Below are 144179 nucleotides of genomic sequence, written 5' to 3' on the forward strand. Positions count from 1 at the left end.
TCACAATGAGCAAAAGTGGCCAAAACAACTTCTGTTTATCATTTCATTATTGCAGTTTCAGAATAGTGCAATGAATAGCCCATTTCAGTTTGTCGGAAAAAGGGAAAATTAATTACGGTATTCATCATATATTGCAAAATTATTTAATACTAAAGTAGACTTAAAAGTGTAAAACGTTTTATGAACTGACTGCAAATTGATACTTCTTTAGGTTGAAGTTAATTCAGACATTTTTGAGGCAGTATACTCTGTCCCAGCTACAAGTCTGAATAAATTAATACATGAAGTGTTGTCAGGAAGGGCACTTGGCTTGAACTCTTAAATGCCAAATTGAAAGGCAAATGTTTGTTAATTTACTGTTGTGACACATGGTTGACTGAAGTAAGTCATACATGGTTGATGTGGTATAGCCCTTACTACGCACAAGTGCAAAGATTGTCGGACTTGTATAATTGATTATATAAAATTTTGATTAACCAAGGAATGTGATTTAATACCTTGTACTGGAGTGATACAGATCAGTGGGTGTGTATCAGGTAGTAATAGTATTGATATTAGAAAATCAAACTTTTTTTAAACTTGGTTTGAGCCACTTTGCACTTTGTGAACGGCCAACATCCAAAACCTGATAACATGAAATATACTTTAATATGTTTTCACAATTAAACACCAACATCACAATTTATGAATGAAAGAGACCCAAGCAGCCACTGCAACTGCACGGCAAAAATGAACTGTCTACAGAGTTAAAATAACTTGTATGCCAAAAAGAAATCTGTTTTTTTTTAGTTTATTTCAATTTAAATGTCAGACTATTACATTTTATATTTCTTTTTTTTTCAGCCAATGCAAAAACAGAATAGGATGTGAAGTTATAGTCTACTTTTATACATCATTAATAGGAAATTTTACCTTAACACCTTTAGTGTTGAGCTGAATATTTTTTAATAATTTCATTACAGTTTGTATTACAGTTATTATTTTAGCTAAAAGTAATTATTTTATTTATTCTAAGATACATTTTATAAAATTATGTAGCTGAAGTTTAAACGCAGAACATTGTGATTTGTAATCATTTTAACTCCAAAATAAATAAACAAAATACTGAAACTAGACAGAAATATCTTACATAAAGCTACATAATAAAATTATTAAAAACATAATCTAAACTACTTAAATAATACATGTAATTTCAACTCAAATTGTAGACGTTCATTTTGCATAATGACAGCAACAAACCACAAAAGTTTGGTCATACATAAGTCCCATTATTGTTGCTTAGTGTAAATATAACTACTGTTGCTTGATGCCAACATAAACGACATGTGCATTGGTCTAGTAGAGGCTGTCTAAGCTCTTCTCTTCACGATGCGGGTCACGACCACAAGGGGGCGTACTGTGCTCATCCTGAAACTGCTGTAGTAGTTGGACCACTGCTTTGTGACCGAAGTGAATAGCTTCATCCAGTGGAGTGTTTCCCCATCTGAGTCAAAATAATAAGGTAACAATGGATATAGAAAGAGACACTTTTCTATTTAACCTAAAGGGAGGGTATGTAAGAGCTGGATTTTAAAGGACCTATATAATGCTACTTTCCTATGTTTTAATGTGGTTTTCTCATCAAATACATACCCGGAGTTCTTCTCTCAAACAGAAAACACTCTGTTCCACCTTGTGATATCATGTGGTAACACAGGTACTCCAAGTGCTCCACTGTGTTTTTAAACTCCACACAGCTTCACTAGACTAATTTGGATCATCAGCCCTGGAATTAACAATCTTTACAGAACAAAAGGTAAAAGGTAGCTGTTAACTTGAAAACTACCACTACATGACATCACAAGGTGGAACAGAGCAGACAGACAGATTAAAAATAAATGATTACTGAAATGTGTGAATGAAATAAAACACAACTCCGGTGCTGTTTTTGATGAGATAACATTATAACATTTTCTTAAAAGTCACTACCTAAACCCCATGAGTTAGTGCTAGTGCAGCCTCTGTAGCTCAGTGAGTGAAGTCTGGAGGCTCTGAGTTTTCACATGAGACAAAGCCTGTACTTAAACTGGGAATGTGAAACTTTTTAAAACAGTAAGAGTGCAGGCTACATACCCTCTCTTTAAATGAAAGTCTAGTTTTTCATGTTGAGTTATACGAAATGTTTGCAATTATAGGAGCCCAGAAAATCAATATAACAATGACTGAGATAAAGCTAACAACCCTTTCAAAGCATTGAACCACTACATAAAACTATGAAAGTGCAATAAAAAGAGATATATGACCCAATTCTAACACAATACATGGTTGTCAGTTTACTTAAAAAATACAGAAAAAACAGACAGTTTAAAGGTCAAACTAGGCCAATGCTTTTATTGTTTATTTACTGGCTCATAATTGAACTATACAAATCTTGAATAAGGAAGAACATTTTCCTCAACAATGACTCTTTAAAAGTACTTTAGACTGGATTGTATCTTAGTTAAAAACTAAAGCCTAATAAATGTTAAACCTTTGAGTATTTAAGCCTCAGACTCACCTGTCTCTGGGGACTGGGTTCACTTTACAGGCTTCAAGAAGGAAACGCACCACCTCAACGTGTCCTGCAGGGGGCAGCGGTAATCATTATTTGTACAATATAAGTAAAAGTAAAAGTATATATATGAGATACACTATATATTAGATATATGATCAGCAACACTTTGACTGTGTTTAGTGTTTTCACCTTCTGCTGCTGCCACATGAAGAGCCGTCCTGGAGTCATAGTCTCTCTGCTCCATGTCCATCGAAGACAAGGCAAACCTGCACATGCCCAGGCCAGAGACAGAAGAGTGGATTAAGACTCAGTTGTAACTGTAGTTTAGATACAGAAAAACTTGATTTGATGAGCATGGTATGTGTGGATCTATACAAATGGAATTAAATGCAACACGAAAACATTAGGAGCCTTAATAAAATGATTAAAAGGAACATTGATAAATAACACATTGTACACCATATATGCTGTACATGTGAAGTAACTTTTTTATTTTTTATTTAATTTGTTGATTATTTTCAAATATTCAGATTTGTTCATTTATGTGATCTTAAAAAAAAAAAAAAAATCATTACATATAATACATTTAATGAGTTTAGTCTTTATTTGAAAGGCCAATGAACAGAAACATTAAGATAATAAAAAACAGAGCTGGTCCGCCCCAGATTATAGCTAAATAGCTAGTTTCCATCTGCAAATGTAATGCAGTACTGCTGGCAGAAAGTGTTGGAGTAATCACAAGAAACACAAGATGCTACCTCCATTTTAGCCACTAGGTGTCAGTACCAACCAGCCATCTAAACACTGTATTAAATGTCCCAGGTTATGGTTACATCAGTAGTGGTGCTACAGTTGTACCTCCTGAGAGCAGAGACATCTCCTGTATAGGCCGCAAACAGCAGGTTAATCACCGACTTCACCTAAAAACAAACAAAATCCACCTTTATATTAAATACATCTGTCTGAAATAACATATTAAAATGAATGGGTGAGATGAAATGACAACATAACAGAAAATACAGAATAATGAGCAGTTGTGTAAAGGATACCAACACAAATGTCACATTTACTTACCCCATTACCATTACTCTGCTTCTCAAAGTGTGGTGTGGGTACAGCTGGAGGTGCAAAGAATCTCAGTCGTGGTGCAATTTAAAGGTGCACTATGTAACTTTTTGGTGGAGACTTGGCACCTGCTTGTCTCCATGGAGATGTGACTGGTTTGTCTAGAGCTGCATTAAACATATTTTCATGGAGAGCAAGTTACAGGTCAAATCTGTGGACTTGCAACCTCCCTCAAGAATGTATGTTTATGTCTTATCAATAAGGACACCTATTGTTAAAAAAATGCAAGACAGATACATTTAAGGCCGTACTGTGGATAGCTATGAAACGGTTACATAGTGCACCTTAAGTATATCCTACGAGTATAAAGTTCAGTCTCCTGCTTTTTGCCCAAATGTGACCTGAATCAGATTTTTTCATGTCGGTGTGAACAGCTTAAATCTGACTTTTTCCAAAGCAATCAGGTCACTTTCATATGTGGAAATACATCTTATTTGAACCTGATCTGGTGCTGTGTGAACACACAGTCACATTTATCTGACTTTACTGCCGTGAAATGCTACAGATGCCACACTTTTCTCACTGGAAAAGGCAGAACTAAAACAGCAGTGAAGCTCGAAAGTACAAACACAGTGAGGTTTTAAACTTGATTGCTCTTTTGGGAAAGAAAGTGTGACAGAGACAAAAGAACAACTTTTGGCTGTTAATGGTAAAAGAAAATTATAGCACATTTTTGATTATTTTAATAAAAAATGGTCCTTGCTCACGTGTCTTTCTCATAATGTGACAAAACCACAACTCCAGTCCTGTCCCCTTGTGTACATCAGGACATGGGGCTGTTGGGTTCTCACATGAAATCTGTTTTGAGTCACATTTTATTTGCAATGTGAACTGTCCCTCCAAAAATGGGGTGTTAATAAAGCTTCAATCCAAGCGAGGGTCAGACCTAGTTTAGCCTTAGATTTGATGTAATCCTTTGAACTTGTTTAATCTTGTGTTATTGGTGGTGATCATGGGGCGTTGGCTCAGGTTGGCAGCCGCATTTCAGTTAGTCCGCCCCAGGGCAGAAGTGTGAATTAGAAATGTATGAAGTGTATTATAAAGTTCTTTGAGTATCTTAAAAAGTGCTGTATGAATCTATCCATTTTCCTCTGCTTATCTGGGGCCGGAAGGAAATGGATGGATGCATGAATCCAAGGCACTATTTTTACTATTACTGTATTACATCTGCACTTGTTTAATATGACCAACTTGTTCTAAACTAGATCGTACTGTACTTTTTAGGCATGTATTCAACAACAATTATCATAGGTGCACATTGACCAACAATTAGCATGGCTGCATGCTTGACATACTGTACAAGTTGGGACAAGTACAAAGTGACTTCAAACAAGTATGTACTGTAACATGCAAATGATGTTTTTGCACGCCATACCCATATACAATGAGCTACTATTTCTTTAATTAAAAGTACATCCCAGCACAGTAATAACACGGTAATGGGATATCAAGTCCTACCTCCCAAACTACCAAATATTCCTACAACTACAACAAGTGCATAAGACATTTCACTAAGACTTAATTTAAAACTCTTTTTTTTTGTTTGTTGTTGTTGTTTTTTTTAAACATTTATTTCATTCATAAAGTATATATAAAAAATACATTAACAGTGTCATAAAGTGAAACATACAAGAAATGAATGAAAAGGAGCAGAAAGAAGAGTCATCTTATATCATTGATTATTTTGGTTTAGTTTATCATTTGTGACATAAATGTAGGCCTAGTTTCATGACTGTTACTTAGCAACCGTATTGTAAATATCAAATTTACACAATATAATTGACTTGACTAATAATAACATATGAAATATGTATATATATAAATGTGTTTCTTGTAAATTGTCCCAGCATTTTGGACAGAATTTTTGATGGCATAGATCGAGGGAATCCCTTTTAGTCCTACTTCCTGTCATTTTCAACATTTTTTGACAGTTGACGGTGTAAAAATAAGATTCTATTGCTGCAGGTACTATTCCGCCAAAGAGTGTCATAATTAGAAAAACATGAAAACTGTCACTTTGTGAACTGACAAGTAAATGCTATAGCCTACCATTAGAAAATTGTACTCATTATTTTTCTGTTACTAATTAAAGGCACATTTTATACATTTGCACAGTAAATGTGTTTCTGTAAACACTGCACGCAAACCTTTGAGAACTGGTCTTCAGGGTTTGTCAGTTTGATCAACAGAAAATGCAGTTTAACTGGAAACTGCTTCTCTTGCTTCAGATAACAGTGCCATAAATAGACAGATGGGGAGATAGAGAGAGAGATAGATAGACAGACTGATAGATATTTTATTGATACCCCAAAGGGAAATTCAGGAAATCAGCATTCTCTCACATCAACAGGTGAACCACTATGACATAACAGAATACAAAAATAAAAAAAGTTAAAAATGTGCTCAACTGACTAAAATCTACAAGGGGAAATATGCTAATTTTGGTTGAAACTTTCCTTTTTTGCTGTGGAATGAAAATCACTAGCAATGGTCTCTCACTGACTTGTAAACACAGTGAGCACATAACAGAAAACTCTACAATTCCCCAAAAGGAATTGTCAGAGATGCTGTGTAGATGTCTGGTTTTCAATGTATTTTGGGCAATTAAAAATGTACGTAATGAATTAATGCCATCAACTAGACAGATCCATATAAGGTACAGACAGAACACCTCTCTTGAGTTAAGCAGGTGGCATACCCCCTCTTAGAAAAGTTACCCAGTGCACCTAAATATATTTGTTTGAATAACAATTTAGCCCTTCAGCTGGCTTATATATGTCCTGTTATGTGTCATGTTGTTGACTGACAGTTATTTTGATAGAGCACTGTCAGTTTTGAATTTAGTAGCTGATTGGACTGAATATTTGTCAAGGTTCACAAAAATTACAGCTTGTCAGAACAGTGTCTAGATTTTACTCCTGTCTACTATTCATGATGAAATTTACAATGCAGGTCATTTGCACAGAGCCATTCTACAGTCTACATCTGCTGCACAAGAACAAGACAAGCCATGTTTAAGACTGTATGGTATTTTAAATGATCCATGACAACAATAACAAGTGTAGATAGATATAATGGATAATGGAACTTTATTTGACTCTTTACAGGTGACGACAAGGCAAAAATAAACCAACATTCATATATGAAGCTTCTTTACAGCCAAACAAATACGAAATCTTTGAGCAAATGAGATTTTATACACAATGGTGAATGTACACTCAAAATGGAAATTAAAAGACAGCAATAATGAAGTTGGAAACACATGTTTTTTTTGGTTTGAATGTTTTTAAATGTGTAAAAACAAGTTCATGGCATTTCCAAGATCATTAATTAATAAAAGTGATGTGGATCAATTGGGTACCACTTTGCAAAAGGGCTCTTAAAGTTAATAGTAGAAAATGTACCGCAAATGCATACCACATTTGCTAGGCCATTTGAGAGGAAAAAGATTGAAAACACCATTTGAGAAAAAACTATTAAAATAAAAATTGACTTATTTTGATTAGACTTTGTTCAAATTGTTAATATGCTTGAAATTTAAAGTTAATACAAAATGTGTCTATTGGAATCCTTAATGTAAAGTGGTACTTTTACAATAAATTTAAGACCACGACTAATTTACAAATAAAATATGTGGGGAAAAAACATAAAAACAATTAACAAGAATAGCATTGTAAAATTATACAAATGCATGCAAGGTGAACCAAAACATGGGAAATGTACACAGTATGGTAAATAATTTGAATTCCTGGTGTTCAAAAGCCATATTTTCATTGATTTAATATTCACAAAATAGAATGTTGATTCAGTTTTGATACTTAACAAAGTATAGATTGATTTGATTGTCAAATGAATCAATATGTTAAAGTGTTTTTCCTCCAATCAGGTTAAGAAACATGATTGAGTGTTGATTTTATGTGGTGCAAAGAAACAAGAAACCACACAGATGAAGAGATGTGCAGACATTTGACAAACCCTGCAACCATTGAAATAGGTTCTATTCATGCTAACTGCAGACATTTGGAAACATGCGGATGATGACTTCCGGTGTAGTTCCCGACACTGGGCATGTGATAAAAACGGTGCTGCAGAGGTTTTAACAACCTGCCAAAGCTTTCCATGGGGGATGGGACTCTAATCGCACATTCAAACACAGTGGAACACTACACTGACTTTTTTTTTTTTTTTTAATTAAGTTAGACAAACTATAATACACAAATTAATAGGCAATTTATAACAGGAAAAAAGAAAGAATACAATCACATCTAGATGAAGAAAACTCAATTTTCTCAGTTTTCCCAGATTTTGTCAGAGTTACTATCACCAACAGAGCCCAAAGGAAGTCATCATCCGCATGTTTCCAAACATCTGCGGGTTTTGTGACATAAGTATGAATAGAGCCCATATAGCATCTTAACCTGACAATACACTGACCTAAATATGGTAATCAACGGGTTAAACAAGATTGGTTAGACAAACATTTCGACTAATGACAAAGTATGGCCAACTGATTGAAGCAGTAATTCATCAGGGTGCACTTTTTTCTACTTTACATGTCAGCTAATAAAAACTGTTTTCTAACTGTTACACTATTGAATTCCATAGGCCAAGCACGAATAACATATAATTTATGAATCTATTGATGATTATTAGATCATGAGAAAGAGGCTTTTGAAAACCAAACACATTTAAACAATATTTAGCACAGAAAGACAATAAAAAAGTAAATTGCTATTATTGGCTCCAGAATCACTCAAGTCAAATTCAATGAGATTTTCACATCTAAGGCTTGGGCTTTTGAGAAAGAACAATACTTTTACATGATGTCCCGTTTCTCATAGTAACTTCTCTTAACAGTTAAGAGAAGTGGTCAGGAGCAGCTACAAAGGCTTACAATAATGATAAGCACTAAAATGGATGGTTCAATCTTGTATATAAGTCTGAAGTCAATCAGAACAAAATGAAAGGTTTATATTTAACCATAATCATAGGTTGCTTAACATTTCATAGACTTTCATTGTCGGACTATCCCATTAACTATGAGGCTGAAGTTTGCTTAAGAGGCTCACCACTGAAAAAAATAAAAACTAAACTGTTTTTGTATATTGAGAACTATTCACTCACAAATAGCTTTTGTACAATATTTACTACAGTCGCAATTTTACAATGCAAAACATGAACAATACTGAGAAATGGAAGAAGGAACACTGTTGGAAAATGGGAACTTAACCTTATTTGACTTGCACAATTCAATGTCCTATCACCTTTACAACACGCTTTACATCTTTACAAAGACATAATACAAGACAAAACAACATAAAAGTTAAAAATCTACTGCCAACTTGGTCTGAATGAAAGAGTGAAAGACTAAGTAATGTGGTCCAAAATATATTATTATTTTGATTGATTGGTTTTGATAATTTTCACATTATTATCTAAAATTGTCTTCATTTTTAGTGAATTCAAGATCTGATTGTCAAATTAGCAAAAAATATGAGTTATAACCAATTTTGATCCTCAAACATTTGCCTATTGCATCTTAAAGTTTTTAGGATCAACTTGAGAATGCGTGTTATTCAGTGTATTTTCGCAATAACTGAATAAAGGTAAGTGCATCTTTACGTATCAAGGTCATTTGGTTTTGATACAATTTTGACCTACTTTGGAGACTTGTCAAATATGTGCTATTCTATTTGACAAATACCATGTTTTAAAACCTAAAAAAAATGTGTGACCTACTGTTACACTTATGGACATCTGAAATAAAAATCATCAACAAACAAACAATAAAATTCACCATGACCTGACTGAGACACTGTCCACAAATGGGTATTTAAACAAATATGCTCTCACTATATGCAGTATGTTTTCATGCCCGGATATAAGGACAAATCATTATAGAATTGAGTTTTTTATTTATTGTTTGATGCTGTTCAAATGAATTTGCCTGCCTTGAATCTGAATTTTAAAAAAGCATTTCCCACAAAACTAGAAAATGTAAAATTGGAGTCAATTCCTGGCCACTATAATTGATTATCATTGAGAAGCTATAGGACCAGTTTTATGTAGAAGTATAATTAACATTATACAAAAAGCTACTGTGGCTATACTCAATACAAATGCCTCTGTGGGGTAACACTTTATTTTAGGGTACACTTAATAACATCTAACTACCTGCTAATTAGCCTAGTTGTAGATGGTTAATTTGTCATTAATTAGTATTTATTCAGCGCGTAATAATCTTTAAATCCCCATAAGCTTATTCTGCTATTAGTTAGACATTTACAAACACTTTCCTATTAATACACTCCTTATTAATAGGGCTGGGTATCATTAAGAAGTTGCCGATACGATACATACTTCGATAAGATATACTTTTTGATACACTGAGCTTTCGATTCAATATGATACATTTCAAATCAATTCGATATAGTTCAGTGTAAAAAAAAGGCTAAATCATGGCTGTGATACTAAAAGTTTGTGTAAAGTGAATATGAAAAACAAAAATTTTACTCAAAACTGTGAAAATGTCAACACAATTGTAGCTCTTACACAAAATAGTTTAGTTAAATAGCCCTAAAAATTACTCTTGGAGATATACTGATACAGCAGCCCACGATATCGATACTGTATCATCACATTAAACGATAGGATATATCAATATTTCAATATTTTTGCACAAGCCTACTTATTACTGCTTATTAATATGATACTAAGCCATGAATATGATGCTAATAAGCTTTTGGTAATAAGGGTGTTGTTAAGGACTAGTTGCACAAAAAATGTAGATTGTACTTAATAAATGTATATCCATGGTTTTCTAGTTGGACTCGAGAGAGTGTTTAGAGAGTGTTTTATTACATAAGAGTAAATTAAATTTATTAAGTGCAAATAAGTAAAAACTACATTTCTTGTGCAATTAGTCCTTAATAACACGCTTATTACCAAAAGCTTATTAGAATCATAATTCATGGACAAAAATGGCTTAGTATCATATTAATAAGCAGTAATAAGGAGTGCATTAATAGTAAAATAAAGTGTTACCCTCTGTGGTCTAAAACAAAATGTTCATTGTATGCAGATCATCGAAACTAGATACATCTAGTCAAAAAATATAGCAAGATCTTAGTGAAGAGTGAATTCTATCTCTGGGTCAAATGCGCAACAAATTTCCTTATGGTGAGAATAATGTCAACTTTGATCTGAAAATCTCCAAAACACAGACAGATAATCTACATTACAATAAAACACCCATTTAAGTATGGACAGTGACTGAACCACAACTCAATTGCACATGTTACTACACTTTGCCCGCATTGGCACAAATTCACACAGCCTTTTTTTTCCTTACGATATAATACATTTCATGCTGCTCCACCCACAATTTAAAAACCTATTTCTATACCTCCCCTTTGGTAGAATAATAAGAAAAGCGCCTTTTTTTTCAAAACCATAACAGTCAAATCTAACAAACATGCCTGCCCTACAAACACAGAGCCCTTATCAGATACACTGCTACTATCTAGTGTCAATAAAAACGAAGCCCGCCTTTACGACATCATCCACAACTACAACAAATAAAAATCGTCCAATCGGCTTCCAAGCATCCAGTCACATTCGACCTGAGGTTTCTGAGGCTTTGGTGCGTCATACCCAGTGAGGTTAATATAGTTTGACCATTGCAAGACTTTTTACACTACAAAAAATAGTTATGAAGTTACAATGAGTTAAGAATATTCATATTGATTAGAATCAGTATCACGTCATGTTATATCCAAGTGTCAATATTTTGTTAAATTTTCTAACCAGGATTTGTTTAACTACTTTAGATGATAAAACTAATTTCAGTGTTTTTTGTTTTGTTTTTTTTTATTAGATTTTTTTTCCATATTTCAGTAAAAATTGCTTTTTCGATAACAACAAATACAACTTAATACTGCACCATCAGAAAAGAATGTGTTTAGATATATAACAGACATGATAAACCAACTCAATCAAGATAAATACTTTTAATTCAAGTCTTTTTAACTGAAAACTATTTTTTTTTGCAGTGTACTGTCACCTATCCTTTAAAGTAACTATTCCTTTAAATATTCATCTTTGGTATTTCTCAACAATATCATCTACAGCCTCACAAATACAATACAGTACACCTTCGTACTAAACCAAGGCAACAAGTGAATCAAAATTATCCAAGGTGCAGCCAGTCAAAAATCTCTTTGCATAAAACGTGACTGCAGAAGAACGCATGTCCTGCTCTTCTTTAAAGCAGTTAGGCCTGCATGCTGATGTCATCAACATTCCCTGGGGGTGTGATGCTAACTGATGGCACTGCTCTGTCTGAAGCTGTTACTCAAGTTAGACTTTAATCAGAGCTTTATTTTAACACAGTGTGACCAGAACGAACTGATTTAGTTGGAACTACAACAGGTGAGGTGATTTGTGCTGTTAAAAAAGTCTCTCTGTCTAGCATTAACAGTTTTACAGTTTGTCACGCTCACCTTTTTATTCAAAATCAAAAACCTAAACTGGATCAAGAGCACGTAATGATCACAGGCTCCTGAAAATGAATTGTTTACATCCATTTTGTATTTTGGGAGTTTTCAGACTCCCCAGTGTCAAGTCAGTATCAATTACGTCTGGTTTGTAGAAAGGTGCCTGAATCTTGTGCAGAAGATGTAATGATTTGAGCATCCCATTGCACACACAAGTAACTGTATCCTCTGAGCAATCTTTGGGTAATGTTTCTGACAATTCCAGCATTTTTGATTTTGAAAAACATATCTGGCGCACTAGTAAACTAATCATTTTTTTCCTCCAAACTCTTCATGTCATTCAAGTCGGAGCCTCAATGTCAGCTGGTATAATTCAAAGCAGCAGAACTAGTTGCAGTAGTAGTAGTACTAGTAGTAGTAGTAATAGTAGTAAGTATTATGTATCATCAAGCACTGTGAGTTTTTTCAAAAGTATTACAAAAGCGCTATACATTAAGAAAATACAATGTACAAGTGATATTAGTTTAGATTACTTGAACTCAGAATCACAGTTTGATTTGTTTTAACCAATTTTGATTAGATTTTTAGGCTTATGGACATTTGAATACACTACTTTGTTTTATTTCTTATTTCAAAAGACATTCATCCACTATTATTTTTTCACTCATTTCAATATTAAATTTTATCTTCACTACCAGATACTTTTGCTTGAAATAAGAAGAAAAAACACCAAAACCAAACTCAACAAGTCATAGGCCCAAAAAGTAATCATACCCAGTCAAAACAACTCAAAATTCTACGTTGACATCACTATTTCATTTTTGCAGTGTAACATCCCATTCGCAGAGTTACCCACACAGTAACCAGCATACCACAATAAATATTCACAATAAATATAAAGGGTGGTGTCTAGTTGACTTCGCTGACTGTATTGTCCATCCTATACACTACAGTGGTGGAGCTGTCCTGGTTGGTTTCCGTGGGACACACTTTTTTCCACAGTGGGGCTTTAAGAGCGAGCTCCTGCTGCAGACTCTCGTAATCCATGGGCCGACGTGTTTGCTGCTGGTTTGCAATGACAAATTAGTATGGGTTTGTATAGGGACAGGAAGAGGCTAAAGTATGTAGGAAAGTAGTAAGATGCAGCTCAAGTAAGCAAAGAAGAGGCCAGTGATTCTCAAACTGTGGTGCAGATATGATAGTGGTAAGCAGGAGTTTTTTATGAACCCTAATTCATAAAAATTAAGGGTCAGTTCAAGAAACTCATTGAGAGAAGGCCAAAGGTTTTCAGCACATTCAACAGAGCTAGGGATGGCTACTTTGAGGAATTTGCATTAGAAATATTTTTTTTAAATTTAGCTGAGTTATTTAACTTTCTATTATTTGCAACATAATTCTATATCTCACATTATATTTGATATCTTGTGAATATTTAAAATGTAGCAAGTAGTAAACACATGGAAAAAAATATTGAATGAGAGGGTGTGTCCAAACCTTTTACTGGTATTAAGTTATTATTACTGTATTATAATTGAACTATTATTTTTATTAGAATATACAATACATTCAAAATGGAGTCTGTATAGGATTGATCTTTTGTAAGCAACTGGCTGACAGGATTTGCTGTATTCATTATCTGAAATCATTCATAGATTTCAGTTTCCTGCTTAGAGACATCATTTTGAGGACTTCTCACCGTATGAAGACACAACCTTGCGTTAAGCCCATTTTTCTGAGAAGCACTGGACTAAACTTCATGATAGATAATGTTAGTAATATTCGTGTTACCTGAGCAACACCCTATATAAAACATTATTCATTCATTGTCTTCTCACTGACTATTGATTATTCTATGAAATATAGCACTGCCATCACAAGACATCCAGAGCAAAACATGCAACAGGCCAACTAAAATTTGTCGGCATAGAAAAGTTCAAACTGCACGTTAGGTTGTTAAAAGTGTGAAATGCGCGTTAGTCCAAAGCATACGCAAAAGAGAGCACAAAGATTGCCAATGCATTTGAGATAAATAGCCTATCCATGTTCTTAGTTTAGGTCATAATTTTCCCATAAAACTCACACCACAATAGACATACACTATATTAACATGTCCACAACTATATGTAAACTTACTATTAGCAAAGACGCATTTTGGTTTCAAATATATTATTTGAAAAGCTCCAAAGAATCCAAAATGGAGACACGCTTTTCCCCTTGACCTGCTTCTGGTCAGGGAGAGCAGCTTCTCTGATCTGGGGATGACATTTTGTACAAAACTTAGCACTGTTGGTCCTGTTTAATCCAGATTTAGACCTAGTTTTAGACCTAGTTTAAACCTAGTCAAGACTTGGTCCTGGGTTAGTCCCACTTTAGAAATTCCCAAAGCATTTTTTTTTTCAAAAGACTGGAAAATGTTAAAAATCTGTTTCCCAACTTCCGAGTTGAGAAGAAAAATCTTATCATGGGTTTCAGTTTTTTATTGTTGGTGGCATTTTGAGGACTTTTGACCACTAAAAAGATAGGTTCTAGGTCCTAGTTTTCATCACTTTGAAACCCAGAGATAAAGAAGTGTTCGGCACAAGTATTAGTTGCTTTCTATAAATGGCCATAGGAGCATCAAGCATATTGTTAGTCCAAGCATCTTAAAAGCTAGATGTTAATGCAAACTTAAAAGGAGCAGATGAGATGGACAGCGCTTTCCATTATAATGCAGTTTTAAGGTCCTTACCCGCTGGTCCCCTCCTTCACGTCGTGGATCATACTTCTTTGCAAAGTGCCTCAGGTTGTCATAGTTGTGGAAGTTAAACAACTCCACCAGGTCCTAAACAAGTAAGAATAAACAAGGGTCACCTGTAAGCCTTTTCTTAAAATGTTAGGAGCTGGAATATTGATAGCGGTTATTGTAGTGATGTATTGGTTGTATTTAAATTTGATTAAGTATTTATATTTTAGTTATTGCATTTGCCACTGCCAAAGCGATCAAACACACAATATACACGCTTCATAATTTGATTGTGCTGTGTGCAAAAATACAGACAAAAGTAGAACAAACTGTATAGACATGAAATATGTACTAATTTAATGGGAAATTTTAATAGCATAAGGCGAGCATGTGGAATAGTCAGCACAACTATTGCCTATGCCTTTGAGATAAAGAGTCTATCCTTGTTCTTAGTTTTGGCTATAATTTTGTCAATTTCCATAAAACTCAAAGATATGAAGTAAGTCTTTATTTATATAGCGCTTTTCACAGACATATGTCACAAACGCTTGTACAGAGCATTATTCAGCATTATTCATTCAGTCCACACCTGGTTAAGGCTAATGTGGAAATAGTGATCTGATATTTTAAAATCTAAAATAGAAAAGGTAAAAAAATAAATAAAAAAGGTCATATTTAGAGAAGATAAGGTGTCAGAAAGGTACAAAAAGCACCTCTCTCTCACGCACGCTTCAAAAACAGTCTCATCTCCACAGTCATCAACATGAAACGGCATTCCTTTTACTGCTATGAAAACAAATTTCCCTGCAGGGGCAATAAAATAACTAACTAACCTTTCAAAAATCCGCAGGTTGAGTATATTTGACCAGCTGATGTTGTGTTTTGAATGACCTACCGTACAGAACTGGATGCCTCTGACTGAGTTGCCCAGTTTGTCCAGAGGCGGAGACCAGCACATGATGCCCATGACATTGGGGACCACCAGGAGGATGCCCCCCGCCACCCCGGATTTGGCCGGCAGTCCCACCTATGGCACAAGAAAACATTTACAGAATCTCATAATCTGCAAGTTGAAAAGGCAAACAAAAACACTACACTATTAATAATAAACTGTATTTATATAGAGATGAATTAAGGTGAGAGATAAAGCTTCCGTTTGTGTACAAATTAATCACTTAATGACTTAAAAGATAATTATACAACTGGTCAAAATTGAGAACTATATCTTAATAATTTGAGTGTTTGTAAATCACGCTGAATTGTGGTGTTCATCGGAAAACATATAAAAATAGTATAACCTCTATGCATTGAAAATATTCTTATAATTTTTCCCTTTTATACGCAAAGATTTTAAAAAGCCTAATAATATAATAAGAATCTTGTCATGTAATTCAATTTGTATAAGATGTATTTAGATTGTATAGTCCTGCTCTAGAGGACTGATCACACAAAGCTAAAGGTATGCTCTGTTCTGTTTTATATAGTTTCCACAGTGGTGCAGAAGTGAAGACAAATGATGTGCAGATTTTGTATACAACATATTCTTTAGTGTTTATGTCTGCTAAAAAAGTAGGACACATACCACAGGGGTCAGCAGAAGTGTGCTGCCTCAATACATTACACTACAAGCAGTACAGCACATGCCTCTGCTGGGGACGGTTGGCTGTAGGGGCAGAGTTTATGCCTGTCAAACCACCATTACACTGTTCCTCAAACATCCAGACCAGGCCCCTCCTCACCACTCTTTGTCCACTAGTTCTCTGGGCACTGCCAGTTTAACACATTTTCAGTTTTGTTTCATGTTAACAGAAGGGGTTTGTGCTTGAAAAAAAACACATTTTATTCTTAATTGCACATCAGTATTAGCCAGGCTGGAGCCACCTAGTGCCTCCGCTCATTTTCATTTCTCTCCAGCGACTATGTGAGGAATCAGAATATACTAGACGGTTTGCAAAAACCCCAGAAGTGCAAGTTCGGGCACCAGCCAATGAGCAAAGAGCCATATATTCAGTGTTGTCGATTCCTGAGATCGAGGATTTAGACGAAATAAAGAGAATGTTTGGTGAATTTTATCAAGGGGAAAGACGTTATTGCCCTTCTTCCTACAGGATTTGGGATAAGCTTAATATACCAGTTAGCCCCGTTAGCGGCGCATTACATACGCCACAACCAAATAGCAGCAATTGGTTAAATGATAAAAAGTACCCGCCCACCGTCGAGCGAAAGAATTCTAACACTAAGGTCAGATGGTTTCTATGAAGTGAAACCAGCTAATAAATCAGGCTACATTAGTATGTCCCCAAACACCTTGATAGACAGTGCCAAAATATTTAATACCAATTTGTTGTAAACAGGCTGCATTCAATCTGAACTACAGTCACAGTCCCTATGTTTTATGTCACATCCCTTCAAGAGTTGAAGGTTCAGTACTCACGTGGAAAGCGAACTGTCCACTGAAGTCGTACATGCCGCAGGAGTGCATGAGGCTCAGAGTGTTCCTCACGGCCTCCGGGCTCAGGACGCGCTCTCCGGTGATGGGACAGATCCCTCCATTTGCCAGAGTTGCTGCCATGACACTGGCACTCTCACACGTCACCTCAATAGAGCACAGCTACACGAGAGAGAGAAGACCACATTCAAATTATTATTTATTTTCATTATGTTTGTTTGATTCATAAATGTACTGCTTTATTAATGTGCCTACGACAGGTTTAACTACTCATTTTACTAAAACACAGTTAAGATAATAACATTACAATTTCTTTTCCACTGGGCAATTTTTTTTAGGTTAAAAATTTTACTTGTATATTATCTTAACGCTACTATCTGTAATTAGATTTTCTGACCCGTCACCAATATTTGATAATATATAAAGGACTTTGGGGAGTGTTCTGTAAAATGGACATGCTTTTGAAATCCACTCTGGGGAGAAGATTTAGATGTTGCTAAAATTACTCATGTACCTGCTGAAAATGACCAAATCCTATAATTAAATCCCAAAAGTGCATTGTGGGATTGCTGAGAGCGTATAAAGCGTGTTCAGAATTTAGGCCTTGCTAAAGCCGGAAACCATTAAGAGACATGAAACATTGATGGAGGAGGAAATATGAGACAAGACGATTCAAGGTCGACTCACTTGAAAGTAGAAGTCCAGCACTGAAGTCATGTCCGTGCCATCAGGAAAACACTGGAACAAGAAACAATATGATTTACCAAAACACGAGCCCTTATTACTATTGTGTTTTTATTTGCCAACTAACAGCACATGACAATTGCAACTATATAGTGTTTGGATTCCAATAACTGTGACTAGAAAATTGACAAAATCTGCTGTGTTGCAAAATGTCCATAGATGCATTAGCCAAAACCCCAAAAATATAAAAGGTATTGATACTTGGGGGAGTCGGGGTGTATTTTCTATGGAGGGATGTTCAGCAGTTACCATGGTGACACAATGCACACATAAGCATACACTACCAAAAAAAAGTAGAAACTCAAGAAAAAAAAATACAAAATGGATTTAAACAACATATTTTCAAGAGTCTGTTAAGGTGTTTCATTTTCAACAAAAACTGTGAGACTGATTAACTGAAAAAGCTATCTTGTGACAGAACACATATGATCTCTGGTTGTAATTCCAGATAAAACAGTTTTTCATAGTCAGATTGTGTTAAAACAAAACACAGATTCAAGTCTAATTTCAGTAATAGAGCTTCAGACAGAGCAGTGCCTACATTTACAGTTTGGTGTGCTTGTAAACAAAGCCACTATACTTTATAATGAATCCAACATCATGCTACTTGTAATTACTTTTATTCCATTTATTATTATTTTGATAATGAACTAATTAAATGATAATAAAATAATAATAATAGTAATCTTGACTCATAGACTTGCACTGATAACATAACAGAGAGTAGACGGGTGACTAATGGAGGCCACAAACCTTCTTCTCTTTCAGATAATAGCCAATGGCAAAGTTCCTGTCCCCTGACTCACGCTCCGACTGGAATCTGTCAACACAAACACGGCAATAATGATTACATCGGACAGGAAATGCCCATGCTCTGATCCCATCCCCTGATCCCGCCCACTGCCCTGCCCACTTCCCTCTACATGCAACCAAACACGTTGCAAAGTTATACATTTTTCAGATCATAAAACTTCTTCAGGCCTGATTCACAATATTTAATCTTTAGTGATTGAAAGGCAGGCTGTTTACAGTTAATGGCTAGTTTTAAAGTTATGTCATTGTTGATAATATACTACACACAAGAATACTGTTTAATCTAATATGAACATTTTTATCTTTTCAATGTCATGTTATATGTTGAGACCAAACAGAGCACAACCCAGTGTAGCGTATTAGAGAAGCTAATGGGAAATGAAGCAAAGGTCTCTAGTCACACCACCCTGGTACTAAAGTTACAAATAGCGTTGCCAACTCAAAATAGTGTTGCCATGTCATGCTATGTACAGTATGCTAATGGTTAGTGTACTGATCAGAACATAAATTGTAGGCCTGTCACTTTAAAGACGGAAGGTTTTAAAATGGAAATAGTTTCACAAATAACATTTAACAATGCGAAACATATAGAAAAGGATGTATGCATGCTATGTAGGACTGGGATTAGATATTTGTTTTGATTAATAACAAATAAACTTCCTTGAAATTTCATGTCCACACTCCACAATGCTCTTGACATGAAAACACAACAGAGTAATAAATAACTCACTTGCAGCTCAACAGCTTTAGTCTATCAGCAGTAAGTTCACAACTCAGCAATTTATAATGAATTAACATTTCATCAGGAATTGTGATATCTCTGTACATCATGACTTCTCATGTTGCCGAGAAGTCCGTCACGTTAAACTATTGATGAGTCAAAATTTTCAGTATGGCTATAAGATGGTGCTTTACTTAGTCGACCAAACTGTGTAGTAGTTGACTTAACATTTTATTTAGATAATAATTATTCATATGGGACAACATTAGAAAGGAGTGAGTTAGCTGAAGATTTGGTATTTTCAGGTATAGTACTTTATTCTGCATAGATAATTGTTTCCTGACTAAATGATAGGCAGGACAAATCTTTAGTCCACAACAGCCCTAATTTTCAGTACAGCTTTTTTTCTTTTTTCAACTAAACCACTTTATGGAGCAATACATAATGATAAATTGCACAGCTGACAGTTTGACATTAAAGGGTGCATGTGTGAACAAATCCTAAGCATAGAAAGCATAAGTTGGACCACTGCAGACTATGGTATGCAGCCCATGTTATGTTAAGTTCAAAGATATTTGTTAACAAACTCAACACAACAGTGCACTCGTCTAAGCAGTTTAAAGGCAAGTATGTTTTGGTTAGTTGCTTCTTATGCAAGTATTCTTCTAATCCTCAAACATTATTTTGGTTTATGAAATTGCTGAAGTCTTTTAAAGACTCTCTAAAACTTACGTGGCATTGCTGAAGCCGACGTATTCATTCCCGGCCATCTGCTTTAGGAAGTTCATGACCTGGAAGAAAAAGAGGGAAAATAAATATGCATGGTAAAACATGAACAAAAATCTAACAGGAATAATAGGCAACAGAGCACATCAGTAATTATCAATGTAAGTTACTGTAAATATTGTTCACAGTTTGTCAGGTAAAGGTACACAGGCCCCACACAACCCTAGATTTGAACATGGCACCTTTTTGTCAAGAGGAAAGTAACCACTATTCCACTGCATTTACTCCAGGGACGTTTTCTCACCAGCTTTATTTTTGTCATAGGTCCTTATAAAATCATATTGGTTCATTTGCAACTATGGCCTTATACTGAAATGATAAAATATAGATGATTTCACTGAGCATTTTGTCTCATCCAGAGCAAGAAACTGACAATTAGTATTTTGTAACTAAATAGTATTTTACTTGTAATTGAGAATTTTTGGACAATACATTTTAGGTAGCCTTCCTTGACACAATTCAATTCCTCATATTGATTGATTCATCCAGATTTAAAATTACAAACAAGTAGAAATTTATTTTGAACACTTCTCCTAAGCTCATGTGTTAACTCACCTCTCTATTAAAAAGACCTAAGCTGATCATTGACCATTCGAAATGAGTGAATCCCTATTAAAATTTTAATTGCATTGCCCTATTTTAAAGGACTCATGACCTCTGATTGACTTCTCAAATCAAAGCTCAAAATTTAGAACAAAACTGTATTACCAAAGGGTACTAAAACATGTTGTGCAATAAATAAATATTACTTACATAGTCGAATTTCTCTGCTGTGCCTGCTCCCTGCTAAGAAACAAAGAAACAAAAACTCACAGTTAGATTTTCAAAAACAACATGCAAAAAGTACAAGAGACTCACAAATGAAAATGCTATCGCTGCCAAATTAAATCTACAGAAAAAGAAAATGTGAATTGTATAGATTTTGATAATCAAGTAACTTTTGAGGACACACATAGATGAATAAATAATTGGCTTTCAAAAGGTTACAAAGAGGAAGGTTTAGGGAGTTAGGCAATATTATAGCGTTTCAACAAGTTGTGTCATGAGCTTTGTGTAATGGAAGATAGAAAGCTGTGTACACATTTGGTATAAAAGGGTAACCAAAATACTGGCTCGTGTTGTCTATAAATACAGTCAGTGAACTTGTATCATATGAGATCTGTGTCCTTTAGGTGCTATTGATGCAAAGAGGCAACAGCAGAAAAGAGAAAGGTAAAATATTATCTTAGAATAGCAATGTTTTAATCTGATTTATATTAACACTACTTAAAGTCTAATTTGTTAACATGAAAGTCTAATCCAATTGATTATTATTACTGATATTATATTATATTATATTAGGCACGCTATGTAACTTTTCTGGTGGAGGATCTGTCACCAGCTTATCTCCATGAGAAAGTTATTGTTTGTCAGGCATTTTCCACAATATTGCATTAAACTTATCTAATATTTAGTTATTTTACTTGTTTTGTTCTTGACCTTGCAACACTGAAATGTTATCATTCATTCCTTCTTTTATTTAAAAAAAAACTTAAATAGATCAATTCTGAGCAGGGTCCCCTCTCCACAAATCTGACCTCTAACTTGGTCTGGTTAATTGGTTAATGCAATACTGTGGAATATTCCAGGCAAAGCAATAACACCTTGTAGTACACCTGTTTCTTCGGTTTAAAATTAAGCTAAATTTAAGTATCCTTCTACCAAGTAAAATGTAATAATTATTAATAGACTATACTACCTGTTTGATGGAAATGTTAAAAGGTCACTAAATGAGGTCTACTGTGTGTAGTGCTGACTGGAGCAGAGAGAAGAGGAGAGGTTGGGGGTAGGTTTTGGGGGAGAGTGCGAGGAGATAGATATGGAAAAGGAAGAAAAAATTACCAACGTCATTTGACCTGCTGCAGCAGTCATAATTTCCACTGTTCCTAAGTCTGGAAAAAATGCAACATACAAAAACATGTAGCCTTCAAGCACCATGTAACAACAGTTTGGGGCGTAGAGTGGCTCAAAAGAAAAATGTCCCCATAGCTTCAGGAGTTTGAACGACACGGCTGGACCATAGACTGAACAGGTATAAGACACAAATAGATGGTTGTGCACAGACAATGGAGATGGAGGTCATGTCTTTGAATGATCTACAATAAATCCATAGATCATACAAGAGGGGTTATAAACATGGAGGGGCATTGAGTGACATTGGGATGGTAAAAGCACCTTGCTTATTGTTGTCTACAAAAAACAAAGTAGAAGAATATTTTCTTCATTCTCCCTCTTTGCACTGTACGGTTTCAAAGCAATTACTTCATCTGGTTTTGTTATTATTGTTTCAATTTATGACACTTCATGTATAAGACAGATTTGTCCCTGTAACTCAGACTAATTCTGAGTATTTGACCCATCAGTGCCATTGGGCCAACCATGATCTTGGCCAAGAGTACCTAAATGGATGATTAGCCTGTTTCACATGTTTTAGGGTAGAAAGGGATATATGTTGCAGAAAATCCACCCAGATACACAGAGAGGATTCAGAATTCATACTCCCTGGGAATTGAACCTCAAAGTTTCTGCGCAGCAGTAAATATGACACTATAGTGTAATTTTAAGATGCTGTACAAACAATTATGTTGAATGAATGCTACAGTTTTACTGTTTGAATGCCACTAAATGTAGACCTAATTAAAGGGCTACAAGAAAATAAACAAATCATACCTGAGCCAATTCCTGGTCATTCTTTAACCAGAGACCTACATGAAATGCCTCAGTAACTCTATTATTCATTAATCTGACTCACTAGTCTGTGTGTCAGTTAAAGATTAATCATTTTTTCCATACATAGCATAGATTTATAGCTTAAAGTTGGGATAATGTTGTTTACTGTAGGCCACATTTATAACAATGACAATGAATGGGAGAGTTGTTCCATATGTCAGTATGCAAGACTGGTCTGACTGGGTGTGGGTGAAAATGGTAAAGCAAGTTTAAACAAGGGAATGCTTTTCTTTAATGACAAACATGCACTCCATAGATCCATAAACTGTGGACCCAAAAGTGGATGTTCACAGCCACTTTTCCAAGATCCAATATTTCAAAATGAAGCAGCAGGAACGCCAAGTCCCTCTCCAAAAACCACGAGGGTCATTTTGAAATCAGAGCCATTCCTTTGTAAACAAAACTCTCCTCTGGATTCAAAAACACAATCTGAAAATGAACACTTCCAGCATTGATACAACATCAATGACCTTCAGTGAGTGCAGGGGTCAAAGGTCAAAGGGCACAATCAGAACCTATATCAATACTCCACAATATGAAACCATGCTTTAAGGGCATTCTTAGAGAACTAAGTTAGACCACAAGACGTGAAGGCAAGCAACATCAAACAGCAAAAATAACTTCTATGCTCACTTACAATTAATTCAACACAAAAAGTCAGACAGGCCAATATAAACAAAGTAGCTTGTAATATTTTGTAAGCATTTTTGGATGATTTTGAAAAGAAAAGTGCAAACAATAATAGCAAGTTTTCTCTCAATTTACAGTTACAATATACCAAGTAAATGACATTAAGTGACACAGTAAGTGAATGGTAGCTATGAGTAAATATCTTAAATGCTCATTGCTGCATGGTAAATACATAACACACACAGCACTGATCCAGTGGTTGATATGGTTTTTAACCATAATAGCATTAGCAATTAGCAGAGCATTGCATTAAAAAGACTACACTATTTAGTTGCATTTACTACTATGTTATTACTGTGCTGCTAAGTAAAATGTGGCCAATATCCTATGTTAGCATTTACTTTCTCTGACACAGCAACCAACACAATCTGAACGGCATACTGTTAATCCAACTCAATCTATCCATGCAAGCCTTGGTAACAACTGAATAACTTCACTTATAAAAGCCTTAAAGATCCTATATTTCAGCATATCGACTCTTGTGAGCCATGTTATAATTCTGTTACCTCCTCAAAAATATATCTGGAGTTGTGTTTAGTTTTGCAATTCCAGGGCTGAAATCAACCAAATGATTCAAGTGAAGATGTATGGACATCACAGGGTAGAACAGTGTTCCTAAATATGCAGGGTTTATGTGTTAAACATGTGTGAATGAAACAAAACACAACTCCAGGTATGTTATATTTAGTATATTTGATGATGAAACAACATTATAACCTAGATCATTATGACCTAGACCAGAAAATAGTGTAATATAGACCCTTTAATAAAGCATGAACAAAGACCTGATACATATCAAACAAATAGTTTATTAAGAATGATTCAGGCTTAGTTAATAAATACCCTAAATTTAACTCCAAACCTCTTTATTAGTTATTAAGTCTGGATCATTCCTTACAGACAATTTGTTCATTATGAGTGTTTGTTCTTTATTAAGTCTAATTCATGTGTAGTTATTATAATGTGGTAACCAAACCATAAACACCAAAACCCATGGTACAGTAAGTGATTGTTTATTCTATACAAGCAAGCAAAGACTAGAGCTGACACCTGCATTTGACTTGCCCAGGTTATTTTGAGCCAATAGCAGTGAGAGCGTATGTGGCTGTATATTTATCATATTGTGTGGACTAAATCTGTGCACACACTCAGTTCATGGGGAGGTGCATTTTTTATGGGGAGAAAAATCAGGCTGCCTTAATATTAAAGAAACAACATCATTTAAAGATCAGATGGGTTAAAATAGGTCAAGGTTGGGTTAGGTTAAGGTAAAGAGTGACTATAGATAAGGTTAGGATCAGTTTACAGGGATTTAATGCAAGTCAGTGTCATGTCCCCATAAAACACATAACAGCAGTGAGTGTGCGTGTGCGTGTACTGAGTTAAGGCTAAACTAAGTGCCTGCTGGGTAGGATTATATAGCCGTAATTCGCACCAAGTCTTAACCAATGGAGAAAATAAAATACCACACACGTGTCAAGTGTCAACAAATCCACAAACACCTTCACAAACTAGAAGAACAATTAGTACAAGTTTGCGCAATATACAATCTTATAAACACCTAATAGTGATGTCAGATACAGCATTAACTATACAAGCAATTTCAATTACCATAGTGAACCACATCTAAACAAGGACTAAACCAGGTCTAACCCAGGAATAAACAAGATCTAAGTCAGGACCTAACCAGGTATTACCAAGGACTAAACCTGGTCTAACCCAGGATTAAGACAGGTCTAAACTAGGACTAAACAATGAGTAAAGAACCTCTGACAGATACTGACCAATGTAGACCAAACATAATCAACAGCAGCTACACTAAACCAGGACTAAACCAGGTACAAACCAGGTCTAACCCAGGACTAAACCAGGTTTAATCCAGGTCTAACCCAGGACTAAACCAGTTTTAATCCAGGTCTAACCCAGGACTAAACCAGGTCTAACCCAGGACTAAGCCAGGTCTAAACCAGGACTAAGCCAGGTCTAACCCAGGACTAAATTGCAGACAAGGATCACCCAACAAAAAATGCTCTGACCTTGTTTTCTAGCCAACAATATTTTCAAAAATTTTTCTTGATTCTAAAATACAAACTTTAAGGACAAAACATTCACTTACTTGTTATATATCCTACCCACTATAACATATAAGGTGGAGATAATACGATATTCACATTAGCACTTAGTCACATGTTCTAGGTGATTCATTTGCATAGATTAATATACAATATTAATATACAAATTCTTAGCATAGAGCAATTATTTTGTTAAGAAGCCCTAGTTTATGTTAAGAATGCTTGACTTTAATATAATGAATATAATAATTCTATTTAATAATATAATGAATGTCTACAATGTAAAAATGTAGTGAAAAGAAACTGTGTATTTACCTTTATCAGAGAGGTGCAAACAATGGCTCCAGCATTCACCATTGGGTTGTGAGGTTTATCTGAAAAATAACAAGAGTTTATCCAATAGGAGTTGTATTAAATGTTGAAAAACAGATTAAGAAATAGATAAAAATAAAAGTAAATACGATACTGATATAATTGTTAGTATATTAGAATAAGCACTTATAAAAGTTTGTTAGAGATGTTTGTTTGGAATCTCTCTAGTGTTGACTGTTCTGTCAAGTAGAAATACTTATATACAAACAAGGTAGACATTTTGTCTACCTTTTATTTCTAATACCGTAAGTTTACATATACATTTGCAGACATTTATGGAAACTTTAATTTCAAATCTGAACAGTGTACTTCATATACTAAGCAAACCTATGTAGAATATTCAATAATTATGAATTTGGAAACCTTTTAATTTTCTTTTTATTATTGTATTTTTTGTCTTCTATATGTGTCAAAATATACAGTCTAAACTGTCTACATGTGAATCTTATTAAAACAAAATAAAAAATCTTTACAAAAAACTATATAAATCAAGTGAAAGACGTGTATCAGAAAGAGATTAATGTATTCAAAATATTACATCTAATTAGGATGCTTATCGTGGACTTCAAACACGCCTCTATTGTACCACAAAAGGAAATTACAGTGTGGGATTTGAAGAATGACTGACTCATTTGGCATGTGACCTCTATAAAGATACAATGGATCGTTCCCAAAAATCCTGACTCATCCACAACATGTGAGCACAGTCCTTGTGTCACTACAGATTGCATCATACATTTATTTTTTCACTAGTTTACAATGGTTTAGACAACAGGAGTGGGAGGGAGTGTTGGTGTGAATATCCCAGACTGAAAAATGTGGCGTTTCCAAGGGCAACACCACATGACATTCAAAACCTGAGTCATTCAGTTCAATCCATGCTTTATGAAGTTCTGAGTTCGCAGAAGTTTTTAGTCATGACTAACTGCTACCAGACCAAAAATTATTATTGCAAACCCAAACACTAGGACTTTTATATTTATATTTGTGGCCATACCGACTTGTCAAAGCCTGATCCCGTCAGATCTCAGAAGCTAAGCAAGGCCCGGCCTGGTTAGTACTTGGATGGGAGACCACTGGGAAAATCAGGCGCTACAGTCGTCACAAATACTACTGTTGTGTCCTTAAGCAAATCACCCACAGTGCCTAGTATGAAAGTGGTGTGTGCGTGGGTGATGATGGTGGTGGTCAGAGGGGCCAATGGCGCAGATTGGCAGCTGTGGCTACAATAGTAGTTTACCACCGCCGTTTCGAGTGAATGAATAATGACCTGTTAAGCGTCCTTGTGACATATGTCTGTGAAAAGCACTATCTAAACAAAAAACTAAACTACAGAGTTTGCAGTTTTTATGCAGAATAGCATATTTTGTTGTTTGTGGTAGAAATTGCGGTACTTCAGAAACTGTAGCCTTTGCAATTTCGATTTGATTTTGGTTAATCTTGTGAGCTATCCCCAATTTAAGTTATAGGGGAAGCACTAGTATTATCACAATACTAAAACTTAATTATGATTCTATGGGAAAAAAAAAGTTCAATTGCAACTGTGAATGAAGAAATTACAGAAAGGGAGTCTTAAGAAAAAAAGTAATCAGAATTGTGTGTAAATGTCACTTTGATAATTTTCTTAATATACACACTACACAATATTCTAATTAAGGATATCTTCAAAACTGCTACGTTGAGATTATGTTGCAGACAGTTAGCAAAGCCTAAATATTGTTAGAATTATAAATATGATGATTATATACTGCCAGTTTTCATGTTTGTGTTGACTCTAAAACTCACCTTCTTCGTTGAGAAAGAGTTTGTTGAATCGCAGGCCGCTGGGTTCTTTGCCGATGAAGCTGTGCACGTACTCTGTGCCGTGGTCGTGAACTGCAACCGCATATTTGAGAGGTTTGACACAAGACTGAAGGCAGAACGGGACCTTGGTGTCGCCCACTGTGTGTCTGAAAGAGGCAGAGGTAAGTTCTGATTTAGTCCTAGCTAAGATTTGGGTTAGTTTTGGTGCAGCCCTAGTTCAGTTGTGCTTCAGTTGTGGTTCACTCATGGTTCAGTCGTGGTTCAGTCCTGCTATATGTCTGAAAGAGGCAGAGATAAGGCTTATCTACTCAGACAGTAATAAATAACAGAAAAAGTCTGTCCTGGTTCTGTCCTGGTTTAGTCCTGGTATCTCCTACTATGTGTATGAATGAGGCAGAGATAAGACTTATCCACCCAGACAGCAGGTAGAACAGTTAAAAACAATAAACAGAGTGAAGTACTAGTTCAGCCCTGGTTCAGTTCGGTTTCAGTCCTGGTTTACTCTTTTATGGCATATATCATGTCTTCATAATTGTACTGTAAAACATATTTCCACTTTCATTTTCCCTTTTTTGATAATAGAAAATTGACTTGAACTGAAACTTCAATAAATTTATTAACTATGGATTGCTGCATGTTGAGGGTAAAGTACAACTATAAACTTTCCACAAAACTAAAACAACTGAATGAATCATGTCTATAAATTCTACTCTAAGATGTCAACAGTACAGTGTGTAGTACAATTTCACTGTTATCTTTATGACTTCCTGTTGCACAAAGTGACAAATAATCAGTAAAGATATGGGCCATTGAACATTTTGTGCCAAACAGAAGTGCTCGAAATTGTTTAAAGTGTTTAAAGCCCTGGACTGAAATGGGCATCAGTTTACATTGTTCACTGTATTAACTACCGTGTTTGCATTCTTTATTTTTTATAAAGAGGATTGGGCTGTTTATAACCTAATTAGATCACATGACATTTATTTTGTACTTTTCTACTCAATGGATAGTTTAATACACATCTGTTGCCCCATCATTTAATTTGAAAAACTTTAGTTCGAGACCCACACAATAAATTAAGGTAATTTTTCTACAAACAAAACGTAGCATTTCTAAACTAAAATAATTCCAAGTGGTCCTGTATAGCTATAAAGTGCTGTAAAGTAACATACATACTCCACATATCTGACACTTTCATCAGTTAACTGTAAGAAGGCCCCTCTACCATCGCCCTATCTCTTTTTCTCTCTGCTCTCTGTTCCGCCCCTTACTCTCCCTCTCTATTTCTTTCCACTGCCTCTCCTTGTCTTTCTCTCCAACTACCCCTCTCTTCCTCCTCCCCTCTCCTTCCCTCTTCTCTTTTTCTCTGCCTCCCTCTCTCTCTTACCTCTGTCCATCCACGGTGCACAGGGACACGCCCCACAGGTCCGGGCTGAACTTGGCCAGCTGAGGAATGTAGTCTGCCACCTGAAAAAGAGAAAGAAAAAGAAAAAGGGAAAGAAAGGGGAGAGACAGAGAAACATGTCAGAAAATTGCATATTGCTCATTTCGTGTGAATGGTCTTCTAGTGCAAATGTTGTGCTGTGGAAATAGTTCTGAACAAAAGTATTTTTCTTTAAATGTGTTATTATATAGCTGTGAGTTAATACAATAACCTTGAAATGAAAATGCAGTTTAATTGCTCATACATCTAGAGTTTGTTTACAATGTGGACACTGAACAGAATACTTATTTTTAAACATGCTAATCTTTTTTTTTTTTTTTTTTTTGGGGGGGGCAAAAATCGAACAGCCTTACCACAAAGATTAACATTCTCATAACATTTTAACTCCAATAGTTTTGCCTTATCTAAGAATTGCTAGACAACCCATGAGAGGGAGTGCACTATTACAGTATCAGCTTACACCAGTGGCATTTGCTTTGGTTCATGTTTCAGCTTCTACTAACCACAATCACCCGTTTCCCTCATTGTATGTCTAGTTGTCTTTATCTCAAACTAAGTCCATAATTTATATTACACTATAAGGAAGCTTCACAAGGGAGAGATAGACTGTCAAAAAGAAAGTATATAAACTGATTTGCATTTCATTGACTGAAATAAGTATTAGTATTAGTACTTGGTGGCTCTTGTTTGCAAGCATAGAGGTCAGACATTTCTTGTAGTTGATGACCAGGTTTGCACACATATCAGAAGGAATTTTGGTCCACTCTACTTTGCAGATCATCTCTAAATCATTAAGGTTTTGTGGCCGTCTCTTGGCAACTCGGGAGCTTGAGCTCCCTCCAAAGGATTTGTATAGGGTTAAGGTCCAGAGACTGGCTGGGCCACTCCATGATCTTAATGTGCTTCTTCTTGAGCTTCGTTGCCTTGGCTGTATGTTTTGGGTCACTGTCATGTTGGAAGACCCATCCACAGCCCATTTTCAGTTTCCTGGCGGAGGGACGGAGGTTGTCACTCAGGATTTAACAGGACATGGTTTCATCCATCCTCCCGTTGACGCAGTAAAGTTGTCCTGTGCCCTTGGCAGAAAAACAACCCCAAAGCCTAATGTTTCCACCTCCATGCTTGATGGTGGGGATGGTGTTCATGAGGTCACTCTTCCTTCAAACACTGAGTTGAGTTAATGCCAAAGAGCTCGATTTTAGTCTCATGGCATGGCACCTTCCACAACCCAATCACTCTCTAAATCATTCAGGTGTTCATTGGCAAACTTCAGGCAGGCCTGCATGTGTCTCAAGCAGCGGGACCTTGCAGGCACAGCAGTGCGGCGCAAAGTGTTACCAATGGTTTTCTTAGTGACTGTGGTCCCAGCTGCCTTGAGATCACTGATTAGCTCCTCCTGTGTAGTTCTAGGTTGATTTCTCACTGTTCTCATGATCACTGAAACCATACCAGGTGATATCTTGACTGATGGTCATTTTGTATTTCTTAAATTTTCGAACAGTTGCACCAATAGTTGTCTTCCTAACACCCAGCTTCTTGTTATTATTTCGTAGCCCATTCCAGCCTTGTGCAGGTCTATAAATCTTGTCCCTGACATCCTTTAACAGCTCTTTGGTGTTTTCTTTCCCATGTTGGAGAGTTTGGAGTTTGATTGATTGATTCTGTCGGCAGGTCTCTTTTATATAGGTGTCTAATTCAGGTGACGAGTTGATTAGAAGTGTCTAACTGGTCTGTGGGAGCCAGAACTCTAAATGGTTGGTAGGAGACTTATTTCACCAATGAAATGCAAATCAATTAATATATTTTCTGTAATGTGATTTTCTGGATTTTCTTTTTGATATTCTATCTCTCAATGCTAAAATAATTTATAGACTGTTAATTTCTTTGTCAAACCTGCAAAATCAGCAAGGGATCAAATACTTATTTCCTCCACGGTAAGACTAGGACACACAGGGACATAACATTATCTGCAGTTAACATTACTTAAATTACATATTCTGTTGTCACAATACAGAATATGTAATACTAAAATAATAAATACTAAATTTTACTTGTTCTGATACAGCTCAAGATCAAGATTTCTGTCCTGTGAATGTGACTTTAGTATCGATATCTGCTCAACTCTAATTTCGATACTAGTTTTAGTATTGATGAGTATCTGATTTTTGATACTTTTGACAATTGTAATTCTAGCAGCAACTAATTTTTTTCTTCCTCAGAACTGGAAAAGATGCCTTCAAAACAAAGTATCAGTTTACAGCAGTGATGTTTAAATGGACTCAAATTTCAAATCCAACACAATTACATGGCTGGCTTTTCCACTTCCTCTCTCTCACATAACACTGGACACTGCTCTCTTGGGTGCCTATTGCCTAAAGTCATTTTAAGACTTTGGTTCTGCATAATGTATGTCTTTCCACTGATCAATCATCTTAAAGCAACTATTGTTAATCTGCACGGTCAGTTGTTATTTTGAATTGGAGATGGGGGTTTATCATTTTGTTTGTTGGAGTGTATAAAACCGCCCGTGAATAATGTATTGAAATTAATAAACTGAAAGAATAGAATGATAAAAATACACAATTTGACTAATAATATTTGATGATGATTTGATAAATATTTGATGTAAGACAAAAACTATTTTTGTAATAAATTAGACATACATAGGCAGAATAGTGTAATAGCAGTATACAAAGTTTGTGCTTTCAGTTATCATTCGATTTCCTTAAAAAGGGTGGGCAATATTATGCTGTTGTCTGATCTATGTTATATGGTTGTTTTCTTTCATTTACACATGTTTAACATACAAACCCTGCATGAGTTCTTCTCCCAAACTGAAAACAGTTTAGAATCATTTGGATAATTTCACCCCTGGAAATGCCTTTCTCTAGCAAACAAAAGGTAAAAGGAGCTGTCAAGTTGAAAACTAGAGCTTCATGACATCACACGGTGTAGGGTAGATGGACTAATAATAAAGGGTCACCCAAACATGTGTGAATGAAACAACACATAACTACATGTTTTTGAGGGGGTAACAACATTATATAACATGGCTTAAATCTCACCAGCCAATTTTGCATCATATATGACTTTCAAGATGATTTTTGGCTCTAGAAAAATGAACTGAAATGTAGAATTCACTGCCTATTTTCCCATATACATATCTCTATTTTTTGCTTTCAGTCCTTTTGGTAAATTGTGCAGTTCAGCAGAATTGAGGATTGCGGTATTTTTGTCAGAAAGTGGTGCCAGTTTCTCACGCTCTACTTTGTTCTTGTGAATGTGCAAACTGCAAAGATGAGGAAAACCAGAACAAAACCAGAACATATGTGGTGTGCCAGTAACTAAGCAACCAGAAATCTTAAAAAATTTCTACTAAACAAGCACAAATTAAATTATTTTTCAAAAACATACCATACCATACCAAACACCAAGTTGCTCGTAGTGAGATTAAAATGTTGCATCAGACCTTTCAAAGTGAAACTAATGCATTTTTGTTGTTTTTCCTGTCTGATTTTAAGGTCAAGTTGACAGTGACGTGGCATGCCCATAATCTCATGACTGCTGCATAGAAAATTTCCCTCGTGTGTGTGAAAGTAACAAAGACCACTGTCATCATGTGAGAAAGATCAACAACAGAACTACTTCAGTTTAGTGACTTCATGTAGGTTTGCGTAATAGGACAAATTTATACACTAAGGAACTGTGATTTGAGTCTGTGCCAAACTGCCAATCTGGAGGTTATTTAGCGTAGCAGCTGTAAAATGTAACTTCATAAACACAAACACCTGGAAATAGAAATCTGCCATGAGCTCAATGTCCAATTTCAGTGTTATTGTTTAACAGTTGTGACAACTAGATGCATAATAAAGGAAAACCTTGTTCATCTGTCTAGATTTTCAAATATCACTCTTCAAAAAATCTAATATTAACTACTGAACTTACACTATTACATGTAATAGTGTCTGCAAATAAAAAAAAATACTACATAAATAATAATAAATCTAGCATCATAATCTCACTAACAAGCATTATGATATAGTACAGACCAAAAATTAATGCAAGCTTGAGCAAGGTGTGGTGGCTCAGCCGATTCAGACATTGGTGTAAAAAGTTTAGTTGCTGCTGGTCTGTTGCCGATTGAAGAGTGCTTTATATTGTTAATGTACAGTGGAATTACCCCACAATCTGTACAATACTTACACTTCAACCAAGGTATTTACAGGCAATTTCTACCATATTTTTGATGGATCAAAAATATAATTGTTAATGATGAGAACAATGCTCTCACCTGCCCCCCTGTCAGTTTTCCAGCGCTGTCGTACAGCTCGTCGATGTGAGTTGAGAAAGGCTGGAAATCCGGGATCACAAACTTCTTCCTGAAAGCCTGAGTCAGAAGAACTATGTTGCTCTGGACACATCTGAAAAAGGAAAAGTCTCCATTTAATTTCAGTTCTACAGGATTTATTTCTAAAGTTACACTTCAACATTGGGCCACTGCTAGCAATTTGGATAAGCCAATTCTGTTTTTCATGTTAAACCAATAAAAAAAAAAATCAGGTATAGTGCCTCTAATAGCTCTCGTACTTTTAGTAATAATCGCAATTTATGGAATATTTGCATGACATCCTTTCTCTTATTGTCTATACAGTACTTGTTTGTGTTTGATTTTATGTGGAGCAGTGATGCAAAACAGATGTCCCCAAGCTGAACGACAAAGATAACACTGAACTTTGAAATTTCCTTGTATCATCTTATCTTTCGAGTTATTGTAATGGTCTGTTTTTTGAATAACATTACCCCTTAGAATTAAATATATAGAAAATATTATAAATATAAGCAAATTGTATTTTTTGTTGTTTTTTTTCCACATTGATAAGCTCAATAATTGTACTGAAATCACAGATATAACCAGGTCAAAACAACTGCATGTTGTATCTGAATAGTACTATTCTATTCGACTATTCTTCTACTCTACTTTCTCATACTAAAAGGCACTATGTATAATTTAGAGGGGCACTGTGTAATCTACAATTTGGCATTAAACTAATCTATCTCTATGGAGACAAGTTACCAGTCAGCTCTGACAAGAGGCAACTCAGTCACAACAAGAATCCATGTTTTTCAAGTTTTTAGCAGTAAGAACAAATACAAGATAAATGGTTTAATGCCATACTGTGGAACATTCCAAGCAGGTGGCGGACCGTCAAATAGACAAGTTACATAGTACAGCTTTAACATACAGCAAAGTGCAATTGTTTATTCATAACAGGGCCTACTTTTTGAACTGTAGTCTGTCCAGTGTAACTCCGTCTGCACTTTCCTTTAGTGTTTCTTTGAGTGTCTCCATACATTCCTTCAGCCGTGGGTCACCTGTGCGCAGGCCTGTGGTTTTAAGAGCCTAAATGTAGAAAACAAAAAACAAAAATATACTGAATTTTACAGTTTTAAAGAAAATACAGCAGCAAATAATCCTGTTACAATACTAAAAACTCAAATTCTATTTTGTTACTAAGGAAAAGTCTTAGGAATGATTTTTCTAACAATTACTTTTCAGGAATGGCCCAATTTTGTCTGGGTTTCGATTTTTGACAACCCTAGTAGGAAAATGCATCCATGAGCATCAGAATAATACAAATTTGGACTGCTGACAAGCAATTATAAATTTAAAACTAAATATTGCATCTTATGAAAGGAGAAAAGTCCTCAAATGTCACCTATACTAGGAAGCTGAAACCCATGAATAGAAAAAAAGGATTATATAATGATGTCAAATCAACACAAACACATTTTATGATAGGACTGACAGCAAAATGTGAACCAGTTACCATAGTGATGCAAAATTTGACCATTAGAGAAAAATGCTTTGTGCTTGTTTTGAACACATTGCTAATAGACAACATTGATGCGCCAGCATTCAAGAAGCAGGCCAGACTAGCAGACTATTCTTGACATTGGGAAAGGTGGTCTGGGTTTTAGGCTGCAATCACACCGGTTTATCCCGGTTTGGTCCTGTTTTAGTCTTGTAGTTGTGGTATTGTAAAGCAGGAAAAGGAAACTGGAATAATCGCATACCAAAGCTAATCCACCAGGAGGACTAAACCAGGTCTTAGATTAAGACACAACATTTGTGTAATATATCTGCAATAACTGTAATGTTGTGTCCTGGTTTGAACCTGGTTTGATTCTGGTTTAGTTCTGATGTAGATTTAAGTTTAGTCATGGTTTAGTCCTCGTCGAGTATGTTTCACTCCAGGTTTAGTCCCAATTTTTAGAGAGAGTGGGTGTGCAGGTGTGAATGCAGCCACAAAATTTCTTCATCAACTTTCAAAATAGTATTATAATTTAGATATAGATATAAATATAGATATATAGATATAGATATATCTTACAGTGAGGAATTTGTGTGCAGGAATCGTCTCTTGACCTTCAGCGACTGTGTAGAAGAGCAGGTCCTCCAGGCTGGGGAGAATGCCTGAGTTTCTTCTCCTGTGAAACAAAACACATTAACTATTTACGATTAGATTTAAGACTTATATTTGGATAGTAGGTTTCTGTTAAAAAAAATCAGGCAATGCCAAGAAGACTACATTTCCTTCTTATGAACTACATTTTTATAATAAGGCAGGCTGTGTTCTTCATTATACATATCTAACTTTTTACAGATCCTTTTGGAGATGTTTTTTTCAAAGTATTTTTTAGTAATGAAACAAATGAATGATATAAGTTTAATGCCATGCTGAGGAACATTCTAAAAAAACCTATGTACAAAAGCTCCCACTAGAAAAGATGCACAGTACATTTGTTTTATTATTTTTATTATTATTTTTATTATTATTATATATATATATTTTTTGCCAGCAAGTTTAATCTCCATCTAGAAAAGAAGGTTAGTGTCCTCCTTAGTGTCCTTTTAAGCACATAAGACTGGAGTACAAGACCAACCTATGATCCCTGCACAGTGAAGCATTTGCCACCTGCTCTGCCAGTGTAAATAAAGATTATCTGGACCCATTGGTGAGGCCTTATCACATTAGAGGGATTCAATAACACAGAGGAAATATTTAGTTTGACAATAAAGCAAAGGCCGCGTGCCGTGGTCTATGTGTGTAATTTAGGGATTAAACAGATCAAATTTTACAACTGCAATGAATACCTGGCACCTGTATAATGGTTTTGATTCAATTGTAATGTAATACAGCCAAAGGAACCAGAAATAACCACATGCCAGATCTAATCCATCAGGAGGACTATACAAGGATGAAACCAGGACTAAATCAGAACTAAACCAGGTCTAACCAAGACTATACCACAACATAGTATTTACAACTGCAATGAATACTTGGCACATGTATAATGGTTTGATTCAGTGTAATTGTTGTAATGTAATACAACCAAAGGGACTGGGAATAATCACATACCAGATCTAATCCACCAAGGAGAGGACTACAGAAGGATGAAACCAGGAGTAAATAATAACTAAGCCAGGTCTAAACCAGGACTACTGTATACCATAGCATCACACAACTGTAATAAATACTTGGCACCTGCATAATTGTGTGATTCAGTTTAAGTGTTGTAATGTGATGTTGTAATGAAAAAGCCAAAGGGACCAGGAATAACCACATACAGGACTACATTCATACCATACTCCATACAGATGTACAACAACTAACCATATGTAACAGATAATACTCCCTACAACTGTATAATAACTCACCCTTATGTGACAGATAACCCTATGTCCAGTCATTCTTCATATCATTCTTGCACCATCTTTTTATGTGGTATATAGCTGACATTTTACATTTAGGCCCGAGCCCCTACAGGGCATAGGGTCTATTGCTTTCTCAACAATGAATGCATGAGCAAAGCGCTCAACTTCGTTCCTTGATCGCCCCCTGCATGAACAGCAGTATCCTACCAACTCATGCCAAAGGCATTGAACATGCATAATTTTTGTTCTTGCTAACATGTCATAGTCAACACTGAGTCAATGGGTGAAGCGCCAAAGTGCCCATGTTAATTCTTAATAACAAAACTTAAAAAACATTTCTTACATATCAAAGTGATAAAGCAACTTATTAGTTTCATTGAAGAACGTGAAATTTGGCAGCGTGATTCTTCAGGTCACCTTTATCAAAAACGTCTAGGGGGCCAAAGTTGTATTTTGCACGGTGTTGCCATGGCGATGTCCCAATGTGCACAATGTTTACCTATCTTAGCACATCAGCATCTCCAGGGTCTGCTGACTTCGTGTGTTTAGTAACAAGTACAGCCCAAAGCCTCAATCACACGCAGACAAGTGGTGCATCCGCACCACCCTGAGGGAGTTCCGGGTTGGTCGAGTGCAAAGCGCGGTGCACCTGATGTCGCTTGCGACTTTAATTTTTTTGCTTATTTTCCTATCTTATTTTGACTTGTACATATACATTTATATAATTATGCCTTATATAACACCTGTCTCTTGCCATTTTTTTTTGCTACTTTTTTTTTTTTAGAATTTATTATTACCATTTATATTTTTACTCTTTGTTATATTGTAATCCAATGAGTGAGCTACTGTGTCCAAATAATTTCACTCATGGAGTAATAAAGTTTGTCTAAACCTAAATGTATCTAATCCATCAGGAGGACTATACAAGGATGAAACCAGGACTAAATCAGAACTAAACCAGGTCTAAACCAGGACCAAACCATTGCATAACACAACTGTAATGAATACTTGGCACCTGCATAATGGTTTGATTCAGTGTAACTGTTGTAATGTAATACAGCCAAAGGAACCGGGAATAACCACATACCAGATCTAATCCACCAAGAAGAGGACTGTACATGGATGAAACCAGCAGTAAATAAGAACTAAGCCAGGTCTAAACCAGGACTATAACACCAAGTAGCACAACTGTAATGAATGCGTGGCAACTGCAAAATGGTTTGATTGAGTGTAATTGTGGTAGCATAATCCCAAAAAAGGAACCAGGAATATTTGCCAGAACCAATCCACCAAGAGGACTGCACAAGGATAGAACTACAGAACTAAGCAAGGACTAAACCAGAACTACAACAGGAAAGCAACGTAGTGCACTCTTAAACTGCTAAATCAAATATAACTTCCTTCTTTTTTAAATAGCTTTGATTTTATGTTGTGGTAATGCTACGTGGACAGAGACGGAAGACCAGATTTTGGCAGGATGTTGGCGCCAGAATTCCTGGGATTCTCCAGCTCTTGCTCTGTCCCACCCTCTGTAGACATTTGGATTAATTAAAATAACACAGAGCAGAGTTCACATGAGCATTACGACACAGTTATGCCTTCTGAGTGGGTCAAACGCAGATTATTTAACACATAAAACAGTAACAAGTAGCAACTTTATTCAACTACTAAATAAGATTATAACTACACTTACATTATAACAAAATGTATATCAAAATAGAGCTGCAAAATTAAAAGCAATGCAATTAAAACCACAATGTGAATATGAGTTTATCTATTCATACTTCAGTCTTTTTGTCAGTTCATCTGAATGCAATTAGATATTTTTTTTTACAACTCATGATAGATGTTTGGTCTTTTACCAACCTCCTACATGAGCAGTGCTTCATAGATGTTTGGCTACAGGTCTAAAATTACTCTTAACAGATACTTGTGTAACCTGTAGGCATCCAGTATATTTGACACAATGATGTGTGTAGTATATGTTTTCTGAAAATGAGTACAAAACTGGACTAAACCAAAAGGGCTTAAAGAAAATATACAGAATGTCAAATGCACAACATAGCCTAAATGTTATATTAAAACTTGTTTATCATGAAATTTGACTGTAGGAGCTATTTGCTTATTTTGTTTATTCTATTTTGTTTGTCAATTAGTTTACTAATTTAGTTTAGATAATTTGCATAATATGTTTTTGCTATGTTAATTTTATGTTTGCTAATTTGTTTAGTGTAATTTGGTACCATTTACCTTTAGCACCTTTCCTGTTTTTGTTTTAATCTGTGAGTCATCTAGGGGATAAAGGAGGGTGGTACAACTAAACCAGAGTGCACCTGGGTGGGCCTATGGATGTTTACCAGTTGACAGGACAGGCAGCAAGCGTAGGCCTTAATCATGTATCCTTTGTTGTTTGCCTAAAACTGGAAATAAATCTTGGAAATACAGCACTGGTCATGGATATTGATTTGTTTTTTTCTGTCACTGCGTAAACCACAAACCCATGGTGCCCAAAAGTGATTATTTGAGTTACGTTTAGTTCTAAGTTTGCTCACCGCTTTTGTTTGTTACTTTTGTTTGACAAATAGTCATTACATTAACACATTATTTGCTAATACTGCAAATACAAGTCATTTGCTATGCTGTGTAATACAAAAGTTGAGTGAACACATAAACTAAGTCTTCAGTAGGGTTGTCAAAATATCAATAATCAGATATTACTAATTGATAAAACTAGTAGCAAAACTGGATACTCATTTGAACAGGTATCGATACGAAAGTCACATTCACAGGACAGAAATGAACCTTTCCTGAATAGCTTTAGAATGATCTTGAGCTGTATCAGGACAAATATGAGACCACATGGACCACTATGTAACATACCTGAACAACTGAGGGAGGTATACACAACTGAGGGAGGTATACACAGATATAAATCCATGCAATAATATAAAAGAACGTTTCATGTTAAAAATGACATTTTATTGTCAAAGTAAAGAGTATTTTTTTAGTATCATCGTGGTATCTCAATTGGTGTCAAAGTGTATTTCTTAATTTTACTATTGTGACAACACTACAATCCAATGCAATATTCAAAATTAAAACCAGTAAACAACTAAACCACTATTACTTGTGACAGATTTATTACCTCTCTCTCTCTCATGTCTCTATACCAGCATTGGCCACATCAGCATTTCAACATCTACTCTGCACCTCCACCCTTCTCTCTCTGTCTGTTCTTTCTCTCACCCCTCCTTCTCACGTTCTCTCTTTCTCTTTGGCTTTTTCCTTCTGGTACATCAGGTCCTATCTCTGGAGAAAACACTTGACAAATACAGGCAAAGTAAGCGGTTACGAACATGTGCAAACAAACCACAACTGCCTTAAGTGGTGTCCATCAGGCGTGGCTTAATAGTAAGGAGTGGAATTGACTAGACATCTGTTACTTAAACTATCCTTTCAGAAATTAACTGGGTCACTATCTGCAAAACTGTGACGTCAACTCATGGTCACATTGAGAACATTGAGAATGTTTGTTGGTATGACATTAAATAGCAACTATCTAGCATTTATTCATTACAGGAATTTCTTGCTCAAAAATACAATATTTCTCTCAGTTAATAGGGTTGCCTTTCCACAGATCTGACTTGTAATGTATCCTATAGTTGTCTCCCTTGAGATAGATAGGTTTAATCTCCACCCTGGAACATTCTAAACAAAGCAATATCATCTCCATGAAGATAAACAGGTTGCGCAATGTACCTTTAAGTAAGTAAAAAGTCACTGTTTGAATACTTACTTTTATCATCATAAAATAGAACAGTAATGATTGCACAAAGGTGTAATTGCTTTTTAGTGGAAGAAAACTTTTTTTTTAACAAGAACATTCCCATAATGGTCACGGTCATGGTCAGCACTCCTTTCCTTTTTTGTCTCAAATGGATAAAAATAGCAGATACTTTTAACTTAAAGCATACAACAATTACACAATACCTCTAGATAGTGACACAAGTAATTTTCCCAAACCGCTTAGCTGCCTGGAACAAACCATCCTCCTGCATCTTGACGGAGCAGATGGCTAATTAGCATGTCCCATAGTCACTGGACCTACTGTGAAGACATTATTTTTGTTCAACGACTGATGAGCTAAATGGACAGAGTTTAACCAGAGCGGAAAGCACTGCCTCCACTGAAGACTCTACTGTTATATGTACTTACCTTCCTGGTCCATTTGCCTGTAGATTGGGGCTCATTGAAGTGAACACAACAAGCAGAAAGCATTTAAAGTCACCAGGATACAGAGCAAACAGGGGGGCTACTTATGCTGGGCTATATTCAATGATAGGGATAAGCATAGCAACATTGACCAAAATATCAGTATTGAATCATTTTCTACCAATAAAAATAATCCGATCATATTATTGCACGTTTAATAGAGAGCTTTGATTATTATTATAATTTTATTATTTATGTTTTGGAAATTCATATTAATTAAAGTAAAATCTAAATTGACACAAAGTCCTCATTGCAGTCCACCATAATGGTTGAAATGGCTAAAACTGAAAGCAGCTAAAACTGACATGAAAATTTACAGTAACGATTGTAACACTAGCACCCAGGGTACCTTAGATAGTACTTACACTGTGATGCTTCCCCACACAAACAGCAATTAGCTACTGTCCTGGACATTTCATTAATGCCCAGTGCTACTGTGAAAGTCTAATTTATAGCCCTATTTGTAATGAAAGCAGTTCCAGAGTGGGTACTACATGTAACTGATAATTGATATCTGCTTACATTTATGAGTCATTAAAAAGCAAATCATTTACTGCATGCATATTCACAGGACTTTTTAACATGTACTCAATCTAATTGCTATTTTTTGACAAAGGATAGCAATTGTGAAGTGACATGTTTTAGAAGGATTCTGCTCAAACTTCACATTTTAACACATCATGGAGCATCAGCGTTCAAAAGACTGAAATGCGAACGGCTAAACTGAAACAAGAATCCTGTGCATTTTAGATCATCTTTACAGAGGTCTAAAACTACAGGGTTAGCAACTTTTCTATACAAAAAGATATATTTTTGTGGCTGAAAATTATATTGGCCTTTTAGTGTCACAATACTAAAATTTCAAACTCAATTTTGATATTTTAAGGAACAAATTTAATATTCAATACTGATCGTGATGATCTCTTTACTTAGACAATAGAATGTACTTTTCAAAATTAATCTTAGTACTTTGCTTTATATTACCATGTGATCTTATATCTGTATAATCCAGGTTCCATAGTGATCCATCATTCTAAAACAATTCAGGAAAGGTTCATTTCTGTCCTGTGAATGTGACTTTTTTAGTACTGATACTTGTTCAAATACATATCTAGTTTCGATACTAAGTTTAGTATATATTAGTATCTTATATTTGATACTTTTGATAATACTATTGCCTTTCCAGTTAACCAATTGTGACACTTCAAATTGTGATTTAAATTCTGGCCCTACTCACATGTAGTGTAAGGTTTCCTCGATGACAACAGCAGCTGTTTATTTTTATCCTTAATCCCCTCACACGCCCCTTTTGTAACTGATCCAACTTCTTAGATAGGCTACAATGGCACAGTGCCAAAGGAATCAAGACCCATCAAGACTATAATATCACTACTAATACTAGAGTTGGATGATGAGCTAGGGGTTGAAGATATGCCAGAAATATCATATCATATCATCGTCATCATTACCATCATCACCTTCTTCATCATTTTTATCTAGAGCTCTCTATTCTAGCTCTCTTGGACTAAACAGGGACTAAACTGGGCCCTGTTTGGGACTAGTTCAGGACTAAACTAGGACTAGATTGGCACTAAATTAAGTCTACATTTTCAACTTAAACTAAGAAAAATGCACCGCAAAGAAAGACATTTTTTGGAATTCTTGAAAGATCAAACTTCACTTTGATTGGTTACATGCACCTGTCACTCACTTAAAATATGGTGAAGGTTAACCTAATAGCGGGAGGAGGTCTGTGTTTAACCACTGTAGTTGTGGAGACTGCATTATAAATACTCAAACGTCTATATCAAAGCTTATTCTGATTTTTTATATTGTAGTTTTATTGGTTTTAAACTAGTTTGCAGTGTAAACAGGTCTAGAAAAATACTAAAAAGAGAAGACTGAAATTTGAACTGCTACACTTTGTAGCACTGGCCTATTCTAAACCAATTCTCCCTGTATAATACTGTTTGTCAAGGAGTATAATAAGAAAACTACAATTTCATTCTGTTTATTTCTATATTCATTCCAAACCTTTCACAATATAGATAACAGAAAAAGGCCATTGGAAATCTAAAACCATGCTTTGTTCATATTGGCAATCAGTTATTTAGTAACACAGCTTTCCAGGAGGACAGATCAATCTTGTGTCAAATTTTCACATTTTTTAGATGTACAACTGTACATGTACTCCAATCTGCAACAAAACAAGCCTGGACACAAGAAACCAAGACATGCACTATGTAAATCTGTGACCACAGCCTCCAGCACTGAGGCCACTCCACTTGTAAAACTGGTTTGGAAAATCCTTGCTACAGCTTGACTACTACTACCACTACTCTAATACTACAACTACTACTGCAGCTGCTACTATTTACCACAACTATCAACTACTTCTAGTGCTACTACTACTACAACGACAACAACTACTACTACTTCTACTCTATCATCTACTACTACTACAGATTTTGCATAATATGTCCTCTTTATATTATCTACACATTACGCAGTTTGTCAGTGTGAGGCTTTGAGGCACATGGAAGTTTCTTTCTTTCAAGTAATTGGGCGATGGTGTTTTAGGCAACAAATTTCCTTTGGATGATAAGGATTAGATTGACCACAGCAGAAAGGAGAATGCATGGAGTGTGTGAGCTGGAGTTTTAGGAGTGACTGCACAGTTAAATCTGTCTTTTCATTATGCTGTTTCATTGTATGTCTACTAATAATTTTGTGAATTTTTCATCATTTTAGCCGAGAGTTCAATTCAAGTGTAGTTTTGAGAGACAGACAGGAGCAATAATTACATCTTGAATAATGATGAAAAAGGGCTATTGAAAATGTGCAAACTTTATACATTTATAACATTATCTTTAATACTTTACCAGCACTAGGTGTAGAGTAAAATGGAAATATCCCCTGTTGACTGCACTGACATAATTAATAGGTTACATTATTCAGTGGTCCAACAATATTAGTATCTTGCAGACCAATCAAACTTGGAACAAAACAAAAGTAAACAAATTTTACTAGCCAAGAAGGGACAAGACGTCAAAAGGTGTAGTATGCCTGGAATCAGCCAGAAAGCCCTCTGGCTGGAAGGTCCCCTCATTATATAAATATTGTATTAAATACACACGCAAGTAATATATCTCAGCACATTTCATCATACATACAAACAAAACATACAAAAATTATGTGGCATCAAACACACACAAATAGAGTAAATAAAGTGTGTCAAATTACTCCTCAGGAATAGTCCATCAGTGAGGCACACAGCCTCAGAAACTCCTGTGATCTCAATAAATATGCCACAACTATTTCAGGATATTATCTTACATATTTCAATGAAATACATAGTTACGACATTACTAAAGTGATTTTGAATTATTTTTGAACAAATTATATAGCTTTAAGTTTCTTGTGTTGCGCTGCTTACAAATAATGTTCATGGCAAGTAGGTAAGGAAATAATTCATATTTTTTCCCAAATCAACAGTTACAGATGCTATAGGGCATGAGGAACAAGAAAAACGTATTTAAAATATGAATTTATAGTAGACTTCTGCCAGCAAATGAAGATTATATTGCTATTACATACTGAAAAACATGTGCCACTTTTGGGAAAATGGTAAAATGACATAAACAAGGCCTGACATTTGGTCTGGCTAAATTTACATTTAATTTTATTATGATACAGAATGCTGATTTTCTAACTCAGTACATCACAGTGCGTGATGTGGCCGACTAAAGGCCGGTGAGAATGTCCCCCCTCTCCTGGGCACAACAGTTACCCTTGTGCTGCCCAAGAGATGGGGCGCCAGGAAGGAGGAGGGGGACGTTCCTGTTGAGAGAATGGGACGCTCGAGCTGGGACTTTCAAGCCAGGGACGCTCGAGCTGGTATTCATGGTTTTAAAACTAAGATATCTCATGCTTTTCAAAATGAGAGCTAAGTAGGAAAGTGCAATTACTCAAATTTTAACTGAACCAAGATCAAATGGTTTCCGTATTGCAATGATCAGCTTGGTTTTTACAATCAACGTGGTTCAATTCTACTATGATCTGATGAGGAGTTCAGATACATGAGGAATAGCCTATATGTCTACATTATATTATTTGTATTAAATGACAGAGAATAAAAATCTATCTATGTGCACCTTCATGAAAGCAGTATTCATTTGTTTTTTCATAGGAAAGAATACAATTAATTCATAATCCTTATCAAGCAAATCATGGGTTTCCGAATGATAAAAAGTCCTCGAAATGGCACCTTATAATAGAAAGCTGAAACTTATGAATGCATTACATACAAGATTATACAAAGTGATCTGTTTATCATCACATTTAACACTATATAATGTAATTTATGGAGTGTAAATCATTTTGGTGAGGCTATCCAAAATGGTCTCAAAGCAAGTGAGAAGAATAATATCATCTTAACCACACTGACTGGAAGAGAAGCATGCAGAAATATACAGCACAATTTAATTCATTTACCAAGGTTATTGTATATTTTGCACGTGTGTAACAAACTAATGCTGTAACCCGAGGAGGGACTTAGTCAAAAAGAAAGTGGGAGGGTACATCATGGAAAGGTCTAGAAAGCCATTAGAACTAGCTTATTTTCCAGCAACCCTAATGGCAATTAAAATAAATGGCCTTTCATCCACTCAAGGTCAGAAAAGTATAAAGCTAAGCCCATAGACGCTGGCTGATCATAAAAGTGGGGTAATTGTGTGTGCGTAGGAAAGCGCGCACGTGGTTTGCTGAGGTATTACGACGTCGACACGTACGTAGTTAGTCCTTGAGCAATTTCACTTTAGTATATTGTCAGTTTATGTTATAATTTGATGTAAAATAAGTAATGAGCTCGTTACTGTAAGGGTCTGTTCGTGTCTGTGCTAATTACGCATAGCTCTGGCTGTGCGTCAGGACTCGCCCCAGACCTAGCGTCATTTTAACCAGTTTTTAACCAAGCTAGTTTACTTACTTGTCTGCTTCAGTGCCATCTTTCTTCGGCTGCTCATCCACAGCTACCGCGCCCTCAGTTTTAGTGCAATACGTGCGGAAAGGGGATGCGGCATTGGGAGAGGCAGTGCGCAAAGGTTGACGGTGAACAGCGGCAGAAGCTGCGGCGGCATGGGGAGTCTTCACGGCGCTAGCATCTGTGGAGGAGGGACCAATGCCAAAGCAGCAAGAGCGCGCAGATAACCACGACTTCTGAGCAGGTAAGGGTCGCTTCAAGCTGGCGTTTGACAACTCCTTTAGTACTCCCGAGAACCTATAATGTAACATCTCAATCCTGTCGAAAAATCAGAAGGAAAATGTGGTTTCCGTGTATCCAAAAGCGAGTAAAAAGGAGAGGGAAAGATCGTAGCACGCTGGTTGTCTCTCTCACGGGCGATGACTCACAGACACCGGTGTCCAAAAATAAATACAAGCCGATATGCACGCCCCGTGTTGCTCCCATTGGCTGAAACAAAGACATTTCCGTGTTTGTAGGTAATTTATGCCTTCCTCAAAGTAGCCATTGGTTGAAATCTGCGTCAATCAATTGTGGAAATGTTGAGAAAATTTTCCGTTTACCCGGAAATCAGATGAAACAAGCCAGCCTTTGGAATGTGGACTATGGCTGCATTGTATCAGCTAATTACATGTTTATAAAAGGACACTAATAATATGCTTGTGCATTTAATAATTTATGTTTGTATATAGGCCTACTAAATACTAATGTCAATGGAAAATAGCATGTTTTGCAGCTTCTAAATAGGCTTACAATATGGATAACTTTTGCTATCTTGACGCTGCAGCAATATAGGGCAGTAAGATTAAATATATAGGAGTTAAAGACGACATGCTGTGCTGTCTGTTGTCTATTTGGTATTAAACTATAACATAAATAGGTCATGACTTTACATTTTGTTAACTGTATACCACAATATTGAGCTAACTTAACTGCGTAATAGAAACAGGTCCACTGAATACCTGTTCAAAACTTCAGAACTGACGGCCCCACCTCTTGTTCATATTGTGGGTTTTAAAGGTTTTGTTATTATTGAAAAGTATAACAAATCAGATACTAATTGATAACAAAACGAATATCGAAATTAGATACTAATTTTGGCGACTATAGATAAAAAAGTCACATTCACAGGACAGAAATGAACCTTTCCTGAATAACTTTAGAATGACCTTGAGCTGTATCAGAATTATAAAACCACATAGACTAGTACATGCCCTTGGACCACTATGGAACCTACTTGAACGACTGAGGGATTAAACAGATATAAGGTCACATGGTAATATAATAAAAAGAACTAGGCCTATGATTGAATGTTGAAAATTACATTCTGTTGTTTTAATAAAATGTTTTTATGATTGTATGGAGTATTGAGTATATTTTTTTCTTAGTATTGAAACTGAGTTTGAAATTCTAACAAATTTTAAGTTCTCCGTGTAACCTCACTTTATTTCTTAGTATGACAAAGGCACTGCTTCTTTGTATTCAGATTGCATCAAGAAGTCTGCTAATAAAATGTTCAATCAAAATAATACAAGTGTTATTCTCCCTAATGTGGTTATATGGTATGTTGCAATACAGGTTTATTGTAATGTTTGTTTGTTGTACAATAAAATGACTGGTACATTATGAAACTTTCCTGGGCGAGGACCAATTACCTACCTGTTCTGCAGTACAGTAGTAAAACATTTTCCATTTAGAAACAAGCAGGTGGTGCCAAGTTACTGCTCAGACCTGTGGAGAGGAGGGCCCTTTTACAGTAGGCACATTTTTCAGGAGGGACATATCATGGACTGGGGCACTATTGGACTATTTCCTCAACACTATGGTACAGGTAGTAGAGTGGCACCAAAAAATGTAAAACTGCAAGACATGTCATAATAACATCACATGACCCTCGTGAAGAAACATCCAAAACATGTCAAGGTATGTGTAAACAACACACTGGTCTGTTAAAAAGAACCTTTATTTGGAAATAATATTGGAAGACCCAAAATTAACCTCTTTGATGTAATATAGTGTTCAAAGATTATTATTGCTAATAAATCTATTAAAAACCATGTATACTTATTGTCAGTGAGGTCGCCTCTTCTGGATTGTGACTGGGGCTGGTGTTGTCTTGTTTGTTTCTATAGATACATATAAGATTTATGCTGGGAAACATTCCAAGGCAAGTAATAACATCTTTATGGAAACAAGCTGGGGGCAGACTGTCCAAAGTAACTTGGTGCAGCTTTAAAGTGATACATTTGGTGTATACATTTTTGGAATTGCCTAATTTGTTTATCCACAGCAAAACTGGTAGATAGACATTACCTCACATAATACAGATTTATTAGTTTACAATCATCTCTAAAACATCAAGACAACCAGTGAAGACTATTTATGTGAAAGAAAGTTTCCAATTTTCCAGTCTAAAATGGGATAAATTATCTCTTTACTGACCCCTGGTGGCTCTAATAAGTATCTCTATGTATACTACATAGAATTCTTGTTGATAAAAAATAGTCCAGACAATTTTATTTATTTAGACAAGTGACTGAAAATCTTTACTTATACATGGCAATCATTTGATGTTAGATTTTTTTTAAATTTTAATCTGAAAAAGTAAAGAAGCTAAATAAAAAGTAAATTACATAATTTAAAAATTACCTCAGCTAGCAACATGGAAAAATGTTTCAATGTCAATCAATTATCCTTACAGTCAGGGAAAGCTTTCCATTCATGTTTACAAAGATAAACTGCACATACTCTATTGTCTATTGTGGTTTTGAGGACAGCATTGTGCATCATTATTAGTATTAACTATGTGGGAGGTCCACATGTATGTCTATGACACAGTGCTCAGCTGTTACCATGGTGACACAATGCACACCTGAGTAAAAACTATGAAAAAATATGAACATTCATAGTCGTGTTTAGGTGTTTGATTTTCAACAAAAAGGCTGGTTTGACTGTTGACTAATGCTAGCTAGCTTCAAGTAACTTGTGAGTATAATGTCATTTGAGAGAGTACAAATCAGCTCACCTGCTGTAGCTCCAGCTACAACAGTTGGTTCTTTATGATTAGACTGTCTTAAAATAAAGCTCTTGAGTAAAAGTTCTCCTCTAAGGAATATTTCTGCAGTATCAATTTCTATCAGTGTATACAAAGTACACAGCCAAGTATAAGGCTACTACTTGATAATAACCTAATATAGGCTTACAGTATTTATTTAAAATGTTTTCTTTTGGTTTACTTTAGTATAAAAATATAATTAGGATTTTGGACAGAAATTCCATATTTGAAATCACAATCCACTTGTGCTGTCAAAACTGGTCAGGAAAGGAAACATTTGTTCAAAAGGTGGTAGATTCGGAGCTATGGTAGGGTCCAGAGCATCAGGGAAAAACTCCTGCCACTCCTCACTAGAGACGGACCAAGGACCCTAAAAAATAGAAACATAATGATTACTGAAACTAAAAACACGATATGCTTATTTGATTTATGTATGAGGTAGATAGGGTCAACTATGATGCACAAGACAGTAAGAGCAGAAAATGTTAAAGGTTCACTATGTAACTTTTCTGGTGGATTGTTGTTTCTGTGGAGATGTCTTCCTTGAATGCTCCTTAGTATGGCATTAAATGTCTTATTTTGCAATTATTAATGCAATTATTTTCATAGCTCCAAAATCCTTAAGTTAGAATACACATTGTTACTGTGAGTGGGGTCATATTTCCACAGATCTGGTCTGTAACTTGGTGTCACCTGCTTGTCTCCATGGAGAGAGACAAGTCAGGGTCACATTGACCCGAAGAAAAATTTAATTTCAAATAAATTCTCGCCAAGTGAGAAAATAAATTCAAGTTACAAAATGCACCTTTAAGTTTCAGGGAACAAAGTATATCTTATTTGATTCACACATTTTGTAGCATATTTCTCTCACCTTAACACCGTCTGTGTCTACATCCATTTGTGCCTCGCTCGGTGGAGATGGGGGAGGAGTGGGACGGCTAAAATAAGATAAGACTTAAGTCAGACAATTCATATATTACACAATAATAAAACTTTTTGAAATTGTACGTACTCTGAAACAACGACGAGTTTTCTGTTGATATAACCATCTTTGTTTATTGGTGCTGAGTTTTCTGAAGAGACACAGTAAAGTAAGTTAATGTCATCTGCAGTGAACAGTTGAAACTTGCATTTATCAATGCCAAAGGTTGGCATGGCTTGTACATAGGTCTGCAAACAACAAAAAGATCCAGTTTTTTAATGGACAAATATAAAATTTTGGCTTCTCTCAAAAGTAGTAGAGACATACTTGATTGATTAACACATATGTGAGTTATGCTGAGTTCACTCTGCACTCTCACCAAACACCTCAAGACGTCTTTAGATCTGAGGACAGATGCTTGAAACTTGTTGACGCACAGCAAATTTCATCACAAGTCTAATTTTGACGTGTTAATATGATATTTTTTAATATTGATATTTCAAATGAGTATCTAGACTCTATGCTAATTTTAGTATGCATTAGGATCTTATTTTTGATACGTTTGGCATCACCTAGTATAAGTAGGCTATAACTGCTAAGTGCTTATAAGTCCTTGCTACCTTGTGTAGTGTAGTATTGTCCAAACACATTGTCCTTGGGTATGTCTGGGTACAGATAGACCAGGGGGTTGCTGCTCTGCTGAGCTCTCAGACTGTAGTGATAAATGATGTCGGGGAGAGACATGGCTGACAGCTCCTTCTTTGTATAAGGGTCCACTGCATGTACATTCACTTCTGTGAGGCAAACAATAGTATAGACAGGAGAAGAGAATGCAGTTTTAGCATTTTATGATTTAGAATTATTAAAGAGATGCAACAGTATCTGTGGTATTGCAACATGCCACACTAAAAACAGGAACTACATAGACTGTGGTTCTTTAGCTATGTCTGTGTATAAATGCATGGTAATATTGTACTAGTTTTTTCAAGATACTAAAATTCTATTTTAGAAACTCAATCTTAATAACAAGAAAAAGGCATGGTTAGTCATACAAATTTCACTGCCAGAAAAAAATAAAAAGAAAAGACTTGTTAAAAAAAGGCTTTGTTATCAAGATCATCAAAATCTGAAACAAACTGGCTGATTTTAATTTTAATTTTAATAATGTGTGTAACAAAAAAAATCTAATTTTTTTGTGTGTATACAAACCACAGCCAGTGTCATTTTCAACACTAGTTTTTTCAGTATGTTCTTGTGATCTGTAACTGTTTGATACAGATCAGAGCAGGTCCTTTTAAGACTCAGAAAAACTCAAATTCTTCCACTGTAAAACATTTTGACAGCCCTATATAGTACTGTGAGATTTGGATACATTGGATTTACTTGATTTTTTTCATCTGATGCCAATATTTGATATTTGTCAAAATAAGTAGCATCAATATTAACTGATATATTCCTTCCTTGCCTAGATTAGATCACTTTTTACAATGCATATGACCAACCTCTGTTGCTGTGTTCGACCCAGCTGAAGGTGATAGCGCCCTCTCTGTTGCTCTCACTGAAACGCAGCAGGAAGTTCCCACTCTGTTTGTTCTGTAAGAGCTGATGGGTTTTCACTTTGTTCACAAAACCCATGATACACCTGAAACACACATACAGCATTACTACTGAAACACTGTTGTTTAAAATATATCATTACCGATATATCATTTACATCCCATTTAAGCCATTTCTTTATATCACTGCTTAAGACAACTAATCAGTCATTTTATTTAATTCTAGTTCAGATTATTTCTATGAAACTTTTAAGTGCATTCTAACCAAGGAAACATGGTGAGTGATGGATTCTAAAAAGATAATATTTTGATTGTTTGATTGTTTTGTTTTGTTTTTTTTGTTGTTGTTTTTTTACAGTCGACGAGTTACAATTTGTGATCACTGCAGCCCTAATCAACAGTTTCTTTGAAATTTCTTACCCATCCCTCCAAATATCCCTCAAGTGTTTTTGAATCAAATCCAAAATCCCATCGATCCAAATCCATGGTCCTTCATTCTGAAAAAAGTAATAAATAAGCAGACTACATTGTCACACCATAGAATAACTACGGAAGCTGTTACATATGATTCATTCATAAATATATTGAATTATTAAAATAAAAACATACCTTTGCAAATTTGTGCCAGTAAACAAGATCATCTGGATCATCTATAACAAACGAAAGCATTTTAAACATTAGACAAACACAGCACCTCAGGAGATGTTCCAGACATGTCCCAATGGAAGGAGGCCCTGGGGAAGACCCAGGACACACTGGAGGGACTATGTCTCTCGGCCTGGGAATGCCTTGGGGTCTATCCAGGGGAGCTGGAGGAAGTGTCCAGACTTCCAGAAGGAAGTCTGGGAGTCCCTGCTTAGACTGCTGCCCCAGCGACCCGGCTCCAGATAAGTGGAAGAAAATAGATGGATGGAAATACAGCAATAGGCTATTTCCCATAAATTTTAGTTGACAACTGATATTACTGATGATCATCATTTAAACCATGTAAGTTATTGTTTCTGTTCCATCTTTTAGCATTTAGTTAGTTTAGTTTAGAATGAGTAGAGATTGTTAGGAATCCAGACTACTCTGTTTGATACAAACTGACCATCCATTTCTTTGATTGGCTAATCCACCTGTCAATCATGACTATCTGAACACACAGAGATATAACTGGGGACCAGACTACACATATAGCATAGGGGTAGCACAAAATTTTAGCTGGTATAGCAACAAAAGACATAACTTACCAACAATTTTGAGTTTAAGTTCATTAAGTTGGTCCTGATTGAGCTCTCTGTCTCCAGCTGAAATGAACTGCCAGCTCAGAGCCTGGGACAGCTGCTCCCAGGACAGAGGAGGAGGGTCCAAGAACAGGGACAGAGTCTAGAAACCAAGAAATAATATTAACAAGAATCAAATACTATTGTCCCACTTGGAATGCCGCTCGAACTGATAATGTATATACACAAGTCGACAAGTGCGGTGTAATCAATTATAGTATAACATCATCACATTCTGGAATCTGAAAACCACACAAAATAAAAAATATAATAGTAAAAGTCATGTTCATGTCCTCACCGTGGGTTGAGTGACAGAGAGGAGGTTGTACCACATGACAGAGGCCCATGCACTTGGGATCTGATTGGTGCTGGACACAACCACCACAGGAAGAGAACTGGCCTACAAAAACAAAATGGAAAACTTTACAATGTATTTCATGTATTAGACATCTTTAAAGGTGCACTGTACTTGTATATACAGTAACTTTTCTGATGGGGGTGTAGTGTCACCATGGAGATGTCACTGAGTTGCCTGGAATGTTCAGCAGTATGGCATTAGACTAAACTTGATTTTTGTCTGCAGATTTTTTTTTTTTTTTTTTTTACATCACCTGCTGGTCTCCATGGAGATAAATAAGGTTAATGCCATACTGTGGAAAATTCAGGTAAAGTACTAACATCTCCATGGAGACAAGTGAGGGACAGACCCTCAAACAGAAAAGTTAAATAGTACACAATCCTGCCCATTTCAGAAAAGTATAGCAGCAGTAGAAGTTTAGTTTTGGTTCCAGTCCTAGTTTAGTCCTGGTTTAGTCCCGATTTAGTCCTGGTTTGGCAAAGCATTCACCTACAGTTTGTGGTTTCAGTTTTTGTAGAAAAAAAATAATAAAAAATTAGAAAATAGCATATTACCTCAATGTTACACTCCAATTCAGGCATTTGAAGTTTGGTGACAAATTTAATAATGTGTAGTTCTTCTGTAACACCAATGGAACTCTGAAAAATATATAATTGTTTAAAATTGTTCTATGAAAATCCGAAATGTCAAATATTTTCAGCATTTCACCTCATTTGATCCCTTTGATCTTGATTTACTTCCTTCTTCCTTGATAGACTGCAAAAAAAAAAAGAAAATAATAATATATATATTTTTTTTATTAATAAACTACTACCAAAATGTCCAAAAACTCCTATATACGTTAGATGTATTATTAAGTGTTCATCAAACCATTTTTTTCACAATTCAACAAGGTGCAACTTTTATGGTGGAGGGGCTGCCACCTCTTTATGAAGTAAAGATACTATAGTTACATATGTTTAATGCAATACTGTGGAACACTCCAGGCAAAGCAATAACATCTCTATGGAGACCACCAGAAAAGTTACTTACTGCACTTTTAACTTTAATCAGTGGTTCAAAAACAGCAGTGCAATGAGGGACAACTATTTCTTTTATTTGGACAGGGTGAATAAGCATGAAAGGGTGTCAACAAAAGGGAGAGACATTCAGCAATTTGATTACATGGGATGTCTCAGAAATGATTAAAATAATAATAATTAAAAAATCATAAATTAAAGAACAGCTGATCTTTCTTGGATTTGAGGTTTGGTCCCAGTTCAGTTCATTTCAAATCAACACTTGTAATTTCAAAACTAGATGTGTACCTAATAAAGGGGCCAGTGAGTTCTTACCAAATGTTCAAACTCTGCCACCAGGCCTCCATTTGGCGTGTAAACATCCAGCCATTTACTTTGATTTTCCATGAACACAAATTGACGATACCTTGGGCAAAAAGTGTGAAATTCAAATTCATAACTAACCCCATGTAAATATTATTTTATTTACCAAAGAAATAAGCAAGATTTTAGATACCCTTTTATAGTTCTGACTTCTTCAACGTCCCTAAAACAAAAATTATTGTTCATTGTAAATTACATCACACATATTTTAACGTGCCAAGCGCCCACTTACTTGTCAAATACAGGTTTGACTTTGAGCAGAGTCTTAAACATTGGCAAATTTACTAAAAACCTGCAAAAAAGTAAATAAAATTAAATAAGCAAAAGTCAAAATGCAACTTTAATGCTGTGATATTTTTAATCGAATGCTTTGTTAGGTTCTTTGGGACTAGGCGCTAAAGCTGTTTTATAAAAAATAAAGTATATTGATTGGTTGGTAGTCTGCTGCAAGCATCTGTATCTGTTTGAACCCAGAGTGAATAGTAAATGCCGGTTCACTTACCTGAGGGCCACAGTAAACCTAATTTTAGTTTTGAGAATGCAGGGTCTGTGAGTCCTCGACATCACAGGCTGTTTCTCCACCACCAGTGCACTGCAAAATAATCACACGTCTTAACAGTCTCTATGTGTACAAGTATATATATATTTATCTGTGTGGTGTTTCTATGTACTTCTCCATGAGTTTAATGAGCAGGTTCTTGGTGAATGAGCTGATTTGTTGTATGACTTGAGACAAGTCGCACTTCGGGTTGATCTGAGGCCTGCTCTGCTCCTCCAGTTTCTTCAACTGTTGGATGATCTGCAGAAGAGACTCTGCCACACCACTGAACCTGAGACAGACATATTAGGCATTTTATTTTGACTTAGAAATGAACTATAACACATGTAGATCCTTATTTTATATTTTGTTTATTGTAAACTGTAATGTAATCTAAAACATCTTAATAATAGCAACAGGTTAACTGACTTCATATTCAAAACTGCCCTGCTCCTTCATAATTCATAAAGTGTAATTTCACCGTAGCAAACAGCAGATTGTTATTAATAATACATCTTGTTATTGGCTATGTGACATTTTAAACCCTATTTGATTAAAAGCTCAAGTCAAGTTAACCTAATATGTAGCCTGTAATTGAAAATTTTATTTATTTATTCATTTGATTAGGACAGAGCATGTTGACATTGTTAAAACTTTTTTGTAGTTGAATATACATAGCGATAGATGCACAGTCCTTGTATGTTTGTGAGTACACACCATTTCTCCAGATGCTCCAGACTGGTACAGACTGGATTTCCAATGCAGGACATTTGCTGTTTGTATTTCCATTCAGGGATCTCCACGGAAACCAACCTCTGAACGATCTGGGCGGCAAGATTTACTGATTTCACAATTTGGTCCACCACCACCTGTAATAATTATACATGTCTTTGAATATGGAATCATTCAAGGTAGTACCAACAAGTTGCAGATTGACAACTATCTCTGAAAAAGTTTGACTGTTGAAATGCAATCTGTTATTATATCCTAGTATTAGATTAAATTATGATTAGGATTAGGATTAGATGTTTAAAGTCAAGATACCACTATAAAGATCTCATTCCAATCAATTTTATATTTTTTAAGTACTGATATTGTAGCATGATAATCGGTACTTAACAATACCTGGTCACTATGAAAATAACTATATTTTGCTGTCATTCTTTTAAACATATCCTGGAGCATTAACATTTGAGAGAAGACTTAACTTCGAACAGTAATTACATGCATTTCAGAAGATGCTTGCAGAGGTCTAAACTGCAGAGTTAGCAGGTGTTTTACATGACCCCAAAGAGATTGAGGGGTAAATATGTTGTTTACGGCGGATATTATTCAGCAAAATAATGGCAGCCTTTCGTAATTACTAGTTGGAACATTTTATTTTGAGATTTACATTTAATTACCCTAACAACTATTCACTCTCAAATACCAAGTGACCAAGTTAGTTAATACATGTTGAGATAATGCTCTTGTACTGCACCTGTTGTGTCTGGACAATGAAGTTGGCTTGTTTCAGACACTCCTGTTGAACTACCTCATGAGGAAGTCCATTCACATTTTCCACTGACAAAAAAAGTTATTTATGTTACAAACAAAAAACATATAAATCTTATCAAAATTGACTGCATTTTCCACTCACATTGGCTTTCCCATGTCGTCTGTATATACCCCAATTTCTCATTCAGCGCCTCCAAGGACCTGATTTCTTTCTCAGTTTCCTTCATGAGAACACAAATATTACCCCCCAAAAACTGACAGAATGTAGAAATAAAAATGTATAGAATGTTAAATTTACCCAAGTCTGTTTATTTAATTCTTTGACTTTGTTGTCCAGGTCTTTGTGATTTTGTTCCTCAGTGCTGCAATTCTGGAAAATCATACAAATTTATGTCATATATTTTAGAATGTGAACAAATACAAAATGCTCTTCTTCTTTGTTCTAGTTCAATGTGAAATAATACTGAATCGTCTAAATTATTAAATTTGGGGGCAATGGGGGTATATTTTAAGTATAGATTAGGTATGGTATGTGGAAATACTGGTTTGTTGTGGTCATACCGGCTTGTCAAAGCCTGATTTTGTCAGATCTCAGAAGCTAAGCAAGGTCGGGCCTGGTTAGTTCTTGGATGGGGGACCGCTGGGACAATCAGGTGCCACAGTGGGAAGCTAGTGTCAAAAACAGTCATTGTGACCTCAAGCAAGGCACTTCACCCACCATTGCCTAGTATGAAAGTGGTGTGTGCGTGAGTGATGGTGGTGATCGGAGTGGCCAGTGGAGCAGTTTGGCTACAAGAGTAGTTTACCACCACCGAGTGTGCAGTACATAATAATAATAAGGAACTGTAAAGTGTCTGAGTGTCTAAAAAAGTGCAATATATAAAACTGATTCATTATTATTATTCATTATATACTGCTCAAAAAATGAAAGGAGACTTTGAAAACACGTCAGATCTCAGTGTGAACAAAAACACATGCTGGATATCTATATAAATATGGACAGGGTAATGTCTTAGGAACAAAAGGCCTCTTTTAATGGACATAATATTTTCAGCCTACACAGGGCTTCATTTTATAGACACCCTGAAAATCAAAGTGAAATAATGATGTGGCAGGCTTGTCCATTTTGCCCAAATTAAACTTCTACAACTCAAAATGCTTCTCAATAACTTGGGTGGCCCCTATGTGCCTGAATGCATGTTTGACAACATCGTGACTTGATGTCCCAGAGGTGTTCTATCAGATTTAAGTCAGGTGATTGTGAGGGCCATTGAATTGTATCAATCCCTTCATCCTCCAGGTAATCCCTGCATACCACTGCCAAACCCCTCCTTGAACCGCCACCTTAACGTGGTGAGGGGTTTGAGTGCCCGAATGATTCTGGAAGCCATGTTGTTAGGGGCTTTATGCCCCTGGTAGGATCACCCAAGGTAAACAGGTCCCAGGGGACGGGTCAGACTAAGAGCAGTTCAGAAGCCCCTTATGATGAGTACAGGAACAAGGTCAATTACGTCGCCTGAATTGGCGTCACCTGGGGTAGGCACTCTAGTAAAAGTCAGTACTAGTCCAAAGTCAGCAAAGAAGACCAAGAGTCTCCCTCTGGAAATGACCTCTACATGCAAAACCAGTCCTATTTTAGGGGTTGTCTCATTATTGTCACTCTAGTGCACCTGTTGTTCATTTCCATTAAAGGAGGTGGCATCCTTTTGTTTCTAAGACATTGCCCTATCCAGATTTGTATAGATATCCAACATATTATTTTTTTCACACTGAGATCTGATGTGTTTTCAAGGGGTTCCATAAATTTTTTGAGGAGTGTATAATAATGTACCTGATCTTTCAAACATGAAGTCAAGATGGCCTTTTCCTCCCTCAGGCATTCAGAGAGGATCTCAGCCAAAGCCTTTGGACGAGCTTCAAAGTTTTTCTGGAACAAATGGTTAAGATTAACGACAAAGAATGGTAATAAATACAATGGGATGCTAAGTACGTCTGGGTGGTGTGACAAAAAATGTTTCAAACTCCACTTTTTCTCATATTGATTAAAATAAATAAATAAAAAAACATTAAATCTCTTTATAAGACTAATGCATTAGTATTATTTTTATAACCTTGAAAGCCAACAACTACTACTGCCTTTACTAGGCCTATTACTAAAATGACCACTCCTATTAATTGTACTAATATTACTACCACTACAACCTCTACAACCACTACTACTACGATTACTACTGCTGCTACTACAATCTACCACTTTTTGGGTACTATAGCTCTATATATCACTACCTTGACTAGTACTACTGTATTTACATGTACATTACATACCATCATAACGTCTTTCATAGCTGAGTAGTCGGGCCCCATCAGGACATTACTGTTGCGAACTGACTCATTTTTCAGTTCGTCCAGTTTTAAACCAAGAGCTTGAAGAGTCTCCCAGGCTGTGGGTTCATCTGATGCTATTAACTCCCTGAAGGAGAATAACATATGTATTAGTTAAAGCCTCACTATGCAATTTTTCTGGTGGTGGGTCCGTCATTTGCTTGTCTCCATGGATATGCAGTATGTTGCCTGGTTTGTCCCATAGTGCGACTTTAGACTTAAACTCTTAATGAAGACAAGCAGGTGATAAATAACAGGTCAGATCTGTGGAGAGGAGACCCCGCTCATAGTAAGAATGCGCATGCTTTTCAAGGTGCTATTAAGCAATAAAATACATCTGTAAATAAGCAAATGTATGATAGATCATTTTAAAGCCATACTGTGATACATTCCAACCAAAGCACTTACTGTATATCTACATGGAGACAACCATGGCATGGAGAAAATTCAGTTTGTCGACTGGACAAAAAATTAGTTTGGTTGAAGACGTTTCGCAGCTCATCCAAGCTGCTTCTTCAGTTCTGGTCAGAATGCTGGTGGACACTTCTTTATATCTGTCTGTAGGGAGGAGCTAACTAACTGAAACTAACACCCACTTGTTTATGAATTGTTATGTTAGTTAGTTAGCTCCTCCCTACAGACAGATATAAAGAAGTGTCCACCAGCATTCTGACCAGAACTGAAGAAGCAGCTTGGATGAGCTGTGAAACGTCTTCAACCAAACAAATTTTTTGTCCAATCGACAAACTGAATTTTCTCCTTGTCATGGATTCTACCTGAACGACTGAGGGATTCTTCACACATGGAGACAACCAGTGTCATACTCCCCACCAGAAAAGTTACATAGTGGACCTTTACACTACTTACACCACTGTATTGTATTATAATGTTATTGATTTATTATATACCAGTTTTGACTTTCTATCCAGTTACAGAGACAGTGGCGGATTTCTCTTGGAAATTTCCCTTCGTACAATTGACAAACTCTGCTCTGCATCAAAGGGTCCAACTTGAGCAGCTCCTGCCACTGAGCCATGGTCTCACTGTGGACATAAATCCAGACAAATACACATTAGATATTCATTACTATGTAACATAAATTAATGCACATTACTAAATCTATTGATCACGTTAAAAAGTGTTAGTTTTAGTGTTAGTTCCTCGATTTTCTACAAATGTAATTTCATATTTGATTACTCTTCTCCTCCTCGTTCCTTAACACTTTTCTTTGTCTGGTAGCCTATCACCTTTTGCTTGACATTAAAATAGATGAAGTCCTGAGAGTACATACACATGCACACATGCACACACACATAACACACCCATACACACTCACACACACCTGTACAAACACACGCAATGCCATACACACCGCTTAATTTTATAAAGAAACAGGGATGGGATAGACAGGCTATATAAAACAGAACTTTAACAGACTTAGGAACACAGCACAAAGTTGTCTGCCTCAGGTCCCTAGCGGGCTGGGCCCTCTCTGCTGTCACCTGGGTGTTGGGTGTGGGGGTCCACCTACGGGTGCCCGGTTGCGTGCTCTCAGGGTCTCCCCTCTGTGCTGGCTTCACTCTCTGGTCTACCCCCAAGCTCCTTACCTCCCTGATACTTTTAATGCATCACACCCAACTTTTTTTTTTTTAATGTATCACAAGTCAACCAGGGATGAATGTGGGTTCATGTGTGTGAATTGTGTGAGTATGTGTGTAGGCTTGTGTGTATGTGGATGTGCGTGCACATTCCTGTGCAGGCAGGTGCGTGCATGCATGTGTGCGTGTGAATGTATGCACATGTACATATATATCAGGGAGGGGGAGCATTCAGACCGGGAGGTGGTTCATTGGGGGGTGGGCCGGCATGGTCGATGGGCGACCACATGCGGAGCCCTGGGGGTGGCCCCCGCACCCGCCTTGGGGGGCATGAGTGTGGCTTGGCCTGCTCCCACTTCAGTGGGGATCTGAGGCAAAATGCCAACACACACTTAACAAATTTTCAATACTCAAATTAAATAGCAATAATACAGGTCAACATTAAATCATCCGCATAGCCTGTCTATCCCCCCCGGCACACATACATACACACGCGTATGCACACACATACACACACACATACACACACGCACGCATATACACACACACACACACACAGACACGCACATAAGGTTCACACTGTCACCAACCCCTGTCATCTTTGTTCCTATTTGTATGTAATGTTCAGTCGTAATGTCTGTCTTGTATCTTGTATGTCGTTTGGTTCCTATTTGTTGTAATCTATGTAGTTTGCAAATAAAAATTATTATTAAAAAAAAAAAAAAAAAAAAAAGTGTTAGTTTTTTGAGTAACACCAAGACTAAATTAAAAGAGCAAAAATTGGTCTGAATCAGTTCTAAGCCATAAATTAAACAGACTGACTCTAACCAAATAGATTGTACTAGGGCTGAACAATTCAGGAAAAATATGAACAGTAATTGTGATTTTTCTAGTAAACATTATGAAGACTTGCACTTCAGTAGGATCAGTGTTCATATATGCATGCAGACCAATCGACAAAAACATGTTTGTACAGTTCTAAATTATTGTCCCAAATTGTGCACCCCATGCACCCATAGCAACTTTCATCTTTTCACTTTGTGGCTTTAACAATAGAGTAGATCTAAAATTACACCAGTACATCAGCAGCTCAATTTTATTCAATAGAACTGCATTTAGGTCAGTACAGTTAGTCAATTATACTTCTTTTTATTTATTTTTTGCTACTTATTTAGATTCTATTATTACCATTTATATACATATTTTTGCTCTTTGTTATTATATTATATTGTGACGTGTGAGCTCCTGTGTCCAAATAATTTCCTTTCCATCCAAGCTGGTATAAGACAATATGTGTTACTTCTGAAGTTATGCATTTATCTTAACTCTTAATTCATTTTCTACATATTTGCTTGGCTTGTTAAATTGAAAGAACTAACGTTGATTTTATTTATTCTAGCCTTCTTAAAAAATAAACTTACCTTGAAGAGAAGTAGTCTTAGCTCGTTCAGTGGGACTGTAGCCCTCTTCTTTGATACAAGTTAAGCCAAGATATAAAAGATAATGCTGTAAAAAGTACAAACTCTAAACAGAAAGTACCTGTACCTGTAGCTTCGGGCGAGGCGCTTTTATGTACCACGCACGCCCACTGGTCACGTGATTCTCCAGAAACAAGCACGAAAGAAGTGTCAAGTTTATTCACTACAGCCATCACTACTTTCTCTTTCAAAATAAAACTCTTTCGCAATTCAAAGAGCTTTTATATGGGTAAATACTGTTCAGAAAAAATGAGTTGATTGAAGACTGCTGAGATGAATTACAGAATTACAGATCTTGCTCAATAAAACACTTTTCAAACACAAGTATGGATTCTTTGGTTTAATGCAATATTATATATAATATATAACTTAATGCATATTATCTTCATGGAGAGGGGCAAATGGTGGACTTACCACTCTTGTGAACTTTTGAATATTGGAAATTAATGCTTTAAATTGGGCAGTTTAAAAGACACCATTTGATTAAAACAATGCACGCAATATGTGAAAGATGCTCATGTGAGCTTTAAGCCATGTTATAATGTTGCTATCTCCTCAAAAACATACCTGGAGTTGTGTTTTGTTTCATTCAAACGTTTGAGTCATCCTTTATTATTTGTCTGCCTACATCTCCAAAGCTCAAAATGCTCTGTTTCACCTTATGTCGTCAGGAAGCGGTAGTCTTCAAGTTAACAGCTAGTTCTGGCAATTCCATGAAATCATCCAAATGATTCTCATGAAGGTGTGTGGAGTTTTAAAACACGGGAGCACTTCTTGTACCACATGGCATCACAAGGTGGAACAGGGTGTTTTCTGTACGAAATATGGAGGGCTTGTGTCTGAAAGATGTGAATGAAATAAAACACAACTCCAGATATGTTTTTGAGGAGGTCACAACATTATAACATAGATAAGAAATACTGTAATGCTGGCTTTTCAAATCTATGACAACAATAATACATTGCACAAAAAATGTATTCCACAGACCAGATTTAGCTACAAACTATCCAACATTAGGGCTGCGTATTAAACATACATAGTTGTTATTGTGGTGCGTTTCCTCCTCAGTTGTATTCAGGAGCATTCAGGGCGTGACACGCATTTCTGACACACGTGAAGAGCTCTCGGTGAGTCACGTGATTCCTTGTAAAATGATAAGAATCAAGCTTTGATCATGACATTCTCAAGTAGAAAGAAAACACTACTTCCGGCTGTCAAAAATAAGGAAAAACAACAGACAATGTGAACTTGTAAAAATAAGATATCTGTTGACGAATGCTTGATATTACGCAAAATTGACTCATGTGAGCTTTAAGACATGTTAGAACGCTGTTAGCACCTCAAGAACATAAGTGGAGTTGTGTTTTGCTCTGTTCCATGAAGCGGTAGTAGTTTTCAAGTCAACAACTATGGTTTAGTTCAGTAGAAATCGATAATTCCACGGCTGAAATTATCCAGTTGATTCTAGTGAAGGATGGAGTGTATGGAGTTTTAAAGCACAACATAATATTATAACAGATAATAATATGGGCCCTTTAAGTAGTATTTGTCTTGATAAAAACTAGATGTGACAAATGAACTTGTTTTTCTTATTTCAAGTTCGTCTCCTTGTTAGAAGTGTTTCTTATTTTAAGTAAAAAAAAATTTAAAAAGACATTTTGTGCTTTGTTCAACTTGGAAATCTTGTTTTAAGACAGTGAAAGTGTACTCAGATCTAGATAAATACTGCTTGATTCAAGCATATAGTCAGGCTTATTTAAGATTGTATTTTTGCAGCATAACTTCTACATACTTGTATTGATTAATGCATCTCACAGGAATATTTGTACCATTTTATTTTATACATATTTATACAATTTGTATTGAGGTTACCACATGTTAAACCACCTAATGTTTTGTTAACCAGCCATCAAGCTGTCTTCACATTCCCTTGTATAATGTATTAATATGCTTTTTTTTAGCGAGTGAAAATAAATACATGAAATCATGACCAGGACTGGGCAATATAAAAATAAAAATCTAATTGAGAGCCTCCCCTGTGAAGACACAAAACAATACAAAAACACAAGCTCATAATAAAAATAGAAACAAATAAAACAACAGACCAAATACATTAGCACGATATAGAAAACCAGAAATCAAACTTCACTGGAACAAGGAACAGTCTTTTACTCTTGAGGTTGAAGATTCAGCCAAGTCGCAGGAAGTCAAGATCAACTTAGGGTCATTTTGGGAGAATGTTGATTCAGAAAAAAAAGTCATCAACTTTCAGTCAGAATATGGGGATGTCATCTGTAAAACAAAATGAAAATTAAGGTTAAGGTACACTCTATTGTCGCTGTAAGGAAATCTGACACATTCTTCAATGCTGCTGTAGCAATCTGATTTTGAGCTACTTTAGCTGGAGGATTTTACTTATGGTGCATGTTTTGGGTTGATGAGGAAAACCACCAGTGTGCCTGGAGGAAACCCACCACAAAGAGGAATGGGCACCCCAGGAGTTGTACCCTGAACCTTCTTATTGTGAGGCATGAGTTCCAGCCACTCAGGCCCAGTGCTGTAAATAGTAGTTCATTGCCCTACATACATTGAGTATTCAAATTAATTGCCTGAGATTTTGGAGCAATCACTTGGTGGCAGTACATACTCAAAGAAATGCAAGATCGATCCTATGGCAAAACAAACATGGAGGCTTATTGCATGAAGTGAGTATGAAGAAATATTTGAAAGAAAAAATTTTACTGAGAAATTTACTGTGAATGATCTGGTGATATTTAAGAGGATGTCCTAGTGACTCACAAACCATTCCACCAATATTAGCTTGGAGGTAAGTTACCTTACTGACAGAAGCATGCAGTGCTGGAATAAGTAATCAATTTTGTTACTTAAGTGAAGTACAGATTTAAAAGCAGAATAACGCTAAAGCAAACAGACTTGAGTATCACATGAAAACAGTAAAGTAAAAGTACTGAGGTAACTTTTATGATGGTGATTTCAAACTTATCTATTAAAGCATCACCGCTGCCTCATTACGACACTCGCACCCATCCCAGTACCAACGAGGCCGAGACCAGACAAGATCAGGCATTCTCCAGCCGAATATATTCTCTTGTATGTACAGACTGTGTGCAAATGTGTGTGTGTGTGTGTGTGTACTCACGGAGTCTATGTCAAAGCACAGGTGTTCGTTGAGCATGTTGAACTCTCCAGGGGTCATGGGGGGTTCAGGGGACTGAGAGGGCGGAGGGGTGCTGATCACACTGCAGCTGCTGCTGCTGTTGCTTCTAGACAAACACATACAACTTCATTAATGGAGGTGATTTTCAATAGTATAGGCAGATGACACTCTGTGCTTATAGGTAGATTTCATTATTATATTTAGCATAATGAAGTTAATATTCTAAGCTTAAAAAAGTTATTTCAAATCAATAACAATGACTTACCGCAGTTCAGATATGGGGATGAGTGTGGACGGGATGTAGGGATAAGCTAAAAATACAACAAGAACAAAGGAATGGATTGAAATGAACAGTTCCAACAACATTAAGTACAGTTTGCAGTTATTTCTAGAGGTGCTACTACTGCTACAACTACTACAATACTACGTGAATGGTAAGCATCTGGGCTTGCCACTGTTGCTAATGTTATCGCTTCACCGGTAATGTTTCACAGGATAGTATTAAACTTATTTATCTCAATGGAGACCAGCCACATTACAGGCCAGCTCTATGAGAGGTAATTGTGTAGTAAAAAAAAACATGTTTCATCTCTCAAGGTATTTTTGAGCATCACAAACACTTGTTATTGAATAGACAACTTTCTCAACGACTTTCTGGTCCACCACAAAAGTTACATAGTGCATAATACAATCTCAGTGTATTTTGTTGTTTCACCTTTGCTTGGCTGGCTGTTGTAGAGTCGTCCGAATGCTTCATCTTTGGGTATATTTGGATAGAGGAACTTCAGTGGGTTTTCTGGTACCACTCCGTCTGAAATTACTTTATAATCTCGAATGATGTCAGCAAACGGTAAAGCACTCAGTCTGCTTTTGGTGTAAGGCTCCACTGAGTTGAATTTGACTTCTCCTAAATATAAAAGGAAAATTCAAATATTCACAACATATTTTCAGAACTGAGACTAAACCAGGCATAAATCAGCTCTAAACCAGGAATAATTTGGGAGTAATATACGCAGGTCGAAACCAGGACCAAATCTGGACTAAATCAAGTCTAAACCAGGACTAAACCAAGAGTAAACCAGGTGTAAACCAGTTCTACAACAAACAATAAACCACAACTAAAACTAGGACTAAACCAGAACTAAACAAGGTCTAAACTTGGATTATTAAATCAAAACAAAATCGAGACTAAAACAGGCATACGTCAGTTCTAAACCAGGAATAAATGCAGGTCTAAACGAGGACAAAATCTGGACTAAACCAAGACTAAACCAGGAATAAATAAAGCCTAAACCAGGACTAAACCAGAACTAAACCAGGATTAATCCAGGACTAAACTGCAAAAAAGCTTGGCCAAAATTTGATCAGAAAATGACTTAAAAGTAGTGAAATTATCTGTCCATGGAGCAAGATAATTTTACCTGACAAGTTATTTTAAAATAAACTACCTCTAGACTAGACTAGTCTCAGAACTAGTAAACAGATAATAAATCTGAAAACAAGCTGAATAACCTGATATAAATTTTTAAATCTTGGCCAGATCAGAGAAATTTGCAGTGTAAACCAGAACTAAACCAGGACTAAACCAGTTCTCACCGTTGTCTCCACGGTCGACCCAGGTGAAAGTGATCCCTCCGAGGTGACTCTCACTGAAACGCAGAAGGAAGGTCCCAGGGTCTTTGTCCTTTAGCAGAGTGCGTTCCGTCTCTTTACTCACAAATCCCATTATATAACTGGAAAAAAGATAGCAGTTAAAAACACTACAAAATGTACCTCACGAACACTTAAGTTTTTTATGCTTTGTTCATATTTCATTTTGATTTAGGTGTTCTCTCTTTCATTTTTAATCACATTACTTTAATGTTATTTTGACCTACTTCTCGCTCCAGACTGGCAGTAAATGTTTCTTGATCAACTCCAGAATCGAGTCCAGCCACATCCAGAAACTAAACGACTTTCCTGGAATATTCTCCTGAAAATTTAAACAAAAAATTATTAATTCAGTTGATCAGTTCTGCGCTTACTCTCTGCTCTGGCCACTAGATGGTGCTATATCATCAAACTTTTTTCATTTACCTTTGAGAACTTGGACCAAGACACCTGAAAGTCACTGCAGGAGACATGATGACCTGTATCAAAGAGGCAGATAAATAAGATATTAAACAGGAAATGCTGCAAATAACTTATTGAATCGACAAATACTATGCAGTCTGCCTTGTTCCAGATGATCCTGCTTTCCATTCGGTTGACTCACTACAATTACACATTACACTTACCCAGTAGTTTCTCTCCAAGCATGGTGAGCTGGTCCTTGTCCAGTCCTCGTCCGGCCTGAACTGAAAACTGCCAACTCAGAACCTCCGACAGCTGAGTCCAGTTTGCTCGAGGAGGGTTCGCGAAGAAAGTCAGATTCTGGAGGGAATTATCAATAAATTAAGAAATTATCAATGCTAGGGATAGAAAACAACTAACTATGACATTATTTATGAAAGTTGATTTTTTTTTTTGTAGTTGAACACATTACAACTGTTGCAATAGTGACGAACAATTTAAAATAAATTAATATATCAGGAAGCTGAAAACCATGAATAGATCCTTAGAATGGACATACCTTTGGCTCATCGGTCAGCAAGTTGTACCACATGACAGAAGCCCAGCCTCCGGGCAGCTGGCTCACGTTAGAGATGACCACCAGGGGGAGTGAACATGTCTGAACATACACAGAGCACAATACAGGTCTAAAACAGGACTAAACTAGTTTTAAAACAAGGCTAAGACGTGTCTAAAACAGGACTAAACCAGGTCTAAAACAAAATTAAGACAGGGCTAAAACAGAACTAAGACAGGTCTAAAACAGGACTAAGAAAGGTCTAAAACAGGACTAAGACAGGTTTAAACAGGACTAAACCAGGGCTAAAACAGGACTAAGACAGGTCTAAAACAGGACTAAGACAGGTCTAAAACAGGACTACACCAGGGCTAAAACAGGACTATACCAGGGCTAAAACAGGACTAAGACAGGTCTTAAACAAAACTAAGAGAGGGCTAAAACAGGACTAAACCAGGTCTAAAACAGGACTAAACCAGGTCTAAAACACTGACTAAGGCAGGTCTAAAACAGGACTAAACCAGGTCTGAAGTAGGACTAAGATAGGTCAAAAACAAGACTAAATCAGGTCTAAACTCAGTCTAAACATTCACTAGGTATAGAGTGAATGAATAATGCTGAATGCTTTGTAAAACGTCTTTGTGACAAAAAAAATGTCTTTGAAAAGCACTATATAAATAGGGACTTACTTAACAGAATTTAACAAGTCTAACTAAGAACTTAAACCAAAGACTACACTAGGATTAAACCAAGACTTACCAAGAGTCCGAGTAGACCCAAAATCTTTATTAGTCGACAAATTATTTGAATAAGTAACTTTAAGTATTTTAATGAATTATAGCAGAGGAGAAGGCTTGCCTTGGAGTGAGTTAGTTTGAGATTTTGGAGTGATTTGAAACTGCCTTTTTGTCCACTACGTGAAGTACAGGGCATGTCTTTAGTGGATCAAGAATTTCTTTAGTAGACTACACTCCTCCAGACCATCAGATCCTGTATATCCATGTATATTAATAGCATTTTTGTGTGCCGCTCACCTCCAGGTCGATGGTGAGGCCCTGCACCGTGAAACAAGCCTCAAAACTGAGAGAGTGGAGCTCCTCAGTCACTGACAACAGACCCTGGAACACAGAATTTAACAAGTGCATATTTATATTTAATAGCTAATCTATATCTTACTAGGACTACTGGGACTAGGGTTACAACAGGATTTGACCGGGTTGCAAATTTTAATTAATTAATTTGAATATTAATATTGAACTTCTAACCTCATTTCCCTTTGTCCCGTTGATGTATTTCTTCTCCTTCAGCTGCTGCAAGGTAAAATTATGATTAAGACCATTTAAAACAAAAAATCTAACACAATTAATTAATATAAATTATAGAACAACGTGTAAATATCCATTTTAATTGGACGTACCAGGTGTCTGAACTCCACCGAGAGGCAGCCATTAGAGTAATCCTCAATGTCCATGACTTTAGTGTTGTTTGTGAGAATGAAAAACTGACGACTTATTAGAAAAATGAAAACAACATCAGAAAAACGTACACAATTTCTAAAACTATATATTATTTGATAGAAATAGTGGTGGGATACTTACACTCTGCCAGGTGGAAGGTCCCTAAACAACAAGGAAAATGTTAGTGACAAACAATGGTAAGAGAAACATAAGATTTCATGGGTAGATTAGTAGATTTAGATGATTTGGACAGAGGAGGGACAGTGTTCATATGATAGTGTGAATATATGATACACAGAAGGACAGTGATACTATTAAATCCATTCATATTAAATCAAGTAAAAGTCATACTTGTCAAATGTTGTTTTAACTTTGAGCTGATAATCCACTTCAGGAAGTTTTACCAGCAACCTGAACAACAATTATGACATAATAATTAAATTAGACAAATGGTGATACAACAGTAAGAATTTGATCTTAAACTTGAAACGTTATTACTGATACCTGACTTTGGTGGTGAACTGGACTCCTGTCTTGATAATGAGAGGTTTCTGTGGATGTGTGGGCATACAGGGCTGCTTCTCCACAACAAATGAACTGAAACATTGACATCATTAAATGAATTGAATTAATTACTTGCCCCAAACAATAAAAAGAAAATGTCAAATTATTTCCCACATTTATTTCAGAACTATGCTTTTAAAAAATGTTCATCTTGACTTGACTTGATCTGATCATAAAAAATAATTATACACTATAGTTATTTGTGCGTGCAATATCCAACTATGTATTCACACAATGATTTCTAAACACAGTATGTGTTACAGCGGAAAAACGTGTTAAGATGGTGACTTCCTTAAAATGCATTAATTCAGACTTCCTATCCCCATGTACTCAAACTCAAACTCATAAAAGGTCCTATATTACACAAAATGGATTCTAGAGAGCTTTAAGACATGTTATAATGCCATTACCTCCTCAAGTTCTGTTTTTGTTTCATTCACACGTTTGAATAATCCTTTATTATTATTAGTCTGACTACGTGCCAATCGCATTTCTAATTTCTACCCCTACCCCTTTATCTGCCCCTTGCCCCTTGAAACTGAGCAACAAGAAGTAGGGGTTGAAAGTAAATTGGGACACCCCTTCAACAATCACATATGTAATCAATAGTCTCCGCCAGATTTTACATAAGCATACGCGAAGAACTTTTGCCAGAAATCCAACATGGCGTCTACAACTGTGGTGGTCTCTCTTGCGTGGACTATATTGCAATATTTTTACGGTTGCTTGCAGCTAACCATTCTAGGAGGGGTATAGAAAAGTGATATGGCCAAGGGGTGTAATGGGATTCAGCCTACATCTCCAAAGCTTAAATGCTCTGTTCTACCTTGTGATGTAATGCTGTAGTACAGGGGTGTCAAAGTCATTTTGGTCCGGGGGCCGTATCCAACCAACTTTGATCCCAAAGGGGCCGGATCAGAAAACTCATTGTTATTTTTGGGGTTTATATGACATAAGTTCAAATATTTGTGCAGATAAACACAAATCTGTTACAGAAATCTTTTTTTAATTGATGAACTCTTTCTTTGACAAATCATAATATTATGAACAACCTGAAACTTTAGGATAAATGTAATTTCAACACAAAGTTTTAACATGAACTTATGCAAATAGGAATAAGTCAATTTTTCTTGGAAAATCCTGCACTCGGCTCCACTTTTTCTCATTTTTGACATTTTGCTGATGAGGTCAAAACGATCGTCCTTTAAGAGCGTTTGGAAAGAGACAAGTCTTCATTTGTGCTGCTCTGGTGGGAGGGGCCACTATGCTAAGCACCGCAGAAAATTACCAATATTTTAATAGAAAATATAATTAAAATATTTTAGTAGAAAATCAGCCGAGGGCCAGATTAAAGGTCTTGGAGGGCCGCATCCGGCCCCCGGGCCTTATGTTTGACACCTGTGCTGTAGTAGCTTTCAAGTTGACAGCTTTTAGTTCTATAGAGATTGGAAATTGCAAATGTTTCTATTGAATGGGGTGTAAAAACATAGTGGAGCAATTCTTGTATTTTCTCATGACATCACAAGGTGGAGTGTTTTTCTGTTTGAGAGAATAAATATGCAGGGTTTGTGTGCTTAACGTGGGAATGAAACAAAACAAAACTCCAGGTATGTTTTGATGAGGAAAAACATTATAACATACATCAGAGTGTAATATAGGCCCTTCAACTACAGGTGCATTTTTAATAATAATTCTCTAAGACTAAGTTGTTTTGTATTTTGTATGTTGTCTGTACCTTTTGATGAGGTGGTAGATGAGGTACTTGAGTTTGTCTTCCATTTGGGGTTTTTGCAGTGGGATGGGGTCGCTCTCATACGTCACCTTTAAAACCAGTTCTCCAAGTTTATCGAGCTGCCGTTTGATCTGGAACAGGCTCTGCACTGTCAGCGTGAACCTGGAAATATAAGAAAGAGGACGTTATTGTAAAAGTGTCCTGCCCAACGTTGGAGCTGGAACTGATCTGCCAACCATATATGTATATCCCCTAACACTTTGTTCCTTAATATCAGTCACTAGAAGATTGATATTCTATACTTCACATGTTTGAGGCCAAGTACAGAGCAGATTTAGTCTTTGGTCTAATCCTGATGATATTATTAATTTTAGCTGCTTCCCATCTGTAGTAAAAATGACTGACTATAGAATGTTGAAACTCAGCGACTTGTGAAAGGCTTGAAAACCAGTGTTCCTGTTGATTTTATGATTATTCATTTCACCTCTATACTGAATATATTATGATGTAATTTAACTACTGGATTTTTCGGACTGTAAGTCACACTTTTTTTCATGGTTTGGGTGGTCCTGCGACTTCTGCGAGTATCTGCTACTCCTGTTACTCCTGTACCACTGTCACTTCACTCTACTGTGCATGTCTACTGCAGAAAAAGCTGCGTCCTGCTGCAAGGACTGAAATATTCAGCCGAAAACTGTAATCGAGCAGCAGAAAAAAAGTTTGGAGTGAGCGAGAAACTTGTGAGGGACTGGCGGAAAGTGGGGATCGAGAACACAGCTTCACGATCAATGATGTTGTTCTCTATTCTATTCCTTATTCTATTATTCTATTACTATAACTTGTCTTTTTAAGATGAATGTCGGTTCCTGGTCTCTGATTTCATAAAATATATTTCCCCCAAAAAGTGCGACTTATATATGTTTTTTTCTTCTTCATTATGCATTTTTTGGCTGGTGCAACTTGTACACCGTAGCTCTCAAAGGGCTGGTCTATACTTAGCCTAATATTATTTTTGCATATATGTGTGAGTGGATGGGAGTGTGTACATGTGATTGTTTTCTGTGGGCTGGTTGAAAGTGGGCTTGGGTGGTTGAGAGAGTTTGGGGAATGATTAAAGGTTTCTAAGTAATTTGCGTACTTGTATTTGTACATTTTTAGCCATGTAACTGTACTTTTATTTGAGTACAAATGTGTAATACTATTTCCACCACTCACAGACTGACATAAAAACTATATAATGTAATACAATGTTTTGGATGTTAATATTCTCAGCATGTTCTGTGCGTGTAGAACAGTACCAGTTCTGCAGTTGTTCAATCCCGACAAGCTGAGGTCCTCCGATAGCTGTGATCTGTTGTCGCCGTTTCCAGTCCTGAAGCTCCGGGTACAGCTGAGAGTTCATCACATCATCGATCTCCTTCACCACAATGTCCATCTTAGACAGGACCTCCTGACACAGCCAAGGGACACAACTTTAGAATAATATTTACATGAGTAGATAAGTGGATAGAAAGACTGGCACATGATAAAACAGTGTACTTTACTACAGACCATGGTAACAGCTGTGCACACAAAGAAAGACAGATGCAGAACGTCAACAAATAGAAAGTGGCTCGCATGATTTTATTTCTGGTGTGTAATTTAAAGCAACTTAAATAAGGCTAAAATCAGTGGTTGCAAATGGTGACTGTAGATCAGCCAAATGCAAGACAGGTTTTGGACAGAGCATCTTCACAGTGAAAAGATCTGGAACACCATACCTGCTGAACTCTAACACCAACTTTAAAGAAGCTATATTATGCAAAATTGATTCATGTAAAATTTAAGCCATATTATAATGCTGTTGCCTTCTCAAAAACATACCCATTCACACATGTGTGAGTAACCCTTTAGTAACAATTTTAATGTGTGTTATTGTAAATATATTGTACTGTGCTTCATGTTGTAATGTCTAAATATGTCACTGTCTGCCTTTGTCTGTTTTACATGAGGGACCAGGGGCTCAATCTTGCCCCCAATCTTAGCACAAGCGCTAGCATTAACGAGGGGGCGTGTCCAGGTCAGACTGTACCTCGCTGAGTGGAACGATACAAATTATATGTGGGTACAATAACACCTCCGGAGCCACACGATACAAGTACACACCAGTGGAATATAGAATTTTGTATGGGCCATGACAGAAATGGCTGAGTTTGTGTTCCGAACACTCTCACATATGCGCACCCCTGTAAGCCCGTACACGCTTTTTATTTTCCTCGGTGTTCCTCTGTTGATTACGTAGCAGACCAGTGTCTATCTTATGCGCTCCCCATCCCACAGCAGATCTGCTGACCGCAGCTCTTCGCCTGGTCGCACCCGCTCCCGCCTGTCCCGGCAGTCAGCTGCTGTGTCTCTAACCTGAGGTAGGAGTTTCCACTGCTGCTACAGCTGACCGCTCACATTCTCCTCCCAGATGTCCACTGCATTTGGTCCCACACAGGTGGATGCCTCGCGGATAATGGAATACATTTATTGGCATATAAATGTTTCTGATTTTAGCGCTTTCCAAACAGACAAGGATTAATCCATTAACACACGGGGAGGGTGACTGCACTACCTGCTTTGGCCCCGCACAACTGACTGACTGCAGGTGTCAGTACAGAGCAGTGCTCATGTGCACTATCCATCTCTTGAGTCGCTGTACAAAGCTCTACTGACCGCTTCTGCCAAGAGAGAAGCACATATGAGACGTGCATCTGCTCCGCTCTGCTGTCACAGCCTAGAGATGTCAATGAATGGCCTCCACGGCTCCGTGCTGTTTTCTACAGCTCTGATGGTAGCCTGCCTACTGGTAACTAACTTTATAAACTAACCAAAGCAACACAATGGGAATAATATGATAACGAAATTGAATGGAGTTGATGACAGAAAGGGTACGAGGATGTGACGAAATCCAATATCACAGCATTAGGAGGACAGACAGGGTAAGAAAACATACTTTAGGTCAGCGCTGTCAACAGCCTCATGTGAATGAGCAGCATATGTACAGATCCAGATCAAACCAAACTATGGAGCAGGGCTGAGCTAATACAGAGAGCGGGCGAGGGGCTGTACTCTGCCCTCCTGCAGGAGGGTATCCGGACAGTGCACAAACATACCGCAAACACACAAATATATATATATGTATATTTCCAACTAAAAGAAGCCTTGAGCATGTTACATGTTGTTTTTCAGTGGACTAGTTTTATTTTTAAGATTCTGGCAATTCACTGAATGCACCACACTACACCCTCAGTCCGCTCCACTCCACCTGATATTCAGGCATGGCACACCTCTTGTTTAGAGCTCCACGCTTCACACCTGTGCTAGTGCTAAGATCGGGGGCAAGATAGGGCCCCAGGTCTACAAATGAACCCTTGGCTAGATGAGCTATGGACATGCATTGGTTGCTGTTTTAAATGTAACAATGGTCTCTGATCTGTCCATTTAAAATAAACTAATAATAATTCTTTATGAATGAAATGGGGGATAGCAGATAGTAAGCCCTAAAAATTAATCTGTTCAAAACTGCCTTCAAATAACTGCATCTCATTTTATCTTCATTTGTATTTTGTCTGTTTTGAACTGTGTGAAGTGTCTTTGAGTGTCAAAAGCTTCATACAAGTGTTATGTATTATTTTAGTATTATTATTATTATTATTATAGAAATAATACTAAACTTAAAATGAATCAGTGTTTGAAATGTCAGGACATTATTTACTTTAGTGAAAGTTAAATAGGTTCATATCAAAGTTTGCATCGACCATATTACTGCTGAGTTTACCTTCCTCTTAAAGTCAAGTCGGTTGAGCATTTCCTGGAGCCGTGTTACTTCCTGTTTCATATGATCAGAGTTCCTCTCCGCCTGGTCTAAATCACAAAATGTACATTACATAGACAAAGTATCATGTAATATCCATTGTATACTTAAAATTCAATACAACTTTCTGTGATCAAACATGCACAAGTTTAGGGAAATAAAAAAGTGCCTTGGCCAAGGACACAACAAGAGTATTCACTTATGGAAGTGGGGATTTGAACTGCTAATCTCTGGATTAGTGGACAAACACTCCAAAAAATATGAATAAGAATTACTATTACTAAAATAAATGCTAGTTATAATGTGTACACCTGTGCATCATTATGTGATATTTTCTATGTGTATCTGTTGGAGAATAAAATTAACACAGAGCAGTGGGTGTGTACCCGTGGAAAAGGATGTTGATTGGCGCAATGACGTCTTGAATATAGGAGAATAAAGATAAGTGAGATATGGGTGAATCACTTCAAGAGGGTAAATGAGAAGTGAAAACAACTATAATATGGTTGATTTTGCATAAGTCCCCTTCATGTAACAGATATCACTGAATCCCAACAGGCACTTGCAATGGGGTGCTAAATATATAGTCAGTTTAAGTTTCTAATAAACATGCAAATGTAAAATAAATTATTAAAAGTTTAAAGAGCTTGACTACATCTAACATTTCAAATACATTTTATAAATGAATCTGTGCTCACCTCGAGACTGAAGCGTCTTGTAGCGAAAGTCAAAGTCGTCCTGCATGTCCTCAATGAACTTCACTGCTTGGTCCATGAGCTACAGATGACCACATTAATACATTATTTACATATTTAATCATATATTTTATGTATGGTGAGTTTTTTACCTGCACGCTGCCTCGGATCAGCGCCACACGGTTGTCTATGTTTTTCTGCCTTTCCAAAGCCACAGAGTTCTGCAGTGACTTTTCCAGTGGACCCTAAAACACAACCATCATCAGGCATGAATTATTTCACATCTTTGTCCCCAGACTACAGCCGTGCAGTTAATCATTTTACTACTGATCAAACTTATTTTGGAGGAAGAAATGTATTGTTTGTATTAAATGGTAATGGTTAACTTCTTGAAGATAAACAATAGTTTTAACAACATTTTAAAGACATAATAAGATTTAATCCAACATTTTATTTGGTCAGAATGAGGCTGCTTATCGTGATGTGTAATTTGGCAAGTTTATGAACCCATTCTCTTACAAAGAGAATTAGAGATTTCTTTCAAAACGTTGATATCCCATAGAGTTATATTGCTGTGTATCAGATGACAACACAACATTCTGTAGGCCAATAATATTTAATAGATGGGGCAGCTAAAATTAATTGTTGAAACATAGATTTCTTATGTAACAGTATTAAGTCACTTACTAATAATGATCAGATTCAACATTTGCAAATTTACTTTATGGTCTTGTCTTTCTTGTGATAGCACAATATAATCAATAAGAAAACTTTCTCTTGCACCATCAAATTCTAGAAAGTGAACACAATCAATAAAAAACAGTAGCTTCCTCTTCCTGCTTTTTGAGTGAATGCGTCAAGTTTTTATTGCTGTTACGCTCTGATTCCCAGTAACCTCTATGATAAAGCCTGCACGGGGACTTTCCACCCAAACAAACGGTCGACTCAAACCTGTTCTTGCATGCAGGCACTTTCCAGGATCCTCTGCTCCTCTTTCAGACAGCTGCAGATGACACGGGCCATGACTGCTGGGTTAGACGCGTATTTCACCTGGAAAATATCACTAGGTTTCAGTTTACATCACAACATTGTATAGGACATATATTTAAAGGTCTTATATTACGCAATATTTACTCCTGAACTTTAAGTCATGTTAGAATGTTGTTACCTCCTCAAAAACATACCTGGAGCTGTGCTTTGTTTCGTTCACACATGTTTGAGTAATCCTTTGTTAGTCCGTCTACATCTCCAAAGCTCAAAATGTCATGAATCAGTCTTCAAGTTAACAGCTACATTTGACCTTTTGTTCAGTAGAGATTGGAAACTCTAGAGCTGACATTATCCAAATGATTCTAGTGAAGGTGTATGGAGTTTCAAAACACAGTGGAGCACTTCTTGTATGACATGACATCCCAAGGTGCAATAGAGTGTTTTCTGTTTGAGAGAAGAACTCAGCCTACATATGCAGGATTTGTGTGTTAAACATGTGTGAATGAGATAAAAACACAACTACAGGTATGTTTTTGATGAGAAAACATCATTATAACATAGACAAGAAAATAACAAAAAAAATATATACATATAGGCCCTTTAATACAGATCAGAGCAGCTACAATGAATACTGTTAAAATGCTGATTTCTGTTGTAACATAATGAATACTTGGCTCTATGTTCAATTAAATCAATGCTTTCCAGTGACATCATGCTGGGAGTGTTCTGCATGTTTCACATTTGTATATTTCTATGTTACTCTAGTTTCCATGGTAACACAATGCACACATTAGAAAAACAGATAAAAAAGATTTGAGACTGTCTGAAAATACAAATGGATTGAAACATTTTCAGGAGCCTGTGATCATTCATGGTCCTGTGTAGGGGTTTGATTTTCAATGCAAATAAAGTCATACAAGCACAACTCACCTCACCTCACCTTTCGTGGTCAGATTGTGTTAAATAAAGCTCACAGTATAAGCATCAAACCCCCAGAGAATGTTGATGACAAAATTCAGTCCCTCAGAATGTGAGAAAACATGCCCATAAAAGTCTTGGTTGGGGTTCAAATATCAACCAAAACATGAATGAATTTACATTGAAAAAAAAAAAAGTGATGTATAAATGCATTTTATAAGCATACAAGGCTCTAATCTAATTTAGTTTTAAAGATGTACTGTGTAACTGCCAAGTGAAGGGTTCGCTTTCTGCTTGCCATCATAAAATTGCATATAATGATTCTTTCCTTTTGTTAAATCCTATAAATATTGAACCATATTGTCTATCAGTATATCAATACTTTCTGCTTTCTGCTATAATTAAAGGGCTCATATTACACTATTTTCTGATCTATGTTATAATGTTGTTTCCGCATTACAAACATACCTGGAGCTGTGTTTTGTTTCATTCTTGTTATATCGTGGTAATACGGGAAGTAGTTTTGTTTGTTTTGTTGTTTTGAAACTCCATACAACTTCATTAGAATCATTTAGATAATTTCAGCCCTGAAATAACATGACTCACAAGAATCCATTATGTCTAATACAGGACCTTTAAATGTGTAGTAAATGTAGTGTTTTCGCACAATCAAAGCCTTTAAAAAGTAACATTTAAAACAGAATAAGAGGAAAACCCTGCAGAGTTGAATGACAGAGGAATCCCACTTAACTGGAATTAAAGTTATGATGTCATCTCTTATTGACTTTTTGGCTCAAAGAGGTGGGGCTTAACTGGAAATCAAACCACGAAGTGTTACTTGAAAATGGTTTAGATTCAATTAAAATACAGATTTGCAAAACCAGTTTGTCCATCAACTGAATATGAATAGGGCATTTGTAACAAGGAGTGGTAAACTGTAATTACTCATTTCAACAACTGTTAGTAGGATTATGGTGTAATTTTCATTGATTATTACTATGTGAATTCATGAAAAGAGTTTAAGGACCAAGCGGAACATTTGGGCTAACAATTCCATTTCATCATGAAAAACGAAATCAACAGCGTCTATAAGCAATTCAGACATTATGTGTACCAGATCACCTTATATTTAAACTGTGAAAGAAAGAGAATGTTTTTATATTTATATTAAAAACACAAGACTGTACAATTGATCAAATCGAAATGAACTTGAATGGAAGCAACAGTCAAATCACAATTTCTGAAGTGTCGTAGTTTCCTCCACAAACTATCAACTCTTATTCTGCATAAAAGCTGCTAACCCTGTATTTTAGGTTATATGTTCTGAAAAGTGATTCTTGTATAAGTTTGTCAGTTCATATTTCAGTCTTTCGGTCAGTTCGCCTGGACGTGTTTAAAATGTGAACTTTAAACAGAATAATATTATTAAAACATCGAATCTATTCCATTTGCAATGCTTGTCAGAAAAAGCACTATCAGATATTTTGTTTTCAATAGTTCACCCTGACACAACGTCCATGTAGACAATACACTGATCACGAACTAAAAAGATGGGACAGAACAGAAGCCCAAACTAAAGGCCTGTCACAATAACTTAAATAAATATTGAAGTACAATATTAATATCCCAATTAATAATAATACTGAAACTACTCTATACACCTGACACAGTAAACCTAGAGCAGGATTAGCCCATTTGTTGATACGTAAGCCTTTGTTGAAGTGAACCATATTGTTTGTAATACAGTACATAAATAGTATAATACTTGAATAGTTAGTTCTAATATCTATAAGTATAAAGTGTCATAGATGTACATTATTTGACCAACTACAGCTCAAATGCTATGAAATAGACTTAGCAGGGGTGGGACGAGATACAATTTCCACAAAACAAGACGAAATGAGACCCAATACTGGATCTACAAGAATGAGACAATTTTCACATTATTTACTACAAATAAATTGTGCAATCAAGCTCTTAATTTTATTCTCATGTATTTTTTTTTTTATTATTTTACTTTATTTCCTATTTTTGCTGTAGCACTGCTTTTTGTGACTACAACCTCTTAAAAAAAAATTATCTCACCAGTGCTTAACTTTTAATACAATCCAAATGTGGAAAAAAATCTCACAAGATCATTTTCAGCATTTGTGCACAATCTTGAGGCAATATTATCTCGCAAGATCTTGTGGCATGAGATCCAGGATTTAGCACAACTAAAAAATAAGAACTCTCTGCTGGTGCAAAGAAAAGAAAAGGCACATAGAATATTTATTGAGCCTGAAAAAGAATGGCTCCTTCTATGTTGAACAATACAGTTGATATAGTAATTATCGTGACAAACCTACGAAACTCGCGTATATATCCAGGAAACATATAATACTACTGCGTTATTGTGATCAAATTCCCATCATGGGTCAATAACATCTTAACTGAAAACTTTCCCTTTGCCACATCACCCTAACAGTCATTTCTTTACAGTGTTGGCATTTACAACACAGAATCGATGTCAGCCATGTAAATACACTGCCCATTCAAAGACGCATGGAAAAAGTACCAAGACGTCTTCAGTAAAAGGGGGAACACAGAGATGACTGAAGAGAGAACTCACCTACTCACTTTAGTCACTAACTGGGTCAGGGCAGTAGCTCAAAACTTTCCAGGATTTGGGACAATTTTATGAATGAAATAGGAATAATAGTAGAAACTGAATATGGCATTTATTTCCTTTAAAATAAAAGAAAATCAGACAAAACTGATCCAAATGTGTGATGTAGGTGTTATTTATCTTTCAAGTAATTACAGAGCAACAACAAACATTATGGAACTTTCTAGGCCAACATCACTAAATAAGTCTTATTACATCGATTTATCTGCCTAACCAGCATATCGAGGGCAGTGATATTTTGAAACCAATATCCGATCCAGCAAATTTATCTGTGTCGATGGTGATATCTGATACAGGATACAATGAATATCGGATCAGTGAATCCCTGAGATTTGGACCGGGCACCATCTACTCTTTACAGTTGGCACATTTCTCCATGTTGGCCTCTCTGCACAGACTCCCTGTCAGCTTTAGGACTGATTTTAAGATTGTGTTGATGGTTTTCATGGTCTATATTGGTTGGGGATGACACTTTGGCTGTAGCTGGTCCCAGTATTAGCTTGGCTATTAAAACAGACCAATCTTTAATATGTGTATACCTTTGTTGAAACCTCATTTGCAGTGTGACTTGGACTCGAGTCAGATTTGAGTCTAGGACTTGAGACTTGACTTGATAAAATGGATTAAGACTTGGGACTTGACTTGGACTTGAAGGTCAGTGACTTGGGACTTGACTCGGACTTGAGGCTTGTGACTTGAGACGACTTGAGAAGCACTTTTAAATCTGAATTTGTTCTATTTTGACTGTAATGATTCACTCTAAGATCTTGTCAAGACATTTAAAAAGGAAAAATTTGCATATCTACTACTCTCTCTCTTATATACTCTATAAATACTCATATAAATATACTGTGATTTATAAGTACAATTTATCTTAAAATTCATATAATTTGCAAAAATCTAAGCTATATTTGGTACTTTGGTTTAAGGACTTTAAGGAAATGACTTGCAGTTCAAAGTAGACGACTTATAAGCCAGTGACTTGAGACTTGCCTTGGACTTGTCTGTATTTGACTTGGGACTTGACTCAGACTTGATGTCAAAGACTGGAGACTTACTTGAGACTTGCAAAACGACGACTTGGTCCCACCTCTGCTCATTTGTATGCACTGGTTTTGAACACAAGCTGAACTGAACATTTCTATTGTTTTATTTATTGTATTATTTGTTATTGTTTAGTTTCATAAGATTGCATTTTACATTGCCTTTGTACAGCAATCTGGGCAGCTGTGGTTATTTTTAGAACTGCTTCATGAATATATTTGCATTGACTTTTGACTGTAAAGTACACAAAACTTTTCTGAGTGGGAACTTTGGAAATATTGTGGTAATGGTCCAGATGAAACTTGATTGTGTTAAGTCACTTTTGTTTCAAACAGCTTTACAAACACATATGTGCCTAAAGACCACATATACAAGTATTGAATGAAATAACCAAATAAGGCTATTTTAATTTCACTCACAACTAAATCAAACCACATAAATTCACCTTGTAGCCGCAGGAGTCTGATCGCTTCCTCTCAGAGCTCTCGGCTTTGACTCAGACAGGAAGTATAAGCGTTGTCGCTATGTTTTTAGAAATGCATTTATTCATTTCAGCTGTGAACTCAAGGTTCAGAACATGCCCTCTGCAAGAATACAAAGCTTCACTTATGATTTCCTTAATGTTTTGTTTGTTTATTGCTTGTGTGAGTTGTAGGGTGTGTTTTTGTTGTTGTTGTTGTTGTTGTTGTTTCTCAAGAATCCTATTTACTTTTTTGCAACCAGAGAGAATTCTTTGTTACATACATTGTCAACTGGAAGAGGAATTATCAATTTAAAAATATCAAAACTTTAAATTAGAGCTGCACGATTTAGGAAAAATATCTAATTGCAGTTTTTCTGAAAAGCATTGTAATTGCGATTAGATTTGCAATTTATGTAATAACAGGATTCTGATTAAAGTTTACATTTTTAACACATCCAAAAATACTGAAGCATGAACTGACAACTAAAACAAGAATCACATTTCAGAACATGTTTGCACAGAGCTAAACGACAAGGTCAGCAGTTTTTAATGCTGAATAAGATAATATATTTATTTGTTTATGGTAACTGAAAAACTGCAGCCTTTGTGCATTGTCATTTCTATTTAATTGCGATTGATCCTGCAGCCCTACTCTAAATGAGAGTATTAATGTTCAAAAACACAATAGCCTCTTACTATCGTAGCACAAAAATGTATGTCACACGGGACTTGAATAAAATGTCCAAGGCACATTGATCAGAAAAATAAAAGTCCTTTATTATTATTTTTAAGTAATGATGAAGACCTTCATAGATTGAAACATGTTGATGACCCATTTGTAATAATGAAGTAGAGATAAGTAGATAAGTAGAGCCAATATGCATTTTTTTGACACCCAATGCTGAGATTCAATTGTTTATAGTCCACAGGAACCGATGGTTAATGACCTCTGGGGATAGTTTTGGGAAGAGATGTTGAGCTGATTTAGGTAATTTTTGTCAAATTATTGAATCAAAAGTTAGCACAAACTCATTCATTCTTTTACTAAAACAGTTCAAACAGTACAAACAGAGTCCTATTTAGTCCCATTTTTGCAGAGCCCTCTTTGGACTAAAGCATTCAAACAAACCTTTATACATACATTTTTCACGTATATTTTGGGCTGCTGGTTTGGCCAAACTAAACAGCGGCCACTACTCGAGATTTGAGGCTGATAGCCAATATGTTATCGGGCCAATATATCAGCCAACCAATATATCGGTCTGTCTCTGTAATAAAGAACTCAAGCCTCATGTGACATACATTTTTGTACAATAGTAGGTGGCTGATATTGTATTTGACATGTTTCATCTATCTAATCTTATAATAAAATTGCTAACAATACTATGATATGTGTAGAATCCCTCAGTCATCCAAGTAGAATCCATGGCAGAAGAGAAATTCAATTTGGTGGTTGACAAAATGATTTTCTCCTTTGCCAATACTATGATACTTACTGTAAGTACTTATTGCTTAAACTTAAACTTATTGCTATTATTGCTAGTGCACTGATGGTAAACCATAAAATTGCTGAAAAACAAATCTTACTACAGTTATAAATTAAGTCACCTGAACCTGAACCAGTGCTACTACTAATGACTAGTAACACTTCAGTTGTTGTCTATCCGCTACAGCAGCCTTGTGCAACTACTAAAACCACAGTTACTTTACTACTACTACCGCTGCTACTAGAAATCATACACACCAAAAATACAAAGTCCTTTCTAATGCTGTAGTCACCCTGGTCAGTGTGACTTCCTGTTAACCCCTGAGAAATTATATAATAGAGCTACTTCTCCTTACATTGTAGGCACTTAAAAACATTGCAAGAGAATGCCAGTTACAAAAGTAGTTATTTTAAACTACTATTTTAAACTACTGTAACTACCAAGCTGACTACAACTAGTACTACTACACTAATAATGATAATGTGTTTAATATAGAGTTTGTGCACACTCAAAACTGCATTGCATTTTTCATTCACTTTACACCTGCTGCCGGTAAGCAACACCTATTAATACACTGAAGCTTATGTCATCAACATTCCATGGGGGTGTGATGTTAACTGTAGGCACTGCCCTGTTTGAGGATTTGTTGGATTATTGATCTTTAGTTTAACACAATCTGACCATAAAGAACGGTTTTAGCTGAAATTACAGCAGGTAATCTGATTTGTGTTGTTAAACAATAGCCAGGCTGGTGCCACCTAGTGCCTCCACTCAATTTAATTTCTCTCCAGCAACTAGGTCAGGAATCAAAATACACTAGACGGTTTGCAAGAACCCCGGAAGTGCAAGTTCAGGCACCAGTCAATCAGCGAAGAGCCACACATTCTGTGTTGCAACAATTCTCAAGATCGAGGATTTAAAGTCAGAACAAAGAGAATGTTTGAATGCTGAATTTTGGTGAATGGTGAATTTTATCAAGAGGAAGGGCATTATTGTCCTTCTTCCTATGGGATTTGGGAAAAGCTTAATACGCCAGCTAGCTTCGTTAGCGGCGCATTATATACGTCAAATAGCAGTGATCGGTTAAATGAGGAATCCTAATGTTGCGAGGTCAGACTCACTTTCACTTCATAGAAACCGGCTGATGAATCAGGATAGTTAAACAACTCCCTCTCATATAAAATAACAATCGCATTAGTCAACAGTTTTCCTCATTTTGTTGAAAATCAAACACCTAAACAGGACCATGAACGCATGTACTGATCACAGGCTCCTGAAAATGTGCTGTTTAAATGCATTTTGAATTTTTTTCTTCAGTTTTCAGGTTATCTTAAAATGGATTTCACAGTGTTTGCTAATGTGTGCATTATGTCTCCATTATAAGTGATGAACATTCCACCAATACACATACATGTTGAACACCCCCAGCGTGATGTCACTGCAAATTATAATATTAATACTGATGCCCTGGGGCAAACTGACAGAAATATGGTGGCCAATCTGCGCCCAACTACTATCACTACTCCTACTTGGTGTTACCTGTAGTTGTTGGTGTATTATCTTCATGTTGTGTCTCTGTAGAAAGTTTTGTTCCTGTGATCGGACCTTCTCCATTTGGGTCAAAAGGTTACTGAACATCACCGCCGCAACAGAGTCATCATTAGAGGCAAGCTCCCTGAAAAAATAAACACAGGAAATCATTCACTCTCATAAAAACTTGGGGTGCGCAGAGGGGACCATTAATAAATGACCTTGACTGGACATTTTAAAGGGCCTATATCACGCTATATTCTGATCTATTATCTATTTATAATGTTGTTTCCTCATCACAAACATACCAGGAGTTGTGCTTTCATTCACACATGTTTATTAATATACAAACCTGCATATTTAGGCTGAGTTATTCCCATGTAAGTGCTGTGCTGTGATTTTAAACAACATACACATTCTTTACAATCACTTGGATGATTTCATTCCTGAAATTGGCTATCTCTACTGAACTAAATCTAACCTCCTGGGAAGAAAAAAGTGTATTGCAGTATATATTTTTTGTGATTTTTCTATCTATTTGGAGGTAAAGGAACATCTTAGTATTTAGATTTTGTTAATTTTGTTTTTATTTATAATGTTATAACATGTGCTCTATAATATACACCGAGGACATTTTGGTGTTAAATCCATGTGACGTTAACCTGACAATAACAACTTTTTTGATGACCAACATCTCTAACAAGCTTCTACAGTCACCTCACGTTTTTAGACCCCCTAGACTTTTTTTTTTTTCTTTTCTAGACATGATAGTAGCCTATAACCCCCCAGCCCTACTAATGTCCACTCAATGTCCACTATAAAGGACACAAATTAATGGGCTGGGTCTCAGAGGGATAAAAGGTTGCTGATAACTTGAAAACTACCACTACATGACATTACAGGGTGGAAGGGAGCATTTTGAGTTTTGGGGTTGTAAACACATTAATAAAAAGGATTACTCAAACATGTGTGAATGAAACAAAACACAACTCCAGGTCTGTTTTTGAGGAGATAACAACAACAGGCTATAACATGTCTAAAAACTACATTCTGTTTAATACAGGACCTCTAATTAGTCAGTGTAATGGTTGCAAATATGATTTTACTAGAATATAGACTTACTTTTAAATGTATGTAAGTTTTGAGATAAATAAGACTAGTGTTTATTTTCATATGAAGCAGTATTCTAAGTGGAGGAGAATCATTTTAACACCAAAGGTTCACACGAATATAGAAATGTTTTTTTCTGTAACGAGTTATAAAATAATACTGATGAAATTAGATGGACTCACCAGTCTTGAGCCTCGATCCAGGAGGCCAGTCCCTGTCTGATGTCCATGGGAAAGTTATCATCATATAAGTAATCCACATGCTCCAAGTGCCGTATCTCTAACTGCTGAATACGCTTCCACTGGCTCATACTACGACAAATACAGCTATGCTATCAAAATTACGCGAGCAAATTTTTTGTTATTTAACAGCAAACTCGAATTTTGACCGTTCACAACTTGCTTCAACGCTGCGCACTTGCTACCAATTAAACCATGTGCAGTCTTTTCCCTCTTTTTGACTTTCGTTTTCAGAGCGAGCGTCAATCGTGCCGTTTCAGGAAATCGGTTCTTTATTTTCTAGTATTTTACGAAACGAACCCGCCCCCACTATAGTGGAAGTATATGGCCCCCACCTGAACAGCAGCGAAGCGAAATTACGCGCAGGACGCACACACCTTTTACCGGTAGCACAGGGCTGGTCTAAGCATATGCATAAGGTACTTAATGTGAGATATTTTGTTTTTATTATTTTGGTATTAAAGGTCCCATACTACGCTATTTTCTGATCTATGTTATAACGTTGTTTGTTCATCACAAATATACCTGGACTTGTGTTTTATTTCATTCACACATGTTTAACACACATATTTAGGCTGTGTTCTTCTCTCAAATGAAAAACACTGTGTAAGACTTTATGATGTCATGTCGTAATACAGGAAGTGCTCCACTGTGTTTTTAAACTCCATACACCTTCACTTGAATCGTTTGGATCTCTACTGAACAAAATATAAAAAAAAGCAGGTTAATAAAAGGTAGTTCTTAACTGGAAAAGGTGGAACAGAGTATTTTGAGCTTTAAAGATGTAGAGAGATAATAATAATAAATAAGAAATCAAGCAGGTGTGAATGAAACACAATATTTAGGCACAATTTTCTTGACAACATTCTAACATAGAATAAAGATCACAATCATATTTAATTACATTTTAAGTAACCTATAGCAAGAGATACCCAGGACCATTATACATTTAAACGAGACAGCCCCCCACCTACTACAGGGTTTCAGTGCCATTTAGAATTTGTAAGATAATATTATGGCTAATAAATAATGCACACATCATAAATGGTGCCGTTACCCCCACCTACTAGATTTTTTAGCTAAATGGCCCTAAACTGCTGGCACAGGCACCAGATCCCACCAACTGCTCGTCCTCTGCTGCTGGAGTGGGCTTGGGTGTTGTTTGTGCCTCAAGCTGGAGAAGAGAGTTGATCTCCTGGAAGCGGAAGGCATAGCGCAGGACTGAAGGCTGTTGTTGCTATGCCATACAGCTATCACAACTCCTGGAGTCTCCTCTGTCTGTTCGCTCTAGATGAAGTACAAGGTGTAGCCCACATCTCCCTGTAGTTCCTTAACTGGGGGATGTACTCCTCCAGCACCTCAACTTGGTCAGAGGCATTTCCTACTCTCACAGTCTTTTCCGTCATAGGGGCACTGCGGTCCCTCAAGGACGGATTGTCTCTTGGCCTGCTCAGAAGAGCCCTGTCACAGGAAATAAATAAAAAATAAACAATGTTCTTCATTTTCTCTACAACAACAGACAAATGTGTTATACCCCTCAGATGAATTCATACTACATGCACCTAGATCACTAATTCATACTTATAAGGCCAAGCTTTTAGTGTTGGCATAGCTACACATATAGGTCTCCTCACAGAATATTAAATTGTGAGCAGTTAAATACATTTTGGATACCTCAAAAAGCAACCTGAAGGACTAAATAATGATTTATGAGTGAAATAGGATTCTCTAGTTACTCAAAGAATAAATATGTGACAAAAACAGGAACACAAATATTTGTAATGCTGCATATGAACTTTAAACGCAAATGTGTGGGCTGTCAGCGCTCCAAAAGTTCTACAGTACACACAACAACAATATACAAATATATACACGTACACCATAGACTGTATAAAAATATATTTATGTGTAGAGTCTATGCTCCACACTCCTCGGAGCACAGGGCGTATTGCTGCCATCCACTGGTCATCGGTGGTACTGCAGTAGAGAGAAGCTTAGCTCACACTTCGAAATGAAAATTATTGACACAACCAGAGCTCTGGAATTATTAAATGAGAGCTTTGGTCCATCTTGAAACAGAGGACGCTTTAATGTTTCCTACTTGTTTGTGAAGTATCTCACTTACTAGAGTGAAGGGGAAAGCACCTTCAGAAGCATTCTCATTTCGAGAAGTGTAGTGACTCTTTTATTGGCGCACTTTGAACACAGCACAGTGGGTTAGTAGTAGTGAAGGTAGTAGTATGTAAAATAACTACTAAAAATAGACCACTTCATATAAAGGAGGCAAATTATGCTTTTCAGTGCCGAAATCTATGACTGACATCACACTCCCATAGTCGACTTCTTTATACAGTCTATATGATAGACGCTAGAACTAGAAGGCCTGTGTTTGACTTGACTTGGACTTGAAGTCAAAGACTTGAGACTGACTTGACTTACTTGCAAAACATTGACTTGGTCCCATCTCTGGAAACAACTGAACTAAATCAGCAGTGTAAACAGGACTAAAGGGGCTGTCGGGATAGTAGTGTAAGTTCAACATCTAATTGCTGAAAAAAAAAACAGAATTGTGCATGATATATGGCGATAATATTCATATATACGGTTTATGAACCCAACTAAAACTCGCGGCTACTACTGTCGCAGACCGTGACGTCATCAGTGCGCGCTAGCAATCAGAAGGAGGGCTGCGCTGTTGCACGTTGGCGTTTATTAAGATTATTTATTTTGTATTTCTTTCTGTGTTAAAAAACTTAGCGTAGAAATGTCAGTGACAGAGATGTTCAGTTATATCCAGGGTTTCCTAAGCGCGGACCAGGATGTTAGAGAGGTAAGAAGTGTAGATTTTTAGCTCCAAAGCCTGCAGCATTAGCTGTTAGCCGCTAGCACATGCATCTGTCATTTTGATATTGAAACATTTTATTGCATTAGGAACGGTGTAGTGTTATATGCCAAAATAGCCCTGCATTGTAGCATTTTTAAAACACTGGTATTCAATGCAATTTATCATATGTACTTTATGTGGTACATGAAACAAAATCACTTTGTAATATTTTGGTTACATTGCATAATATACATTAGAACACAGTATAAACTTTTTCTAAAACCGTGGTTAAATCTCTTTACTTTACTTGGATTGCAACTGTGTACCTAAACTATGCATCCTTATAGTGAAGGGTATATGCCACCTTTGGTGCTGTTATTGCTTTGCCTGGAATTGCCAGTATGGCATTACACATTAAAATGTTTTAGGTGATATTTTGGAGCAATAAAAACAGTGGTTGTGAACTAATTGATGGCTGTACATGTTTAATACTGTACTGTGGAACATTCCAGGCAATATAATAACATCTCCATGTTGACAAACAGGTGACAGACACCCACCCAACAGAAAAGTTACATTGTGCTCCTTTCACAACACCAAAGTTCCACCACTTGAGGGAGCCAATGTTGAAATGCATTTTTCACAATGAACAAAATTTTAATGCTTGCTTTTCCATAGGACATCCGTAAAGTGGTCCAGACCTTGGAGCAAACAGCCAGAGAAATCCTGACAGTTCTGCAGAGCGTCCACCAGCCCACAGGCTTCAAGGAGAGTGAGTAAACAACTACTAATGTGGTTTAGATTTTTATTATTAGACTTGGACTTAGACAAACTTTATTTATCCACAAGGGAAATTACTTGGACACTGTAGATCACACATCACAATATATTATATATACATTATTAATGTATTTATTCTTTTATATTTTAAATGTTTTCTTCTTTCCTTAGTTCCCAGTAAATGCACAAAGGCCAGAGAGTTGTTCTGCACAGTTAGGACGCAGCTATCAGAGCTTAAAACGAAATTTCCTGTGGAGCAGTATTACAGGTAATTTTTGAAACCTTTTTGCACACTTTTCATGTTTAATTGCTATTAAAAAAGAAGAAATTATTATAGTATTTATTTTTTTATATTCCTTTTCTTCTTGTCAGTAAATAAAACCTTACCGTTTTCCTTACAAACAAAATTATATGCAATGGATGTACAGGACAGCTAGTATTATGAATGCTAATAGATTGCTAATAGAAAGCTGATGATTGTGAATTGTGTCCAGGTTCCACGAGCACTGGCGTTTTGTTCTGCAGCGCCTCACGTTTTTGGCGGCGTTTGTCGTTTATCTGGAATCTGAGACTTTGGTGACGCGAGAAGATGCCGCTCAGATCCTTGGCAGTGAGTACAAATGCAACTTTACCAAGAAACAGTTCTTAACTGACCTGTTTTTATTTCCATGCATTATTAATCTGACTGGAGAGAAACAGAAAGTTGTTAAAAGTATCAAAATTCAGATACTAATCAATACTACAACTAGTATAGAAACTAGACACTCATTTAGGCAAGTATCAATATTAAAAAATAGTTCCACTACCAGGACAGAAATCAATGAAATTTTCTGAACAGCTTTCGAATGATCTTGAGCTGTATCAGAACAAGTATAAGAGCACATAGACGAGTATATGCCCATGGACCACTATGGAACCTACCTGGACAACTGAGGGATTACACAGATAGGAGGCCACATGGTAATATAAAACAAAGTACGATGATTTAATGTTGAAAACTATTTTCTACTGTTTAACTAAAGAGTGTTTTTAAATCTTGTGGTATCTGAATCGGTATTGAGTATCAAGTTTGTTCCTTAGCTTTGAGTTTGGAATTTTTTTATCATGGCAATAATAAGAGTCAAACCAATAGATGTATACATTGATTTAAATATGACTGTAGAGGTCTTAAATCACCCCACTCACGGGTCATTGTGAAATGTTTTGTGTTAAATTACTGTTCTCGTTTCTGATGTGTGTTTTCTCCACAGTCGAGGTGGTCAGAGAAAAAGGCTTTCATCTGGACATAGAGGACTATTTGGCTGGAATCTTAATTATGGCCAGTGAACTGGTAAGTCTTACAACATACACTAGATAGTTGGTCTAATTAAATATTGATTTAGCAAAATAAGTGTTGTCATTTATTTTTAACAGTCTAATTATAAAGTATTATAAAGCATTTTTGGCAAGTTTTGGCCTTTGTTTACATTATGGTTACTATATTACAATTACAGAATTACCTCTACGTATGTCGTATTTGCTGCCCTTGTCCAACCAGGAAGTAAAACTATAAACTTTACAAAAATTTAAAAAATTGAGAAAACTAAGATTTTTAGTAACATTTTAAATGTAAGGATGTTTAATTGAAATGAGTAGTCTAACCTGTCCTATGCACTATCTCTTGTCTAGTACAAAGATCTCACCATTTGTGTGATTTAAACTTGCACATGTCTGTTTTAGTCCCGCCTTGCTGTAAACAGCGTCACGGCTGGAGACTACACTCGCCCAATCCGAATCTCAAACTTCATCAATGAACTGGACTCTGGTTTTCGGCTCCTGAATTTGAAAAACGACCCTTTGAGAAAGCGCTACGACGGCCTCAAATACGACGTGAAGAAAATTGAAGAGGTGGTGTACGATTTGTCCATTCGTGGTTTGGCAAAAGAAGCAGAGACTGAAGCTAATAAGTAGTGACTGAAACTGGACGCTGGATTTTTGGATTTTGGGGTTAAGATCTTTTTCTATGGGCTCAGCCTGGACTTAAACTCAGGCTATCAGAAGCCCCAAATAGGTGGGTTTGTGAGTTGGGCTTAGAAGTTGTACAAGATTTCTAATTAGAAGTGGGCGATATTGACCAAATGAATACCTCCATTAAATTTTTTTATTTTGTCTTTTTGATTCTTTTGATAACAAAAATCTTGTATTTGGACAGTCTATCAAAAATGCGCTTAACAGTTTTATAAACATGAGGTTCTGAGGTTCAAGTAATAGTATTAAGTAAACGTAAAACACAAAAGTGCAAAAATGGTATGCAGGAAATAGGAATAGGGATTTGCCAATACAGATACTAGAATTGAATATCGGCAGAGTTTTTAATAGGAAGTAATAAGACTATTTACTGACTGATTTTGGCCTTGAATGTCTCATAATTTTTGATCTTTCATTCATACAAAGCTGTTCAATAGTTATTTGCAGGATAAATAACACAGTTGGGTCATAACTTATTATACAATTTAACAGTGTTTTAAGGAAATAGGTGCTAATTTTAATCCCTACACTAGTATTGGTTAATATCTAGTATCGGCAGATACTTAAATCGAAAGTATTGACATGAGTATTGGAAATGAAAAAGCTGGACCCCACCATATACAGATGACACTGCACTTTTTTTTTTTCTTTTTTTTTTTTATCAACAAATGTAACAACTTTTTGACTGTTCTTTCAGACAGTATAGCGTATATATTCTCATTTTCAAAACATGGAAAAATCAGTATATTGCCCACTTCTAATGTAATTCATAATTTTCAAAAGTAAAATGAGTAGTTCTTGATCACATTGGGCAATAATTATGCCTTATTTTACATTCCTCCATTTCATCTGCAAACTTTGATGGTGATATGGTAGTCTGACTGGACATGTTACACAAAGTCAAATCAACAGTTAATCACATTCAAGTGATTGGAAACAATGCATGTATTAAGTGTTAAGTAATGCCTTTCTATTAGCAACAATTAGACAGTCCAATAAGACAGCTTGAATACATACATTTTAACTCTAAAAAGGGCACAGTGCATATAGATAGGATGGATTTTCTAAACTGAATAATTGCATGATTTTGAATTTACATCTTGAAAAGGTGCAGAATTTCAAGTAAAGTAGAGCCAATTAATTTGAGTCAAAAACACATTAATTTTTCAAATCATCCTAGAAATGATCATAAGAGACCAATGTTAACTTTTCTGTGTGCTTATAAGACCTGGTTACTGTTTGTGCCTGATGAGAAGACAATGGGGTCTTGAACTGCCATTTTAGTTTTCACCACCAGATGCCACCAAAGCCAACTCACGTTCCCTTTAAATCAGTCTGTAGTTAATATTAACAACTTGACCGAGTTGCCCATTGCAATTTAAGGAGCTACAGCTACACATGACAAGCATAAGGGTTATATATTATGCAAAATTGTAAAAGTTCTGTTTTTAAAGAGGGGGTATTATGCAAAATTGACTTTTTGAGCATGCCATGTTATAACATTTTTCCTTCATCAGAAAAATGTCTTAAGATGTTTGTCATCAGTGCATGTTTGAGTAATTTATCTCTTCCAAAACAATAAAAGGTAACATGGTGATCTAAATCTGTTATGTGTTAGCGTTAATACCCCATCAAAGTGTAATACCCCTCTTTGAAGTCAACTTTAAACTAAAAAAAAATGGAAACATCTTGCACTATATAGGACCTTTAAGTTTGGTTGCAGTTTGCTTATGAGAGGCAATTTGTGTAATGTAATGATTGTAGTTTGAATTAAGTCAGTTCTAAGTGTTTTTGTTTACAGTTTTGACACAAGTGCATATCAATGTTTCCTTATTTGAAAGTTGTCAGCCATTATCAACTTGTTTTCTGTTTAAAATGGTCACCTCACTCTGTATTATCAAGCTATAAAGCTGCATTTTGTGTGTGTATTCCTGTTGTCAAATGCATTCAACTAGGCGAAGCATCCAAAGGCCTCATTTAAAGCATGAAAATGTCCAACTTTAGTAATGCAATAATTCAAAAGTTATTTCTATTTTTGAAAAGTAGCATTGATTTGTCCTGATTTTAATATGCATAAGGCTTTTTCTCTAAATGAGGCAGTTGGAAAATTTAAGCCAAAGAATAAAAAATAAGAAGCACTTTGTGAAGTTTAAGCTGTTAAAATTGTGCCAATTCTTAAAAAGCATTTTCACATTTTCCAAGTTGCATTACTTTGAGTGAACCTTGATTTTTTATTATTTTTTTTTTTTGGGAGTACATTTTTGCAGAATTTTGCTACTAAAGTGCATGGAGCTGTTATTGTTTGGAGATGTTGTGAGGCAGTGTTAGTAATTTGCAATCATATTTGTAGTTTCATGGAAAAAAAAGACAATGTAAAGTTGTATTTTTGATTTTGTATAAAAAATACTCTTTAATTTTGTATCATGTGAATGTTATTTATTGGTAAATAGAAAATTTATATTGTACCATATATTCACACTCCCCCCTCTCTACGATACATTCACGGTCCCTCTGCAGGCCCATCAACGCAGGGCCCCTAAAACCCTGGTGCCGGAACAGTCGACAGCCCTACTTCTCTGTACCGTATATTCACTATCTCTTATCTGTTATTGTCAAAAACAAACAAACAAAAAAAAAAAGACTTTTAAAAGAGGTTTATTCAAGTTCAAAATCTTTTAATTCACAATATATTACACAGGGGAAATAATACAGCAGATTCAAATAACATTATGAAAAAGTTACTGTTATGAAGTTTGCAGCCCTCCCATACACAGTGAATGCTACCTTTAAGAGCTAGTGCTACTTCAAGAACTGAAACAGCCTCGTTCATTTTAAATGCAGTGCTTTGGGTTCGAAAATTTTTCGTTAAAAAATTTCCCACAGAAGAAAAAAAACTCAAACATACCAAAACTTTATAATATAGGTTAATATAAAGTGCATTGAAAGAAATAAAGCCTTTTTAAATTAACACAAAACAAACACGCAAGTTATATTGAGGTCTAGTTAGCTAAAATACATATTGATTATTATTGAGATGAAGTATTGCTGGAAATAATATTATTAGATGGTCCATAGGGGGGCGGTAAAGTTCACATTTCTGAAACACCAATAGAAAAGGCACAGCAGCAGCTAATAAGACAGCATGTAATATTTTAACTGTATTTGTATAACTTTTAAAAGTGTGCTATGTAACTTTCCTGGTCACCTGCTCATCTCCATGGAGATGATGGTGCGTTGTCTTGAATGTTCCACAGTATGGCATTAAACTTGTGAGTTAATTGCTAAATAATACCTTGAAAAAGATGCTTTCTTAGTGTGAGGTGGATCGCTCCTTCACATTGTAACTTGGCCTGCTGGTGTCACCTGCTTATATGGAGATAAGTATCCACCAGAAAAGTTACACAGTGCACCTTCAATGCCTTTTTTTGTTACATAATTATTAGTATATCATAGCCAGTCAATGAATCAAATAAATCTATGATCGAAATCAATGAGCTGAATGGTGGTTTTGAATGTCACTAATGTTAAAATCCTATATTACACAAAATTGATTCTTGTGAGCTTTAAACCATGTTACACCTCCTCAAAAACATGCCTGGAGTTGTGTTTTGTTTCATTCACATGTTTGAGTAATCCTTAATCCTATTAGTCTGTTTACATCTCCAAAGCTCAAAACGCTCTGTTCCACTTTCTGATGTCATGAAGTGGTAGTTTTCAAGTTAACATCTCCTTTTACCTTTAGTTCAGTAGAGATTGGCAAATACAGTTTTGAAATTATCCAAATGATTCTAGTGAAGATGTGATGGAGTTTAAAACAAAGTGGACTGCTTCCTGTATTACCACATGACATCACATGGTAGAACAGAGTGTTTTCCGTTTGAGAGAAGAACTCAGCCTGAATAGGATTTGTGTGTTAAATGGGTAAATGAAACAAAACACAACTCACAACTTTTAATATATCCATTACAACAGTTCCATTTGAACTATAAGTCAGGAGGGATTTTCTTTCTGAGTGCTTTTTGTTTTTTTGCAATAATAATTAAAAACATGTTCCTTTATGTACAATATTACATTTAAGACATGTCTTTAAATACTTAAAGGTGCACTATGCAACACTTTGGAGCAGAGTCCACCACCTGTTTGCATCCACAGTGATGTTATTGCAGGGATGTTTTACAGTTTGGCATGACTTATCTATCTCCATGGGGACGAGCTGATATTGCCACCAGGCCAAATTACAGGTCAGATCTGTGGAGAGGCACAGTGAGAATACATGTTTTCCAAGATATCTGAGCAATAAAAACTCCCTTATGAATAAGCGCAAGTTAAAACCTTAGTGTAGAACATTCCAGGCAAAGCAATAGCGTCACCATGGAAACAAGCTAGGCAACGGATACTCCACCAGAAAAGTTACACAGTGCACCTAGCCACATATTGTCACAGGTGGAGATTATTGCTGTTATTGTAGTTTCACACAGTGTTTTGGAAAAGGCTGTACTACTGCTTTGAGGACAGTAGAGGGCAGTGAACAGTAAACAAAATCATTCTGAAACACAAAAAGTTCCCCCCAAGTATAAAATGTTGTTACAATTGTTACAATTTTTTTGTAATCAGTCTTCAGCAGTCATGACTTAGGTCTGTAAAACACCATATGTGAAAAGCACTAAGTTATAACACTCATGTCTATTAGCCTGGTCAGCCATTCATACTGTTTTACTTGTGTTGAGTTGCCGTGTGACGTGATCAAGTTGTGATCTTTTTTTTGTGGAAAACTGCAAATTCATTTAAAAAAAGTTTTCAATGTGAGTCTGGCTTTAATGATTAACCACAGAATCTTGCTTTATTTGTAGCCCATAAGATAGACTTGGTTGGTTGGTCAATTTTATATGTATTAATTTATTTTAGTTTCTATGAAGATGCTCAGCCTACTATGGAATCCTTCACCTCATCCAGACAAGATTTAGTCTTTAAAGCTAAAACCAAACTCACCCGCATGTGTTATTCATTCACTGTGGAAAGATTGGAAATTGATTCTGGATCTCGTCTGACCTCAGAAGTTAAGCACTAGTGAGTACTGGCGGTGCAGATTGGCAGCCTTGTTTCAATCAGTCTATTCCACAATACTCGCTTATCATCACCAAATGTAGAATGAAGAGTAGCGGAGTAAGAAAAAATGTATTTGATGCAGTGATATATTAAATTGAATCGTCACAGGCATATCATAATAAGTTTCGTAAAGCCAGATTCATGGCAATACACACCCATAATGAATAGTGCATGTTATTTTTTGGCATCTTTAAGTTGTTTCATGAAGCCAATTTGCGAAATGACAAAATAAGACTAACAATATTTATAGTTTTGTTGAACAGCCCTCAGGATAGTCATACAATCACCAAAATTTGAAAATGGATCACTGCTACTATTGTATGATCCAACGATACCAACTTCAGCCACAAGAGGGCAGTAAACAAACAAACTGAATGACTCACCAGGCCATCCAGCTTCTACACACTGTACCATCAACATCACTTTTTTGGTAGTCCAAGTATTTTTTAACATCGTAGAGCACTTATCATAATATAAAAAAAGTCCTTTTGTTTAAATAGGTTAAAGTCTAAAATGTCTTCGGAAATGCTACTATTTACAGTGAATCGGCCCATTGTTAAGATCTGGTTTGTCCCGTACTGATCATAATATTCGGCAAAGCGTTTCGCCTTTTTCTCCAACTCCCCAAATCACGGGCGTATCTTTTAATCTGATGAAACCACTGCTGCGTCCGCGATTTATCCGACGCGCGGAACACAAATGCTTCCCGTTTTATATCCAAAATCTCAAAAGTGTCTTCGCAATCAGGATCCGTCGACACAACGCAATTCCCAAGCTGGATCGGTTCCCTTAGCACGGCGAATTTCCCGCTACTTTTGTCTTTGATTAAAACCAGGACGCCGTCTTTGATGCTCTCTCCTCCGATCTCCATCTGCAGTCCCGTTTCGCCATTACCGACGCTATCCCGATTCGTTCTGACCATCAGTAAAGTCTGCACGTTTTGAAATTTGAGTGCTTTGCTTCCCTTTTTCACCCACTGACCATCTGCGGGTTGGGAAAGCTGTAGCGGTCCTTCCATTACGAATCTGGTGTGTTCTCTGGCCCATCCGACAGTTTTCATGGAAACCTCCCTCATTTCAATGTTGATAACTTCGCGATTTTTCCGACTATCTCTACGAAAAGACCGGAGCGACCACGAGACACCATTGCCTTCCTGTTTGGTCTTCATGTTGATGTGTTCCAAGTGGGATTCGACGCGTGATTTGGCGTCGCAGAGTTTGGGAAAATCCGGGTGACATTCAGAGGTGACCTTCATGATTCGGCTCAAGAGAAGAGGGTATTTGGTGACGCGCTGGAGAGGAGCCATCAGGAAAGAGCGGAGGTTCATACGACGTAGGGCTGTGTTATCGTTCTGAGAGACGTCCAAGAAAATCCTACAAAAAAGACAAAAATCACAGTCATAAAGTCTGTTTAAAGGTGCATTGTGTAACTTTTCTGGTGGAGGTTCCATCAAATGCTTTTCTCCCTGGAGATGTGATTGCTTTTTCTGGAATGTTCCACAGTGTAGCATTAAACTTTTCTATCTTCATGACCAAACCAGACCAAGTTGCAGGTCAGATCTGTGGAGAGGCGACCACGCTCATAGTTAGAATTCTTTTTTCTAGGTATTTTTGAGCTATAAAATGACCTGTAACTGAATAAATGTAAATTAGAGCTGTTGAACGGAGAAAAGCATTTGACAGAGCCTCCACCAGAAAAGTTACACAATGCACCTTTAAGCATAAGATGTGAGATAAGATTTGAAGAATCTGTATTACGCTATTTTCTGATCTGACAGTTGTACAGCAAGTTCCAACTCAGAATTCTGACCTTTTTAACATTGCAGCTCTAGACTTGAACAAGCCATGGCCCGGTCAGCTTGGGTCTCAAAATAGAAACTCTACCAAATTATTGATTAGCCGCAGTCTGCAACATTCATAATTTCACAAAAAGACTTTTTGAAAATGTTGTTTTGGAGGTATTTATGAAAATTGTGGATATTTTCTACTGTATAATTTTAAAAAATCATCATAATAAAAGTATTTAATTTAATGAATTGCTAAATATTGTTAATGTTATTAAAACATAAATGGAGACATATATGCCATATTACCCACCAAATCATATCTTGTATATCACTGATTATTTATTTATTTATTTATTTTATACTAAATAATAGAAAAAGAACACATAGAAATGGGTTACCGTAGCAGCTCCTTCTCTTTCTCCAGCGTGTTAAGCATGTTGACAGAGGTGGACTGTTGAAGGCAGTAGGTCTGAAAAGCCGGGAGCATGTTCACAAACTCCAGAAAGATCTCACCAATGTAGACTGTCAAGAGGTCCTCATCGCCCTGAAAGGAGAGAGGAGAATATGGCTTAATAAATGCATCTGACAGGTTTTCTTGTATTCAATTATTTGTTTGCTGCAATAGTAGGACCTATATAAAGCTATTTAAGATTAGGGATGTAACAATGATGAAATACTGTGATATTGATATTGTGAAAAGTGTCACAATAACATGGGCCATCACAATATATCAAATATCTAAAAAAAAAACTGAGGGTACTACATATACAGAGATGGTTTGGTCTAGACTACATGAAGAAATAACTGTTATTTAGCACTTCAAATCTTAATTCTTTGGATTATGACAGAAGCAAAGGCCTGTCAAGGTATTTTAAAAGGAAAAAAAAAACATTCACAATTATGTTGGCCTCAGCAAAATATTTCAATCAGTATCATATTATGAGATGCAGATGGGGAAAATATCATACTAAGAGATTTGGATATCATTACATCCCCATTCAAGTTTTTTTTTTTTTTTAGTTATAATACCTTCGATTTCTATAGTGCCTTTCAAGACTCCACATGAAACAAAAACTTGCACAAAGTTTAAACCTTCATCTGCATGTGAAATTATTACATATACAGTTTCAGAAAATGGTGCACTTATTCAACACGAAAGACTGTGACTTAAAACCATGAGATTAATATGGCAAGTTTGCAGATCACAAGTTTGGATAATTCTTTCAAAAGTTTATCTCCCATAGAGTTATACTGGCCCCTGCCCTCCATCTAAAATGATGACATCTGTGGAGTGGTGTGGAGCTAACTGGAGGCTCTGCTCTGTCTGAGGCTTCATTTTAAATCAATATGACCTTAAAGAAATTATTTTGTGCAAACAGCAGGTGAGCCGATTTGTGCAGTTAAACAAGTCCATCTCCCTAAAGTCACAAACTAGAGAGCATTAGCTTTTTGTTGAAATTCAAACACCTAAACCAGACCAGGAATGCTTGTATTGATCACAGGCTTCTGAACATATGTTTTAAGTTTAAATCCATTTTCTGTTTTCTCTTCAGACTATTTGAAAAGTTTGTTGACAGTGTTTGCTATTCTGTGCTTTGCAGTAGCTCCTGAACATTCCACTAGAGATACGTGTAGAACACCCCAACATGATGTACTTAGTATCTAATTTTGATAGTAGTTTCAGTAGTAGTAGTATTTTTTTTTTATTGAATTGAATAGATAGTGGTTTGAGTATCAATTAGTATGTGAGTTTTGATTTATGTGACAGCCCTCTACACATGATGTACTCGTGTATGACAGTGTGACATTTCCACAGACCTGGTCAAAAGCCTGATCGATGCACTCTTGCAGATGTTCAGTAAATCTCTCATTAACATCGATCAGCTCCTGGACGTTAGCGAACACGACGCTTAGCTGCTCCGCGGTGAGCAGCCCCGCACTCTGCATGGGGCAGTAAAACTCCTCCTTTATGATGCGCAGGTCTTCTCCATAACTCGACTCTGTGTTCAAAAATTCCAGTATGGCCTCCTTTCTCTCTGTGCGGAGCTTAGAGCAGCGTTCACACATGCGTTCTACTCTGTCCTTCGCCGCTCCATCACTGATGCCACAGTCTGGGCACGGCTTCAAGGATACTATGGGTCGTTTCCAGCTACGGGACAAACCAGGACCAATGCCACTGTCCGTACGCTCCACCTAAAAACAACACAAGAAATCACAATGTATCACGCATTTCTGTAATAACAATACATCGAGGCAATACTCTATCCATTGGTAAATAGTCTGACTTATAACTACTCCCTTATAACTGCCCTCTACCCAATTTACACTTCAACGGCAAACAAAGACAAATAATAGATACAAATTCAGGACCACACCTCAGCTCCTTTTCCTCGTCTGGACCTGCGGGGGGCGCTGTCCTCATCGTCGCGGTCATCGCTCAGACCCACCACCCCGCTGTCCGAGCTCAGGCTGCTGATGGTGCTCCAGCGGTGATGGGCTGAACGCGACACACCCAAGCCCACCTGACGCTCCTCTCCTGGGGGCTCGGAGCGGCCGCGCAGGGCTGCTGGGGCTGGAGGAGGAGCACAGGGCATAGAGCGGTCATTCACAGTGTTTTTAGTTTTGGGACATTTTTAAACTGTATTTGCATGATCATAGACTGTATAAAAGAAGTGGACTTTCAGGAAGAAGTGAAAATTCAGGATCATGTAGAGCGGGTTAATATGAACATTTTAAGACCAAAATGACAAGACTCAGAGCAGCAATTACAGAGAGAGGGGCGACAAGATCCTAATGTAAGTCAGTTGGGCCCAGAGTCAGAAGGACCCAGAAGAGCCTCCAGACGCACTTCCTATTTGGGACACAACGGCTAGTGCGTTAGCTATGTTCACTCATATATACAGTCTATGTGTATGATGACCCAGAGTCTAAATTTTAGCAGTGGGTATAGACAGAGAGCAGGGTGGGCTCATGTGAAAGCTCAGAACCTCCAGAATTATGATCTGAAGAGGCTGCACTAGCACTCATTCATGATGGCTGCAGGTGCTGGGATTCAGGTACTGACCGTTCAGAGCAGAGAGAGCCATTTTAGGTTTAAACCAACTGAATTTTAGCATTAAATCTGGCAACCGAAATGACTCATGTGACTAGTGTGAGAAACTCATGTGAGGCTCATTCTGCTTTCTGATTGGATAACTGTCTTGAGAACCAAAACACCAAATTATAACATAAATGAACTTAACCATCAATGTCCACTGTTTTTATAATTAAGAATAAATCAAACGCTATGATTTGAAAATGTCTATATCTCTTAAAGGGACAGTTCAGAATTTTGGACATAGGGCCTCATTTCCTAGTGAGCCAGAGCGTTGGAGACGTGTGGAGACACTTTTTAAAATATTCCATCCAGTCCTTGTATTTGCAGAGGTCGCTGGTGCTAGGCTAGTGCATGTCAATGGCCATAGTTATCCTGTCACTAAAAACAGTCTTACCCACTCCACAAAGCACCCAAAGCAAAACAATTAAAATGTCAGACTGTTGATGTGAATGTCTGTATCGATAGAACAATTTTAGTAAGTAAAACCAACCTTGCATTTAAAGGATTTATGTCTGAGCAGCGAGTTGTACCTCCTGATAGAAAGATTGGCAGTGGCGGACTGATATATGAGAAAAAAGTCCCTCAACATGTAGCGATTCATGTGATGCAAGGTTAGTTTTATTTCAAACATTATTCTTTCAACACAGACATTTACATCGACAGTCTGGCATAATAATAGATTTGATTCAGGTGCTTTGTGGAGTGGGTAAGACTGTTTTTAGTAGCAGGCTAACTATGGCCATTGACATGCACTAGCCTAGCACCAGCGACCTCTGTAAATACAAGGACTGGAGGGAATATTTTAAAAAGTGTCTCCACACGTCTCCAACGCTCTGGCTCACTAGGAAATGAGGCCCTATGTCCAAAATTCTGAACTGTCCCTTTAACTCCCAACCAAATGTACCGAAGCCTTTAGCGACATGAAGGTAAATAAACTGTCTCTTACCGCTGTCCCTCTCTTTGCGGTGCAGTCTGGATGCAGCAGCGATCTTCATCTGGAGCTGTTTCCTCCTCGAGGGGTCAGAGGGCATGGGGTCGCTGAAGTGTGCCCGCAGACGACACTCTCCTCTGGGCCACAGCGAGTCACACGCGCCCCTGTCCTGGAGCCCTGCATCGGAGCTGGAGCGACGACGCACCCCTCCACTCGCCTGGGACACCTGAGAGAGGGGGAGGGAGGGAGACAGGGAGGAGGAGAGAGATAGAAGAGAGAGGGAGAAGAAAGGGAGTGGAGAGAGGGAGGAGAGGGAGGGATTGAGAGGGGGGTAGAGAGAAGGGAGAGCGGAGAGAGAGAGGGAGTAGGAGGGGAGAGCGGAAGAGAGAGAGAGAAAAGAGAGAAGGAGAAGGAAAGGAGAGATCGGAGGAGGAGGGGGGAGCGGGAGGCAGAGAGAAAGAAAGCAAAGAGACAGGGAGGAGGAGGGCAGAGCGAGAGGGAGAGAAAAAGAGAGAGGGAGAAAGAAGGGAGTGGAGAGAGAGCGAGGGGAGGAAGGGATTGAAAGAGGGGCGGGAGAGAGAAGGGAGAGAGAGTGAAAAGAGAGAGGGAGGGGAGAGATGGGGGAGGAGGAGGGAGAGGGAGAATGAGGGGAGAGTGGAAGAGAGAGAAAAAGAGAGAGGGAGGAGGGGAGTAGGTAGGGTGAGAGAAAAGAGAGGGAGAAGGAGGTGAGAGAGAGAGGGATGAAATTAAACGATTACATTTCAGTAATGATGAGAATGTACTGAATTTATTTTGTGTTTTTACGTTGAGCATTGCATTATTCATTCACTACACACTTGGTGGAGTAACATACTATTGTAGCCACAACTGCTCTGGGCCAGACTGACAGAAGTGAGCCTGCCAATCTGCACCATCGGCCCCTCCCCACCAGCAGCACATTCACACAAAGCAAGGTGAGTGAAGTGTCTTGCTACATAAACATATTCACTGCTGCTCTTATTAAATAAAAAAATCTATCATAAATCTTTATCAATAGTTAGTATAATTGTTTTAATATACGAAAATATTACACCCTATGATATCACAGTTTACATCTTATAGTTTGAGAAACAACTGGGCAAAACAATGTAACAGATCGACGGCGACTGGGATTCAAACCAACAGCCTTCCTGTGAATGATCAGGCCGCTACATCTCCTGCACCTCTGCCAGCCCATCCAATCATCTTACTTACTTACGGGTACTTACTAGAGGCACAGGTTGGCTATAGAAACAATAAACAGATCTTCTAAAATACATGTTGCTCGTGCCGCTAACAGGTTTTCCCACTGGATATCCCACACGCAGTTTGTAGCTTTTGAAATCAAGAAGAGAAAACAGAAAATCTCCACTCTGCTTGTAAAAAGGCCGTTTTGTCACTTCTAACGCGCTCTTGACACCATTACATAACAGCAGTTTTATCTGTGATCCCGCGTGGAGCGTCTGTCAAAACCCCAAAGTCAGATGGAGCTGTCAGCCGAGCCTCAGAGCTGTAAACGCCGCCAAACACTTTCAAATCTGCTCTCATCTCATCGCCATAGCAACAACCCAAAACAGGAAGAAAAATCTCTGTAGTCATAATTAACCAAAGATATAGGAACAGAATTTACAGGAACAGTCCACATGCGTTTAAAGGTGTAATGTGTAACCTTTCTAGTAGGGGTCAGCCATATTCTTGTCTCCTAAGATGGTTTCATTCTTAGATCTCATTGCCTGGAATGTTCCACTGTATAGCATTAAACTTAAATACATTAATTAAATGCTAAGGACTATTCATTCATGGGATTCAGTTCCAGTTATTGACTTATTTTCCCATTTATCATATTTTGTTCATTGTTAATTGCTATGGCTATGGCAACAGTCATAATTTCTCATCATTCTGAAACCTATGGATGGATACAGTATGGTACCAAAAAAAAAAAAAAAAAAAACTTAACACATGATTAAAATATGCATTATGTATCTTTTCTGATGGATAGCCAGTCACATTCTTTTCTCTATGGAGGTGTTGTTTCGCCAGGCTGGTGCCACCTAGTGCCTCCGCTCAATTTAATTTCTCTCCAGCGACTATGTCAGGAATCAAAATACACTAGACAGTTTTGCAATAACCCTGTGCAGCTTCGGGCACCAGCCAATCAGCGAAGAGCCATATATTCAGTCTTGTCAACGATTCCTGAGATCGAGGATTTAAAGCCGGAACAAAGAGAATGTTTGGTGAATTTTATCAAGGGGAAAGACGTTATTGCCCTTCTTCCTATGGGATTTGGGAAAAGTTTAATATATCAGTCAGACCCGTTAGCGGTGCATTACATACATCACGATCAAATAGCAGTGATTGGTTAAAGGATAAAAAGTACCCGCCTACCATCGAGTGAACAAATTCTAACACTGCCAGGTCAGACGGTTTCTACGAAGTGAAACAAAGTGAAACCGGATGATTAATCAGGCTAGGTGTTGTTGTTTTGCCTGGAATGTTCCAAAGTATGGCATTAAACTGTAAAAATAAATAAATAAATCAAATCAAATAATGAATAATAAAAATACCTTGAAAAATATGCATTTCTTTTGTAAGTGGGCTTGTCTCACCACAGATCTGACCTGTAACTTGGCCTCATGGTGTCTCCCCTTTGACTCAATAGAGTTTAATGCCATACTGTGAAACATTCCAGGCAAAATCAATGTAATCCCTCTTTTCAGGTGATTCAATTGCATCTCCTTAAACCAAATTATAAAATTATACATTAGTAAAAACTAGTTAAAACAAAAATCTAATCTATTTTCTGTGATCCTACCCACTTAAAATTTAAAAGTATTTGTGTGTCTCTTTTCGGGTTGTAAAAGGTGCATTGTGTAACTTTTCTGGTAGTGGGTCCACTTGTTTCTATGGATATGTCATTGCTCTGCCTGGAATTTTCCACAGTATGACATCAAACAGCTCTACCTTACATTTATTCAAGCTGCTTTTATAATTCAAAAAATATCTAGAAAGACAGGCATTCTGACTGAGAGTAGGGTCGCCTCTCCACAGATCTGGCCTGTAACGTGGTCTGGTTTGGTCTCCATGAAGATAGAAAGGTTTAATACCATACTGTGAAACATGCCAGACAAAGTAATAACATATTCTACTTTTTCAGAATAGCTTTGGTCTTCATCTTGATTTATATCCAAACCATAAGACCACAGGGTATTAAGAAAGTACTAAAATTTGGTGTTGAAAATTGCATTGCATTGCGAAATTTCCATAAAGTGACAGCACTAGACTTTTTACTGACAACACGCTACAGCTCTGTACTTCACTTCAGCTTTCACTATTCCAGGTCTAGACACAGATTAAACCTTAAGTCCTCCATGTTTTTGATTTCCTCTCTCCGCTGTCATTTCACGGTGACTCAAATCCGATTTCAGATTAGCAGAGGAACCGTCCCTTCCACAGTACACAGCACGTACGGAAAAGTGCTGTCGAAGGCAGGTTAGGACTACAGTACGTGGAGAGTGGATGTGATGAAATTTACCTAAAAGATTTTCATGTTTCAAATGGTGTTGCAAAGTCAATCTTGTTCTAGATGCCCTGTGAATCAGAATGATGTCAAATTAGGACTGTTGCCATAGCAATTAGCAATTTAAAACTAAATATGAAACTGATGAATGAATAGGTCTTTTTTTTTTAATTTAGACCTAGTTAAATCTAAGTCTGATTTTGGTTCAAGGTGATTTATGTAACATTCCTGAAGAGGGGTCTGCATCTCCTTGTCTCCATGGAAACATTATTGTCTGGAATGTTGCGGAGTAAATTTATCAAATTTATTCAGTTATATGTGCTTTTAGTGCATGAAAATACATTGACAAACATCATTATTGTGTGGAGGCATCTTCTCCACAGATCTGACCTGTGACTCTGCCTAGTGGCATCACCTCTTTGTTTCCATGGAAATAGATAAGTGTTTAATACCATACTGTGGTCCACTATCTACTTGTCTCCATGGAGATGTTATTGCTTTGCCTGGAATGTTCCATGGTATGACATTAACCATATCCATCTAGCATTTATTCATTACGGGTGTTTCTATTTCTCAAAAACACAATAATTCCTTCTGTTAATAGGGGTGACTCTCCACAGATCTGCCTTGTAATGTGGTGTAGTGCTGTAACCTGCTTGTCTCTTTTGTGATAGATAGGTTTAATTTATATTGTGTAAAATTCTAGACAAACAAATAACATTTCCATAGAGATAAGCAGGCAGAGGACCCTCCACTAGAAATGTTACACAGTGCACCTTTAAGTTAGTTTAGTCCTATTGTTGGTTTTACAGTGCTTGATTTTATCATGTTTAGACCATGTTTAGACCAGGTTTAGATCAGTCCTAATTTATAGTGTAGTCTTGGCGTTGGCGGTTTAGTCCCGATTTAGTCTAGTTTATTCTAGTCCTAGAGTAGTTTTGTCTATGTGGCCACACAGGCTTGTCAAAGCCTGATCCTGTCAGATCTCAGAAGCTAAGGGAGGCTGGGCCTGGTTAGTACTTGGATGGGAGACAACAGGGAAAATCAGGTGCCACGGGGGGCCCCAGTCACAAAAAAAACAACAAAACTATTGTTGTGTCCTTAGGCAAGTCACTTCATCCACATTGCTGTATGAAAGTATAAAAGTGGTGTGTGTGAGTGATGGTGGTTGTCAGAGGGAGGGATGGTGCCGACTGGCATGGCAGCTGCACTTCAGTCAGTCTGCCCCAGGGCAGCTGTGGCTACATTTGTAGCTTACCATCACTGGGTATGGAGTGAATGAAATAATGCTCTGTAAAGCATCTTTGTGACAAATGTCTGTGAAAAGCACTATAAAAATAAAAAACTTACTTAAACCTTAGTCTGAATTAGACCTAGATTAGTCCTGGTTTATTTTAGAGCTGGTTTTGGCCCTTTTTGTAATGCATTTTCCTTTATATCTGTCCTATAGTCTCTTAGTCTCTTGTTCACCAAAGCAATAGAACAGAAGCTTCATATTAAATGCTTTGAGACAATGTGCAGAACAAAAGGTTAAAAAGATAAAGGTCACTCTTCACCCGAGAGACATCACACTGCATACATTTACATACAAACTCAGGACTAGCATTAGCATGTTAGCATCTTCAGGCCTTTTCCCAACTGTTCCAGACACAGTGAGACAAACAAAGGGAATAATTCATGCCACACCTCACCATCTGTGCTCTGCTGTCTGAAAAGGTCCTGCTTTAGACCTGGTTTAGACCTGGCTTAGACCTGGCTTAGACCTGGTTTAGACCTGGTTTAGACCTGGTTTCAGTCCTAGATTTAAAGCTACAGGTTGAATACTGTTTTTAGTCCTGATTCAAACCTAGTTAAGTCACTGTTTATACCTGTTTTAGTCCTATCTTAGTTAGTTCAGACATTTTAGAACAAATTCTTAAGATAATCATGGTTTAAACCTGGCTTAATCCAAGTTTAGGCCTGGTTTTGTTCTGGTTTTAGTCCTGCTGGTTGAGTACTGGTGTAGTCCTTGTTTAGTTGTGGTTCAGACCTGGTTTAGTCTCATTTTATACCTGATTTAGTCCTATCTTAGTTAGATCAGACATTGTTTAGGACCAATTCTCAAGTTAGTTAGCTGGTTTAGACCTGGCTTAGTCCATGTTTAGACCTGGTTTAGTTCTGGTTTTGGTCTTCATTTTAGTCCTCCAGATTACTGTACTGTAGTGTAGACTTGCTTAGTCCTGATTCAGACTTAGTTTAGTTTATACCAGCTTTAGTCTAGTTAGTTCAGACATCAATTTAGTCTTTTTTAATGCTGGTTTAGACCTGATTTAGTCCAAGTTTAGATTTGGTTTAGTTCTAGGTTATGTTTAGGCTGAAACGAATCACCGTACCACCGGATCACCCTATCACCGTATCGGAAACAATTTGCGTGCAGAAACGTTTCTGTGTCCGCAATCAAAGCCTTCCCCATCCACACAGTAATACAAAACTGCCTGAAACACTTGTCACATGACTAGACTGGTGTCACGTCGTCACAAAATCACGTGGATAGTGAAAACAAGGAAGTGGAGCACCATGTCTGAAGTTGCAGCAGCTGATATCAAGCCAAAGAAGATGGCAAGCATGAAAACAGTCTTTTCGTGGACCAACGACGAGGTTCAGTTGTTACAGAACGTAACACTGGATTTTAAGACGAGCATAGTAGTCTTAGCTATGCTGTTTCCTGTTTGCAAGTCACAGTGCAAGTCACAGGCAAATAGAGTTCCTACATCAGCATATCAAATTTTTCAGGCATCCACACAGTGCCAGATCAGACCCATACTCAAATTAATTCGTGGGAGCTGGCGACACGAGATCGTTCCATCTCTGGAAGCCGTTTTCCATCAGATTAGTGTGGACGAAAATGACTTGAATATGTACTAGTGTGGACGGGGCCCTAGTTTGTATCTGGCCTTTAATGTGTCCTTGATTTAGTCATGGATTGGGACTGGTTTAGAATGGCTCTAGACCTTGCTGATTTTGACTTGGCTTAGACCTGATTTGGTTCACATGCAGTTCTAATTTAGACCTGGTTTAGTCCTGGTTTAGATCTGTGTTAGTCCCTGCTGTATCTTTTTATGCGCTCTTGCCTACAGCTATGAAGTAATGCACAGGACAGTAATGCAGGGTTAGCAATCACAGCCTCTCATCCACTTAAAGCCTAATCCTCTCTTCACCACTTCCTTATATTTACAGTCTGTGAAATTAGTCTGAACCACAGTGGTGCATGCTCGCTCTATAACCTCTTCATAAACTACAAATTCAGCTATCATAAAATGGCTGCAAGAGTTTTGGTAAGAAAATAATAAGAAAAGAGTTTGCCCATTTTAAACACATCCAGGGGCTTGAATGTTGTTACCGCGTCAAAAACATACCTGGAGTTGTGTTTTCTTCGAAAAAAAACCCTTTATCTGTTTTCAGTTTGTTATATACGCAGGGTTTGTCTTAAACGTGTGAATGAAACAAAATACAACTCCAGGTGTGTTTGTGATGAGTAAACAACATTATAACACAGATCAGAACAAAATGGGCTCCTTAATATATGAGAAGAGACTGAACTGAACTTTTACGGAATCAGAATCCAGAAAAAACAAAACAAAAACTATTACCATTGTTAATGAAAAAAATCTCTAATGTGCTTTGGTTTTATGGTGCAACATGAAATAATGGGTAAGAAAGTTTTACTAAATAAGCCTACAATCAATTTTACTTAAAGGTGCATTGTGTAACATTTCTGGTGGAGAGTCCGTCAAATGCTTTTCTTCATGGGGATGTTATTGGTTGGTCTGGAATGTTTCAAGTATGGTATTAAACCTTTTTATCTTCATGGAGACCAAACCAGACCAAGACTACGTTTACACTGAAACAAATCCATGTATCACCGCATCACCGTATCGGAAACGATCTGCGTCCAGACACGTCGTTTCTGTGTCCGCAAGCCTTCCCTATCCACACAGCTTTGAGCGTATTTGTTTATGTTTTAAAGAAATTAAACTTAAAACTACATGGCTAATTTGCATAAACTGAGTGCTCAAAAAGCTTCTGTCAGACTAAAGGACACGACTCAGTGGATTATATGTGTTCTTTCTGTGACAGAGGGGTGTTCTGCTGATGGTGAGTCTGTTCTGTGCTTCTATCGCGTTGGAGATGGTTCATGTTAAACTTTTCAGAGATTATACGTCTGCAGGTCATACACATAGACTGTATATATGAATGGACATATATTTATTTATTTTTATCCATTTAACATTGCACTGCAGCCCGGCTGAGTATACAAAAAATAAGCTAAAGACATTTAAGACCTTTGTGGAAAAAATAAGACTTAGACAACATAATTTAAGACTTTTTAAGGCCTTAATTTAGGAACATGAAATTTAAGACCTTTTTAAGACTTTTAAAACCCCGTGGCTACCCTGAATTAGTATCAGTTAAGGTTTAATCAATGAAAAACAGTAACTGAAGCAGCAAAAAAGGTCTCCATAAATCACCTATTTGGACTTTAAATGTAGCCCATTTCTTTTTCTTTTCAACATTCAATTGAAGCAGCAATATTGGAACAAAATAGTCAATAAAATAATTAAAAAAAAAAGAAAAATTATACAAAACGTGTCTTAACATTTCTCATATGCATGCACATCGGCAAACTAATGCAACCATCACAGTCCTTTTAGCTTCACACTTGAAATTCTCAGCACATACGTGATCAAATACATGTAAGATCATTATAAAAATTTGATAACATCTTTGGACGTATAGTATCTTTTCTTCCCAGCCATTCCAGCCATTGGCAATTGATGTTACAGCTATTCCCTTCACACTTGCAATTCTTAGCATGTCAAGACCATTCGATTATAACATACTGTATGTCACTTATTGCTTGTATCCTCTCTGCATTGCCAGCATCTGAGCATCTTAAACACATCTACACTGGCTAGGGAAATCAACCATCATAGCTCATTTATTAGCGCATCTATTTTCACACTTGAAATTCTGAGTGCATGCAAGACCATTAGACAGTAACATATGCCATTCATTGTCTGCGAGCGTCCCAGCATCTTTAATACCTCTGCACCAGCTTGCAAACTCAGTCATATTTGAAATCTTAGCTCGTGGAAGACCAAGTAATGCAAGATCATCATAAAAACTTACATAACATACTTTGACATATACGTACTTTTTCTTCCCAGCCATTGACAGTTAACGTTACAGCTATTTGCTTCACACTCGCAATTCCACCACTAGACTATAACATCTGTCATTCATTGCTTGTATCCGCTCTGCACTGCAAGCGTCCTAGCGTCTTTAATACCTCTGCACCAGCTTGCAAACTCAGTCATACTTATAATCTTAGCACATGGGAAACTGAATAATGCAAGACCATCAATCAAATTTGAGAACATACTTTGACATACGCATTTTTTCCATACAAGCTGTCTAGCCTCTGCACTGGCTAGTAAACTTCCAAATACAGCCATTTTTGATTGATGTTATAGCTAAATTAGCTTCACACTCGCAATTCCTAAACACAATAACACGTCTTTCATAGCTTGGATCCCCTCTGCACTGCAAGTGGCCAAGAATCTTTAATTCCTTTGCACCACCTCAGTCGTATTTGAAATCTTAACGCATGCGAGAACCAAATTATGCAAGATCAACATAAAAATTTAATAAAATACTTTGACATATGCATTTTTTAGTTTTAGTAAGATGTCGGGAGTGTGCCTATGTTCACACAGCCCTATGTTTTGTTTTGTTTTCTTTCTAAAGCTTTAGGCTCAATGCTCCCATATTTCCTTTATCTTCAATTTGTATCAGATTTTATCCCCATTTCTATCAATTTGGTTGTCAATTACACCCAATCTATTATCCAGCAGCGGTTAACTACAGATGTAATGTAGAGGTCATGGTGCAAAGGACTCTAGGTTCAAATGACTCTGAATAATTCCTTTAAATCTGGTATATAAATAAAAATGACTTGAAGTAGTTTCATTTTGAGGAAAATCTTAGAAATGAGGGATCATAGGTCTGCTGTAGAGCGTTTTAAATACCTCTACATTGGCTGGAAAAATCAACCATCATAACTCATTTGCATCTCTTTTCACACTTCTAACACAGACATGACCAAATAATGCACAATCATCAATAAAATATTAGAACATACTTTTGACATATGTATTTCTTCCATACAAGCTGTCTAGCCTTTTAAATAAATCTACCAATTACAGCCATTTTCAATTGATGTTATAGCTAAATTAGCTCCACACCCGCAATTCCTAGACACAATAACACATGTCTTTCATAGCTTGGATCCCCTCTGCACTGCAAGTGGCCTAGAGTCTTTAATTCCTTTGCACCACCTCAGTCGTATTTTGAAATTTTAGCACATGTGAGAACCAAATTATGCAAGATATAAAAACATAAAACTTAATAAAATACTTTGACATATGCATTTTTTTAGTTTCCAGCCTTACAAGCTGTCATGCCCAATGTTCCCTCATTTCTAAGTAGTTTTTTTTCCCTTTCTTTCCAAAATTAGACCCTATGTCCCCACATTTCCTTTAGATTTTATCCCCATTTCTCCCTATTTGGTCATCATTTACACCCAATCTATTATCCAGCAGCAGTTAACTACTGATGTAATGTAGAGGTCATGGTGCAAAGGACTCTAGGTTGAAATGACTCTGAATCATCCCTTTAAATGCGGTAAAAAAATTTAATAAAAATTACTTGAATTAGAGTTTCATTTTGAGGAAAATCTTAGAAATGAGGGAACATAGGTCTGACTCCCCAAGCAGTCTAGCCTCTTAAATAGTTCTCCATTGGCTGGCAAACCCACATCCATTTTCAAGTGATGTTATAGCTATTTCCTTCACCCTCGCAATTCCTAGCATATGCAACACCATTAGACTATAACATATGCCATTCATTGTCTGCACTGCCAGCGTCCAGGCATCTTTAATACCTCTGCACCAGCTTGCAAACTCAATCATATTTGAAATCTTAACACGTGCAAGATCAAGTAATGCAAGATCATCAATAAAATTTGAGAACATACTTTGACATACGCATTCCTTCCACGTAAGCTGTAGATTATTTTAAATACCTCTACATTGGCTGGGACAATGAACCATCATAACTCATTTTGCATCTCTTTTCACACTTCTAACACAGACGAGACCAAATAATGCACAATCATCAATAAAATTTTAGAACATACTTTTGACATACGTATTTCTTCCATACAAGCTGTCTAGCCTTTTCAGTAGGTCTCCATTGAAAGGCAAGCAACCCATTACACCCATTTTTAATTTATGTTCTGGTTAATTTTGCTTCAACGTCGCAATTCCTAGCACATGCAGCACCATTAGACTATAACATATGTCATTCATTGCTTGTATCCTCTCTGCACTGCAAGCGTCCTAGCATTTTAAATACCTCTACATTGGCTGGCGAACTCAACCATCATAGCTCATTTTGCGTCCATTTTCATACTTCCAAGCACACATGAGACCAAATAATGCAAGATCATCATTAAGACTGGGTTATATACTTTGCAATGTGACTAAAATCTTCTTATAAAAAAAATCCTCCGCACAAGCTAAAACGTTCACCCACCATCGCACAAGGAATTCCACATCAAAATCAGTTTCAGTTCTTCTAAACCGCAACACTGCACGATCTGTAGTCTTTAAAATGTCCCTGCATAGCCAGCAATCGCGTCAGACTTGAGACCCTCAGCACATGTTAGACATTATAAGCTAGCATTAAAATCCATTAAAATTCTTACACATGCTGTAGCCTCCTCGCTCGCCTCCTCTTTCCTCTCTCCTTCTCTCCTCTCTCCTTGCAGTGTCGTTGCAGGTGTCTCGTTGCCAGACTCATCGCCGCGGGCCGTCCTCTTCGCCGACGTCGTCTCCATGGCAACGGGAGGCTGAGAGGCGTTGCCACAGTCACAGCATCGCTCCCTCTCCTCCGCCTCCTCTTCCTCTTTCTCCTCAGCATCCTGGTCCCGTACTCGTTCTACTGCTTCCTCTTTGGGTTCAGGGGGAGTGGTGGTTGTAGTTGTAAGGGTATTTTGGTTGTTGATTCGGGAGTGGTGGGTGGGAGATAGAGGGATGGCGGATTCGGGGTTTATCTCGGCGCTGCAGCTGCAAAAGAGATAGAGCAGGGGGGTAAAAAAAAAGAGAGAAAGAGGTAAGAGAGGGCAAACGTAGGGTGCATGGGGTACATCTTGCAATTCAAGAAATTTCATTCTTAAAGCTTGGCAGTCAATCATGTGTGTCTGAGCAATGGAGTTTACTGCGTTTTAATAAACATAATAGGTAAACAATGATAGTATGCAGCCTTAAAGGTGCACTGTGTAACTTTTCTGGGGTTTAGTTGACTAATCTGTCAATGGAGTCAGTTTAAGTCAACTAGAGATAGACTTATATATCAGCTGGGTGAAATATCAAGTCGTTATTTGAACTATTTCACGCCAATATTTTCTTTTGGTCAAATTACTGCCTTAAAAACTGCACACTAAGCTTTTTTAACACTAAAGGTGCACTACTTTTCCAGTATTTTCCAGGATGAGTCCAGCACCTTTCCTAGAATTGGTTCCTAGAAGGTGTTTCTTTACAATAAAACAATACCTTGAAAAATATGCATGGTACTGTAAGCGGGCCCACCTCTCCACAGATCATACCTGTAAATTTGCATGGTGCTCGTCTCCATAGAGATAGATACATTTAATATCATACAGAGAAAAATTCCAAGCAAACCCACAACATCTCTCCACCCGGGAAGTTACACAGTGCATCTTTACATAATTCATAAAGATTATTCAGGGTTAGTAGCTTCTTAATTAAGATGTACATATGAAAAAACGCAAATAAATAATGCAATTTTGGATTCTAAAGTTGCACGATGGGACTTTTTTGGTGTTGGGTTTGCCACATTCTTGTCTCCATGGAGATCTTATAACCTTATTAAGTATAAGATGTGCTTTTACCTTTTTTTCAGTACAGATGAGTGGATGAAACAAAACACAACTCCGGGTATGTTTTTGATGAGGAAACACTGTCAGAAAATATAGTAATATAGGGCCTGTTTACACAATAATGCTTGTAGGTAAAAACGACAAAATATTTTATCGGAAGTGCCTTTCGTTTAGACTGTGAGAGCATTTTTGAGGCTTAAAAACGCAAAAATCTGAAACCACCCTCCAGAGTGGAAAAGTTGAATATTGTCCGCCATAGAGTTTCCGTCTACACTGCCCAAGATGCAAAACTCTGGTCAGATCTGCTCACGGTGCGTACGCATTTAGGACACACATACAGTACACAGAAACAAAGATGTCAGATCATTTCCAAGCGTTGGACCTTCAAGATGCTCTAATAAACTTACAGGAGGCATCCAAAAAAATGTATGGAACATGCATAAATACTATTAGTGAACAGAGAAGGATCTGGAATTACCTCTGTCAAATTCTAGATGCACCAGGCGAGCCAGACAGCATGCATACTCTATCAAATTCCACACACTTTTGCGTCACCCATGCACACAGATTTCCTCCCAAAAATGCTCGTCTAAATGCGGAATAAAAAGTGAAGACGCGAAGCCACTTTTGCGTCTTCTGTTTAGACCGTCATCATATAAACGTAGCCATTGACCCTTTAAAGTAGATATATTTAGTGTAATATTGCGGAACATTTCTGACAAGGCGATAACATCTCCATGGAGACAAGCACAAATGCACTTTAAAGTATGCATAATAATACAGAGGATTAAGGCTGATGAGGTGTGGAGGGAGAAGGATTTGCCTGAGTTGTGTTTAATTTAATGCAGCATAAAGTTTCATTTTGCACTATATTTCCCATAAAGAAACATAAATGCTGCTTTATCAAATTATATAACAACATAAAACAATTGGAGTAGTAGTAAGGATGGTCCATTAAAGGTTTTCTGAACCGATATTCCTCTATTTGCCGATATTTGCCTATACTGATATTATGCTTTTAAAATCTATATAGTAGAGACCAAATTCATATTAAAGGTGCATTATGTAACTTCTCTGGAGGAGGGTCCGTCAAATGCTTTTCTCCATGGAGATGCTGTTCCTTTGCCTGGAATGTTTAACAGTATGGCATTAAACTTTTCTAACTTCATGGAAACCAAACCAGACCAAGTTACAGGTCAGATCTGTGGGGAGGCAACAACTAAATGTATTTACTGTACCTTGTGATATAAATTAATATTTTCACTCAGCAGTTTCCTCAAAAAGACAAATCTGATGCACTGAGGACAAACTGGGGATTTTAAAAAATGGACCAATACCGATATCTGAGCAAATCCTCAGATATCACCGATAACGCCAATAACTGATATACCATCCCTAGTTTTTCTTTTCTACATAATTCCATACATGTCACTGTATGTATTTGATGTCTTCTGACTGTATATAAAATGTAGAAAGTAGTAAACATAAAGAAAAAGAAACACTGACAGAGAGAGTGTGTCCAAACTTTTGACTGGTAGTGTAGATCTGGAGGTACTTTGAAAGACAAACATTATCTTATGTGGTACTTTGAGTTTTAGCACTGCAGCTTTAAACTGTCCACTGCTGTTGTGTCCCTCCCTCGTCAGAATCACAGTCAATATTTAGTCATTAGCGTCTGGTGCTAAAGTGGAGGCTCCATTATGGACCGAGACCTGGGGCCAGTAAAACTAATCCATGAACTAACAGCTCCAGCTCAGAGGCAGAGGGGAAGATAAAACATGTAACTACCCTTTCACTGTGTAAGAGATGAAGTTTTTACAGGCTGTCAAACCCACTAACATCAAATTCAGACTGTTCACTAACATCATGCTGGGGGTGTTCTACATGGATCTCTATTGTGGAATGTTCAGCAGTTACTATGAGGACATAATGCACACATTAGCAAACACAGGCAAAATGTGAGACTTTCAGGACACAGTGAGTAGTGCCTACAGTTAGCATTAAACCCCCAGAAAATGTTGAGGACCACAGCTGCAAAGTATTCAAACTGGGATGCACCGATATGATACTGGTATCGAATATCAGTGCCGATATTGAAATTTTTGGTGGATCAGATATCAGCCAAGATATCAGTACAAGCCAATATTGTATTTTGGTCTATAAATGGATGGTCATTGTTGGTCTAAAACATGTCATAATATCAAACTTGTATTTTTACAAAGCTGTAATTACAAAACACATTTGACTTTTTTTAAACAAACGCTATTTGCAAATAAAATAAATTAATAATATTTTCAGTCTCTGTCTTAGTATAGGTCAATATTGGACATTGGCAGAAAGTATCAACCTTAGTATCAGAACAGAAAAACCTAGATCGGTGCATTCCTATTCCAAACTATAGTAAATACGATCCAGCTAAATTTGTGAAAACTGTAAATGTCTTTTACCTTCTTGACCTTTAAATGCTGGGCCTATGTTTTTTTTTAATTAAAGGCACTGTGCCTGATTTCTACAGTCTTAAACATTTGAAAAGCACAATTTCACATTTTTCAGAGGCCAGGGCAGAGTCTTGCTTCCTGTCACAGTAATGTTAGTGCTAACAGCAACTAACATGCTAATAGCACACTTTATTATTATTATTGGTCAATAAAACACTTTATAATTAAATGCAGACAATATGCATAATTCATATTTTGACCTTAAGAGCTGCTACACAATATATCTGTACTGGGCGTAGATATAAAGAAGGTGACTAAGGGAGAGTGACATCACCCATACCGCTCCAGTCAAATGAAGCTCACAAAGGCTAGCAGTTATAGGGCGAATTTAGAACAGAGTTCTATTTTAGGAATTGGAATAAATTCACTGACAAATTAGAAGAATAATTGACAGCAGCAGTTACAGAGAGAGGGGTGACAGTTTCCCAATAAAAGTGGATTGGAGATGGAATTGGAGTGCCGGTGGCTAGCTATGTCCATTTAGACAGTCTGCGGTACTGGGGCAAAGCACATTTTGCACATGTAAGTTGTCATATTGGTTTTGACACAAATGGACCATACGTCTCTCTAATTGATCTGTCTGGCTATCAATTATGCCCCCGGAATCGTCTTGATCTTGGCTAGGCAACATCAAAAATAGGACTAAACCACAATTAAACCAGGACTAATCCAGAACTAGACTAGGACTAGACAAGAACTAAACCAGGACTAAACTGGAACTACACCACAACCAAACCAAGACCACATCATCAGGAAAAGTTACATGCACTTTTAAAATGAAAAAAGTGATCTTCATAGGTATTTTGTAGTATTTTATCCACTATTCCATTGCTCTTAAGTCCTGCTGCTCTCACCTCTCCATGCTTGACTATCTCATTTAAAGAGTGATTAATCTAAGAGCTTTTACATAACTGTCTCTAGTCCAGCTCTGTCCGGTGCTGACCACTGAAATCACTTTGTCACAGGTCCAAAAACTGCAGCCTCCATCACTCTGAGCTGCTTACATTACATTAACTCTCATTTAATAATACGCCAAGTGCTCTTTTATAAGTCATCCAACAAGCAGAGTGCATGCAAAATGTCTAGCCATCAAAATAACACCAGATAAAAGACACACAAGAATAGCCACCTACCACTATCACACTGCAACTGCTACTACAACTAACAATGACTAGTATCTGTTGTATCCATCTTAGTACTAGTATGATTAAATGAATTATTGAATTAATTATTACTACTTACAACTATCAATCAACATCATATTTATTTCTCCCAAGAGGCAGTTTGAGCACTAAAATACAATAATAAGAGAAAAGCTCTAACTTAAGTCTCAGTGCAGCTTAACAGGTAGAATCATCAGGTCAGTTTGAGGACCGTAACAACCCTCAGGACAAAAGTGTCCCTCCTCTCTGTCCTTAAGCCTGGGCAACACTACAGTGTCCTTGGGGAGGCAGGAGACACAACAGAAAAGCCTCTTGTAAGCCTCTCTCTCACTGAACTCTGTTGTTTTGGTCAGTGAGGGGATGGGACATTCCCTCCAGAATGTATTTTGCTGTAGAAAATCTGTTGCAATCTGTAGTATTTCAGAGATAGCTGGTTAACATAGCTAGTTCCATGAAAGGGCACCAAGAATTCAGGAAAATCAAACTGCTCAAATAACACAATCCAGTGGACCTTAACTTTTGTCATTTGAACTGCACAAGCTATACTTCTTTGTTGGTCAAAATCCCCCAAATAAAATAAAAGTTAAATGACAAAAAACTGCTCACTCTCCCAGGTAGGCAGCCAGGCACAAGAGCAGCCAACTCTGACCATGACAACCACAACAACAACTATTAGTGCTGCCTAGGTGAAGGCTATGAAATGAAAACTATAACTACTATTCTATTATATCATCAAAAAATACAACTACCCATTTCCCCTCTAAAGTAAATGCAACTTTGCCCAGGACAGATTGTTTATATAAACAGCTCCTGAGGTCAAAATAAGTCAGCTTTGTACTGTCTGCATCTATTTATGAAACATTTACTGTCATATAATCAGGAAGTGTGAGTTAGCATGCTAGCTGTTGTTAGCATTACTGTGATGGCAAAACTCTGCTCTGGTCTCTGAGAGTTGTGAAAGGTGCTTATAAACTCATCGCGGTGAATAATTAGGATGCTAAGGAGGAATAACTCTGGACCATTGCAAACAGTTTAAAATGAACAAGTTCTGTTCTCTTCAGTGACAAAGATGTGGGTCACCAGACAAAACCCACAGTTTGGGAATCAAACCTGAGACCTTCTGGCTGTGAGGTGAGACTTAACCTACTACTCTGCACGAACATGTATAAAGAGAAGCAGAGCACACATAATTATAAGTGGTTTGTGGATGGGTGAGTCTAACTGTACTATAGATTTTCACTCGTTCCAGTGTCAAAGGCAATATTAGCTGTCACGCCTCATGTTGATGTATGGAGAGTAATAACCTGCTTTGTCCTAAGAGGAAACACAGTGATCTGATGTACAATGAGATTATACTGGGACTGTCATACTCACTCAAACATCACCACAACGGATCTATACAAGACCTGTCACTGTGCATGAAAAATAAAAAGATATAATGACATTTAATCATTCAGGTTGTAGTTTATGTTTCAAGCAGAGGGGGGCGATAGTGGTGTTGTATCCAGGACTTATAGTAGACACTATAGATAATCTGCTAAAACGTGGTAGTAGGTTTTAATTTTTAGAACCTATTATATTACTTTCTGATTGATGTTATAATTAGGGCTGGGAGATATGGAGCAAAAAATATATGTCGATATATTTTGTTATATCTCGATATACAGGAACAATAACCCCGTGTACAAGAAAAATAAACCCAGGCAGGCAGTTCATTTAGGAACAAAGTGCTTCTGCAACATTTAAGATTACAATAAATCCCTAATTACATGATATGCACTGTGAAACTTTTCCTGTGAAGGGCTGCCACCTGCTTGTCTTCATGGAGATGCTAATGCTGCAGTGCAAATTATATATTAAAATTTTCATACTGACAGCCAACGGAGGGCTCTCTAGGCTTATGTGCCAGTATCTGCTACTCCTATTACTCCTGTACCACTGTCACTTCACTCTACTGTGCATGTCTCCTGCAGAAAGAGCCTCTGTCTTGTCTGTATCATGTCAGTCGATCGTACCATTACTTCTGTACCACTGAAAATTGAAAATTGAAACAAACATAAAGACAACTGAAACCATCCTGTCAGGATTCAGAAAGGCTGGAATAATTCTGACTGGAACTGATGCTGAGTTTGACAACAGCTACACATAAGAATAAGCAGCGCTCTGTTTACCTCCAGAGGTCGCAGAGTTGCTCAGAAGTGACACGGAGGATGAAGAATTCAATGGATTTCATGATTTGGAGTGAGATGGAGAGTTAATCTGAATAACTGTTCATCTTTATGTTAACAGCCTGTTGTTCTCTACTATACAATTGTTATTATTATAACTTGCATTTCAAGATGAATTGTCAGTTCTGGTCTGATTTTATAAAATAAATTTCCCCCAAAAAGTGTGACTTATAGTCTGGTGTGACTTATATATGTTTTTTTCTTCTTCATTATGCATTTTTTGGCTGGTGTGACTTATAATCCAGAGCGACTTACAGTAGGAAAAAATATGGTATCTATCTTCATTAAGAACAATTACAGTAAGAACAAACAGCTGACACCAATAAATATATTTATAAGTCAAATCTGAGGAGAGGAGAGACCACTTACAGTAATGCAAGCAATATTCAAGCTGAGTTCTTCTCTCAAACAGAAAACATTCCACTTTGTGATGTCATGTGGCAATACAGGAAGCACTCCACTGCGTTTTTCAACACCTTCACTAGATTCTGATCATTTGGATAATTTCATCTCTGGAATTTCCAAGCCACTGAACAAAAGGTAAAAGGTAGCCATTAACTTGAATACTACCACTTCATGATATCACAAGGGGGAACGGAGCATTTTGAGCCTTGGAGATGTAGACAGACTAATAATAAAGGGTTACTCAAATGTGTGTGAATGAAACAAAACACAACTCCAGGTCTGTTTTTGGGGGATAACAACATCATAACATGGCTTAAATCTCACAAGAGTCACTTTTGCATAATATAAGATCTTTACATTTTAAAACAAATTGCAAATCTATTTTCAATTACAGTTTTATATCTTCCCAGCTCAAATAAATCATCTAAAAGCAACAAGTCAACTCCAGACTGCCTCCTTAATGTACAGCGATGTAATCAACTCACATTACATTCTATACGCCGCTGTAAAGTTAAGTGAGGAGAGCAGATTTGAATGCAATGTGCCTATATCTGTCCCAGGAGCGCCATCTAGGATATTAGTTCAATAAGAGTCTAGAATGTGCTAAGTCTGCACTGTGGATCCTCCAGGCTGCAGGATCACACAGAATATGATTACATTTAATGAATACAGTTTAAAAGCATTAGAAAGCCTGAGGAGGGGCTATGGTGGATTTTGGAGTCATGAATTTTTAACAGTATGAATTAAAAGTGCAGCAGAAGAGACAGCAACTGATAAACATATGCTTTTTATGTGGTTTGCATCTGCTAATGAGAGAGTACTGCTGTTGTGTCACTGGGAAAGACACTTCACCATATTGTCTAATGTAGTAGATATAGATAGTGGTAACTTATACCTATCAAAGTGAACTGAGGAAAGGCAACTGTAGTAAAAGTGACTGATTTGCTGCATGGTCTCAATAGTTGTATTCACAATATATTAAAAAGAAATAGTAGGTAGCATTGTAAAGTATAGCATCAATGGGGTAGAGAGTTGGGAGAGGCAATCAGAATTATGACCATATTTTTCAGACAATACCTCGCACTTTTTTTGATGTTTTGGGTGGTCCTGTGACTTATACTCAGGTGTGATTTATATGTTAAAACTTTCACACTGGCAGCCACTAGAGGGCGCTCTAGACTTGTGTGTCAGTATCTGCTACTCCTGTTACTCCTGTACCAATGTCACTTCACTCTGCTGCACATGTCTCCTGCAGAAAGAGCTGCTGTCCTGTCTGGTATCATGTCAGTCGATTGCACCATTACAGCTGTACCACTGACTATTTAAAATTTAAACAAACATAAAGACAACCGAAACCATCTTGTTGGGATTCAGAAATAATAGTAATAATTCTAACTGGAACTGATGCTGAGTCTGACGACAGCTACACAGAAGAGGAAGCGGCGCTCTGTTTACCTCCGGAGGTTGTGGAGTTGCTCAGAAGTGACACAGAAAGTGAAGTGACACCGAGGATGAAGAATTCAATAGATTTCGTGATTTGGAGTGAGATGGAGAGTTTGGTAAACTTGTTCTGTTGTTTATGCTATAGTTATCTGAAGAACTGTTCATATGTGACGTTAACAGCCTGTTGTTCTCTGTTCTATTGTTATTACTGTAACTTGCCTTTCAAGATGAAATGTCAGTTCCTGGCCTCTGATTTTATAAAATAAATTTCCCCAAAAAAGTGCGACTTACTGCATAGTCTGGTGCAAATTATATATGTTTTTTTCTTCTTAATTATGCATTTTTTGGCTGGTGCGACTTATACTCCAGAGTGACTAGTCCAAAAAATACAGTATTTATTATTATATTTTGTTTGTATTTTTATTAAAGGTCCCCTCTATTTGAGCAAGATTTGGCTTAAATCTGTACAGATATATTGTGTAAGAAGCTCTTGGGCTCAAAATAAGATGATTATAGTGTTTTACTGTCAAATAATCAGGAAGTGTTAGTATGCTAGTTGTTGTCAGCATTACCATCACTGCAAAACTCTGCACTGGTCTCTGAGAGTTGTGAAAAGCTTATAAACTCATCAGGGTGAATAATTAGGATGCTCCGAATGTATAAAGTAAGCGAGGAAAACAATTTCAAATTGAACTGGTTCTATTTCTGTGTAATTTGAACATTTCTAACACTTCAGCAAAATTATACTTTATTTAAAATTGCTCTGTAAAGAAATTATTCAATGTAAAAAAAACACATCTTTCCCTAAACAACATAAAACAATATTTGGCGTAAAGAAGTGGACGAAGAAAGCGTGACGTCATCCATAGCGTTCGATTGAAGGTCACCAGGCTAGGCCGTTATAGAGGCGAATTTGGAGCCAGGTCACTAATAGTAATAGAAATTTATTCATGGACAAAAATAGCGCTATAAAAACATCAGGACTTGCAGAGGGGGATAATACAAACATTTTAAGACCAAAAAGATGAGGTTCAACGCAGCAGTTACAGAGAGTGGGTCACAATTTTATAGTGTAAAGTCAATTTGAAGTCGGTGGACCCAGAAGCGCCCCTGTGAACACTTCCTATTAGTAACGTGACAGCTAGCGGTTCAGCTATGTTCACTTATATATACAATCTATGAATAAAACCTATAAAAGCTGTAAGCCCCTGTATTCTTGTAATGCTACTGCCCTATAAGTTTATATGGCACAGGAAAGGAGTATTGTGCAGTATTTAGTGGTGTTTTGCTGTATAGTTATACATTACAAGCCTGTAGTAATATCTCTCTCCTCTCCACCCCCACCTCAGGGCCCTCTTTTGGCCAATAAAAATATATGGGGTGTAATAGGCTATAGTATAGATGATAGTGTGAGTTATTTTCAGATGGGCAGCAAAAACATGGCGAGGTGAGATAACAAAGACAATAGAGGAGCTGTATAGGACAAAGCCAGCTGCTGTTGTGGATAGGAGAGTCTGGATTGTAAACTGGAGTGTAAATTGGTATAATTTGATTTTGAGACTGCTTTCAAGAGGGCCAAATTAGGAACAATTTGTGAAAAATAATGGTGATTTTTTTTTTTTGGACAAGGATTGCGATTTGATTTGTAATGTTTTCAAAAATCAGATTCTGTTCAAAGTTCTTACTGAAATATGAATTGAAAAACGTATGTAAGAATCAAGACTCACAAAACAAATTACAGGGTTAGCAGTTTTTATGCCGAATAAGGCAGGATATTTTGTTGGCACTTCAAAAATTCTTCGATTGTGATTCATCTTTAATTAGAGATAAGAAATAAGGTGCATTCACACTTGTACAAGTACCAAATCAGAATTCATACTAAACTGAGACTAAATACAGAACCAAATCTGAACTAGATAAGGACTAAACCAGGACCAGAACAGAATCAAATCAAAAATCTAAATTGGGACTCAGTGCAAAAATCAGAGTAAACAGGGAGGATTAAACCGGTGCTATATCTTTGATCTAAACCAAGGGTAAATCTGTGCTAAACAAGGACTAGTTCTAAATAAGGTCCAAAAGAGGAAAAAACTAGGTTTGAATCAGATCCAAAACAGGACTAAACCACGTCTAAATAAGGTACAAAACAGGACTAAACCAGGTCTAAATAAGGTCCAAACCAGGACTAAACCAGGTCTAAATAAGGTCCAAAACAGGACTAAACCAGGTCTAAATAAGGTACAAAACAGGACTAAACCAGGTCTAAATAAGGTACAAAACAGGACTAAACCAGGTCTAAATAAGGTCCAAACCAGGACTAAACCAGGTCTAAATAAGGTCCAAAACATGACTAAACCAGGTCTAAATAAGATCGGAACCACACATGGAACGAGCACCAAAGCAGGACTAAACCACCCAAGTCTAGACAGGACTAACCAAAGCTAAACCAGATCTATTCCAGCATTTAACTGGGACTATACTTGCATAATCTGTATTTGGACTACACCAGAATTAATCAGACATCACCAGCACTAAGATAGAACTACACCAGGTATAAACATATTTTGATATAAATGGTTTATAATCAAAAAGACACTCACTCATTAACCCCAAATACTGACAGCTACAAACCAACATATATTAAAATGATAATAATACATGCTGCTGTATTCAGTGTCTTAAACTCTTGTGTTTTTTTTCATAGAGGGAAAGTGTGGGTACATTTTCATCATGTGTGTCTCTTGAGAACAGAGTGAGCAGAAAAGTCCTGACAGCAGCACGCTGTATCAGACACAACCACACCCACAGCACTTCTGAGAGGAGCAGATCACATCCATCACCTGATCAATGCTACGCCCTCCTGAGAAAGACCACGTTTAGCCTGGTTTAGATCTGGTTTAGACCTGGTTTAGACCTGGTTTTGACCTGGTTTTGACCTGGTTTAGACCTGGTTTTGATCTGGTTTAGACCTGGTTTAAACCTGATTTAAACCTGGTTTAGACCTGGTTCAGACCTGGTTTAGTCCTGATTTAGACTTGGTTCAGTTCTGTGATGAGCTAAAGACATCCATGATTCGACTTGAGTAAAATCTGGTTTAGTCCTGGTGTAGTCCTGGTTTAGACCTAGTTTAGTCCTGGTTTGGTCCTGGATTAGTCCTTGTTTATATCTGGTTTAATCCATATTTAGTTCTGTGCAGCGCTAAAGACATCCATCATTTGAACTACTGCTGCGAGACCTGTCACACTGCCCCACCCCTCGTGATGAAGTCCTGGTTTAGCTCTAGTCCTGGATTAGAAGAAATTTAGTCCTGGTTTAGTCTGGGAGTAGTCCTGGATTAGTCCTTGTTTAGATCTGGTCCAGGCCTGGCTTAGTTCTGTTAGAAGCTAAAGACATCCATCATTTGAACTACTGCAGAGAGACCTGTCACACTGCCCCACCCTCATAATAAAGTCCTTGTTTAGTCCTGGTTTAGCTCCAGTCATGGCTTAGACTTTGTCTTAGATTTTGTCCTGGTTTAGGCTTGGTTTAGTTCTGGTTTAGAATCGGTTTAGACCAGAGTTAGTGTTGATTTACTAGTAGTTCTGTGAGGAGCTAAAGACATACATCATCTGATCTACTGCTGAGTGTCCTGTCACACTGCTACGCCGATTAGATAAAGACTTGGTTCAGACCCAGTTTAGATCTAGTTTAACCTGGTTTAGATGTGATTAAGTCCTGATTTATTCTGGTTTAGAGGTGTGAGGAGGTGAGACATCCATCATCTCATCTACTGCAGACAGTCCTGCCACAGTGCTCCGCCCTCTCGAAAAAGTCCTGGTTTAGGCCTGGTTAAGACCTGGTTTAGACATGATTAAGTCTTGATTTAGTCCTGATTTAGTCCTGGTTTAGTCGTTTAAGGAGTTTAGACCTGGTTTAGACCTGGTTTAGATGTGATTTAGGCCTGATTTATTCCCGGTTTAATCGTTTGAGGAGCTTAAACATCCATCATCTGATCTACTGCAGACAGTCCTGTCACACTGCTCCACCCTTCTGATAAAGTCTGGCTTAGACTTTCTTTAGACCTGGTTTAGATCTGGTTTAGATCTGGTTTAGACCTGGTTTAGATCTGGTTTAGACCTGGTTTAGACCTGGTTTAGGCCTGGTTTAGGCCTGGTTTAGACATGATTAAGTCTTGATTTAGTCCTGATTTAGTCCTGGTTCAGTCCTGGTTTAGTCATTTGAGGAGCTGAGACCTGGATTAGACCTGGTTTAGACCTGGTTTAGATGTCCTGATTTAGTCTGGTTTAGAGGCGTGAGGAGCTGAGACATCCATCATCTGATCTACACACTGCTCTGCCCTCCTGATAAAGTCCTGGCTTGGACCTGGTTCTCTGAGAAGCTAGAAGTCTCCTGTTTTTGTTCCGTCCAACTTGTTTTTTTTTGTTGTTTTTTTCAGAAATGGAGACACAAATCAAACAGTATCCTTCATTCAACACTTGCGCTATGTGTAATATATGGCCCAACAGACCACATGGCAGGTCCATCAGCTCTGTTCATTGTATAGTATTGTATTCTCTTGTATTGTTTTGTATAAAGGACCTAATATTGACATTGACACAGCTGTGGTGAGAACAGACCAGTGTTTGTCCTAGGACTGAATAAAGCTGCATGGATAGGAGCAAGAGTGATAGAATACGAGAGAGAGAGAGAGAGAGAGAGAGAGAGAGAGAGAGAGAGTGGTAGGAGAGAGAGAGAAGAGGAGCGAGAGAAAGGGTAAATGAGGAAGAGAGGGAGGAGATAGTGAAAGGAGAATGTGAAATGGAGGGGTGTGAGGAGAGAGGGAGGATGAGGGGAGCAGGAGGAAGAGAGGGCACATAGTAGTGGGCAAAAATATTGGAAAACGAGAGAAAGAGAGAGAAAGAAGAAGAGATTGAGAGAAGAGAGTGTGTATGTATGTGAGTGTGTGTGAAAGAGAAAGGAAAGATGGAGGAGTGAAAGAGCGAGAGAAAGTGTGGGTGATGATAAGAGAGAAAGGGCGCGAGGGGCAGAGGGAGAAAGAAATACTGAAGATTGAAGTAAGAGAGAGAGAAAGAGAAGGGAAAGATGTGATAGAGATGGAGAGAAACGAGATAAGGGTGAGAGGGAGGGAAAGGAGAGAATGTATCACAAAGAAAAATGGAAGAGCAAGAGAAAGACGAGAGATAAGGATGGACAGAGAGAAGAAGGAGAGAGAGAAGCTCATCTCGAGATTACAGTGAACTTCTTGGGCCCATGATGTCATCCTCTGTGCATATACAATAAGACCATGTGTTCTGTATTCAACACATTTGACCTTGGTAAGTCTTGGTATAGAAACATACGGACGGCCATGAAGTCAGCATGACCTCAACAATGAAGAAAGCTGTAGCTCCGAACTCTTTTCTACCTCCTCTCATCTATCACTAATGTCCCTTAGTCTCGCAACCGATCATCTGCTCGCCCCCACGGAGATGTTCCACAGTATTACATTAAACTTTTCTTGCTTTTATTCATTTTTATAGTGGTTTTAATGCTCAAAAATACTCTGACAAACATGAATTCTTACCTCGTCACAGATCTGACCTGTAACTTCTCCTGGTAGCGTCACTTACTAACCCCAATGGAGACAGATACGTTTAAAAGCAGAACAATTATGCAATTTTTTCAGAGCTTTTAACCATGTTCTATTTTTTTTTCTACTCATCTGAAGTTGTATTTGAAGTGATTAGTGCATGTTTGAGTCATCTTTAATCACTTGCTTTCAACTGGCATTTTCATCGCCAGCGGCATACGCCCACTGCTCTGTAGTCTGTACTTACGTTGTTCTCCAATTTTATTTTCTTACTACTGCATACTCATTTTGGTACAAATGAAAAAAATATCTGTTAGTCGCTCGCATGGTCTGCAGCTATTCATAGGAGGTGTTGGACTCTTGTGATGACATCAGCTCCCATTGTGTGCCACAGTTTTCTAACACGAAAGTCCATGAACTTGTTTCTTTTTTTACCGTATTTTTCAGACTATAAGGCGCACTGGATTTTAAGGCGCAATATCAATAATGTTGAATTCTCTCGTCTATTTTCATACATAATGCACATCAAATTATAAAGCGCATTAAGCAAAACAAACGGACGACACTTGAGACTGATCCCTTAGCCCAGGCATCCACAATCCATTGGCAGATTGTGACGTAATTCGCCCGGCGTTGCCTCCCTGTCTTGGTGAATGTGGATTATGAATGTGAATGTGGGTGGATCATTTAAGCTTTTTTTTTTTTTATTTCCTATGAGGAAGGACTCAAATATACATTGAGTAATAATGTGTTTAATGCAGCTTTGCGCACATTTGTTTACAATTTACAGAAATAAAACTTAAAACCACATGGCTCATTTGCATAAACCATAAACTCTGAAAAAAACAACTCGCTCCTTTTGCCCTGATGCGTTCAGCTTCTGTCGGACTCTGCAAGGCTCCTGACTACGGTAGCTGTAATCTTCTCACAGTCCATCAAGTAGTGCGGACTTTCGTATCTTACCAAAATCGTACTAAAATACTTTCTGACAGATTTTTGAGTGCAGTGTACCACATAAAATCGGTAAGCACAACCAGAATTAAGATATAATGTGCACAGGATTATAAGGCGCACTGTCGATTGTTGAGAAAATTAAAGGATTTTAAATGCGCCTTATAGTCCGAAAAATACATAAGTGATTTTAGATCAATATTGCTATTTAAAATTCCAAATGATAACACAATCATCCATGGGTGTCATGTTATATCTGTATCGCAATAGGTCTTATCTAATACCACTGGGGAACTTTATAGGCAAAACAATAACATCCCCATGGAGACAAGAAGGTGGCAGACCCCTCACTAGAAATGTTACACAGTGCATGAGTAAAAGTAAGTAAAAGCACCTGTTTTTCATACAAGACTCACCTTTTCTTGATCAGGTCCAGCGCAGATCCAATGAGTCCATCCTTCATTTTGTAGATCTTTGCTCCATATTTAGACAGTTCTGTCCCCTCCAACAACAACGCAGGACAACAACTCGAAGGCCTCTCATTGTTTTCTCTTTTAGGAGGAAAAGGAACTGACCCAACTGTGTCCAAGCTACTCCGTCTGGGCTTAACACTGCCCCCTGTCTCCAAGACGCCGGTACTGTCCTGAGAGGAGCTGGCTAAAACTTGCAATGGTCCTCTTGGAGATGGTACAGTCCGAATTGGAGAAAACTGGGTTGTTCTATTACCTACAAAAGTTGCTAAATCTTGGCTGTTGTGTTTTTCAGTACTGCTATCTGAATTAGCTTGTGGGTCAGACATGCTTTGTCCATTTAAATTCCCATTATCGTGTAATGTCCCATTGTTAGCTGTGTTGTTAGCCACAAAACCAGCTGTGGCTTCTTTTTGTCGCATTTTCTTAAATTCCTCAAAAGTTGGAATGTGCAATCGCCCCAAAGGCGGTCTGCGATTTTCTGAAACCAAGTTATTTTTATTTCCCACGATATTGTCTGTTGTGAATGATGTTTTGACCATATTTGCACTGCAGGGAGAGCTAGTGAGAGCTAGATTTGGGCTACTGTTTTGTCTTCGAAGTTTTAAACGCCTTAAAACCTCTTGCTTAATTTCTTCGTGACTTGTAATCCGAGTTGTTGGTTTTCCATTGCTAGATCCATACTGTTCAAGATTTGGGGTCACTTGAGGTCGCAGTGGGAGGGCCTTAGTTGGTTCACCTGCTGCACGTGCGCTTTGGAGGCGGAGCTTATCTCGTAATCCTTTCCTCGCGTCCCATTCGTCGACGCCGCCAGGAAGTAGGAAGTGAGGAAGTAGCGAGACGTCCTTCCGGGGGATACAATGGCGCGGGTACAGGGCTAAGCTCTCAGGGTTAAGTGAATGGGAGTTGGATAGCGTACCGTCCGGAGGGCCATCGTACCAGTGGCTTGTAGAGGTGTAGCGTAGGATGAATTCGCTGTCCATGCTTCGGTAGCAATGGTTCGCTATGTTTGGGTCGATCATCGGGCTCCAGTTGAGGTTTTCCATGCTGCGGTACGGTCTGCTGCCGGAGTGGACACAGGAGGGAGGGACCAGGCCCTGAAAAAGAAGATCACACATCAGTAGGAATTTTTTTTATAAAGATGCACCAATCCAGTTTTTTCTGTTCCGATACCAATGTCGATACTTAGGCTTTAAGTATCTGCCGCTACCCAATATCAATCAATACTAGGGCAAAGACTGAAAATGTAGTTTATTTCCTAAATGACGTATGGTAAAAAATTATCCAAATGTGTTTTGAAACTGTTATTTATTGTCATTTAAAGTAGCTACAGAACAACTTACAAGCTGTTTTCGGCCAACATTGTCCATTAAAACACCAATTTATAGGCCCAAATTGGATATTGACTGAACCGATATCAACTGAACTGCCATCTGATCCATCAAAACATTTTATTTCGGTGCCGATATCCAGTGCTTTTTTATGCTTTAAATCACAACTTTGTTAAGAAGAACTTTACACTCAGAAAACTATTTTTAATCAAATTAGTCTTGCCCCAGTTCAGATATATTGTAAAAACAACTCTTAGACTCAAATGAGATTGCTGTGTGCAATTAAAACCTAACCTAAACCTCCGCAAACCAGGAAATAGCTCTGGTAGCAAGGTAATTGTTGTTAACATTACTGTGATGACAAAGCTACGCTAATATAGTACTACACCTTTGGCCACTTACAAAGTTCATTGTGGTTAATAATTAGGATCCTAGGAACAATAAGGAAGAAGTTTGGCCTGCTACAAAGAGTTTTTCTGTTTTCTTCCCCCGCTACCACATTTTTAAGACAGTAAAATTTGTTTTTGAAAAAGCATGTAGGATGATAGAGCATATTAAAAAAGCAGCAATGCGTGTTGAATGCAGACCGCTGTGCACTGTCTAATTGTGAAGCATTTTATCCATCACCAAAACAGTCTAACGCTGATGAGAGCAGATGGACTGAGCCTTGGTGGTCCACCCCTGCTTCGCTTTGCTGCTTAAAAATCTGTTCTAAAGTTCTGCATGAACTGCATAAGAACTCAAACTTTGTACCAACAAGTTTGTGAGTTTGGGGTTAAATACTTTTTCCTCCTTTCAACAGTTTGAACAAGAGGTAACCCAGCTTTTACTTTTTTAGCTTTAACCTTTTGCCCCGCCCACTTTGCCTTGTTTCATTTCAGTTGGAGAATTTGAGAAAAATTTTGCCAATAAAATATGATATAAAGTAGTAGATTCTCTTGGAGGCTTTAAAACAGCTTTGTAGTCCTTGTAAAACTTACTTTCTGTAAAGATCGATAGGCCTATGTAAAATAAAATGTCGATAGTGGCGCCCATGGCAACTTCAGGAATAAGATGAACAGAGTGATGTGCTGTGTAATAATTACACCTCCTTCCTCACTTTGGTCAAGGTTCATTCTGTCTTCACTTTTAAAATCTGAATTAGTGCTTCTAAACAGGAGAGTTTGTTTACCTGCTTTACATGTTTTAGCTACTTCCTGTAACCTCAGAAGCTTCATGTGATGACGCAGTGATGTGCCTTGTAGGCTGATTTACTTGGTTTTGTAGGGGGCATGAGCTTCCCCTATTGTCTGACGCAATCTCCAGGACTGCATTCTGTGTGTAATAAGGTGTCCGCTCTTTACCACCACAGGATCAGAGGGCCCAAAGGGAGCGTACACCTTATCACACACATGGGATGCAGTCCTGGAGAAGGTGTCAGACAGCAGTGGGCGTAAGCTTCCCCTAGTGTCTGACAAAACCAAGTGAAGCAGCTGACAAGACACGTCACTACAACACTGCCTGATGATTCTGAGGAAGGCTATAGAACGAAGTCAAAACACGTAAAGCAGAAAAACTCTCCTGTCTGACAAAAAGATTCTAAACTCCTCTTCCCTCTTCTGTTTCTCACCCTGAGAGGTCCCTGTCGGCCCGGCCCATATCTCAGCCCCAGGTTTGTGAGCAAAGAGCTGCTGTTACAGCGGGCCATGAGGGGGTATGGCAGTCCTGGTGGAGCTGAGGTGCTGAGATGCTGTGCTCTGTGGCAGGAGAACAGAGCGTCTTGGGACAGAGGCAGAGAGGTGAGGGGGGGCTCCATCGTCAGGGGGTGCAGGGAGCGTGTCCAAAGAGGAGGGGACGTGGTCACATGACTTCAGGTTTGGCATCGAAACAGGGTCACACAGAGGTCATCAGAAGCATGGGGAAGCGAGTGATATCTGCAGAAGACACAGAGAAAGAGTAATATTTAAAACTCCTGTAATAAATGTCATACAGTAGAGCATTCCAGGCAAAGAAATAAGATAACCCTGGAGATAAGCAGTCTTTGTTTTTATAATTTGCTTTAATTTGGTACCAAGTCATGACACCTAGTACTGCCTAAGAATATATTTGGCCTTCTGAATACCACCAGATGAAAACCAGGTCTTTGGCAGTACTAAACCATCGACTACAGTAGTTCTAAACAAGGACTATTCCAAAGATGGAGAAAAGAGTCCACACTGTATATTTTGTCTTTACTTTAAGCATGCCTTTTATTTGATCATATTTAATATCTTACTGATATTATTGTTTTATGTTGCGCCATATCGCCAAAGTACATTACTAGGTTGTGAATTTTGCTCACTGACAGTGGCACTAAATCTTCTAATTCTGATCCTGAAGTGCCTTGCATTGAGACACAACAGCAATATATACTTGAATGGGACTTTAAAAAAGACCTACTGTGCTTGTATCTGCTCTATAGCTATAATCTATGACACCCGTGGATCATTACGCTATAATATGCACATTTTAAATCACCAAACATCATCACAAGAAGGACACCACCAATGGATGATCACATTAGCGAGCAGTAAAATTTTTTTCATTTGCACCAAAATGAATCATAGATGTATCACAGTTTATGTAAATAAAATGAAGTACAGAGCAGTGGGCATATGCGGTGCAAAAGGAGGTTGAACAGCAATATGGAGTCTTGAAAATAAGCGATTAAAGATTGCTCAGACATGTATGGATCAGTCCAAATACAATTTTGAGAAGGTAAATGAGAAGAGGAAACAACTATAACATGGTTAAAAACTCTGAAAACTTAATTTTGCATAATAGATCCGCCTAAACCAGTAACCCTAAACCCTCACAAAGACTATATAAGCTAAGAGTTATTCATTCTCAAAAAGTCTTATTGTTTCTGTTGTTGGTGATGACAAAGCAGAGACTAGAGATGAAATACTGGATACAAAATTGGCTTATTCTTGTACAGAGGAACTACAGCACAGCACTTCAAAACACTATTAAATCCTTATCTCAAAGCTATATTTTGTAGCTTAGAAACCCTTCACCAACTCGATCACATTTCTCACTTTATAAATGCGTTCCTGTCTACTCCTCCAGCCTTTCTCGCTCTTATTTCCAGTGACATCTATAATAAGTGCAGCCAGTGTCAGGCTATTAAAACTGCAGATAGAGGAGGAGATACAGAGACACAAATCTCCAGGAGGGTGAGAAGAGAAGAGGAGCAGTTAGCAGATAGAAGTTTAATAGAGGGAGGAATTAGGAGATTTTAGATTTGAAACTGAAGGGACATTAATTATATACCCTGCAGAGGTTTGAAGCACTGGAAATCAGAGAGTTGTGGGGATGGACTGATATGAAATTTAGCCTGTGAATTTTAAAAGGATTAATACAAATAATAGACTTCTTACAAAATGCTACTTTCTGGGGGTGGCGTGTCATAAAATTGAAACCATACTTCACTCCTCATTAAAGTGGGGCTAAACACCTAAACTATACTGACAATAACCACATTTTAAATACAGCTGCTAAACTGGGCAGTACCTGGAGGACTAAAGGGTGGAGCGGGACCCTGCCCCTGCAGCCAGGTGTTTGAAATCTGATAGACCTGGCTGTAAAAAGCAGTTCTGCTTGATGTCACAGAGTATTTGCAGCTGCAGTAGTCACTCGAGGCAGGACATACTTTTTGACAGTTATATTTAGTTTGATCAGAAAGCTACAAATTTACATAGTTTGCACTTACAAAAAGGAACTGGAATAATTAAAACACTAAAGAGCGAAGTAGCAAAAAAGGTTGATTTAGTGTTTAGTTCTTTAAAGTTGCGCTACCCAACTTTGTTCTTATAAATGAGTACATTTACCTTTTACCTTCAGAAAGGGTTATTGTAAAAGCACAACTTTGTGATATACGTCAGACCACAACACACTGTATTCATTTAATCATAAATAAATGTATCAATTACAATTGCACACAGAGAGAGACATGTAAGTCACTATATGATGCTTTGGAACCTCTCACACACAAACAGAAGCTCCACAGAGCATGGGTGGTTTTAAATATGGAGATTTGTCACTGAAATTCAGGACTTTCAATAGGGTTATTCTAAAATCAATACATTGTACATGGAAAATACCTCTGGCCAAACCACGGTCAACATTATTCACCCACAACAGCTTTAAAAAAAAAACCTCCCAATTGGGCATGACCTGACAACACTGTCCTAAGGCCCCACATATTTTAAACTCATTATAATAGTATTGAATATCTGGGGCCGCATGTGAGTCTGTGGTTAGAAGGTTTGTCCATCAAGGTCAGAGGTTTATTCCCAGGTCTGATTAGGGATGCATCAATCCAGCCTTTTTTGCTCCAAAACCAATGTTGATAGTTTGGCTTTAAGTATCTGCCAGTAGTCGATATCAACCGATACTAGGGCAGACACTAAATAAATAATAATAAAATAATAATAATATTTCATTTAAACACATGGTAAAAAAAAAAAAAAAAAAAGACAAAAAATCCAGTTGTGTTTGTAACATTTTAAGTAACAACAGAACAACTTTGAAAACTATTGCAAGGTGTCTGGACCAACATTGTCCAGTAAATCATCTTATTACACAGATATATCAAACTAAATAGGATATCCACTGAACCGATATCAACTGAATCGACATCTGATCTATCAAAAATTTCAATATTGGCGCCAATATCTGATACCAACTTATTATTGTGCAAAAAGTAAATTGTACCACTATTAATATCAGTATAGTTTATTTATAAGATTCTGTATACTGTCCTTTCAAATGGCTGAGATGCCAAAGAGTGATTCAGTTTGTGTTTGCTATAGCTTTCCTGCAACACCATTTAATCATATAGTCAGCAGATTCATCTACAGCCTCACAACACATTTAAACCATGCATATAAATGGCTATATTACACAAAAAATACAGTATTCACCCCACAATTTATAGTGTTTATAATAGTTTTCTACCTCCAGGCTCCTCATTTTATCATGTACTCAGCAGAGTGCAGCTACCAGTGAAGTTAAGATGCTGATTTGTAGCGTCGGTCTAATTGCTTTGACTGTGCCGGAGCATAGAAAGCCACTCTTAGCTGAATTATCGTTAGCTCTATAGGTCCGTTAGCCTGTCCCTGGACTAGAGTATGGAGTAAGTCATCCCCACAACCACAGCACTAAATCAGGCCTCTATCCCACAATGCAATGGGGCTGGCAATGAAAAGTAAATTCAACTCTGAGTGATGGTCAACTATATGGAGTTATATCAAGGTTAAGAATCGCTATTTCGATGTTATAACAGTTTGGAGTTGCGTAATGCGAATGGAGAAGATTATTTATCATGTGAAGTGGTAGGTTTCAAATGCACAGTAATCCAATTCATATTTTCAGATTTTAAAAAAGGGGGCAAAAAAGGCTAGATAATAGAACAGGAGTTGAGTTTTTGTTTGTTTGAGTAACCCTTTATTATTAATCTACATCTCCAAAGCTCAAAATGCTCTGTTCCACCTTGTGATGTCATCACTGTTGGGCAAGTTACTTCAAAACTGTAATGCATTACTTTTATTACTTGTTACTGTAATTTCAAAGTAATTTCTTGCATTACAATACAACTTAATTTAAAATTTAAGGCATTACACGACTGTTACATTATTTTTAAGTTATTCTCACCAAAATAACTGTTGCTGATAAATCAAATAATAATCAGCGAGTGATGATGCCAAACATTTGTGCAGTATATGGACTGAACCAGGACTAAACCAGGTCTAAACCGGGACTAATCTTGGATTAGGACTTGGAATCTGAGAGAACCCCGAGCCCATGGAGCAGGGTGTCCGACGGTTACCTGACGGTCTACGCGGGCGCACCTCCGGTCCCGTCACGACATTCGGAACCGTAATGATGGCCGTTTCACCATTGCTGATATCGCGGTGATTTTAGCGAATTTGTATAAAGAAAAACGAAAAACCAACCTCTTCTGTCCAGGTTAAAAATACATTGTGATGCACGAGTAAATTAATAAAAAAAAATTTCTTGTAATGCCTTACATTACTGCGTTACAGCAAAAAGCAATGCATTACAGTAATTTGTTACTTTTATAACACGTTACTCCCAACACTGCATGTCATGCAGTGGTAGTTTTCAAATTAACAGCTCCCTTTACCTTTACCTTTACCTTTAGCACAAAATATAATTTAAATTTCTTCCGTCTGCTGTCTTGGTGCCAGTGTTGCCCCAGCTGAATAAACCAATAAATAAATAAATAAATAAATAAAAACCTATTCATTGACGATTAGACATGACTGAATCTTATTAGAATGTAATGTGTTTATTTGCACCATCCTAAAGTGTCTTGCTCAAAGACACAGTGGCCTTTCACACTGATTAGACCTGTGATAAACTGCCAACCTGAGTCATATCCACCCCAGATTAGACAATTCAAAATAATGAATGGCTCTGCACTTGATTTTTACCGTCTTAAATACTTGAAAAACAGTATTGGTAATTTTCTGCAATATTCCAAAATTATTCCTCAATTTCTGAACACAGTTTTAGCATTCTAATTTGGCAAGTTTATATGCAGTTTTCACATGTTTCAGAGATTACTGCAAAGTTTTTGTCACGACTTGGGCTAATATACTAAGAGTGTTGGGAAGTAACATATGTAATATATTTTGAATACCAATTTTGAGTAACTGTATTCAGGTACAATTACTCTTTCATTTGATGGTATTGACAATAGCTACTTTCCTAAAATACAAAAAAGGAATACATTGCAGTAATTGATCATGCAATTCTGGCTTCAAACGACGTGGTATTAGTGAGAAAAAATTAAAACACCGCTCTTGGAATGCGTGTACTTACAATTTTCCTTCTCTAATTAGACATAAATCAATGTATAACACACAATTCAGTAGTAAATGTGCCAGTTTTATTTTTCGTTGTGTCTGAAAATAGTATATTGTGTGTTTCGCCCAGAGCTCAGTATCTCAATGGACACTGGCCTGTGCTGCCTCTGCTGAAGCCTCCTCTTTTAATGAATGGAAATCTGGCTTTGTGCCTTCTCAGCTAAACTTACCCCATTTTAATCAATCCTCACTCCCCCCGTAGTCATTGGCTCAGCACCCACAATGCACCGCTCTCTCCCTTTCCCTTTTCTCTCCTCTTTTCTTCTTCAAATACCGTCTAGACACTTCAATGATGTCGCCTGGAGCCTAAAAAGCCGAAAAAGCAAAGATATGGGTCAATAGAAGACTACACAGTGGACATTACGAGGAGACGGGTTTTGGAGCTTAGACAAAGAGAGACAGATCAGTAGTGACTTGATACTGTAAAACAAACCGTGGCCTGTTTTCTGTGCTTTCAATTAAAGTTGAGTCAATTACATTTAATTAGTGCAGCTCAGAGAGGATTAAACACGCAGAGACCGAAGAGGACGAGTAAATAGTGTAGTAAGTGAAAGAGATGATTAGATGAGGAAAACTACATCTACTGGTGCTGCAACTGCTACTAATACTACAATTTCTACTGCTACTGCTACTGCTACTGCTAGTACTGACTACTACTACTAGTACTGACTACTACTGCAACTACCGCGACTGCTAGTGCTACTGCTACTACTGCTATTACTACTGCTACTACTAGGGCTGGGTATCATTAAGAAGTTGCCGATATGATACACACCTCGGTACATAGGCCACGATACGATACATATCTCGATACAGTGCACTTTCGATTCGATACAGTATCTTTCAAATCAATTCGATACAGTTCAATAAAAAATAAAGGCTAAATCATGGCTGTGATACTAAAAGTCTTTGTTAAACCACTTTTTGAGCAAAGTGAATATGAAACACATTTTAATCATCAAAACAGAGAAAATGTCAAATGTGTCGCATAAAAGAGTTTCCTTCCTCTAAACAAGCGAGTAAAATATACCAAAAAATACTCTTGGTGATATAACAATACAGCAGCCCAAGATATTGATACTGTATCATCACATTCAATTACACGATGCATATTTTGATATTTTTGCACACCCCTAGCTACTACTACTGATTATTAGTATTAATATTAAAAAAATTTATGACACATGCAATACAAAGCAATATAATATAAACATTTCACAGTTTATAGTTCCCTTTTTCTTTTAGTAATATGCTCTATAATACCCCAAAGTCACTACAAACTAAACTTCTATTCCTGATACCGATGTTGTACTTAAGCTTTAAGTATCTGCCAAGACATGATATCATGGTAAATCCAAAATCATTAAAAGTAATTACATAAAAATACATTGTTTAATAAGATGTTTTGTGCAAACATTGGTAAAAATGGGATATCGACTGAACTGATATCTTATCCATTCCACCAAAATTGTCAATATCTGCACCAATATCCGATACCAGTATTGGTGCACCCCTCGATAAATCATGTTTAAAATGAAAGGGAGGCACTTGAAATCCCCCTCTCCATCTCATCCTCTCTTGTCACTCCTGCCCTTTGATCCCTCCCCCTCCTGTGGGATTGAAGGATTGTGGGAGATTGTGGCTCTCTGTGTGGTGACATGTTTCTGTCAGAGAGGAGAAGCCCCGCCCTGTCCCTCCCTTCCTCCCTCTCCCTGGAGATGAGCGTTTGATTGACATTTCCTTGCAGGGGGCTGGCTCTCATTCACTCAAACTCCGGCTCCGCTACATGGAGCCGATTTTGTTGTATGCTATTGTGTTTCAAATCTGATTTCAAATTGTATTATGTACAGAGGGATATTGTCTGGTCTCTCCGCAATATCTGCCAGCATTTAAAAAAGTCTAGAGATGTGTGATAACAAAAAACGTATCCCATATTATAGTTTCCATAGTGTTCCATACTAGACTGGGTGTATACTAGTCTATGTGCCCTTATACTTGTTCTGAGCTCAAGATCATTCTAAAACTATTTAAGATCATTCTAAAACTATTCAGGAAAGGTTCATTTCTATCTATAATGACTTTTTAATATTTGATTTTACATATTTTTGACAGCCCTAATAGACTTATCACAATTTTTGATTAAAATTTTCTTTTTCTTTTACTAAGGACTGGCTGTAGACCTCTAGCCTAGACTGGCACCACCTAGTGCCTCCTCTGAATTTAATTTCTCTCTGGCGAATAGGTTAGGAACCAAAATGCACTAGACAGTTTGCAAGAACCCCAGACATTGTAGACAGCACACCAGCCAATCAGCGAAGAGCTGTGAAGCCATGACGTCAAACTCGAGAGCCTGTCTGGGTCCCTTTTGTGGTACAGCACAACAGTAAACAAAACAGTTGAGATGGCTGTAGATGAAGTCATACATTCTGTGTTGGCATTGATTTCCGAGATCGTGGATTTAAAGCCAGAACAAAGAATGTTTGGTGAATTTTATCAAGGGGAAAGACGTTATTGCCCTTCTTCCTACGGGAATTGGGAAAAGCTTAATATACCACTGAGCATTCCGGTGCATTACATACGTCACTACCAAATAGCAGCGATAGATGGGTTCATTTTTTATTTAACCAATCATCGAGAGAATGAATCCTAATACTGAGAGGTCAGACGGTTTCCACGAAGTGAAACTGGCTGATGAATCAGACTCTCCATTAAAGACTGTGGGGCGTTTTGCTGTGATGGTAAAGCTAATGAACATTAAAACGCTTTATAATTAGATGCAGACAGGACACAGCGGACTTATTTTGACCTCAAGAGCTGCTTATTACAATATATCTGTATGGCGGTAAGACAAATTTTACTCAAACACATGGGAAAATATCAAGGAAAAAGACCCAAGCTGATCACTGACAATTAGAAATGACTGAATTTTGATTTGATCACACCCAAAAATTAACTGTGGTAAAGCCCCATGACTAACAATAATGGTATAAGACTTTTGGTATAAGGTTTTTTGAGCAGTGGGGTATTTTTAGAACATGCTTCGGTGGCAAAAGGCAAACAATTGCCTTCAGGCATCCTGGTGGTGATCCTGGGTACTGCATGTATAATATCCAACTGTGTATTTTTAGCACATATACTCACAGTGGCAAATTTCCATCTCTCACTGAGTCCTGGGCATCGCCTCTATCCTCACAATCAGATCCTTTTCCACTCTCACAGATAAACAAACTACCTGCAGAATCAACACAATATCTTTTAATATTAATTTAAATTCAAAGTGGCATATGTTTTTAAATACCTGCGTTTTATAAATATATTATGAGGCAGTCGATTTAAGTCCTAATTGACCATTTGAGGTAAACAAATGTCTTCCGTTAACAAAATATAATGTATTATTGAAAAAAAACTAAAACATGTGAATCCTGTAGTTTAGACCTGTTCTGAAATACCTGGGATTCTTATATTAGCTTAGAAGTTCATATTTCGGCCTTCTCTCAATATGTTTTTGAAACATACATTGATAACTGAATATTTGTTTCACTAAATGAATTGCAAATTTCATCACAATGGGAAAATCGCTAATTATTTTCTCAAACTTGTGCACACCCAGGCACAGGTCAAACATGCAAACTCACAAAAAGGCCCCGCTCAGTTTTATCAGCATCAACTTACAATGCAAATGAACCACCACTTCATCCTCTATCACTGTATCCAGGCAATTTACATAACTAATCTACAGGCCTACTGTGTGTTAGCCACTTCCATATACAGAGTGTGTGTGTCAGAGGAGCTGTCAACAACCACACAATCGACTGGCTCAATGTAAGATGTTATTGCTACTTGCATTCTCACTGTCCTCTACACAGATCTGACCTGTATCCAAATAGCTGCTGGTATCCATAGTTATAGATAAGTTTAAAAGTGCACTATGTAACATTTTTGTTTTTGTTTGGGGTCTGTCACTTGCTTGTTTCTATGGATATGTTATTGCACCTTGGATATTCCACAGTATGAGATTAAAGAGCTCTATCTTATATTTATTAAATTACGAGTGGTTTTACGGCTCAAAAACATCTAGAAAAACAGGTATTCTGCCTGTGAGCGGGGTTGCCTCTCCACGGATCTGACCTGTAACTTGGTCTGGTTCAGTCTCCCTGAAGATAGTAAGGTTTAGGAAACATTCCAGACAAAGGAGCAGTAGTAGGGCCCTAAGCATTTATTGTTTGTTTTTTCCCACGGTTCTTGAGACATGCACATCTCTATTTATTTGAATTATGGTGGATTGGATAGGTAGTTTACTAGATAACCAGAGCTAAAGGTAGTTTTATTTTTTTGCTAGTACAATTATATTTTTGTTTACATCCATTACATATGATTATTATTATTTTCTTATGGTTCTTGTATAAAAGTAAACAACTTTCATTTAATGTCATATTGAGAGAAAATCAAATTGCTCTGAGGCAGTTAGTGGCATTAGTAGTTGATTAGTGGCACTGAGGGCAATTGGTTGGGGGCCCCTCCAGGTTTGGGGGCCCTGAGCAGCTGCCTACTTTTACCTAATGGTAGTGCCGCCTCTGCAAATGAGAAAATAATTCGATGGACTCTCCACAATGCACCTTTAATGCTGATTAGTTTAATGCTATACTGTGGCACATTCCAGACAACAGATAACTCATATCTGTATGGAGACAGTGAACCTTTCAAACTTGTACAGTAAGAGAGAGAAGACTGAAAGATAAATTGTTAAAAGTCACATATTACACAAAAATTACTCTTTAAGCTATGTTATAATGTTGTTTCTTCATCACAAACATACCGGAGTTGAGTTTTGTTTCATTCACACATCTTTAAGTAATCCTTTATTCTTAGTTTGTCTTCTCCACAATTCAAAATGCTCTGTTCCACCTTGTGATGTCATGAAGCGGTAGTTCAAGTTAACAGCTACCTCAGTTAGCTCAGTAGAGATGAACAATTCCAGAGCTGAGATGATTTTAGTGAAGGAGTATGGAGTTTTAAAGCAGAGTGAAGTACTTCCTGTATTACC

The 144179-nt window shown here is 37.1% G+C and overlaps 4 protein-coding genes and 1 pseudogene across 7 annotated transcripts; 2 read left to right on the plus strand and 3 right to left on the minus strand.

Moving 5' to 3' along the window:
• Window positions 1–1090: 1090 nt before the first annotated feature.
• LOC110156120 (glutaminase kidney isoform, mitochondrial-like) lies at window positions 1091–46926 on the minus strand. Of its 3 annotated transcripts, XM_020920305.2 has the most exons (18): window positions 46515–46826; window positions 35931–36027; window positions 34818–34939; window positions 33830–33959; window positions 29482–29561; window positions 28077–28240; window positions 26235–26293; window positions 21142–21174; window positions 20335–20393; window positions 18822–18888; window positions 18012–18062; window positions 17310–17486; window positions 15771–15902; window positions 14882–14974; window positions 3392–3453; window positions 2723–2799; window positions 2537–2600; window positions 1091–1483 (listed from the first exon to the last, which is right to left on the minus strand). In XM_020920305.2, exons 1-18 carry the CDS (start codon window positions 46817–46819, stop codon window positions 1336–1338), a joined length of 1920 nt encoding a protein of 639 aa, XP_020775964.1. In that variant the 5' UTR covers window positions 46820–46826; the 3' UTR covers window positions 1091–1335. The 3 variants fall into 3 exon arrangements, with proteins under 3 accessions (XP_020775964.1, XP_055005500.1, XP_055005498.1); XM_055149525.1 differs by lacking the exons at window positions 1091–1483; window positions 2537–2600; window positions 2723–2799; window positions 3392–3453 and adding an exon at window positions 6731–13215 and having other exon boundaries at window positions 46515–46926; XM_055149523.1 differs by lacking the exons at window positions 1091–1483; window positions 2537–2600; window positions 2723–2799; window positions 3392–3453 and adding an exon at window positions 6731–13218 and having other exon boundaries at window positions 46515–46926.
• Window positions 27275–27392, plus strand: LOC129409025 (5S ribosomal RNA; annotated as a pseudogene).
• Window positions 46927–48633: 1707 nt separating the features above from the next.
• On the minus strand, window positions 48634–62663 carry LOC110156121 (signal transducer and activator of transcription 1-like). The gene is made up of 24 exons (XM_020920306.2): window positions 62522–62663; window positions 60411–60545; window positions 59446–59590; window positions 58952–59047; window positions 57419–57490; window positions 57263–57341; window positions 57104–57186; window positions 56341–56492; window positions 55757–55915; window positions 55588–55677; window positions 55318–55377; window positions 55219–55248; window positions 55038–55128; window positions 54412–54459; window positions 54258–54341; window positions 53644–53745; window positions 53313–53448; window positions 52690–52730; window positions 52501–52577; window positions 52027–52166; window positions 51145–51318; window positions 50615–50675; window positions 50474–50540; window positions 48634–49972 (listed from the first exon to the last, which is right to left on the minus strand). The coding sequence occupies exons 2-24, from the start codon at window positions 60536–60538 to the stop codon at window positions 49835–49837; spliced, it is 2253 nt and encodes a 750-aa protein (XP_020775965.2). The 5' UTR covers window positions 60539–60545; window positions 62522–62663; the 3' UTR covers window positions 48634–49834.
• Window positions 62664–64398: 1735 nt separating this feature from the next.
• Window positions 64399–87363, minus strand: stat4 (signal transducer and activator of transcription 4). 2 transcript variants are annotated; one of them, XM_055155843.1, is made up of 23 exons: window positions 87043–87363; window positions 85760–85895; window positions 77602–77700; window positions 76803–76895; window positions 76654–76732; window positions 75920–76005; window positions 73416–73567; window positions 72121–72279; window positions 70326–70418; window positions 70173–70232; window positions 69963–69983; window positions 69782–69872; window positions 69630–69671; window positions 69399–69482; window positions 68368–68466; window positions 68033–68168; window positions 67833–67885; window positions 67634–67728; window positions 67353–67489; window positions 66472–66663; window positions 66022–66067; window positions 65739–65862; window positions 64399–64870 (listed from the first exon to the last, which is right to left on the minus strand). In XM_055155843.1, exons 1-23 carry the CDS (start codon window positions 87168–87170, stop codon window positions 64847–64849), a joined length of 2229 nt encoding a protein of 742 aa, XP_055011818.1. In that variant the 5' UTR covers window positions 87171–87363; the 3' UTR covers window positions 64399–64846. The 2 variants fall into 2 exon arrangements, with proteins under 2 accessions (XP_055011818.1, XP_020776018.1); XM_020920359.2 differs by having other exon boundaries at window positions 69630–69674; window positions 87043–87362.
• A 2376-nt stretch (window positions 87364–89739) lies between these two features.
• On the plus strand, window positions 89740–95124 carry tsn (translin). The gene is made up of 6 exons (XM_020920410.2): window positions 89740–89929; window positions 90602–90695; window positions 90875–90971; window positions 91198–91313; window positions 91954–92033; window positions 92423–95124. Exons 1-6 carry the CDS (start codon window positions 89864–89866, stop codon window positions 92651–92653), a joined length of 684 nt encoding a protein of 227 aa, XP_020776069.1. The 5' UTR covers window positions 89740–89863; the 3' UTR covers window positions 92654–95124.
• The last annotated feature ends 49055 nt before the right edge of the window (window positions 95125–144179 follow it).

Source organism: Boleophthalmus pectinirostris, unplaced genomic scaffold (genome assembly GCF_026225935.1).
Source record: "Boleophthalmus pectinirostris isolate CB_2022bp ecotype Guang Dong unplaced genomic scaffold, ASM2622593v1 HiC_scaffold_1, whole genome shotgun sequence".
In the NCBI taxonomy this organism is placed as follows: Eukaryota; Metazoa; Chordata; class Actinopteri; order Gobiiformes; family Gobiidae; genus Boleophthalmus; species Boleophthalmus pectinirostris.

Coding starts and splice junctions, on each gene's coding strand:
- LOC110156120 (XM_020920305.2), bottom strand. CDS start 46,819: ATGTTACATTATAGGTTCTCGGGAGTACTAAAGGAGTTGTCAAACGCC. Junction 29,562..33,829: donor GAAAACTGACAGGGGGGCAG/GTGAGAGCATTG, acceptor TCTCTTTTTCAG/GTGGCAGACTACATTCCTCA. Junction 18,063..18,821: donor ATTATCTGAAAGAGAAGAAG/GTTTGTGGCCTC, acceptor TTCTTGTTCCAG/TGTTTTCCTGATGGCACGGA.
- LOC110156121 (XM_020920306.2), bottom strand. CDS start 60,538: ATGGCTCAGTGGCAGGAGCTGCTCAAGTTGGACCCTTTGATGCAGAGC. Junction 53,449..53,643: donor TCTCTGTCACTCAACCCACG/GTGAGGACATGA, acceptor CTTGGTTTCTAG/ACTCTGTCCCTGTTCTTGGA. Junction 52,167..52,500: donor AGGGATATTTGGAGGGATGG/GTAAGAAATTTC, acceptor TGTGTGTTTCAG/GTGTATCATGGGTTTTGTGA.
- stat4 (XM_020920359.2), bottom strand. CDS start 87,170: ATGAGCCAGTGGAAGCGTATTCAGCAGTTAGAGATACGGCACTTGGAG. Junction 67,886..68,032: donor GCTTGGAGAGAAACTACTGG/GTAAGTGTAATG, acceptor TCTTTGATACAG/GTCATCATGTCTCCTGCAGT. Junction 67,490..67,633: donor CTGCCAGTCTGGAGCGAGAA/GTAGGTCAAAAT, acceptor TCTTTTTTCCAG/TTATATAATGGGATTTGTGA.
- tsn (XM_020920410.2), top strand. CDS start 89,864: ATGTCAGTGACAGAGATGTTCAGTTATATCCAGGGTTTCCTAAGCGCG. Junction 90,972..91,197: donor CCTGTGGAGCAGTATTACAG/GTAATTTTTGAA, acceptor AATTGTGTCCAG/GTTCCACGAGCACTGGCGTT. Junction 92,034..92,422: donor TAATTATGGCCAGTGAACTG/GTAAGTCTTACA, acceptor TGTCTGTTTTAG/TCCCGCCTTGCTGTAAACAG.